Source organism: Bombyx mandarina, chromosome 08, assembly GCF_030267445.1.
Source record: "Bombyx mandarina strain Sakado chromosome 08, ASM3026744v2".
Classification (NCBI taxonomy): Eukaryota; Metazoa; Arthropoda; class Insecta; order Lepidoptera; family Bombycidae; genus Bombyx; species Bombyx mandarina.
Genome location: NC_143215.1, coordinates 8,663,997 through 8,808,175, shown reverse-complemented (window position 1 = coordinate 8,808,175; position 144,179 = coordinate 8,663,997). Strand labels below are relative to the sequence as shown.

Below are 144,179 nucleotides of genomic sequence, written 5' to 3'. Positions count from 1 at the left end.
TAAAGAAAGTCTGAGTCAGTTATAGTAATTATCTAGCCTGACTGACCAATTTGAAGCCTACCGTTACAAAGCAGTTTTATCTTCTAAGTATTTTTGCCAAGGGTTAACGCACAGGCCGACTAGACTAAAATTGTTTACACAAAATATTAAAGCGTAGTTATAAAATAACGAATAATTTATTGACGTATAACAATAAGTAATAAGTACTTTTAATTGTAAAATTGTCTTCAATTAAGGTGTGGAGTATATGGCATACAAACAATCCGGTCAAAACATCTTAGTGACATTTTGTTTCATTTTAAAATAGTAAGTACTTTATTTGTGAAAATTTTGGGCAGATATGGTTTTATTTGACTATTCGAAACTTGATTTCAAACCATTAGACCGATTTTGGACTACGGGCTGAAACTAACATTAGCATTTTTTCCTTGACTAAATGACTAAAAAGATGAATAACATACTGTTACGCGCTGGGGTTCGGGATAAATAAAAAGTTCCACCAAAGTACAAATTAAAAACTGTATTCAACACTTAGAACACTTAAAACACTCAACAAACACGTTAAAATTCTCAATTCGCTTCTTCTGCTTCGTTTCAGGTGATCCGATTACTAACTGACTGTGTGCTATCTCTGCAATGCTTTTATAGTCGAAACGACATTTCTGGAATCGTCGAGAACATTCCTCACAAGTTGAGTATTGTGTTTCCGCTATCTGGCAATAGATGGCGTTGTACTTCTCGAGCGTTCTAGTAGCTACTAGATCCTTTAATATTCGTTCGACTCTTCTGCGATAGATGGTGCTACTTTTTTTTTTTAATGATTGAAGGATTACCGGTGGCCCGGAGGCCTATCCAGTTTCACCAGGACAGGTGGGCGAGCAAAGGCTCAGCCAGGAGGAGTGGGATTTGCTAACAGCTACCCGAGCGCCTCCGAAGGAGACCTAACAGCTCAAGAGCAGCTGCTTCGCGAATGAATCTACTACCGGATCGGAATTGCGACCCGCTGAGAAGATCCGGCGAGAAACTCAGCGAGCTGATTCATGGGTTAGGTTGCACGGCGAACTCTTTGTCGAGATGGTGTTACTCTTAATGGCGTAACAATACTGTCATACTAAAGTACTAATATGATCCAGACGTATAGAAAACAAATGTATGATGCTGCACTTGTATGTTCGCCCAAAACAAAAGCAATAACCATAAATGTTCATACTGAAATCCTAACAGTTGAGTTCCTCGTACATCAAAGTCTATATTCGTTCACGATGTTATAAATTCCGGAAAGTAATGCAGTTTCGTGAGAAAGTAAAAGCTGCTGAATATTTATATACTACGTATGTAAATGCAGTCGTTTTGATTGAAACATTTCAAGTATGTTGTTATGTATCTTAGCCTAAATACTAGTGACAAAGTTTGTATATTTTTGTTTGTGTATTTTATTTAAATTCAAGACGTCCAATTTATTTGCAATTTTGCATACGCTCAAGGATCGATAGCTTCGCTCTAATATCCTGCCAGTATCAACAGGATGAAAACATGACGAAATTAATTTATTTGTAGCTATTTGAGGGTGTTTTGAGTATTTCGTGTTAGTCTTAAAACGTTCTATTCTTAATTTAAACATTTCCATATTTCTCATTTTTACTTGTAGTAAATACCCATTGTATTCACACCTATCTATGCGGTATCTGTCAAAGGATTATTATTCTGCAGTTGCTGTTTGAAAGGTTATACCCGATTTAAATGCAATTAAGACTTTGACCTTTGCATATGTCACAAGGTAGGTGGCAGCATTTGTGTTATGATGTCTATGGCCTCTAGTATTCACTTAGCACAAGATAGCTAAAATTAGTGAACGACTAGGAACAGTTGAACACAAAACTAATAACTATTTACCTTATTACCAATACCAATTACCGATTACCATTTACGATCACCAATTACCAATTACGATTACCAATTACCGATACCTTTATTACCAATTCATTTTATTCACTGTTTTTATTTGTTTATAACATTTTCAAGGCCAAAGGCGTTTGAAAGCGTCTGCAGCCTTATAAATAAGAAGCATTAAAAATGTTTCTCTTATTTAAAAATTAAGTTAAGTAGTTATGTACCAAGCATTTTCCTGAACGGCTTCAATTATAGCGAAATAGCACCGTTATACTTGCAAAGTTTATGCATGATTGGTATTAACAGGGCATGGTTCTGTGTCCTCACGGAATGTTATCCTCATACTACACATTAACACTCAAAATCAATCCATTTCTCTGCTTTAAAGGCTAAAAAAGTTGCTACGCTGAACAAATACAAAAATTCTAACGCATGTCATTAGATGATAGATGGGCTTGTCTTTTTGTATCCACACTTTATAGTAACCGATTAACACTAAGTAGGTATGACTGCATCTGCCCGTCTACGTTGATAAAAATAAAAGAAGTTGGTACAGATTTGCTACAAAAAAGATATATATAAACAATTTCAGCATTCCATTGAAAATTTAAGATAAATATTTAAACACTTAGATTTATAAACATAATGTGTATATTTGGAGCCAGTGTAAGCTGCCGGATTAGAGCGTATTAAGAGTGCACGTGTCGTATTAATAGTGAAAGTACATATACATGTCTCTGTGTTACTGTATTATGTGTAACTGTTTAAAAACAGTTTTAGCTCACACATAAACATAGCCGTAGAGTTTTATAAAACAATTTAAACTCTGTTTTTGTTTGTTTTTACTGATGGACAAAACGGAGTAACACGGGCGGGTGGTACCATTTTGCTTATTTCTGGTGTGAAGTAATCACATCTTCGAGAGGTTGGGGGAGCCGTTACAATATAATCGAGATTTTGGTCTGGTGTGGATATTGGTGGTGACTCTCGTAACCACGTAATACTATTAAGTGGACTATGGCCTTGCTTATTCATCAAGATAGCTAAAATATATTTAATATAAACCTATCAAATTTGGTAAACCTCTGTGGTAAGCCGATACTCAAAAATACTCATTGAATAACTTCTAAATTTAAATAGGAAAAGACAAAACATTCAGAGCCCTTTTTCCCTTTGTTTGGCAATCGTTTTTTTTTGTTTAATAGCTATTTACCAGCTTTAGTAGTATCAAAAGATTAGAAATAGTATTTTATTTTATTTTTATCTTAAAAAAATAACAATATCAATGACAAAGAAAAAAGAAAATCTATTAAAATATTGAAATGTTATCGTTTGTGATTATGTCTGAATTTCGACCAGTAGACGAATATTGATTATAATTTGTTTCAGTTAAATTCCATTGCTTAATAAAACTGGTATTTATGACATTTTACAATAATCCAAATTAAAGTCAAAACATCGTATCCCAAGAATTATATTAATGAAATTTGCCTATAAGTTTGAGTTTGCAGTAAATCCTAAATATTGGATACGTTTCTTGGAAATTTTAATCTCAGAGGCACTTAAATGCCGGAGGACGATTACTGAAATTAAAGTACAAAGCTTCGGTCTTCTTACTCAGAACAAAAAATCTATTCTTTATAATAGCTTAATAAATGTGAAAGTTCGGATATTTGTTAGAAAATTGTGCAAATATAGCTGAATGTTTCGGCATGAAATTTTGCAAAAAGATAGTTTATAGGCTTGATTAACAATCGTGATACTTTTTAATATAATAAACGACATGACCCGGGCAAAGTCGGGAATATCTGCATTGGTTTTTTTTTTAAATCTAGAATGAATACTGTAACTTTACTTGAGACCTTAGAACTTATATCTCAAGGTGGGTGGCGCATTAACGTCGTAGATGTCTATGGGCTCCAGTAACCACTTAGCACCAGGTGGGCTATGAGCTCGTCCACCCATCTAAAAAAAAGAAAAAAACACAATTTAAATGTTTATATAGAGCTTTGTCAAGTTTTTCTATAACTAAATCGTTGAAGAACCGAACAAATATGTAAAAACCTAGATTAGAAAGAATTTTATTTTGGCTTTCGCGAATCGCACAAAAGTCAAAACTACTTTTACAGTTCAATGCCCGGTTTTTCTTTCTCAATCGCGGACGATCACTAAAACTGTAAAGCAATCAAAACGTGGATTGTAGATTGAAAGTAAAAAATGCGAGATTAAGCACTAAAAGTATTTTAAATTAAGGACTCACATTAACTGGCGAAAATAGTTTTCTGTGTTTTTTTCAAAATACTGAGCTGTTATTAAGTCGATAGACGTGACAGTGTAGTGTCTCTCTAACCTTGAGAAGTTAGGTCGAAATCACAATTCGTCATCTCGTATTAAAACTGTATAATCTCAAAACTTACTAATTTTATAGAAGAGTGTTTTAAAGGTTTAACATGTGATATTTTTAATATTAATCATCTTTGCGACATGTATTTTATACTTTTTACTAGTTACATTATTTGCAACTAGTAAATTGTCCAGTAAAAAAAACATTTGTCTTTTAAAGTAAGATAAAATTATGTATTAATTTCATAATAGTAGTCAAAACATAGGTAAAGTAATAAATAAAGACTAAAACTAAGTTACGCTCTTTTGACAGTATTTATGAGAAAAATACTGGTGATGCCAAATATTTCCGCATATTAACTCAATTTCGAATATTTTTGGAAATTGTACACTTTTAATGCGAAAAGGCGAATTGTATAATATAATCGGTGTAACGACCCACAAAGCACTATAACTCCAGAAAAAAATTTGCTCAACAACAAAATACAAGTTGACAAATGTTATGACGTAGCATTAAAATTGAAATCTTTTAAATTTCTTCGTTGCCTTTCAGAGCGTCAAGGACCAATTCAAATATACCACAAATGAAACCGCACTTTGAGACCGTGAAGTAACGCCATTCTTCAAATAATGAAACGAATATCAAACGCTCAGAAAAGGACCTTCAAATGTCACCGAAATCCCTCAAGTACTTGTTCAAGAGAAAAATGTACTTACGAGTACTTTATTTATGACATAGCAAAGTACAGATACATCGAATTTCTAATTTATCATCAACGCATATTTATTTACTGGATGAAGAGCACCACTGACTATAATACCCGAATGTTACTTTTAATTTGTTTTTTAAATAAGCACTAAATGCAAAAAATACAGAAGTTTAAACAATATTAATGTTATAATGACAGTTTTTTTTATGATGTACTTTTTGTTTACTGCCCTTACCGCGTTTTTTAACGTATTTGTCTTTTCTGTCATGACCTATGCATGTTTAGTGTTTGCTCACGCGGCCCGTACACACTTTAACTCTATACAGGTCATCCAATCCCGTTTCTGCAGGATATTCGTCGAGCACCGTGGTATGTGAGGAATGTAGATCTTCCCGACGATCTAAATTCAGTACCGATACGTCAGTATCTTAACGAAGCGTCAGAACGCTACTTTAACAAAGCGGCGTGATACGAAAACCCTTATCGTGGCCGCCTCTAATTACTTAACCGACCGCGACAGGGCAACGCAAAGCCGCCGCGGCGCCGTCGCCCGGAACGTGTCTTGTCAGATCCCCCGGATTCACTCTCAGTACTTTTATGTCAAGCACCAGTCACCGTACTCGTTGAACTCGTCGATTGCGACGAGCGAACTAACTCATAGACACAGCCCACTGAGTTTCTCGCCGGATCTTCTCAGTGGGTCGTGTTTCCGATCCGATGGTAGATTCTGCGAAGCACTGCTCTTGCTAGGGCCAGTGTTAGCATCACTCCGGTTTGAGCCCCGTGAGCTCACCTACTAGTTAAGGTTATGCTGAAATAGCCTCTCAAGGCTATCAGATTAGGAAGGAAAAAAAAAACCACTATCACACCTATTTAGGAGGAACGTTTACTTGTGCTTCTGTACTATAATTGCTGGCTCACGAATCGCCCTAACAGTTTAAAGTAGGTTGATTTATACATTTTTCGGGCCCAATTTTATAACCAAACTAGGTTTCCGAGCTACGCTTGCGTAAGCTACATATATTAAAAATTCATTCTGAGTCTTGAAACTGTTTTCATACTGAATTTCGTCAAAATCGGTTCAGTATTTTGGGCATAAAGACATAGGAATTAGGCTTATTTTCGTATTTTACAATCCACAATTAGTATGAATGTGAATCCTTCAACGTAGAAGACGCTGTTTCCGCTAGCCGATATGATTAGTACCTGGCTAACATTAACATGAATGAATTTAGAATAGATTCGATTAAGCTATTCGGATGTAAGGGTGGGGCAGCCGTTGTAACTATACTAAGACCAAGGAACTCATATATCAAGGTGGGTGGCGGCATTTACGTTGTAGATGTCTATGGGCTCCAGTAACCACTTAACACTAGGTTGACTGTGAGCTCGTCCAGCCATAAAAGCAATAAAAAAAAATGTAAACTAGAATTATCGCAAAATCGAACAAACTTAAAAAAAAAACTCAAAATCTTCACTTATGTGCGTGCCTATTACGTGCCTACAGACAGTGCTCTAAAAACGAGGAAGGCGAACAAAGTTTTTACGAGAAAATTTTACACATAAATAACGTCACACACGTTCTTATCCCCCATTATTTGGTCTCACTCAAGTTTCTGACGGCGTACATTTTTATACTGTTTTGAAAGCGAAATAATTCGTCTCCCGGGTATCTCGATACCACTTTTGTCTGACCTTCCGCGTGATGCCCGAAAGGTTTATGAATGTGGTGAGCTCTAGCCCTGGTATTTATAAAAGATGTAAAAAATCATAACCTAGGCTGTGTTTTTAAAATTTATGTAAGCCGAGAAAAATACGTGACATAATAATTTTTATATTATAAAGTAGGTTGTAAGATAATGATGACCATTAGTATTTAATAGTCGTGACTAATCGGTAACTAAAAACATTTATTTAATTCTACTTAACATTTTATTTATGTATATATTCTAAATACTGCTTTTTTAAATTAGGTTCGTGGTCGTAATGATCGAAATCAGATCATCATTGATCAGATTCATGTATTGTAGAACCCTTTTTCATTTTTAAAATGACATTTGAATCATCATCGGGGGGCTTCGTTACTCTTTACGTGGGCATTGAACGGCCTTTAGGGTATTCTCCTCTGCTACGAGTATTTAAAGAAAAAAATACTTATTTAAAAAAAAAACTTTATTCACAGAAAATGATAGCTACGGGTTGATATTATGACAAATGAATTAAATTATTATTACAATTATCTACAAATAACCACCCAAACTGGGCTGCCAGTCGCAACCGCCATTCGAGAAGCTCACCGGTCGGGAAGACAGGCGATTTTTTTTTTTTCGAGGTGGAAACAGCTTACGAGTTCAGCCACGGTCAAGTTTCAGGGACACGACCTTCAGTAATGAAGAAAGTGACGAAGAAGAAGAAGACTTATCTAGAATTATCTAGTTAGACTGTATCTTCATCATAATATCCCGGATACACGTTCGAGTCCCTGTTGGAGTCAGTATTTTTGTTTAGGGGGTTTGAAATTTGCGATTTGTGTGTATCTCTTGTCTCTTTTCATTAATGATAACCTTTAGTACTAAAATACAAAGACATAATTTCATATGGGAATAAAGACATGCAACACATAAATTAATAGATAATTTACATTACAACAACAGACTGAATCAAGATGTTGTTTATTTCTAGCCATTTATAGAGCATATAAACACTAATGACTACTACAAAATTAGAGTAATCTCTGTTTCCGGCTATTAAATTTACGCAGAAACGTGACCCGCAACGCTATTTCTTGGAAATTTTCTAAATTAAGCATTTAAATAAGTTGCACGAGATAAAGCATTACACGACTCATTACGATCTGTTTATTGTTATTCGTATAAGCACCGGCCTTTTTAGAAATTACTGTACTTTAAATATACGTTATTTTTATAATCAAAATGTCACAATTTAGTACGGTCATAACGAAACAGTAATCCTTGCCCCAATATGAGTATTTTATGTTCAATTTTAGAGCCCTTACAATTTATCTTAAAAATGGTCGCATGTATGTCTATAGTCCGTGAAAGTCAATTAAAGTAGAGCTTGGAGCTTGATATTATCGGATATATCCCTTTTGTCTCTAGTCTGTCATAGTTTAAGGTAATAGTTTTTTTTATGGAAATACATAATTACCAGGTGTTCTTGCTGTCAAATTCAACGACGATATAGGCTCGATATCGTTTCATAAAAATAAAACCTATAAAATTAAGGCTTTATTAATGCGTAAAACGCTAGTACATAAACAGCAAATACTAAAAAAAAGGGTAAAGTTGGAGATTTAGGTGAATGCATTTGCTACTATGAATAGGCGAAGGTGTTGCAGTGAATAGTAATCTGCGGAGACCTGAATTACATCCCCAAACCTTCGAGTCCAATAGACTAATTCTGTGTAAGATCCTGTAGCAAAGGAAGAATAAAGTCAGTCAGAAAAATTCTTACAAAAATGTATTCGATTCTTTGCTATTGAACCGCTACAATATTCACGACATTGTACAATTTATATTGTGTTTACACTGTTCAAAATTATAAATTGATTGATTGTTCTAGTTTTTTCATAGTGAACACAAAGAGTGGTATTTTATTCAAGTCGAAAGCTGAATTGTCTTGCAATGAAATCTCGTGCGCTAACACACCTCGAGGGTCCGTGAAGTCTTAACGAGGAAATAGTAGTCGTAAATCACGGGAAATTCGTTCTTATTGAATTTCCTTTTGTCGGTGAACGGAAACTCCGCCTCACTTTTTGTTCTAAATGGACGCTTCGAGTCATGTTAAGTTTTTTACCGGTCTCCGAACTCGTGATTAATAAAGTGAAGGTTTAGGCCAGTATGTCAGATGTGTAGGGATGGTTAATTTCATATGGTTTAGCTTGCTAGTGCTAAAAACAATAGAGGGAAAAACGCTTGAGGTTTGCCTGCGCGATTTAATCAGAAATAAGTAGATTTTCAGGAGTATCCTAGTCAACGACAAACCCCTAAAGATTACGTTTGAAATGGCAGTGGGCAAGGCCCATACAATGCCCGTAGAATTAATGGCCGCTGAGGCGAAAACGTTCTCGAATGGTGACCATGCCTTAAGTGTCAAATATACTTTCGAATTCATATTTTAAAACAACTTTTGAAGCTTTTCATACGATGTGAGTTTTATCGATTTTTATTACAAATCTTTAGCTGATACAATAAAAACTAACATCTTTCTCATCACATAATAAGACTTTACAAAAGATGGTAGATCTTGGATGGATACTTAAATTTATCTTCATTCATAGAACTAGAACAAGAAAACCCGAATTCCGTATAAATTTATCTAAGTTACTCATGCGGTTATGAAATTGTTTGAACATCCAAGCAAAATTCAAAGTTTCAACTTCAATTATGTTCTTTTGAGGAAAAATTAACAGACAGTGTCTAGAAGTTCTCGTATTTTCCTAAGCGTTTACTTTCTCTGGAATAAGCTTAGGATGTTTTCAGTTGAGTCGCGTGGCTCAACTAAAATTTGTGGGCATTAAGCCTCCGTCCATGACCTCTTAGTGCTTGGGCTTACTTTTGGCTTACTTTTTCTCATTCGAGTTCCCTCAAGTACTCTCTTAAATGTTGGTTTAAGCTTCATAAACTTTTTATCCTTTCCTTCTGGAATTATAAGTAACATTTCACGCACCCATTTCATTTAATTTTGTGTCGTGTTTCATCAAAATGATTAAGCTGTACTATAAGCGAGATTAAAAAAAAAACCCATTTCAAAGCGCTAAATTCATCTGAAATGAAAAAAATATACGTGGGAATCTTAATTGCACACAGCCTCGTCTAGACCAACGAAACGTTTACACTTGACGTTTAAAAATATTACTTTTGCATTTAACAACGTTTATTTAGGGGCGTGGCAGCCGGGTAAGCAAAATAATGAGGAGCGCGCGTATTTAGTAAGGAAATACGTTTTCCGAGTTAGAGTTGGAAATGCAGGAATAGTTGAATGGCTGCTTGCGTTGGCTTTTTGTACTCGTTCGACCGTAGTCCGAGCAGAGCGCAAAATGTTATGGTAGCGTCACCTCGGGACGCACGTGGAAAGCTGACAGTGGATAAATTAAAAAAGTTTTCCAAATTTTAAACGCCACGTCGCTTCCTCTCTACACTAACATTCCTGATTCAGTTTTGTGAAAATTGATACTGAGTGCGAACTTAATTAATATACGTTTGCAATTACATTTAATTTAATTAATTCAAAATGGAAAGGCAGTTTAATTACCTAAAAGTACATATTATTATATGCAACACGCTTCGTCAAAATTGTATTAATTGTAATAAATTGTATAATTCAATTGTATTAATATTTCGTATAAATTTCAACCAATATCATAGATATATTTATTACATTTTTAATACAAAACAACTTTGCAAATAATGCCAGTGAGTTGTTTGAAGTTTTCCAAATAAATCAATGAAGTTGTGTATTGTGAGCTTCGGTGCACGTCGGAACAGAGATACGTGTACCGTGCATTGGACTTCTCACTGCAAACGTCTGTGACAGAATTTCTGTAGTAAATCTTGAAGCGAGTCAGTTTGTGCAGCGACATATTTGGCAAAGGGATCCAGCCCGCGGCCAACCGTGACAATGCTCTTGCTTCGCTATTTGTTATCAGATCGGCCCGATTTTTAGATTAAGCTGGCCTCACTAAGCCTGTGTTGTTACAATTTGATTTTTAAAGAAGGATTTTGTAAAATAAAATCGTCAGTGAATAATATTGTTTAAAAATACTGAATTTTCTCCTACCGTCCTCCCCTGGGTCAGATTGGTTAATCGAATACACACGACAGCGTATATTTTCTCATTTATCTTGAGACGTGGTTTTACTGTTGCTCTTTATAAGTTATATTAAATATCTCAATGTTCACGAGATATTGTACAGCTACCGCGGTCTATGGACATGACAATGTAAATACAGTCACTTTGAAACATGAGATTGAAGTAAAAACTCATACTAATATGAAAAATGCGAAAGTAAATGTCTGTCTGTTGCGTTTTCGGAACCACGCTTAACCGATTTGGACGAAATTTGGTATGAAAATAGTTTGAACCCAAATCTCACTCCTGAGCCTCCTCCCACATGATATAAAGCGTAGTTATTTTAGTATTTTATTGTAGTTTATTGCTAAAGTCTGAGGTCAAATTGAAAATAAATTAGTATTGTTTGTCTTAATATTATTTATCTATAGTGTAGCCTTGGCGAAATCTGTGATCAAAGAAGTAGTTTTTGACGATAGAACCTTAATATTGTTCAAACTTATAATTTAAATTAATAATTATGGTCGAATTTCGACCGCTGGCCGGTCTATATTAAACATAATTGTAAATAGGCATGCTTTAACAAAAACAGACTTCAAATCGACGCTTGAAAGGCAAAAGTGACTAAGCGACAATGCGTGAATTTTACAGTAGACTAATTTAAAGTTAAAATACCTGAAGACAAAATTTATTTTAACGAATTTAGCTGTAGCTGTAGGATTGAAATGATTTTAATAGACCTAGAAAAAAAATTTTTTTGCGCATCGAAAATGGTTATTGCCTATCATTTATGTACAAATCAGTTATTGTCGCTTAGTCACGTTTGCCTTTCAAGCATCGAAATAGAAAAAAAAATATATTTCAAAACAAATTAATATACACTAAAAACAATAATCATCGAAATCGATTTTTTTTTTTATTGCTTAGGTGGATGGACGAGCTCACAGCCCACCTGGTGTTAAGTGGTTACTGGAGCCCATAGACATCTACAACGTAAATGCGCCACCCACCTCGAGATATAAGTTCTAAGATCTCAGTATAGTTACAACGGCTACCCCACCCTTCGAACCGAAACGCATTACTGCTTCACGGCAGAAATAAGCAGGGCGGTGGTACCTACCCGTGTGGACTCCCAAGAGGTCCTACCACCAGTGATTACGCAAATTATAATATTTTGCGGGTTTGATTTTTATTACACGATTTTATTCCTTCACCGTGGAAGTCAATCGTGAACAATTGCTAAGTACATATTTTATTAGAAAAATTGGTACCCGCCGGCGGGATTCGAGCACCGGTGCATCGCTAGAAACGATTGCACCGGACGTCTTATCCTTTAGGCCACAACGACTTAAAACGACGATTGGCGTGATATTGAGTTATTGAGTTATTCAACTATTTGTCGCGCACGTACTTAATGCAAATTTAAAACTTATAGGGTTTTCTCATGGATACCATTATCAGAAGTAGACTAAATTGAAATGGGACCACACGGGATGCGTCAGCTTTCTAATAAAAAAGAAGAATCATCATAATCGATTCACCCAGCCAAAAGCTTGAGGTAACATGAAAAAAAACATACAGACGAATTGAGAACCTCCTCATTTTTTGAAGTCGGTTAAAAACGGGATGTAGGGCACAAACTGTACAACCTAAAGAAATGGATATTTAATATTATCATCGATATTATTAACGTTACGTAACGTTAACTATATTAATAACTTAGAATCCTCAATACGAAGTAATAATATGAATACATACATACATACGGTGGTAAAAAAATCTGTATAAATCTGTACATTTCGCGTTGCTTTGACAATTTCGAAATTTCGGTTTTTTTTTTTTTATTGCTTAGATGGGTAGACGAGCTCACAGCCCACCTGGTGTTAAGTGGTTACTGGAGCCCATAGACATCCACAACGTAAATGAGATATAAGTTCTAAGGTCTCAAGTAAGTTACAACGGCTGCCCCACCCTTCAAACCGAAACGCATTACTGCTGCACGGCAGAAATAGGCAGGGTGGTGGTACCCACCCGCGCGGACTCACAAGAGGTCCTACCACCAGTAAAATTAGTACTAAAAGGTATTTGTATTTCGGTAACAAAAGTACATACAGCGTAACTAGTTTGAGTTACAATATAAATTACGTTTCCGAGTAACTGTGGCCACGGTGCGTGGAGATGTAATGACAAGAACAAAGTTACGTTCACCATCTTGATTATAATAGTTGAGCTATCGTGGGCGTCATTGTTAATGTCTAAAACTGTTTCATTCAACGTCTGTTTCGAAAGAGTATTAGGTATGCTGTCGCAAAAATAATGCACGGCTTGAGATCAAATTAATAAAACAAAAATATTATAAGGTACCGTGATTTCAATGGACAGTTTACTGTTCATCATAATATATTTACATAATTCTTCCGTCCGCGTGTGTAATTAGTGCACTCCTCCTAATCGGTTGGACCGATTTTGATGATTTTTATTGTGTGTGTTCCTGTGAATTCGAAGATGGTTTTGATTATACCCAATGTAAAATTATTATAATTTTTTTTTATGTACCGAATTTTTGTGAACTCTTTTGATTTAATGATTGGAAAACGGAGAAATTTAAATTACACTATATTATTGTGAATCATACTATAATCTTCGCTTCTCTGCACTGACCACGAAAACTGTAAATTATTGTCAATTTAGTATATACCAAATTGACAATAATAAACGCGAGCTTATATCGTAAAAGTAGTATTAATTAAATCGTATGTATTATGTTTATTTTATGACGAGTGGTGTTCAGTTTGACATGAGGCAATTATTATTTTTCTTCTTTCCCGGTTGAAGAGTGAGATAGCTGCTGTGAAATAATAGCTGTGAAAAATATGCTGTGAGATAATTTGCCTTATATCTCGAACAGGGTGCCGGTAGTCAGATTGCGATGCTTATGGGCTCTGATAGTTACTAGCTACTCTACATTAGGTGGACATTGAGCTAACTTAGCCAAGCACAGCAATAATGAAAAACGTACAACCAAAGACCCACATTTCGTCTTCTCGCATTAAAACTGTATAATCTCAAAACGTACTAATTTAACAGGAGAGTGTTTTAAATGTTTAATGTGATATTTTATATTTATAATATTAATCGTCTTTGCATCATTTACTTTTTTATATTTTACCAGTTATATTATCTGTCTTATAAAGTAAGATAAAATTATGTATTAATTTTGTTAATAGTAGTCAAAACACAGGCAAGCTAAAAAAAAAAAAACTAAAACTAACTACTACACTCTTTTGACAGTATTTATGAGAAAAATACTGGTGATACCAAATGATTCCGCATATTAACTCAATTTCGAATATTTTTGGAAATTGTACACTTTTAATGTGAAAAGACGATTTGTACATTTTCTGTGATCGAATGCGTGATATATTGTTAGCTAAATAGTGTAGTTTTTATTTGTCCATTAAACACAGAACTATCAGATGCTCACGCGAACAAGTCATCATGCTCCATTCACGATCGTTTCACCAATGATTTATCATTTCGTGAATTCAGCTAAGTGTTTTCTGATAAACGCTTATAAGTACTAAGTACTAGTATATAACTCTAGGAAAGATTCTCGATTAGTCAAATACAGCGTGTGATAGTGATGGAGTAGTAGTTATAAAGGAGTGACTGGCCATATTTTTATATATGAGAAAGATGTGAAAACACAGGATGCCTCTCGAGGAGGCAGTTAAATACCTTAATAACGCCATATACCATAACCACAACAGGAAGAGTCAGTAGCGAGTCGTAAAACTCGACTCACACAAGCGAAGCTGAAAAGAAACGTTCCTGATTTCATTGAAGGCTGACCACCATCTAGTGCCGACCTTAATCCACCGTATAGTGTATTTTATAAATTATGTCATGCTCTAAACGTAATGGTGACTTGGAGTACCTAAAAGATTGCATAAGTTAGCAATGGCGGATTCATTCAAGTCAGCGGCTTAGCTCTGCCCCTGGCATTGCTGAAGTCCATGGGCAACGGTAACCACTCACCATCAGGTGGGCCGTGTGCTTGTCTGCCTACAAGGGAAATAAAATGAAAATAAAAAAGGCCCATTTGCACCACGGACGAGACTGTCAATTATTTAAATAAACCAATAACTTACGTCATAAGTGCCCAATCAAAATACTATCGACCTGAATAAGCCACGCTCTTTATATTATTATTGTTAGGTTTATTCAGCTGAGTTAATAAAAATCAAACACGCAATAGGCAATAAAAAAAAATTATAAATTGCGTACTTACTGGTGGTAGGACCTCTTCTGAGTCCGCGCGGGTAGGTACCACCACCCTGCCTATTTCTGCTGTGAAGCAGTAATGCGTTTCGGTTTGAAGGGTGGGGCAGCCGGTCTAACTATACATGAGACCTTAGAACTTATATCTCAAGGTGGGTGGCGCATTTACGTTGTAGATGTCTATGGGCTCCAGTAACCACTTAACAACACCAGGTGGACTGTGAGCTCGTCCACCCAGCTAAGCAATAAAAAAATTTAGTTCAATTCATTGCAACTGTGAATTTTTTACTTTATCCCTTAATATAAAATAAACTTAGGCTATTTTCTGCGGAATAGAGAGGAAGCTATCCAATTTTTCGGTTGTCGAGCCTAAAGTAAACAATAGCTAATAGAAAACTTTTCCCGTTTGTTTGTTTATTAAAACCACGCCGAAACGTAACCACTGAAGTTTGTATTACTTGTCATTTTAGTAATACGCAATTTCGTTCAGTCGCTCCTTTATAACTTGTTTATTATGTATCCTTGTCTATTATTAGTTTGGCAAGAAACGACGAAGCGTTATTGCGGGACATCTAATTTACTATGTCAGAGAGAACTCGTCACCATGGAGATGATTTTGAGGAACTGTTCAACTAGATAAGTTCCAATTATTTATCTTTTGTATTGCTCGAGAAGGCAAACGGGAAGGGGGCCCATGTTATGGTAGACGGTCACTGTGACTCGCGAATATCAATAATGCTAGACCGATACCGCTTGTTGATAAACGAGAGGCATCATGAGCACTTAGATGTGTATATTTTTATAATTATTAGATATACCCTACGCCTTAAACTGGGGTATACGAAAGCGTCGCGGCAGAAATAGGTAGGACGGAAGTAGTCACCGTCAGGCACTAATAAGATACTGTAAGTTTTTATTGGTGGTAGGACCTCTTGTGAGTCCGCGCGGGTAGGTACCACCGTCCGGCCTATTTCAGCCGTGAGCAGTAATGCGTTTCGGTTTGAAGGGTGTGGCACTATACTTGAGACCTTAGAACTTATATCCCGAGGTGGGTGGCGCATTTACGTTGTAGATGTCTATGGGCTCCAGTAACCACTTAACACCAGGTGGGCTGTGAGATCGTCCACCCATCAAAGAAAAAAAACGATATTGGAATATTTACATAAGTGTTTATATGCCCACGAAAGTGTTGTTATTACTTTAAAGGCACTAAAAAGGTATTTATTTAGATTTTACGATACATTTTACGATTGCTTTATTGAGCACAAAATATATTTGTTTTCAAAGATTGCGTACCTAAATTGATCAAACCACACATGCCTATATTCCACTGAAACAAGGGACGGCCAAACTTGATTTATATTCAAAATGTATTGGGAGAACCAGGCCCCTAGATATTTCAGATAATACTTCATCTTGTGTTTTAGATGAACTAGGCGGTCCCACTTAAGTCTAGTCCGAAGCCAAATAAGTTTTTTGTCAATCGCCAGTCTTTTCTGAGACTTTCCTTATATTATTATTAACATAATGACGATCCGGACTTTCGATTTTCGTACTTTTTGTAAAAAGGATCATATTAACGCCATTATTAGAATTGTTAAAATATGTGTTGATGCACGATGTAGAACAATATTTAGCAACATTAGTAACTTGAAACAAACTAAATTATTAACAGTAATTAATGGTTTTAATAAGGATTTTGCAAAATAATAAACACAGAGATTCAGCTATAGGACTACTTCAAAAAATAAAGGCTCTTTAATATTATCATTGTTGGCAGACGGTCGCAGCACCTACCTGGTGGTGAGAGGTTATTGTCGCTGATAGACTTGAGCAATACCAGGGGCATAGTCAAGACGATATGTACCGCTGACTTATCTACGCTTACCTCGTTTGAAGAAAGACACACTGCTCGGGAATCACCGTTCATTCCAAAGCCAGATAACAAACAAAATCTCAAATCAAAACAATATTTCAATTAAATCAAAATCAAAACCGAAGTTCTTATCAATTTTACGAATAAGGAATTACTGGTGGCTCGGGGGCCTTTCTAGTTTCAACATGATACGTGAGCGAGCAAAGACTTACCCAGGAAGACGAACCGAAGTCTCTTCCCAAATTCAGTGTCCGTAATGGTATACTTTTTGCCTGTCATTCGTCTGTCCGGCTATGGAATGAGCTCCCCTCCACGGTGTTTCCCGAGCGCTATGACTGTGTATTAAGTGATAGGTAGCGGCTTGGCTCTGCCCCTGGCATTGCTGAAGTCCATGGGCGACGGTAACCACTCACCATCAGGTGGGCCGTATGCTCGTCCGCCTACAAGGGCAATAAAAAAAATAAAAATCATTAAATTTTCTTTCAAGAAGCACTATAAAAAAAGTTAATGTTAGACTGCGTCAAACTTCTTTTACAATATTTCATCGTATTGTTTATGTTAAGCCGGTAAGAGTAATGCCATCTCTCGTCGGATAGCAGAAACGAATATCAAAAGATGATAATACCGAGAACGCTAGAAAGCTGTATCATCGATTATCAAATAGCGGAAAAACATAACATAACGACTCGCCTTATCGGGAATGTCCTATCGGGAACTCTACAATTCGATAGTTGTAGAGTTGTCGTGTCGATTGTAAAAGCGTTGCAGAGATGACACGAAGTGAGTTAGTAATCTGATCTACTCGAAGTGAAACAGCGTACGGCTCATCTGAAGCGAAGATAAAGAAGTGAATTGTGGTATGTAAAGTATTTTAAGTGTTAAGTAGAGTTTTAATTTGTACTTCGGTGGAAGTTTTATTTATCCCGAACCCCAGGGCGTAACATTAATATAGTTATTGGTATAAAAACAAGAATTGTATTTGTTATTTCAGCTAATATTACCAGTATTGCGTGGTATAACTCACATTACTCTGTCTTTTCTCTAGAGAGCGATAAAACGAATTGGCTTTCTTCACACTTAAAACTCGCTTGTAAGAAGATTAGCATAATTCGCCTGAAACTTGTCTAATATTTCGCAAGACACGTTAAAGCAAGCAAGCTGTTTATTGTTGATTTACCTATAGATCGCGGCAATAAAGCAATTTAGCTGACGTCTACGAGGCTCTAGCTAGAGCTCTCGCGCCGGCCGCCGTGAATATCAACGAGGGGCGTCATTGCTGCCTTTATAACGCGCAGCTTGTATAGCGGTGCCTTCGTTACAGGGGCGCAATTTGCGTACTAAAAGCGACGTATGTCTTGAAGTTATCATAAAATCTTTTAAGGTTAGACGTCATCTTAATATTATTAGTCTGCTCAGCTTTTCATTAGAAAATGCAGGTGTGGGCATAACATTCTTAAGATACTCCTAGGATTTGGTCATTTGTTTTAACATTGTCGTTTTATTCCGGAAGAGGTGACAGTAAGAGATGATTCACATTACCATATGTATAAATAATTTAAATTACCTAGCGTTCACGAAAAATATGTTAATTGTTAGTTAATGTTAGCTGTACATTTAACGAAGTCTTTCAGAACTTGAACCACACACCACAGTCTTCAACGTATTACATTAAAATTTAAGACTTGTAAAATTTTATAGAATTTCTTGTGTCGGTTAATTTGCTAAATCAATAAAAAAAAAAAAAATTTTAAAGCTTAATAATCTTCTCAAACCAATATCAGATATCTGCAAAAAATCACAAAACTGTGTATTGAATATGAAAATGACCGAACAAAAAAACCCGCTAAAAAAAAAAACGGTTTTAGTTTACTAAAACCGTTTTTTTTTTAGCGGGTTTTGACAGACGTAATCCTATAAAGCACTAAGTTATTTTAATTCGAATGAATATGAAGGCGAATGCGATCCTTCAGTGAAAACGTAGCTTATTCGACTATTAGGACGTTTTATAATCACATCTAACGGACTTTATAAATTTAAATGTGATCTATGCAACTGGGCTTTAAAATTTCCAAACAATAATTAAAAAATAAAACTAAAAACTGTTTACAATTTGAAGTTTCACTCAAATCCCAAAGATTTTCCTACAGTATATTGTTGTTGAGCAAGGCTTATTTCAATGGTTTCATCAAAGATTACCATGTACTATTTAGCGTTTATATAACGCACGAGAAAAAAAATCTATCACATCCTGCGCTTGCGGTAACTAATTAAGCCTCTCGCCAATGAAGAGTGAAGAGTTCATGCATAAATCCATCATCGTCATCATTCTTTTCAGAGTATACTCGTCCACTGGTGGATAAGCTTCTCCTAATTTACACCACTGAAGCCGGTCTTCCGTTGTCCTTCTTCTTTCCTTCCCGGCCACCCTTCGCAATTCACCATATCACCTGGCCGGGTAAAAATATTATAAATCCATCCTGGAAATATTGTACTTATTAGTTGATGCTTCGAGATATTTTTTTACAAAATTTTGAATGAACTTTCTTACTAGTACATAGCTGTAACCCACCCAGGCAGGGTGAAATCATGAGGAGAAATTTTTTAAAGGAAATACATATCTCACACCTGTTTGTAACATAAAAAGTCACCAAAATACAACAACTAATCGTAAATTTCTTTAGAATTGCGTAAATTCTTACAGTAACGCGTATTGTGAGCTCGCACAGGTATTGCTTAAGGTCATAGGGGCCGTGGGCTAGTTCAGTTCATTCGCTCAAACCACTAATAAAAAAGGTAATAATAATGGCACAAATCAAATAATTACAGTTTATAAATTCAAAAGCAAATCGTAATTGTAGGATTGCGTGTGCGATTTGATAACTGTAAGTGCTTTGTCCGCAATTCAAAACGACCACTTCAGTGTTAAAATTTTAATGACGCGTTATTTATGTTAGTTATTTAAAAAAATTTTTAAGCTTTCAATGTACGTGATCATAAAAATAACAAGACTTCTTCTTTGAGTAACACACACAGCTTAAAATAAAATTTAAAGTTTACACTCTTGTACGACGTGTCCATTGGGTCCAATGAATTAATTCTCTTTGAAGGTTCAGGACATTGGAAAATGGATATTCGCGAATATAATTTCAAATTCGCACACCTTCCTTAACTTTGAGAGATCAGATAGAAGTTGTATTCATGTATTCGTACAATAGTTGAACGGTTGCACAGGGTCGCCCGCGTGGACTGCACCTCAAATCGCGTGTGCGGATACCCACGCTCAGTGTGCTTAGTGCGAGTTTGTTAACGTTCTCGATAGCGTAAAAGTTAACCCAATTTTGTATGCCATTGGAACAACGCCCCTTGCGGCAAACGCACATAAACGATCCCATTCCATACAAATATGAGCTAACTTTTACGGTGTTGAGAATGTTAAAAAAATCGCACTAAGCACACGGCACTAGGATGAGAGTTAGCTATCGTATATTATTTTTCAGGGTTCAAACTATTTACGTATCTAATTTCATTAAAATCGGTTCAATATTTTAACGCGAAAACGCAACACATACTTACTTTTATTTGTATAGCCTGTACCCATTGAGTGTACTTAACCGATTACTTGTGTCCAGGTTTGAAACACAATACGATTGATGAGCACAGTCATACTCATCTTAAACATAATTAAATGAACCTAATAGAGAGTTTGGATTAAGTTTTGCCTGCTCAAGTGATCACGAAAGGAGTTTGATCTAAGTTAACGTCAACCAAACAAAACAAGCTGATGTGTTTCACATTATGTATTACGTCATGCCTTAAGGCGTTGGAGCTCACGTTGTTACGCCTGTGGACTTAAGAATTATATTAACACTAGTCATAAGAATTGAGGATCAGTTATGATATTAATATCGATTAATATTGACTATCCTATTATGCATCTTTAGAGCTTCTATGCTCTTGAATATAGGTAGGACTTGTATATAACTGTAGAATGATCTTGGTAGTGCGATTGACAGCTTAATCTCTTGCTTGATGCAGCAGGATTTACGTCAGGGTCGCCATGAGTTTGAGTATGCGCTTAACAACATGTGGGCTGTAAGCTCATCTACCCATCGTGACTAGCAAAAAAGACGTCGTGACTTTTCTGCCTTTTATTAAAAAAAAAAAGTTTGAAAGTATCTGCGCGTTGGAAATTAAAGATGAAATTTGTTTTCCTTTAAGCTTGCAATACTCGTTATCCTTAATAATTAAAACCTCATCCCGGCTTCGAGTTCTATAAATCTATATTTGCAAGCTCAAGCGGAGTTAGCAAGTGCTTTCAAGAGGAGATAAATTAAGGTCGGCGAGCTGAAAGAATATAATTTATACTTATTAAGTAAACAAAAGAGGAAATTGATAAACAAAAAGTTGAAAGAAAATAATACAGAGTAAGCTTTCACCGCTGGCCCAGTTGGAAAGTTTTAATTCGACGTGAATAAACATAAATTGACTTGTAAGTTTGAATGGTCGTCTGAAACATTGAAACAGTAGGAGTACTTTGAAATGTATTATTGAATTAAACAATTTAAAAATTTATTAACGGTTACTGAGAAAAGTAAATTCATAGCGTTCTGCGCTGTCGGTCACCATAATTTTAATATTACCCTATATTCTTGGAAATGTACCGGACTCGGCGGAATTCAATGAAATATTATAATCAAAGCTCCTCGGAAAATCTTGACTTATTTATGCGACGTTTATTAACTTTATATATTCGAAAAGATTTTTAAATTAAATAACAAAGAATTTATAATAAATGAGGCAAATGTTGACAGAGCAACAAAATGCTACAAATAAATTAGCACATACAGACAAGGAATCGAATGCACGGAAATTGGCAAAAATATTAATTTTTAAATACCCAGTTAAACTATCTACACGAAGTGACGCTTTTATATGATTTTCGTAATTAAGAGTATTTTAAAGAATCCTTCTCAAAATTAAAATGAAGCCGTAAATACATTTCAATTATACTGTAGATACTTAAAAAAAACTCAAAAGACACAAAATTAGTTGTATGAACACCATCTAAAATAGCATCTCATCTCTTCCCGTTAAGACGACTCAGGGATTTATTGGATATTGGGCGTAGAATTTTCTGAAAATTTTGCCACTGAACGCCATTCGATATTTGCGGATGGTGGGGCGTATCGTACGTAAGTCACCACAGGTAAGTAAAAAATCCCCTGGTGAAGGTCAAGGGGCGACCTGAGGGGGTAGAGGCCGCGCGGCGCGCTACCAGCACTCTAGCGCGCTGCCGAGGAGTAATAGAGCGACCGGTTGGCGGTTTATCGCGTCCTGGCCTGGCAGGCTGGTTCTGGTCCAGCAGGGTATTTCGGGACACCAGCGGCACTGTCTGGGCGGCCTGACGGGCTGCCGTACCGAGACGGTCGACGTTTCAGAGCCTTCGATTCGCCTCAAAGACTCCGTCGGCCGGGCGTCCTTGGGGTGAGCTGCGCTGTCTGGTTGCAGTGTTGACCGCGGTAACCCCCTACCTCATCCGGGTTCTGACCTCGGAGGGAATCGGACGCTGTTGCGAAGAGTGCAGGGGAGTTGTTTAGTGGGTAGGGCCCTGAAAACATCCTTGGGCCCGCGGTTTCGCAGTCGCTGACCTGTCCCACATACCCCGCGCGCCCCCTAGGCGCTGGAGTCGTCGTGGCCTAAAGGATAAGACGTCCGGTGCATTCGTGTTGAAGCGATGCACCGGTGTTCGAAAATTTTTCTAATGAAATACGTACTCAACAAATGTTCACGATTGACTTCCACGGTGAAGGAATAACATCGTGTAATAATAATCAAACCCGCAAAATTATAATTTGCGTAATTACTGATGGTAGGACCGCTTGTGTGTCCGCGCGGATAGTTACCACCGCCCTGCCTATTTCTGCCGTGAAGCAGTAATGCGTTTCGGTTTGAAGAGTGGGGCAGCCGTTGTAACTATACTGAGACTTTAGAACTTGTTTCTCAAGGTGGGTGGCGCGTCTACGTTGTAGATGTCTATGGGCTCCAGTAACCACTTAACACCAGGTTGGCTGTGAGCTCGTCCGCCCATCTAAGCAATAAAAAAATAAAAATGAAACTTCAAAGTCATGTCTCAAGGTACGCGGCGGAATCCACACCGAGATATCTATGGGCTCCGATAACCACTTAACATCAAATGCTAGGCTGGTTCGCCCAAGCCCACAGTTAAAGAAATTAATAATAATAAAAATTCGACAGAACAAACCACGCCTTCGACTGCAAATTGAAGCCAGAAGATATATAAATAAAACGACACCAAAAATACGCAATTCAAAATACTCAAAGAAATGGCAAGTGGAATGTTTACGCACCAATTTCACCCTTTTAGCTTTCATTCCGGCACAAAGCGATTCAGTACGGAACGCGACAGACACAAAAGTCCGAAGTGCATCGCTGTGGGGAAAGGCCGTCAAACGATTGACAGTACACGAGAACCGTATGCTAATTTAACTGGTACGTTTTCGCTTAGTCTCCATCAGCGAATTTCAGATTCGATTTATGTTTATTTATACGCTGGATTGCTTTAATGTGTGCTTCGCGGCTATTTTGAAATCAATGAGTTAAGAATATCACAAATGACTACAATCACTTTTAGCTGTTAGGTATGTAAGTCTCATACGTTATAATTATGTTTCTGATTCACAGTGCATTTTTGACTTTATTTTTTATGAGATGTTTTTATATTTATTCTTTCGTTAGACAGTTCGTATATAATATATTAAATAAAAATAATTTAATGACAATCAAAGTGGCATTAAAATAAACTTTAATCAGATTTTGAGTTCACCGTGGTACATAATTGTATTATTATTTTTTTCAAAGCAAGGCAACGTTGGTGTGGTCATGACTCAAGTCGTTCTAGCGATTTGGCTAGCAATATTTGCCGACGACCGGCAATCTTATTCCTAGCAAACGGTAGAACTTTAACTGATAAATCAAAAATATCATTCACAAATTTTTATTTTAATAGCCTCTATTATTATGTCACAATGAAAGTGGTAGCAGCTATATACATTAATTTATTAACAAGTTTGTACCAGACTCAAACACCATTAATATATGTAGTTAATGACAATATATAAATGTATACGTAGGCAGAAAAATAATGAAGACTGTCAACGAACTAGTGACACAAACAGGTAATTAAAGCTAATTGAGTCAACAAAACCGTAAGCAGCATTCATCAAGCTACACAATTCACTTAGAGTTCACGTGCAACTCCCACTAATATGTTTACATTGAGATTAATGACCGTTTAGAGTAAAGTATGTTAAACAAGGATTAATATTCTCTCGGTCCACACACGAAAGTCGAGGAAGCGACGCACAAAGCCGACATGGAAAGGGTATTAAACAGTGGCTTCAATAAACGGCCCAATAAGTTATGTAAAGTGCGGGTGCATCGCGTTACATGACAACCCCTACATTTCGGGTTGGGACGCATGCGCGTGCAACGTCAGGCGCGCACGGCATATGCGGAATATTAAAGGAGGAAAGAGAAAAAAATTAACTTGTGAAGCCATTTTCGTCTATCGCCGGCAGCCCCCTCGCCCGCCGTAGGGCTTCTCCGATGCAGGCAGAGAGCCTCACGCGGTCGCTTGGTGCGAACGTTCCGTGATCTCAGCTCCGCCGCTTGTCGATCGCGATAACCGGTTCGGTCGTCCTATCATTAGGCGTCCTTAGAACTATACTAATTGTTTAGTGCCATTCTCACTATTGAAAAACTTCCACACTTTGGACACAGTGATTTAATTATTTTTTTGTAATTAAGATTGGTGTTTTAAAAAACTTTTGTGAAGTGTTTTACATTTGTCGTAAATTCTAAATAAATGTAATAAACAATTCTCAGTGAATAATTATTACCTGTGAAACTTTACTGTGTTTTTAAACGTAAGTTCAATTTGCGTGAAGTTTTGAAGTTCGTAATAAAGTTCTGTGAGTAATTTGGTAAAGTGAAAACCCAAACTAATTCCTTTGAACTTTGCACCTGTGAAAGCTCTACTATTCCACAACAGATCCAAGGTAATTTATGTTGTTTAATAACACCAGCAATATGTGTTATTCTTCTTATTAGTTAACACTTGTTATAATTAAAAGACTGCTTTAGAAACTTTTTTTTTCCTCAAAACACCAACCCGGTCGTAATTTTTTTGAAAAACATTTTTTTGTTTTTCACGATTTGGAAACTATCTTTCGTTGAGCATAGTTGCCTTCTAAATTTTTTTAACTAGATCTATTACGATGTAAAAACGTAAGCGTTGTTTTAAAGTGAGATCCATCACGGAAACTGTCAACCTTAAACCTCTACACGCCGCGTTTGAAAAGTTTTAATAGCTCTCCGAGGATACAGTAAATCAAATATTTTATTTATGACGAAGAGACCCGACGAAGTGCACTCGAAAATAGACATGTAAGTATAATAAAAAATCCATACACTTCCCAATAAATTATGGGAAGACGTTCTTTTTATTGAAGCAACGAATGCCACGATGAGTAATGGCGCAAGTTTCGCCGATAAATCACGCTTGCCCTAGCCGTGAAGAGCTTCGTTCCTTGGAATGTATTTGGCAAGGACCACCCCTAGTTGTTAGTTCTGTTTGATACACATATCGGCGATCGATCCAAAAAACAATCTACTGGCATGAAAATGTGAAAATAGCATCGGTTGTGTTGTTTATACAATAAAGAAACCTGTAAAAACATTCCCAAAATCGAAATACGAATCGAATTTACCAAGTTGAAAATATAGTTACAAATTGACGTTCTTAAAATATGAAATTTCATTTACAATTTACATATTAATTGAATTCACGTAAATAAAATTATAATGATCATGAATACCAGAATATTGAGACAGATTATGTTCATAATATTTGTTACCAAAAAAACTCATAATTTATAATTTGAATAATTAAACGCATCTCTTGTCTATTTGAATACAATAATAGTTTTAAATTGAACGTGCTAATTCTGGATAAACTATACCATATTAAGTTGCACGGATTCTATATTTTCATATTCACAAAGGATTTGTCTAGTATGAAATTATTATGGCCTAATTTATAATATCGTTGGTATAGAAATAACATTTGGAAATAATTAAAGGAATGCAAGTGTTAAACAGATCTTCATTCGGTGAAGCGTGAAATGACGCGTCGGATGGACCACTGCCACTTGATGAACTATTGTTTGGGAATCTACCGATGGGTGAATGGGAATTCGCTTCGCTCTTGTGTTTTCTATCGATATTTCTCGTTAATAGAAATCCCACAAAGCATTGAGATAACAACATCGTTTTTCCTCAACAGAATAACTAACTACACAGTTTAAGTTTTTATGAACAATAACAATCATGTTTCGACAAGTCTCGGCGATATCGAAGAATATATTTCTATTTCCTCTTCAAAAAGGGATGCCCTTGGAGATTATTGGATATCCTCTGATAAATTATTGACAGCCATAAAAGGCGTTCCCACGTTACCGGAAGTAAGCACTGGATCGCCACGCTCCAATACTTTTCTCTTTCACTATTGTCCCTTTGTTCGTACTTAGCTACGTCAGTTCGTCAAGAGAGGCCTTTTATTCTATGGATCTAGTTTGCCGCACTAATTCGAATTGCATCATCCGTTCCGCATCACTGTTCTTTATCTATTTTCATCGATTGGTTTCTTTTATGGCTGTTAATGAATAAAAAAAACCGAATTATCCGAATTAGTTTTGTGTTGAATCGCATTTATTATTTGGCATCTTTTAATGTTATTAATGTTTTTTTTTTTTTCCTACCTGTGCTGATAGCCTTGAGAGGCTATTTCAGCTTCACCCTAACGTGTGTAGGTGAGCTCACGGGGCTCAAACCGGAGTGTTGCTAACACTGACCCTAGCAAGAGCAGTGCTTCGCAGAATCTACCACGGGTTCGGAAACGCGACCAACTGAGAAGATCCGACGAGAAACTCAGTGGGCTGTGTCTATGGGTTAATTCGCTCGTCGAGCCCTTAGTCGCAAGCGACGGGTTCGACGAGGACGGTGACCGGTGCTTGTGGTGCCTAAAAGCACCGTTAATGGATCGGGAGGATCCGTAATGACGTGCTTTGGTCGACGTCGACTGTTTACCATTCGGTCTACAGGATCGGGTATGCTTTTAATGGATGGACGCCGCCGGCGCTCTTCTTGTGTTAGTGGTTACTTAATTTTGACATGACACTGACTGAGACACGAGCTTGAAGTCTCATTTGTATTGTACCAACAAGGGCTGTCTTAGCCTTCAAATTGGAAATGCTTTCATAAATGTAAACGTTTCGCGTTGAAAATAAATAATATTGTAAGAAAATTAGAAAATAATTTTAAACACTGATTACTTACTTAAATGGGATTAATTAATTAAAACTTAGATATGAGTTGTGCAAGCTTAAACTGAGACATCAGAACTCGTATACCAAGGCGGGTGGCGGCATTACGCTGTAGATGTCTATGGGCTACAGTAACCATTTCAAAACAGGTGGACCGTGAGCTCATCCACCCATCTAAGCAAGAAAAAATAGTATATATAAAAAAACATAGAATTGCAATAGACTTTTATTTTAAAACACGATTAAGCTGTAATGTTGAATTGAACCTTTCAATTTTGTAATGTTCATTGGAAACAAAGACACGAGCAAATTTGCATTCTTACCACGAGGATAATTTCAGATAACATTGTATAAGGACCACCCGCGTTGATGAAGCTACACTTCAATATCTACTTTATTGCTACGATTTAGAACATCGAATCAGGTAACTCGTCTGAATGGCACCAAGAGAGCCTGCAATAAGCCGTCTTACATACAACCTGCTCGCGTCTGGTCGAGCAAATATCAATAAGAGAGAATATTGCTTCTTCGTCGACCGACAAAAATACGTACTGCAAATGAGTCGACTATTATCAAAGGCGGCAATCTGACTTTTGGACAATGATTGGTAAATCAGAAAAACGAATTATTGACTTTGTATTCCATTGGCAGTCACAAAACTCTTCGGAACGACATCTTAGATAAATAACAGGTTAACTATTAACCTTTATTTAATGCAGGTTTTGAACCGTATTCTTTGAAGGAGACGATTATATTCAAATAAATCTGTATTGACATATCAATAAAAAATTTTTGTCCAAATGTACAGATTGCCGCCTTTGATAATAGACGACTCAAATATAGAAAATACAAAATTATTTAATTTGCGGTAAGCAATCTGGATCCGTGAAACAAAAGTAAATAAAGTTGTTCCAGGCATTTTTTTTTTATCTTCACGCGACATCTCGAACTATACGACAGCAACATTCGAATCTCATTAGCAAGTGAAACAAAAAAATAAAACTCAAAGCGATAAATTTTAGCAAGGCTCAAGTTCAAGCGCTTACGGTTCCTTTTAATTTGGTTGCCATTGTCAGGGCTTCCTGCTGAGGGCCGCCATTGTATTTCTTGTCTAGAATTCCAGCTGTTTTAAACATTACTTACTTCTTATTAGTCGATTACGAAAGGAAATTAAAAGTTACAGTTAGAAGGACTAGTGGTCGCCCAGTAGTCGAAATTCGACCATAATTAATTAAAGTTAAAAGCTTGAACATTATAATGGTTCTATTGTCAAAATCAATACTTTTATAATCACAGGATTCGCCAAGGCTACATACACTATAGACAAATAATATTACAGACAAACAATATTAATCTATTCTCAATTTGACCACAGAATTTGAGCAATAACAAAAGTTTGACAATAAAGAAAGAGTATATATACATATGTGTGTGTGTGTTAAATAGAATAGAGTCTGCAATTTTTTATTAATATTGATTTAATGTATTTTTTAAGTGATAATAAAAAAATTTAGCATTCTGCACTTCTTCTCTATATTCTCTATAAGTGTGGGAAATTTCATACTCCTCCGTCCGCGCAATTTTCGTAAAAAGGGATACAAAGTTTTTGCTTCACGTATTAATATATAGATAACACAGAAAATAATTCAAGTTGTCTTATTTATTTTCCAAACGAATCGTCCTTTACTTAACCTTCAGACGCTCGAAGCGAGGTACTGAAGCTTTACTAATCAACTTAAAACGATTAGGTGGTTTGAACGAATAACTATATAGGCTGTTTATGACATTGCTCTAAAAAAATTATATCATTAACAAAGGGCCCCTTGTAACAACACGCCGACAGCTGCATAAGGAGCTTAAGGACCGCAACGTATCATAAATCAGAGTAGGCTTTTATTACCATCTGACGGAGTCAATAGCTCCTCGCACTTCGGAGAATTATTGTTTATTTTTAATGATTAGAGTAAATTCCAAGAGATCGGTCGTGGCCTACGAGGCTTGAAGATGGATGACGCTGCATTTTATTAACTAAGTCGCATGTGAGAACCGTGCCTAATATCTAACTAGAGATTACACCTATAAATTCCAATCCGTGTTTATATATGAGTCGTTGTGGCCTAAAGGATAAGACGTTCGGTGCGGTATTGCGATGTATCGGTGTTCGAATTCCGCAGGCTGGTACCAATTTTTGTAATGATATACGTATCTTGTACTTAACAAATTTTAATGTACATGAGTGACTTCCACGGTGAAGGAAAAACATCGTTTAATAAAAATCAAACCCGCAAAATTATAATTTGCGTAATTACTGGTGGTATTACCTCTGTTAGTCCGCACGGGTAGGTACCACCAACCTGCCTATTTCTGCCGTGAAGCAGTAATACGTTTCAGTTGGAATGGTGGGTCAGCCGTTGTACTGTAAAAACTGAGACCTTGGAACTCATATCTCAAGGTAGGTAGCGGCATTCATGTTGTAGATGTCTATGGGCTCCGGTATCCACTACACGCACCGGTAACACAGCAAAAAATAATAATATTGACGGTTATTTTATGTTCACATCAGTCTGTCTGAATTTAAGGTCGATGCATTCAATAACTCCTAGTAAAATATTCATCAAGCACCCTAATTTCAAATTTATGTCAGCAACGGCTATTCGACGTTTATGCCTAGCGACACGTGTTTCGCAAAGAACCGAGACCGAATGTGTCCCAGCTGTGGAGAACAGAACGTGCCGTTTTGGGGTTCCCATTAAAATTCCCACACATAAAATTCAATGATAAAAAACCTTCCACGGCTGACGGCCCCTTTTCTGCTCACAACAAACAAGCAGGTAAGCGAATCTTTATGATCCTTACAAAATGAAATATGAGCAATCCGGTACAGGATTTTACATCTTATTACGACAGTCTAGAGTCAGTTTATGAGAATGAAATTTCACAACAGCTTTCGTACGATGTTTCGGTTGGAATAAAACATTGTTTTCTTTCCTAACCTCGGAGTTCACACAAACGGGGAGTGCAAGCCGAGAACATGTACTTTATTCTGAGATTCTACAAGCGCTTGAGTATATTAGCTGCAACTTAACTTTGTTGTTGCTGCCTTATATAGGGCGCTTCCTGGGTGCATTCACTGCGGTTGATGTTTAGATTAGATTATGAAGTCTAATGAAAATGTATGAGTATTATTCGACGCATCCGTATATCAAACCGAAGCGACATGACGTTTGTTCACGGGCAGTGTTTAAGTTATCGATTCCAACAAAAGCGTTTGTCGGTCACTTAATTATTCATGGGCATACGTTTAGGGATCCTACAGCGACACATCGACAAAATTATAATTTACATATATAATCAATTCGTATCGATTGTATTATTTACACGCCGCTAGCGTTCGTGAGTGGATTCCAGTTAATAACTGTAGGAAACTATAACCTGTGACACAATTTGTGGATTCGTTCTAATATGGCGAACGAAGCCTTGTAGTGGTTGTATTAAAAATATCTTAGATGCTGATAAGGTGGCTGATTGTATCAAAATCATGACAAGAAGCTGTATGCAGTGGATTGGCTCTGCCCCTGACCTTGCTGAAGTCCATGGGCGACGGTATCCACTCACCATCAGGTGGACCGTATGCTCGTCTGTCTACAAGGGCATTAAAAAAAGATTCCCGTTAATCACTGTAGGAAACTATAACCTGTGACACATGGTGGATTCGTTCTATTATGGCGAACGAAGCCTTGTAGTGGCTGTATTAAAAATATCTTAGATGCTGATAAGGTGGCTGATTGTATCAAAATCATGAAAAGAAGCTGCAGGCAGCGGGTTGGCTCTGCCCCTGACACTGTTGAAGTCCATGAGCGACACTAACCACTCACCATAAGGTAGACCTGGTAGGTTTGCCTACAATGGGCAATAAAAAAAAATAACTTCAGTTACGAATGGTTAACATTGTGTATAACGTAACAACTCATATTCTGTTCTTCGTAATATCTTGCTTATTATACACACATAGAGTTTTACTGGAATCTTTCTAACAGGTAATTTGGTATTGATTTTTGATGTTATTCTACCTTTGAAATCTATGATTGTGGATTGAATCGTCGCTAAGTTCGATGAACTCAAACTGATCATTTGGATTGACATTTAAGGGATCTATATATTAATACGTGAAGCAAAAACTTTGTATTCCTTTTCACGAAAATTGCGCGGAAGGAGGAGTATGAAATTTTCCACACTTATCGAGAATATAGAGAAGAAGTGCACAATGCTAATATTTTTTTTAAATAATGCATAAAAGATACATTAAATCAATAAAGAAAACATTACACACACTACATACCATGTATTTGACGCACACACGCATGCATTTATTGTCAAACTTTTGTTCTTGACGTCTGTTGTCAAATTGAGAATAGATTAAATATTGTTTGTCTTTGTTAATATTTTTTATAGCGTAGTCTTGGCGAAATTTGTGATTATAGAAGTATAAAATACAATCATAATAGTGTACAAACTTACAATTCCAATTAATTATAGTCGAATTTCGACTACTGCGGGACCTCTAGTTTGTAATAAATAAGTCACAATTCAACAATATTATAGGATATTGAAATTATTAATACAATTAATACATATTCGTCTGTCCAGTAAGCTATGCATATGTTATATGCTGTATGCTACGTATCAACAATGAGGTTATTGACTCGCATTAGATGAAATCTAATGCCACTTATCGTATAAAGTTAACGTTACGAAAAAATATGGTCCTACGAGAGTGTTTATAACATATAACATATTCCAGCCAATTTGAGCTGTGCGATTGAGGTCGGCTACGTAATTTCCCCTGAATTGATGTTCAAGACGAAACATAATGTTTTCATTTTAAGGCTACATATATCTGGATTTTTTTGTGCGTAAATAATGTGTTCGTAGCAATGAAATACATTGAGCTCCACTTTATGTACGATCAAAGAAGTTTACTGGTAGTAGGACGTCTTGTGAGTCCGCACGGGTAGGCACCACCACCCTGCCTATTTCTGCCGTGAAGCAATAATGCGCTTCGGTTAGAAGGGCGGAGCAGCCGTTGTAACTATACTGAGACCTTAGAACTTATATCTCAAGGTTGGTGGCGCATTTACGTTGTAGATATCTATGGGCTCCAGTAACCACTTAACATCAGGTGGGCTGTGAGCTCGTCCACCTATCTAAGCAATAAAAATACATAATCTTATAGTTGAAGTGGGAAAAGGTGGTAAATTTAATAATCTAGAGCAGTTTTCATCGCTGGTAACAAACCAGCTTAGCACGTCCAGCGATGAACGGACTATCATAACAATAATGTTATGATAGGAAATGCCGTAGCCAAAGCGTGTTTATTTTAAACATTTTCCGAGCCGCGGTAAGATTATATTCCTTGTAATGCTATACCCAAGGGCGATGTTCCCACCCCGATACTATTGTTATACGAACCTGTAGGTACTTTGCTTACGAATATTACTATCAACAGACGCCGTCAAAGTAAGGTTCTTTCCATCAAACATTTATCTAACAAACGATTTTTTAAGGCAAACCACAAAACTTTTTCAATTTGATAATAAATATTGACAATATTTATGTCCGTTAAAGTAAAATGATAGTCGATAAAATGGTGTCATTAAATGTTTTTTATGAACGAAGACTGACGATGGTGCGTTCGGGATGACTGCAAGCAAATCATTCCACAACAGGTTTCGGTTTATTAATAAACAGGCTGTATCAAATGAATAAGGCAAACGATTTAGTAATTTATATTTAAAACGAGATAACATTCACGTAGGAAATTTTATGTTTAACATTAAAATCCAAGTTCGGAGACTTTTATGGCGCTTAATAATAATTATTTTTGTTATTTACAAACATCGGCAACGTTTATTTGAATTATTTTATAAGGGGCGCGACAAACGTTATTAATTCGTTTCCAATCTAGCCGTAAAGTCACGTGTTAATGATTTAATGACACGGCTCCGATGTAGCGACACGGAAATCGACTTCAGGAAAGTAGTCACACACGAATGTAATCAAGTTGAAGAGCTATTAACGAACAAAGGTGTGACTTCACGCACTGTTTACCGAGAGATACGTACCTATAATTTTGAATTTCGTGCAGTCGACATCCGACGTGCTATCGCGCCGAACTTTACTGCCTATAAACTCTTTATTGCCCATTGTCGACGATTATTACTTAACCCTCATGACTTATGAAGTAATAAATTCGATCTTTTCATGCCGTTCGTGCTTACGATTTCACTCGTACAGGCGGCCGGAGTAAATAAAGTGTGAGATAACTCCAATGTAATCGCTTCCATTCATTAAATTTTAAAAGACAGAACGCGACGACGAGTCCCTTGCTTGCTTCGTAACTTATACATAATCAATGCGACTGATCCAGTTAAAGTTATTCCTCTAAGAATGCAATCAACCGAGAATGTCGTCTGTGAATGTACGGACAATATAGAAACAAAACTAAAATACCAAAGAATGGTCCGACTGTAAATTGCTTGTTTATAATTGCGGAGTAGCGATTGTCTGGTGCTATAAGGAGGGTGGCGTCGTTTGATTGTATCTCGCTGTACTACGGTTCGCCCCGCCTTTTGCGTATTTGCTAACTCATGCGTGTTTAAATGTTTTCCATCATTTCCCGCGTTACTAGACTAAAATAAAGGCTTTAAATTTAAATACAATGGAATGGGAAACGATATTAGTCATGTTCATGAATAACTACAATAACACTGCGTTATTGCTTATAGGAATAACAGAACTTCATATACCTTATCTCAGAAAGGCCACTGGGCTTATAGAAAGCGGTGCCTGTTTTATATCGTTCTCGTCTTCTGAGGCATAAAGTTATTTTCACAACAAAGCACACAGTATTTGAGCTCCTTATATTGGACCTTTCGAAAGCCGCCCATTGTAATCTTAATGCCGTATTACATTAATGCGATAAAAATCTTCAAGATATCTTCGTGCTCATTTTTTTTTTTGTGAATTATCTCAGTTTAATAATGGCATGAACAGCCTCGCCTGTGGGGGAAGCTCGTTTCTCTGGTTACAAAAATTATCTTCGAATCGATCTGAGGGGAAGTATCCAATTCTATTAATGAAATCTTTTCGAATTTTGTGGTCAATTCCGACGTACGTAGCGATAACGTGTAATAAGGGGTGATGCGAAAAGCCAAAGTTTACTTCTCATGTTTTTATGGCTTTGGAGTTTATTGCTATACCGATTGGGGTGTTTACTGAATAATATTTCTGGTGTACCATAAAATAGATATTAAATCTAAATGATTGTATTAAGTAAATCGTAATATACAACTTTAACTTTTCAATTCTAATCGTTTCTAGAGTTGTTTATGCAGCTACAAAAAGTTCACAGCTCAGCGGGACTAAGACTTCCGCCTTTTACGAAGTCTTTACTGTTTTGATGTCCATAGGCCACAGCACCCAAAATCTGACATCCACGACAAAAAAGTTTAAAAATCAATTGGAAATTGAAATGCTTAGTCAGGTCAGAGAAATTAAACATACAATTATACTAAAGGTTGGATAACAAAAATCTCTGCGGTGCCAGAGTCAAGAACGTTATTCACTGCAGCACCTAATATTTATATCGGATGACAACGCATGAGTATCAAAATTTAGTGGAAGCGTTGTTTGAAAGCGAGATCGCGTCAAAGTATACAATGGAACTCTGAATAATTGTTGTTTAGTTCAAAAGATTTAACTTTGATACACACTAAGCGTTACGAACCGACCCGCTCCGGCAAAAACAAATGGCAACTATTCTAAGCGTGACGACCACAAATGGCACTTAATGCAGTGGCAGGTCTGTTGTAATGGGGCTACTAATATTAGTATCCAAGATAAGTATATACCCGTACCCAGTATTTTGAAACCCAATCTTTAGTGGGCACCAGAAAGGGCTTAGATAATGCCAGTCCTGGCAAAACAAGAAAAATCTAAATCATTTAATTTATTCATTAGGGACATTTCTAAAAAATGTAAAGCTACTCGCCTGGTATTCGGTTGACGTCGACTTTTAAAACATTTATAATTACATCACAATCAGTATCAAAAACACTAAATCCGACGCAAATGAAAATGGCCATAGGTGTAGATAAAGTAACTAGTAATAAGAACATTCCAGAGACTGTTCTGAGCCGCTTAGCTTTAGTAGACGTTAGGCTTAGTGACACAACAAAAGAGATTTCAACTACGTATAAGAAACTAAATATCCTCTTTAGTTACGCATGAAACGAAATAACCGTGTACGTTTTACTGTGGTTTTATGGTTAAGCACAAAAATGAAAACACTCATTTTTAATACTTTTGTAAAATGCATGAAATTTTATTGGGACCTAATATGAAGAAAAAAAGTTGTGTATATGTTTTTAATTATAAAACATTGCAAGGTTGTACAAGAATTAAATTTTCTTAAATGTATTAATAAATGTAAGTTTCAAGATCATCTCACGGGCCACTTGATGCTATTCTTCCTGGGGCGGATATGCCAATGCGGAACCGCAGTCATCTTCAACAAAAATATTCAATGTCTACTCTGTAACCTTGAGTATCTACATATTATATGCTTAGCGGCAGAAATAGAATATCGAAGCAATTCACAACTGGCTCGGTCATTAAAAAAACAAAATTACGATCGTAACATGTAATCTTGATTACACTTTATGATTATTCCTTTGTGAAATTCTTGTTACTGATACCGATCTAAATTTACAATCACCAAAGCGTTTTGCTTGAAAAAGCGTGATAGAGAGAAATGCTGAACTATCTTCGGGTCACGCGAATCATTCGCCCAACTCAACAACAAGGTGTAACAAAAAGTAATACTTAACTTTATCGTAATCCGAAGCATAAACCCTGAAATATGACCGTTGAATAAGGTACATAAAAAAGCCTTTTGTTCATCTACAATTATAAAGGCACAAGTAAGTCGTGACTCTACGATTCTGTTCAGAGCCAAAACGAGGCACTTTCGTACCTCGCTATGATTCCACACAATGTGGCATTGTGTCAGGTACGGACTATAAATGTATTATTATAATATTTGAAATACAATTTTAATTAGTATCTTAACTAATTTGAAGATGAAATGAATAAGAAAATGAAGTTATTTATCTGTCTTCAGAGGTCAAAAATAAAATAAAAAATCGATCTATTTAATACAAAGGTAGCGATATGCATTGTACAATTGAATTCGATTTCAAAGTGCATAAGGACATTTACATACCTTATAACCTTTTTTAGAAGGCTTAGCACAGGGATTTTCTCACCGGATCTTCTCAGTGGGTCGCGTTTCCGATCCGGTGGTAGATTCCGCAAAGTAGTGCTCTTGCTAGGATCAGTCTTAGCAACACTTCCGGGCTATAAGCATAGGTTGCAATAAAAATAGAAGGTTAGAGGACATTATTCTGTTGAATTTCAATAAAATTTTTATAATAAAACAAATTGTCATTGTAGCGAAATCGAAGATGGGCTGAAGAATTATTTTTGAACCCGTGACAATTAAACGGAATTTAATATATTGTGGTTCTAAAAGTTCAGATTTACCTTCACTAAAAATTTCATTCTATCTGTACAGATATCATAAAAATTCATTCGGAGGTTCCATCAATCCTGCTTAATCAAATAACCGACATTAGCAGACGTATATGCTTTGCTTGTATTATGCTTGACCAGATGGTGACCGAGCTTATCTCGATTTTTTTTTTTGATAACGCCATCTTGTTGTGTCTTTAAAGCGGTTAGTTGCCCTCAATTAAGAAAAATAGTATTATTATTCGCTAATAGATATCGGGAAGAGTTGATTATTGAAAACACGAATAAAACAACATTTTCTGAAAATAAATCGTAGCTAGATCGATTTATCGCCCCCGAAATTCCCTGTATACTAAATTTAATGAAAATCGTTGGAGCCGTTTCCGAGATTCAGATTATATATATACAAGTATTGCTCGTTTAAAGGTATAAGAAAAAGATTTTTTTTTTAACTCCCTGAATACATTTCTCTTTATTACGTCCATGGATTAAACACAACGTGGCCCGGCTCCCTGCTGAGTAATCGTCACAACTTGACTCCTACATTCATGTTAAGTTTATGTTAATACGGTTAAGTCATACGTCAGGTCATGTTTTGATAATTTAAAGATTAAAATGCAAACTATTTAGATTCATAATCGAAAACAGAACGTATTTGTACATACGCTTATGTAATGGAATAATTTGTGGACGTGGGCAACTTTGGCGCTTAATTTTCATGACGCCTTGAAACCGTTTGCTTCTAAATGCCTAATTTATAGTTATTAAGAGCATAGTTTCGAAATGCTCTAAAAACAGTTTTGTTCTGATGAGTTTCTTTCGATTGCTCGGCGTCAAAAACATTAGGTGTAGAAAACGATTATTGAAAACAAAATTCAAACAGTAAATGAATGATTACATAGTGAGAGTGAGTTGTGATTTTTGGTTTTAATAGAAATACAATATAATTTGCGTAATTACTGGTGGTAGGACCTCTTGTGAGTCGGCGCGGGTAGGTACCACCACCCTGCCATTTCTGCCGTGAAGCAGTAATGCGTTTCGGTTTGAAGGGTGGGGCAGCCGTTGTAACTATACTTGAGACCTTAGTACTTTATCTCAAGGTGGATGGCGCATTTACGTTGTAGATGTCTATGGGCTCCAGTAACCACTTAACACCAGGTGAGCTGTGAGCTCGTCCACCAATCTAAGAAATAAAAAAACATAAAAAATTGAGGAAAGGAAAACATTTTGTAACAATTTTCCAGTAATACCGACAAAATCTCGCGTTTATTCCAAGAATTTTAATAATGTACGACTTTTTGGCAACCAGTTTTCATATAGGCTAGTTACATAGTCACTATTAAGTTACGTACTCACTGAAAAGGGTGTTGTATTTTTTTTTAATGATTAAAAATCGAATAAAAAAGAACTACCTTCAAGTAATAATTGAGTTAAACATTATATTGGTGTTAGGTAAATAAATTCGTTTGAACGAACTATTTTAGTTCGCCCTCTCGTATTTTAAGGCTTAAAGTTTGTTTGGCTTGGGGTTTCAATTTCATTTAGTAATTAGAGCTTAGATTCATAATCCGTGTATAAAGTACGAGTACCAAATAGACGATGGTATGAAATAAATGGGATATTAGAAAAACATGCGATTTATGAAAGTTTTTGAGCATACTATAATCTTATTAGTATAATGTTGTCAATCAGTTTGCATTGTGCTAAGTAATTACAGGCTTGTTGATACATCACACGTGTTCTAGTTTAGGTCAAAGACAGTCAGAGCACCATTACGAAGCTTAGCAATTGAGTAGCTTATCCACTATGTAAAGTCCTTTGTTGTGAAATTGACGTGACCAACAAACTAATATAATATGTGCCTAGCTTAGTTTGAGCTTAATATATTATGTCAGAAATATATAGATCGAAAAACGAGCGATTAATTCACATCTATGGTTAACATAAATAATATATCTTCAAATCTTTATTGCTATCTGTAAATAAAACGAACTGTTTGGTTTTTTTTTCATACTCTATCTGTATTCAATAAAAGTTCTCGTAGCTCGTGAAAGTTAGGGGGCCGTGCCGACGAAACACCTATAATAAAAGTGGTAAGTTTCCGGAAGGTCGTCACCGATGTAGCTTTTGCCTTTGACATGTTTTCTTTACTCAGTATTTTGTTTGGTACATTTGTTTCAAAAACACGCGCAACTTAACCTCAAGTTTACATATTACTCGTATGTATAAATTTATCATAATAAGTTTCGACGGTATATAATCAGATATCCTGTTAAAATAATTTTAATTGATGAGCGAGTGTCAGCTCGAGAATATGGTAAATACTATTTTAATTTATAATTTACGTAATTACTGGTGGTAGGACCTCTTGTGAGTCCGCACGGGTAGGTACCACAGCCCCGCCTATTTCTGCCGTGAAGCAGTTATGCGTTTCGGTTAGAAGGGTGGGGCAGCCGCTGTATATATACTGAGACCTTAGAACTTATATCTCAAGGTGTGTGGCGCATTTACGTCGTAGATGTCTATGGGTTCCAGTAACCACTTAACAGCAGGTGGGCTGTGAGCTTGTCCACACATCTAGGCATTAAAAAAAATAAAAAAAAACAGGATTAAGATTATTTAAAAATTGGCTTGGGCATTTATATTCTTCAATGATGACACTTTGAATTAGTGGCTTTTAAGTCAGAGAACCTTACAAGGTAATGATCTTTCTCGTTCTTAATCACGTAGTTTCAATTAGCCCCTCCCTTTCATCTATTTGTAGAAACTATATTCCACACTTTTTGTTTCCGTTTGGTTTTGAAAAGAAAAACTGGTATTTATGGCATTTTTCGTTTCATATTTTAAATTTTGCATATGGTTCTTTTTTTCTTCATCATTAATGAGTATCACATTGATAATTCAAGTAAGCCAAACATCCGTTTTCGATAACTAAAACACAAGAAAACTATATTTAGTTCACTATATATGGTATAGTTTTTTAAGTTGATTCATAATAGTAGCTATTAACACAAGAACATGCAACAAATGCCATAATTAAACATTTAACAATAGATCAAATATTAAAATAACTTTTAATTAATTTGTTAAGGCTTCTTCTCATCCAATGATTAGGGAAATAAAGTAAACGCGCGAAACCACAATATGCGGTTTCTACGTGAATAAATAATAAGAGTATTGTCGCTTTAGCGCCGTCGAACAGTCTGCACGAGAGAATGTACGCGACCTCTTATGAACTTTCACAAATGTATTTAGTTTTGTATTTAAAAAGAGTTCGTTCATTACAAAAAAAGTGTTCTGGATAATAAAATACACTCGTCTTAATTTGCCAGCAGCGGAGACTAATACGGCATTCAGCTATTAAACGTGTCAGTTAATTAAGAATTACTAGAATTGTGCATTGCAACTGCAATTTTTGTTTAATTAATTTAATATAGTTATCCTTTTCGTGACTTTTTTTTCTTTGGTGGTAGGACCTCTTGTGAGTCCGCACGGGTAGGTACCACCGCCCTGTATTTCTGCCGTGAAGTAGTAATGCGTTTCGGTTTGAATGGTGGGGCAGCCGTTGTAACTATACTTGAGACCTTAGAACTTATATCTCAAGGTGGGTGGCGCATTTACGTCGTAGATGTCTATGGGCTCCAGTAACCACTAAACACCAGGTGGGCTATGAGCTCGTCCACTCATACAAGCAATAAAAAAAATATTGTTTTTGTTTCTTTTATATTTTACATTGTTGTGTACTTATGTTTGTTTAAATTTAGCTTCCTTAACAAAGTATAACGTGTTGCAATTTAAAAAAGAAAAGTAATAATTTGCTAAGCTGAAACTCAAGTACATAACGATTGGTTGGTCCGATGCTGGTGTGCGCGTCACTCCGCAGGTGCCGGCGGAAGATCAGCGCCGCAGTACCGATTGTTTCGTTACTGTTAGGCATTGCTGAGCCGGTAACCGTCTCCAAGCCTCGTTATTTTTCTTATCTTTGTTTTTTATTTTTTGTACCCAATTTATGTTTGGAATAAAAGTTTATTATTATTATTATTCATTATATTTAAAAAATACACAATATCACCAGTTTTGTGAGTTTGTCAAATATATATTTTTAGCGTACCTCGCACCATCCATAGATAGGACGTTGATACTGGTGTATCTACACAATACGATCTGCTTATAAATGTTTCCACCGTTTTAGGTCAAGGTGTTTTTTTTTTAAATCACATCAATCTCTTTAAAATGGAATGTAAGACTGATTCGCAGCAGCATTATAGGCCTTCCGGTGGAGACGTATTACAAAAATCCATTGGAAGTCCGTGGTCCAGCACGGCAGTACAATTCTTTGTAGTAGTGGCATATGAGATTGCGTAAATCCTACTATTTCTTTATAACTTTATGTACTTATACGAATTCACAAACGTGAGCGTATTTGATCAAAAAATATGGCATATTTTTACCACTACAAAACTGTAACTCCTGTGTAATCTGGTGCCAAATGGTGACCGCACCTAAAGCCCGAACGATTAAATCTGGCCACCGAAAGGAAAGTCATTTTGTCTTCGAGCCCACATTGAAAGAGAAAACTATCGGCAGATGTAACCATAAAAAAATATGTTGCACCAAACTAAAGGACGGTGGTTCTGACTATTTTGGTTTCTAATAAATGATCCATGCTGGTTTGAAGAATAGGAGATCCGTTGGAGATTGCGATCTAATGACTCAAGGTGGTCGCAACGTCACGTACGCTTCTACGGTAACAATGAAACTTGCAAATTGAAAATCAACGTGCAATTCAGAATAGCGTTCCACTCTTGAACTTCAGTGAATGCATTTGTCAGTTGAGAATCGTCTAGTAACTACTGTCCTTATTTAACTTACAGAATTCACGGCGACTCTAAGTTATGTTTTGAATTAGGTGACAGCATCAAAAGGCTTTCACTTGTTAGACTTCTGTTACTGGAAAACTTAAGGTAAGTAAATCTACATTCTGACAAGAATCGTGTTTCCTCGACACAGATGTTGATAAATGTGCCTTATTAAATGATACTTTGTAGCGTATTAAAAAGTACTTTGACGTTGTAAATTTATTTTAATTCATGGTTTTTTGCTTGAGCTCTTGGATAACAATTTTTTTATAATTTTCGATTTTTTTTTTTAATTGAATGCTTCAGTAAAAAAAATACAGAACCACAAGAAAAGCAATAGTAAGTAAAAAAAATACTAGAACGTCATTTTACTATATGTACACCGTCAACAAATAAATTGAAAGTAATGAAAATAATGCGAAGCGAAAGTTGGACTTGTTAATTGGCCGGCATCGCACATAATGTATACATTCTTGATGGTATTACACTAAGTATTACTGAAGTTTTGAGCACGACCCTTTTACGTGTTTTTCATAACAATTGATATCCAATAGCCTTAGCAATTATTGGCGATCCGCGATTCCGCTGTCATTGTTCCCATTTTAGTAAGTGATTAACAACAACGATAAAAATTGTGAATTCATCAGTACATATGGGATATAGACTTTTACCGTTCAAAGGATTCATATATGAAGAAACTATTTTAAAATTTTGATTGATTGTTGATGTGAAACTACCATTGGAAATATTTTAGATGGCTTATACAATTTATTTTCAATTTAGAGACTTAATGGCTAATTGAATTACAACAAATTTTATGACTATACTTTTCTATGCGCAATCGAAAATTAACATAGAGGTATAAATTAACAGAATTTTTTATCTATTTCGTGTTAAAATTTCATCATTAAAAATGTACACTCACGAAATTATTTATACAGTTCGGAGAGATGCATTAAAGTCCGACTAATTTCGCTTCAAAGTTAGGATTTTCAAGTAAACATTTCTGTTCAGGAAAGGAAAGCTGACAAAAGAATTTTAGGCACATAATTATACCGAAATGGCAACGGCGGACGGTGAAGTCTGCAGACAGAATAATTGCAATTATAAACTTTGAATAACACGTTTATTTTAACTTCCATTAATATCGATGTTTTAATGATGAAGCGGATTATTTTGCTTAGATGGGTGGACGAGCGCACAGCCCACCTGGTGTTAAGTGGTTACTGGAGCCCATAGACATCTACAACGTAAATGCGCCACCCACCTTGAGATATCAGTTCTAAGGTCTCAGTATAGTTACAACGGCTACCCCACTCTTCAAGCCGAAGCGCATTGCTGCTTCACGGCAGAAATAGGCATATACTACCGTAAAACGAGGTGAATTGACACAATATTGAAATTTGCATTCAAAGGACTCACTGTAAGATCTTTTTTTATTAAGTTGGACAAACCCACGTCAATTCAGTGTTGCTATTACAAGAAAAATAAAGGTGCAGCTTTAAAAAAAATAATCGGAAAGTTTTTCTTTCAAAATAGTTGGCTATAGTCTGTAGAAAAACATTTTTATTTTTGTATCTATTTACCCCTGCGATTTTATTCACCCCGTTTTACGGTATCAAGAAATACCTTTTGTATGATATGGACTCGCATTCAAATATGGTATTCGAGAAACTTTCTTGAGTTTACTAAACCTTAGTCTTTTGTAGCCACAAAACTGAAATTTGATGAATCCCAGGGTATTCTAAAATAAACACAAGATAAATTCTAAACAGTATTTAAATTAATTTATTTTTAATGCACAAAAACTAGTAAGTTGTTCTAGAAATCGACGTAAGTAAATGTTATTAGTGTTAGTGTTTTAATTATAACAGTATCATTATCTTGTGTTTGTAATCTTTTGTACATAATGACATGCTCAGAAGTGTGAAGCGAGAAAAACTTAAGAGGCAACCTCTGATATATGTGTTTACGTTTATCTCTTATCTTTACGTGAAGACTTTTGATAACTCACAATTTATTTTCTTGTAAGATATAATAAATCAAGTTGTCGGCGAAATGTCTGGTCTAGCAAGAACTACTCTAGATAGATCTCCTAAGTTATTTGGAATTAAGTAGTGATAAATTGTGTTGGAGTTTTATATATTTATACTAGGAGTGGTTATTCACAGCACAGATATGGTCTGTATCAGTTTATAAGCAAAAACCGTTGGTCAAGCTTAATCTTGTATCTTTAAAATTTTTTTTTAATTTCGAACGTTTCTTAAAGTTTAAAATTTTCATGGTCCCAGACGGCTAAGGTATTTTTGACTAAGATAATTGAATATTGCGTGTACTAACTACTGTCACTTTTTCTATAGAACTATTTCTTTCTTTTTTCTTATTGTTTTCTATAAAATATTTATTTTTACAAAGCATACCATTATGCATATTACGTTTCATTTCATACGTATGTATTTCAAAATTAATAAACAATAAAAACCTTAAGGCTAAGCCGTAAAAGTAATTTTAATTATATTTACGACTAAGAAAACGGTAGAATGTGTCATTAATACTGTTAATTACTATGTTAAATTATAATTAAATTTCACAGGTCATTAAAAGATAATCAAGAAGCTTGGATTGCATTTTTGCTGTGAACAACCGATAAGAAAATTAACGCCTGTTCTTTTAATCTATCTGTATATATAAAAATGAATTACTTGCTGTTCGTTAGTCTCGCTTAAGCTCGAGAACAGCTAGATCGATTTGGCTAATTTTGGTCTTGAATCATTTGTGGAAGTCCAGAGAAGGCTTAAAGGTAGATAAATATGAAAATGCTCGGAATTAAATAAAAATAACTATTTTGTTTTTCCTTTGATTTGTCCCCCGTCTGATGGATTCCTTCTGTTTGTTTTAAGTTTATTTTATACAATAGTTTAGGTATTTTATTTATCGATTGAGGCACTACGAGGTCTGCCGGGTCAGCTAGTAATATATATAAAATAGTAGCAGGTACAATATAATATATAGTATAGGTTGATAGTATATTATTCGTTTAAAGTAATTTAACCTAAATTAATAATCACCAACAGTGAAAATTTGTAAGTAAACGCTAAAATGTTTGCTGAACAAGTGACGCGCGCTAGACATAGTTGCAGGCTTAGCGGATGGCGTGTCTAGATTGTCTGGTCGCGTGCTGGGCCAGATCCATTAATGTAGTCGGCCGTGTGCTGCCGCCAACAAACAAATTACCGATGCAAACACATGGCAACACGCGAAGCCTTGAAAGCCTTTTGCTTGCTTTGTCAATTTCGTTCGACTCCTCCCGCAGTACCAGCTCGGAGTCGCTCGCCCGAGTAATTTGATAAGTGTTATTGTTATTGGCTATGCCAACAGACGTAATTGTTTTAGGGTTTACTCCCGCTAAGCTATTTATTCAGTATAATTCTGTTTGTACGTTCCAATTTTTTATTGAAATTATATTTTCCTTTGCCTATTTTTTATTTATTGCTAAGATAGGTGGACGAGCTCATGGTATTGAGTGGTCACGAAAGTCTATAGATATCAACAACGTAAATGCCTCCAACTATTTTGAGACATGAGTTCCGAGTCTCAGTTTTACAATACAACGACTGCTCTGCTCTTCAACCAAAACGCAATTATGTTTCGTGGCCGAAATGCCCAAAATGGTAACCTCCGGATTCTTCCGGAGTGCTTTTAGGCCTCTCAAGCACTGGTCACCGTCCTCTTCGAACTCGTCGATTACGACGAAGAGTGCGACGAGCGAACTAATCCATAGACACAGCCCACTGAGTTTCTCATCTCAGTACGTCGCGATTCCGATTCGGTGGTTAGATTCTGAGAAGCACTGCTCTTGTTAGGGCTAGTGTTAGCAAATTCTTTCTAGTTGAGCCCATGACCTCACCTACCCGCCCAAGCGTATTAGCAGCTGGAATTGGCTCTTGGGCTACCAAAGTGGTCGTTTGATAAATATTAACGACGAATTATTTCTTTCAGTAATAGTAAATTTTATATAAAATATAGATGACAAATTATTTTTGATCGTTCACTTAAAGTTTCATTTCTATAAGTAAGCTCCTATAAAGATAGGAGTAAGCAATTTTTGTACTCAACGATGCCAAAAGTTATTCGCTGCCTACACAGAATTCGAAAAATAAACTATGATAAAATACACCGCGTACCTACTCTCTCTCCTGCAGCTGTCAATTAGGAGGTGAGTGGCCGCTGCAAGCGAAGACCTGTGTGACACTACTGACGGCTTTCGACGCTACGTGGTCTACCAACCGATTTCATTTTGATACATTTGTAATTATGTCCATTAGTATTTTTTTTGTATTCAATCGTTATTACTCATATAAATCTAATTGAAAATAATATGAAAACTGGAATTGTGAGGCGTGTCACGGTAACTGTCAATCAGCTAGCCTTCGTATTAGTATGGTTGCGATTTTTAGGGTTTTATTTTTAGATCTTCCAACTTTGTATTGTGAATTGATTTGTACTGCACTCTACTGGATTATTTTACACACAGGACGATATTTTGTGGATATAATACAATTTCGAAGTTCAATCTTTACGCTAGAACTATTTAGAAATAATTTAATTAATATTAATCTTATCATTGACATAAACAATAGTCAACGACTACACGAGACTACAATTTTATAAAATCGACTTTTAATATTCTGATAATGACTTTTAGATATTTTTTATAGCCTCGATGACTTTAATTATGTCACGCCTGATATGGTTTAACGTGGTAAATGAGACGTAAGCTCTGAGTTTCAATCATGTTGGATAACGACTGTCCTTCGAATAGGTCAAAACGTGTCTGCTTCGCGGCAGAAATTGGCAGGACGGTGGTACCTATCAATCAGGACCTATAATATGTTCTACCACAAGCAAATATCGGTTGTCGATTGCATTATGTTAGTATAAAACTCAAGTAACGCCGTTGCCTATTCTTCGGTTAATCACTTAGTTGCTTTTCAAACAATCATCGAGAGAAACGGGGTGGTAAGTATTATTCTAAGTCGGCACCGAATATGAAAAATAATTTCATAATTTTAATATCAATATTTTTAAGTACTCACTGCTCACCTATTACTCAAAGGACGCATCTTCACGGAAGCCTTTGCTGAGTCCCATAAACAACCAAGCTAAATCATAATTGGATCAATTAAGAATGTGTATACGACAAAAATAAATACAAACATTCGTTTTTACTTAAATAAACAAAGATGCAATGGTTCAGTATCATTTTTCCTCTGTTTACTGGCTATTGATGAGATTTAGTGCTTATGAATTAAAAACTATTGAAATAGTCCGGTTCCTTCTTTAAAATTGTAAATATTCAACCGATACAAAAAGTCTAGTACATAAAATTAATTTTAATCTCGGATTGTCGATGATTATAGTCGCAATTCGAGCACTAAGAGAGCTAATAGACTAGAAATAGTGAATTTAAATTAGTAAATGAGATTATGTATGAATCTAAATGTGCAGATTTAAATCGAAATGTGCACAAACAACCCACGCATGTCTTCCACCGGGTGTAGCTGTCAATTAGTTACTAAGTGCCAGCTGTGAAAGGACTTCTCGGTACCTGGTGTCGTGTTTCTTTCATTATTTAACGGAGTCACTGGAAATGTTAAGAATTTCAGATAGAAATGTGACATTTCGAAGAATTGAAGATAATTAATACTCAAACGGCTAAATTTAGCGTTTTTATTCTCATTGTATTTATTTCCTAAATTTAGAATACTTTAGAGTTTTTGTGGTCCACAAAAATGCCGGAAAATTTAATCTTAAAAATGGTTTTAATAGTGCCTAAAATTGCATAAAATAATACTAAATAAGCTTAAGTTTAATTTCGTGTCCACGTTGTAGTTTGATTGGAATTAATTGGATTTTAAGACTGCTGAGTTAGGGCCAAAGTAGTTCGTGGAATTAGTTATAGAGGTAAATTATCGCTTCTTAATTATAAATGAATATCCAAAAAGTATTTTCGTGTGTATTTTTCTATTTATGTTTACGTAATAATAAATACGTCTTCAGGTATTAATTTACACCCTACAATCATTTAGAACTGTTTGTTCATAGTGGATTACAGTAAATAGAATCTTCTTTGGTTTTATAGTTGTTGACTCAACTCAACACGCGACACACACATAGACAATACAGCTGACTTTAACCGCAAACACTTATTGTTCCTATCAACCGCGATCGCCTCTTCATTACAAATAATCCGAAAAGTATTTTCGTGTATTTTTTCATTTATATTTACGTAATAATAAATACGTCTTCAGGTTAATACCTGATTTTAAATAAATTAATACCTAATACCTAATTACCTAAATTAATATTTACAGTTAATACCTAAATTAATATTTACACCCTACAATCATTTAACACCGTTTGTCAAGAGTGGAGTACAGTAAATAGAATCTTCTTTGGTTTTATAGTTGTTGACTCAACTCAACACGCGACACACACATAGACAATACAGCTGACTTTAACCGCAAGCACTTATTATTCATATCAACCGCGACTCAGTGATGTCCTTCACTGCATTCGTGATAACACAAAAAATGATTTCTGTTTATTGAATTCTACTTCGGTAGTGGTTATATGAATACTCATGGCTTTCTCCGGAAATTTCATGCTTGAAGGAAAATAAACGTTTTTTTTTTATTTAAGGTACAGGCAGGCGGATAGCTCACGAAAGTCATGGCCGACTTGAATGAAATGCGAAGGGTTCGTAAAGGAAATACGGTCGTAGCTTTGAGACCTAAGATAGATTTCTTAATTGCAAGATTAATAATTTTTATTATGTATACCATTTTGGACCCACAGTTCGAACTATAAATTAAAAACATTATTATTAAGGAGATTTTACACGAACAATATCCACCGAGTATGCGTATTTGTGGTATAATATGAGCGACTGTTTTACCCTTCAACTAAAATACATGACTATTTTACAGCTAAAAAAAAAAGGCGGTAAGGTTATTACTGGTGGTAGGACCTCTTGTGAGTCCGCACGGGTAGGTACCACCGCCCCGCCTATTTCTGCCGTGAAGCAGTAATGCGTTTTGGTTTGAAGGGTGGGGCAGCCGTTGTATATACTAGCCAGAACTATATCTCAAAGTGTGTGGCGCATTTACGTTGTAGATGTCTATGGGCTCCAGTAACCACTTAACACCAGGTGGGCTGTGAGCTCGTCCACACGTCTAAGCAATAAAAAATAAAAAAATTCGTGTGAACACACCCACCACGAATAGCACTTTATTAATATTTTTCTGTGCAGGTTTGATTTTTGTTATATGTATTTTCATTGTGGCCTTTGTATATTTTTTGGTTTTTGTGTACTAATTTACAAGGCACGTTCACAGCCTATGTTGCTTGTAGCGGTCAGCGGCCTAAAAAATATATAATAGTAGACGGATTCTGTTATTTGATGTCAAAATACTTAGTCATTTTATGATCACGGTTGCAAGTTGACACTAAGCAAATTGTACATCAATGTAATTAAAACAGTAGTTTTAGTTATACCTAATTTTCTATATAATATTTCAAAATGATACTGGTAATAAAAGCGAATAATTTCCATAGAACAAATGTTATTCGTGAACGCAGCGATGTATGTATCTATTCGAAATAGAACGAAGGAAAACAAATGAATAATTCTGACAACGCTTTTAGCTCAATTGTACTAGTGTATTGAAAACAATGGCTGTTTGTTTTATTACTAAATAATTTGGCTGTTAGGAGAATGGGTTTCATCTGACTATTACTGTAATTAAATATGTACACATAAGTAGTACCAAGAGAAGTTAATGTTATTTTTCAAACAGCCAGGAATTACGCAAAATTATATTAGGTATAATTTGCGTAATTCCTTGGTATTTGGTAGTTGGTAATTGTTAATAGGTAGGACGCTTTGTGAGCCGACATGGGTAGGTACCACCACCTTTTTCTGCCGTGAAGCAGCAATGCCTTTCTGTTTGAAGGGCAGTGTAGCCGTTGTACTGTAAAACTGAGAAGTCAGAAGTCATGTCTCAAGGTGGGTGGCGGCTATTACACATTAAGCAATATAAAATGGTGTAAAGTCTTAATCAGGTGGTTCTAGTAAAATCGAAGACAGTAGAAATGTGTCACTGCGGCTTATAATGTATAACTTATCCTATGCTATATAGACGTTATAATGGTACCAATATTGCTAATACCTGAAGCAAAGCTGTCCAATACTCACACACCCTGCATTCAGCTGAATATTTAGACAGAAATAGAGAAACTTTCCAAATCGTGATCGTCGTCAAGTGATCAAATCGGCGTATTTTTAATAAAATTTTAAATAAATAATTAAATAAAATAAAATTCATTTAATTCAGACCCTCTTAAGTCCATATGTTGTAAGTAGAATAATACTTAGAACTATGTTAGTAAAATTAAAATTAAAATTAGCAATTAAAACATTTAAACATTTAATTCATAAATCTGCGCTGCTTTGAGGCATCTGGTATATGGGCATGTATATGAACTCAGTGTCTCAAAACAGCACATTCGGGTTTATTACCTATAACCATCAGGATATTATTAGTACTCGCACGAACCCCACGCATCAGTGAGGCCGTTCGTTTGCGGATGATTGATGAAAAGTCATCCACGTGAGCATCCGCAAACATACCTGATGCGCTACAGTACCGCGGGAGCCCCAACAACATCCTGAAAGCATTATTATATTGTACTCGGAGAGCATTGTATGCCCGCCGCGCATATCGAACCCACAGGGTACAGGTATATAAGGACTGGCAAAACGCCTTGAACAAGGTTACCTTAACCTGTGCGGTACAACGGTAGAACCTGCGGGCCAGCATACTGCAGCGGACAGCCAACGCTCTCCGTTCCCTTTCAATATCTGCATCATCTTTAAGGTGCTCAGTTACAATATGGCCAAGGTATTTGAACTCAGTAACCCTCTTCAGTGGAGTACCTCCGAGCGTCACTGGTGGCACATAAGTCGGTTTTGTCTTTGCTGCCTTAAAAAATATAATTATTAATCCTTTAAAGGATGAGAAAAATAATTTCAATTCGCGAATGTAACTAAATGAATTTCCACGAGGTCATACTTTTGTTTTCACCGATTTTTTGTCATAGCATAATATTACCGTACAGTACAGTACCGAAGCATTATTTGGGCCAGACGCAAAAAATACAAAATGGTCGTGGCGTATTTTTAATATAATTTTAAAAGATGAGAAAAATTATTTCAATTCGCGAATGTACCTAAATGAATTTCCACGAATCATACTTTTGTATTCACCGATTTTTTGTCATAACATAATATTACAGTACCCAAGCACTATTAGAGCTAGACGCAAAAAATACAAAATGGCCGTCGCTATCTTATCCGTTCGGTTACTATTATTACATCTATTCTAGAACCGTATTTATAAAGGTCCGGTACCTGACAAGACGTTCAACCGGTTACAATCACGTGTGACAGGGCTTTTAAAAAGACCAGTGCAGTTCGCTCACGTAAATACTCGTACAAACAGCCAGATGGATGCGTCACGTTCGCCGAGATGCACTCTTTGCCCGCAACTTCAATTTAGTTAAAAGTACTAGACGAGAGCAAACGTGATTTAAAGCTGGGTGTATATAGCACTAGTTCAAGTTACGAAAGATGTGACAGTGTAAGGTTTGTTGTAAAATAATTAAATAAAATTTAACATCTTAGAGTGAAGGCAATTTCCGGATTGCCAAATAGCAACATTGTTAGTGGGTGCAGTGGCAGTAGTCGGGACGTGACATAATAAAAAAGGCGGTAGTCTGAAAAAACGGGACAGAGAGCAGTGTATTCAGTAGTGAGCAGATATCTAAAGATTGTACAAGTGGAGTTACAAATACAGCAATACAGAATTAAGTGAACTACTGCAATCTGTGTATTATTTACTGACTGTTGGAAACAGAGTTCTACAAAAGATTCTTAAGCGCTTTATTCACGATCTATCACGGCTGTACTTCAGCTCAAGTCCGCGGTGCTTAATGCAGCATACAGACTATCGTGCGCGCATCAAGCGTGGAGAGAATGAGTGCAACTTATATCATTCAATAAATCTTGAAAGTGTTAAATCTGCTGTACAACAAATCTATATACGATCAAGCACGCACGACGCAAGACCGCTCTGACGTACGTCCGCGTTATTCACTGTCTATCTGCACGACGTTCGCGATGGTGGGGGCGCTCGCTGGATGCAAAATTGGTCGTGCAAATCCAGCAAACAATTAATAATAATTATCGACGTACATCAAGCCTATTCATGGTACTTTTGTATCGTGCATCGTGCATGGCCTTGGCGGGACGTACAGCAAGATGGAACGTGTATAGAGCGCGTATTGTATACGCGTCGCTAATCAAAGAAGCCACTGATTTGTCGTCACGGTTACACACTTTCGCACTTGAACTTTGTAGTGCTCGTACGCACGTCACAGCCCGCTGGTGAGTACCCATGTTAACTTCACTCACGCCCGGAATTCGTTCTTGCTTTTTCGAAGCTCGTTCAACTTTACACCGCAGAAAAGCGGTAACTCGAAGCGGTGCGCCCCGGAACCAAAACTCTTTGAGCGATGTTCTATTATTAAATGTTTTTAGCGGTTTTTTTTTAATGATTTTAAAATTTATGTTTTTTTTTTTTATCTATACTAATATATAACTCTACAGTGTTTTTTTACGGATGTTCCGTTATAACTACTGAACTATGCATCCGATTGAGTTGAAACTTGGTATCCATGTAGAAAATACATGTACTTAATGGATAGGCTAATATTTATATGAGTGGTGGACTCCCTACACCAGTTGCGGAGGCGTTAATTATGAGAATCTTTGTGGGGGTGAGAAATAATAATGTTAATTTTAAATGCCCAGCGAAGCGGACGGGTACAGCTAGTTACCTTATAATTTCGTGATTATATAAATGTTATTTGTACTATTTTTCTTACTCAGAAAAGGTCTGTTCCGCTATTAAGCCGAAGAATCCTAGAATCTGCCGGACTTAATATTCATATTTCTTCGTCATAGGTATATAGTAAGTAAACTTACTATAAACTTTCTTTCTTTTTTACCTTTCGATTGGTTTCGCGGCAAGAATAACTGGTATCATGTAAACTCAAGTAAAAATCGACTCAACAAAATCGATACGTGCTCTCTAAAACAGTTAATTAAGAACTCAATAGCTTCGACCGGCATTTAAACTTTTCTCGTTACACTCAAGCACAGTGCTCTAACTAAAAAGTTTTTCCACGCGCGGCTTATATCAAAATGTCTTCCAGCGCCGCCTTAGTATAGTCGAGAAAAAAATACACAATTAATTTCGTCCGTAAACTTTGCGTTCTGCAACAACTGTCATTAAGCTTTCGTGTGAAAAGTTATTTATCGAAGTGCAGTGTATTAAAACTATCCGCTGAAGAGCAAGAAATTAATGGAGCACATAGTAGCAAGTGGAAAGATTTTAAAAACTACCACTCTTCACTTCAATCCAACTCACTTCTCTCTGTTTTTTTTCCTCTTACCTAAGCTGATAGCCTTGAGAGGCTACTTCAGTGTAACCTTAACTAGTAGGTGAGCTCACGGGGCTCAAATCTTATGAAGTTGCTAACACGAACCCTAGCAAGAGCCGTGCTTCGCAGAATTTCTCTATATTTAACACTGCTAATATTCATATAATTTCTACTTCTTACACTAGTGCTATTTCGGTGAGTCTTCCAACAACAGTTTGCTGTTTACAGACGGACACTTTTTCAACTTTTTCTCTATACAACATGATACTCCTTGCCTCTACCCTCCATAATTTTAGTCGATCTCTTCGTCAACTCGGAAATAAAAAAGTAGGGTGAACTTTGAGTCCGCTATGTACTACTACTGTCTCGTTCTTGTGTTCCGGTTTTAAGAACAATAAATACGATGTTACAATACAATTGAGAATTCGACCTTAAGTCACAAGGCTTGGCTCTAAAATAGCACAACACGAACATCACAGACGACCTAGCGGATGAGTGCGAAGCCTCACTTTTGCATTAGAATTGTGACTACTTTTCCGCCGGCTCGCCGAGTTCCATGTTATAAATTACATTCGTGCCTTAAACTGTCTGAAATGCTCACCATTCAACGAATCGATTCCTTAATTTATTCATCACGCTACACGAATTCCCGACCATTATCAACACCACATACGCTTATCTAGCTATCAGACAAAACTCATTAAGCCTCTTTAACTTCACGTCACACGGTCTGGTCACAATGAATTCACTTAAAACGCACCCAAAACGAGATCGATATAGAATCACCTACTCCATAAATCAAATGCAAATAAGCGGTGCGCTCATAATATCATGTAAAACCATAGATCGTATCAGAGAAATTCCTGTTTGTTGTCTGTACGAGTTTTTTATTTTATTACAATGGTCGCAGCAACACGTGCTTCCTCACCCGGAACCTCCCCGCGACATTAGCATACGGTCCCCGGCGCGGCCGTCTAAAACCTTTTTAAAAACTGTGACATGACAATGATGCGTTAACTCTCTGACAATGGCCCGTTAAAGGCAAAATGGGAAGTGGAGTCCATTAAAGCACGTTGCCTATTCACGTCCAAGTGTTCACAGCGGCTCGGCTGTGCTTAGTCATAACGGAACTGCCGCTTACGAAATTCATATTGATTATCTTTTCGTTGCGTGATTTAATACGCGTGTATTCGATTGGAATTTTATTGAGAACTAGCCGGACCCCGCTGTTTCTTCTTCGTTAAATTTACAATCCAAATCTGTGAGACACATTCGAGGTCATAAGCATAATCTTTGGAAGCATCCTGTTGATCTGATAGAAGAATTAACATACAGGTGCTTTTGGAATATCGAATTAAATTATTCTTTTTTTTTTATGAAAAATTAAAACTGTAAAAGCCACATCTCACATGGTTATTTACAAACACGTCGCACAATTAAGAACTTATTGTGCATTTCCGACAAATCACCTTCAGGGGAATACATGTTATTTAAAGTGAAAAATTGCATCACACCTTTATAATTATTGGTCGCAAATCGATTCCAAAATGAAAAAAATATCAATGTAGAATTTTGTTTTGAGATTTAAAAAAAAACATTCTGGGTGGTCTCATTAATTTTGGGAGTTAAAATTTCAACGACATTTTCGACAAGAATTTGAGTACGTCATCTTTCGGTAATCGATTTAACCAAACCAATGTAAAATCAAACGAAAATTTGTTGTATTTCAAACTAAACAGATTTAATGTTTAATAAATTCGGATATTTAACATAAAATACTCATATTGAGCAGCTGCAACTGAAACCAGCTGGTGAACTCGCTTTCCATACTGTAGCCTGATCAATTAATTTCGAACTGAATAAATAATTCATCGGTCTGTAAGTAGATAATATTAATCAAACGGGAATCGTGGAGTTAGTACAACATGTTAGTTGAAATATTCTTGAATATTGCGATTAGATATGCTTAATTAGATTGTTGAATACGTCGTGGTCTAAAGGATAAGAGGCCTGGTAAATTCGTATTGAGCGATGCGACAGTGCCGGTGTTCGAATCCCGCAGACAGGTACCAATTTTGCTAATGAAATACGTATGTAACCCAAATGTTTACGATTAATATATAGAATAACGTTATGTAAAAATCAAACATGTAAAAAACATAATTTTCGTTATTACTTTGTCTTTTGAACCCGCACGGCTACCATTATTTCTGCGCGTGTATCAATCAGTAATGCGCTTGAGGTAGGGAGTGCCATATAAGCAATAAAAAAATCAGCAACTTTCAACATTATCGTTCTAAATTATAATCTAGATACATAGTTCATAAGTGTGTCCCTACAGACTGTGGTAAGATTGTCTATGATTTTGTGGAGTTTGACAATACAGCTCAATTGCTTCATAGGTTTATATTGTTTTGTTTTATCTATAAAATTCTATTTATGAGATCGACCTCTGACCATATTTTTTTTAATGATTTAAAAAAACGACTTAGAACGTTCGCAAGGATCTAAATTATAAACCACTTAAAATTGTAACAAAATGTACAATTTGACTAATCGAAATCATGGATACGACCTCATACTTCTAATGTTGAGAAATATTCAAACATCTTTAAAACACCTACGGCGTTGGAATCCACATATGTGAATATTGATTAACCTCATTATACACGAAGAAAACATATTCAATAATAATATTTTTTAAGACACAGATTACATTACAGAAAATCACTTCTAATATCTCAATAAATAGGCATTAAATATTTTGTCACGGTGCGATTAACAGCGAGAGAAGCTTAAAGTTGTTCCGAGTTTTAAAATTAATTCCATTTTTACCATTAACATTTACTCCTACGGTTGTGAGTGAGGTGACATATCATTATACATTCATGGAGTTACAATCGTTCAACACAGACACACAACATTAACGTTCTGATACTATCGTTATGAAAGTTTAAAAATAAAATTTGTTCTTTTATTACCTTTTTAATATGCTAAATATTAACTCACAAATACGTAAAGTCATATTTCTTCGAGCAATTATTTTAAATACCTTAATTATTATAATCGTCATGATAAAGTATGAGATAATCGTTTAGTGGTGACTCGACACCGCTATGAACTTATCTCAGGTCAATCTCGGCTTACATCAGTCTTTGACACCGAAAGGGACCGAAATTTTAATCTCCAATCATTATGAAGTGGTTTTATATTTAGTTTATTTTATTAGTATGATCTTATAGCTTATATGAAGGTTTAATGAATTAAAGATTAAACTTAGGAAAACTCGGTAATCCATTGTTGTGTAATGACCACACTTGAACTACGAATTTTCGTGAACATTGCCTAACTCAAAGTCCGTTACGGCACCCGGCATGCCAATAATCTTGAGTTTATTTTCATTCTCCGAGCCCAAAAAAGGTGTTCTTATATTAAAAGAACGATTAACCAAATAAGGCAACCGAGCCTTGAGCCTATTAGAATATGATTACATTATACAAGCATCGTACGGAGCACTTCGGGCACAAAACTAAATACCACCTGCAGTTTAGTGAGCCGACGTATCCAATAATTACGGAAGGTTTGACTCTAATGGTCCGGTATCATTAGAATTTATCGTCCAAACTATTTATTTGAATTAGAATGACGTACCGCTAAAGATAGGTACGGGCCGGGAATAGCATCGGTCTGAACTTATACAGTGTTTGTTTACTTGTAATAATGAAATTTAAATTCTATGATGCGACACGTAAGAATGACCAACGAATTGTAAATTAGGAAATGAATTTTGACAACGTGCTCTCGTGTAAGTAGACGTTAAGTCGCCGGTTATTGTACGGGAAAACGATATTAAAATCTATATATTAATACGTGAAGCAAAAACTTTGTATCCCTTTTTACGAAAATTGCGCGGACGGAGGAGTATGAAATTTTCCACACTTATAGAGAATGTAGAGAAGAAGTGCACGATGCTAATATTTTTTTTAAATAATGCATAAAAGATACATTAAATCAATAAAGAAAACATTACGCACACTACCATGTATTTGACGCACACACGCATGCATACTATTTGTTTATTGTCAAACTTTTCTTTGCAGTCTGTCAGTTATAATCAGTAAATGGAGAATAGGTTAAATATTGTTTTCCCTTTATTAATATTTGTCTAAAGTGTAGTCTTGACGATATATGCGATTAAAGAAGTATAATAGTCCTTGACAATAGAATCATAATAGTGTACAAACTTATAATTTTCGAATTTCGACTACCAGGGGACCTCTTTGCGGAGCTGGTCCCCCGATTGATGAGGACAGCCGGTTCTTTGAGCCGACTGCTCCCGAATATCGGGGGGCCGGATCAGGCTGTGCGCCGCCTCTACGCGGGGGTGGTGCGATCGATGGCCCTGTACGGTGCGCCTGTATGGGCTGAGCCACGCAACCGGGCCGCTATGGCTCGGTTCCTGCGCCGGCCGCAGCGCACCGTTGCTATCAGGGTCATCCGTGGATATCGCACCGTCTCCTTCGAGGCGGCGTGTGTGTGGCGGGGACGCCGCCATGGGAGCTGGAGGCGGAGTCACTCGCTGCCGACTATCGGTGGCGCAGCGAGCTTCGTGCTCTGGGCGTGGTGCGTCCCTCCAAAAGTGAGCTGCGGGCGCGGAAGGCCCATTCTCGGCGGTCCGTGCTCGAATCGTGGTCGAGGCGGTTGGCCAACCCCACGTGGGGTCTACGGACCGTCGAGGCGGTTTACCCAGTCTTTGATGACTGGGTGAATCGTGGCCGAGGACGCCTCACCTTCCGTCTGGTGCAGGTGCTGACTGGGCACGGATGCTTCGGAAAGTATCTGCACCGGATAGGAGCTGAGCCGACGACGAGGTGCCACGATTGTGGACACGACCTGGACACGGCGGAGCATACGCTCGCTGTCTGCCCCGCTTGGGAGGTGCAGCGCCGTGTCCTGGTCGCAAAGATAGGACCGGACTTGTCGCTGCCTGGCGTCGTGGCGTCGATGCTTGGCGGTGACGAGTCCTGGAAGGCTATGCTCGACTTCTGCGAGTGCACCATCTCGCAGAAGGAGGCGGCGGGGCGAGTGAGGCAAAGCTCTCCTCACTACGCAGAAATCCGCCGCCGCCGAGCAGGGGGTCGGGACCGGGGTCTCGTCTGTAACCCGGCCCCCTAAGAGCTTCGGGCTCCACCCGTTTTATGCGGGAAGGAGCCTAGGCGTGGGGCGGCGTGGTAAGCCGCGTTCTCCCGACCGCTCCGGGGGAAGGTGTAGCGCGGCGCCATCAATGCGGGCTCTTGGCCCGTCGACCGAGGGAACCGGCGGTCGTGTCGCTGGCGGCCGCCGGTCCGGCGTCTGGGGGACGGCGGGATGGATGTAATATGCTCTGCGTAAACCCTGTCCCGCCGTCTCAATAGCTCCGACTGGGTTCCCACCCGGTCCGGGGTAGGGCGCCGGTTGTGAGCGGCAGGAGTTTTTAGTGAGGTTCAACTCCCACATACCCCACCCGCCGTGCGGGCGGGGATCCGGCGATTTTCTCCTGTAGAAAAAAAAAAAAAAAACCAGGGGACCTCTAGTTAAAATATAATAACTTGTCTATCGGTACGATGCTTTAGGAAAATTAATTTAAAGTGCATGGGTGTGGTAATTATAGCGCCAAGTAGCCATTAAAGCATTAAAGAGATGAATCATGAAGCTATTTGCATGTTAATGCGTGCATGCCTTCGATTCTTTGTTGATATTTATAACGTTCGGGCGTGTATGGAGAGCGTGTGATGAATAACTGATGACCGAAACAAACCAGATGCCGTTTTAGTATCGTATTTTGCAATGCATCGCTTGTTATATTGTTTTGTTTTAAGCGATGTTCCTCGTATACAAGGTGTAAAAGACCATTAACGAAGCCCGAATTAACGTATTTGAAAATGAATGCCCATTTAATTATATTAGTATTTTTATACGGTCATTTTAGAGCTTCTCAATTTTTTTGAATACGCAATGTAATGCAATAAATGTTGGCAGATTCTATACCCTCTTTGGTATCTATCTCAAAATAAAAAAATCGCACGTCAGCTGTTCTTTTTTTTCAGGTTACATCGTTTTTAGAGTAGATATCCAACATAAGCCCAATGACAATATCGTGTTCGTAATTAAACTTATTTATGAATAAACTCTATTTGATTCAAAATCTCCTTGGGATTTTTTTATAAATACTCTGATTACATAATAGTGACACCATATTTTATCGATCGTGCTGACTGTCTAATCACAAGTAAAGGCGTAAGTTTTCAAATCGCGAATATAATAATATTATTTGTTTTATTGTATATTGTAAATTAAATAAATGTCCGATTAAAAAATATGTATGCTTTTTCAATCACGTTTCCGTGTGTCGTAAACCCCAGAAAATGTTAAATTATGTTTATTCAGAACCATAAACCGTGATAGATCTCCAATTTTTTTGTTGAGTTCATTATTTTAAAACCATAGTAGCGTCATAATTTAAATGAAAACCATTTAGCTCGTGGTGATGTCTACCAGCGTTCATATTTTAGCAATTTATTTCCAATTTACATATTATATTAAAAAGCAAAAACTAAAAGAGTTCTCTTGAAAAAGTTTCCGTCGCCTTATAAATAAGATTCGCTTACCTATATGTGCTGGACAATTTTCCCACGGCTGGTTTTTTTTTTATTGCTTAGATGGTTGGACGAGCTCACAGCCCACCTGGTGTTAAATGGTTACTGGAGCCCATAGACATCCACAACGTAAATGCGCCACCCACCTTGAAATACAAGTTCTAAGGTCTCAAGTATAGTTACAACGGCTGCCCCACCCTTCAAACCGAAACGTATTACTGCTTCACGCCAGAAATAGGCAGGGTGGTGGTGGTACCCACCCACGCGGACTCACAAGAGACCCTACTACCAGTAAAAAAGGTATAAATTTTTCTAAACAAATACGTACCTAACATATCAACATGATTCAAACGACTTCCACAATGAAGGAACGATCGTCTCAACAAAACCGCAAACTTCATAAAGTTAAGTAATTATGTATGTGAAGTCGCTCGGATAGGTGAAGCTGCCATTTTACTTCCACCGTAAAGAATCATGTTTCTGTATCAAGGATATCAAGGGTTAACAACATTATTGAGATTTCGAACTAATATTTCAAGGTGACGTCCATGTTGTGGTATGCACTGGTTTCGTTAACATGGCAGATTGACCTCGAAACCGTTTGCCCAGTGGTTATGGTAAGAAAAAAAAATCGGCACAAATTACATTTCTTTAATTAAATAATTAATATCCCTGATCCGTAACTGTCAAATTCGAGCTTTCTTCGAAAAGCGTTTAAAAGTAAGCTTAATCATACGATTGTGCTTAAAAGAGAAGTAAATCCAAAAGTCAGTCCAAAAATATTTATCACTCATTCAATTTTTTTTTGCTTACAAATTTTTACCATTGTTCATGGTGTGCAAAGATTAAAATCATGGTTCTGACCACGCCCATTGGCAACTGCTCTCTCTGATTGGTGGAAGTAACCCTTTAATGCACGCCGCTTTGTTTAATAATTAGAATTATTATTTGTACGTGAAAATTTAACTCAAAACTACTTAGACTTGTTTAAGCTGTATTTTGAAATATACAAGATTTTTTGCATCATGTTCTTTTATTGAATTTAAAGAAGCCTCCAAGACATTCCTCACAGAAACAAGTTGTGTATACACAATGTGATTTAGGTTAATTGAAGCAATTGTAGGTTACAAAGTTATTATGCTATGTTATGACAAATACTTTTATTAGAAGATAATAATATATCTTAATAGATATTTTTTATAAGACATTTATAAAAAAAGTCCCATAAATCTACGAGTATAACAAAGTTTAAAAAATCTTTGCCTCGGTCAACTGATTTTCTTCAATATCAATTTACGAGTATTACTATCATTAAAAATTATACGAAATCCTAAGTTTTTCCCAAATTCAGAAGAAAAATGACAATAACAGAGCAATACAGAAAATCTAATACATACATTTTAATATAATCTAAATCTTGAGGCATTAGTGATTATGGTCGAATTTCGATTATTAGGCGAACACTATTCAGTTACAATCTGGCCTATACTTTCAATCTTCGCGAGTCGTTGACATAATTAAAATTTCGTATAGTTTATAGTTTTCGTGGTCGCTGAAGTCTAGATGAGTATATGCGACGCGGAACGTAGGAAATAATATAATGTCAATAAAAAAAAATCGCGAGATAAAACCGTGAAAGTACTTCTTCCAATAATGCGGGCCAGACTTTAAATGGTAATAGTAGCTCACAGAAACCACGGCGCAGCGGCCTCCACCCTCCAATTATGAGATCGTTGTCTCAATCCTGTTATTGCTGCGACTGTTTTATGGCAGGATAGTATAGTCTAGTAATAGTAGCATAGTATAGACAGTTTACCCCAATACCCAAACTTAATACAGACGTTATGAATTTCACATTCCACCCGCTGAATATGACCATTGAATATTCATTCCAGCAAATTGTAAACTAAAATTCAATTTCTAAGATTGCTAGTAAGTAATGCAACTTACCTCGCTTGCTTTAAAGTCTTGATCAAAGGCGACTGGACAAGTCTGGTAGGTGCCATTTATTTCTGATAGCTTAAGATTAAAGCAATTTAATCGATGTCTTGGGGTCTGGTGTTATAACCAGATGTGGTCTTATGAATTTATTATTCATTACGTGTTTTGTTTTAATAGCTAAGTTGGAAAGATGAAACACAAAAGAACAGCTTACTAGATAAATAGTTAATGGAGCTCATAAGTGCACCATAATGCTTATGTTGCTAGCCAACTTGAATCAAGAATGCGATAGCAATGGCAGGACTGTGACGCAAGAGCTTCCAACTTACTTTCTTCTTCTTCTTTTTCCTTGCAGTTTACCTCTTACGAAATACATGTTCTATTAATTTAGAAACTTCACCAAAAAATCCAAACTTTCAGTTAGTATAATTTCTTTATTACTACTATTTTACATTGGCTTCGCTTTATTTCTAGTATGTACATATAACGTCTTACTTCTGCCTGCACTCACTCGATTAGTTAATGCCAGTCTTTGCGTGCATCGCCCAGAATTTGTTAAAGAACTGAAGTGACAAATAAATAAATAGAAGATACATGTGCTTAATGGATAGGCTAATATTTATATGAGTGTTGGACTCCCTACACCAGTTGGGGGGGCGTTAATTATGAGAATCTTTGTGGGGGTGAGAAATAATAATGTTAATTTTAAATGCCCAGCGAAGCGGACGGGTACAGTTAGTAGTTAATAAAAGTCATTTTAATTATACTTAGATAAAATTTGTTATTAATTTTATGTCTATTTTTATTGTTCAATAATTTAGATAAACACACATAAACTACACATCATCAGAATATAACAACATCGATCCTAACAGTTTCAAGACTATGGTGTGGAAATAAAATCAGCAACTTATTTACAATAATGTTTTTAGGTCTATTCACTTATATTTCGTTAATAAAAACAATGTTCCTAACTTAATAAATAAAATGAAGTAATTCTTTGAATTTGTTGATAAATGTATAATTCGAATGGCTTTTATGCAAATGTGATTCGTGATCGCAACTGCGAAAGCATTTGAAATAGTTGATAATAGTACTGTAGACATAAAAATAAAATAAATACGCGATGACATAAATAAGTGGTAAAATACTATTTGCCAAGGAAGTTCTCACCATTAATCTTTGGTTGCGCAACCATTTACACACAAATTGAACCTTATGAGCTCGACTATTAATCTCAAAGTTGAATGATGGCGGTCGTAACGTTGCGTGTAGCACGCATGCGACCCAAGCACAGAGAAGTGCTTTACTTATCTTATTCATCTGGTATTTCGAAAAAAAATATATCAGTGAAACGGCATAGCATACAAAAACGTTCAACAAAGTTAAAAATAAAATAACTCGCTAACGCAAAAGTCTTTTCAATTATCGAGCAATAATTTCCTTTAAAAGAAAGAATTAAAACACCTTTGATGTTAATATTTTATATTGATTGATTATAATCTATATATTAATATGTGAAGCAAAAACTTTGTATCCCTTTTTACGAAAATTGCGCGGACGGAGGAGTATGAAATTTTACACACTTATAGAGAATATAGAGAAGTGCATTAAATCAATAAGGAAAACATTACACATACTACATACCATGTATTTGACGCACACACGCATGCATACTATTTATTGTCAAACTTTTGTTCTTGACGTCTGTTGTCAAATTGAGAATAGATTAAATATTGTTTGTCTTTGTTAATATTTTTTATAGTGTAGTCTTGGCGAAATTTGTGATTATTTAATATATAAAATTCTCGTGTCACGGTTTTCGTTGCCATACTCCTCCGAAACGGCTCGACCGATTTTCGTGAATCTTAACGTGCATATCGGTCAGGGTTGAGAATTGATCAACATCTATTTTTCATCCCCCTAAATGTTAAGGGTGGTCCACCCCTAAATTTTATTTGTTATTTTTTAGACGAAAATTTTTGTTTTTATTTTTTTATGATACAGCATACAAAAATACATACAACCCTAAATTTTCACCCTTCTACGATCAACCCTTATTTTTTATTTGCTAATTAAAAACTTTAAATTTTTTTGCGAGAATTTTGTTTTCATTTTGTCATGACGTAGAATAAAAAAATTCATATTACTCTGAAATTTTCACCCCTCTACGATCAACCCCTATTTTTATTTGTTAATTATAAACTTTAATTTTTTTGGCAAGATTTTAATTTTAATTTTTATTTTGTCATGAATTAAAATAAAAAATCTGATGTTACTCTCAATTTTTCATCCCTCTATGATCAACCCCTATTTTTTATTTGTTAATTATAAACTTTAATTTTTTTGGAAAGTTTTTTATTTTGTTTTGTCATGACTTAAAATAAAAAAAATCATATTACTCTCAATTTTCACTCTTATACGATCAACCCCTATTTTTCCATCCCGATTAATATTTTTTTTATTCTATGCACAGATCCGCAATAAGGTTGCAAGATGGCAATCAAATATTATAATTGTAGTACGATAAATTCTTATTCAGAGTTTATAATTTCAAGTTCCTTTAATTATGATTTTTTTTAAATTGAATTTGGTCTCCCGCCCTCGCCCGTCGACTACTGATCAACTATCAATCGATCAGCTATCCCCGCCAGGTGTCACCACTCATCCAGCAAACATCACGTAGTAGGGATGAGAACGAAGCCGGTCTCCTGTCTTACTTACTCACTATACATCATAGATTATACACTTAATATATTTGAGAGCTATACAATACTATACATTTTTCAGCCATGTTTTATTGGTTTTATTTGTGTATCAATATAAGTTCAGTAGGTCTGAGAATCGGCTACTATCTATTTTTCATACCCCTAAGTGAAAAGGGTGGTCTACCCCAAACATTTATTTTTTATTTTAATTTTTTGGATATTTTTTTTGTTTATAATGAGGTTAAGTGGGGTTTTTTTTTCTCAGTAGAATTTCCCTAGAAATCTTATTTAAGGCAACACAACGTTTGCCGGGTCAGCTAGTACTAATATATAAATTCAAGTGGTTTTACGGATGTTCCGTTATAACTACTGAACCGTGCATCCGATTGACTTGAAACTTGGTATCCATGTAGAAAATACATGTATTTAATGGATAGGCTAATATTTATATGAGTGTTGGACTCCCTAATAATAACGACAATAAATTATTATTTATGTTAATTTTAAATGCCCAGCGAAGCGGGCGAGTACGGCTAGTAGAAGTAAAAAATACAATCATAATAGTGTACAAACTTACAATTCCAATTAATTATGTCGAATTTCGACTACTGCGGGACCTCTAGTATAAGTTATTACTGCAATCATAATTTTCAAATTATTAACTACAATGAAGCACATCAAAATTCAACAGAAATCTCATTTTTAACCGGGCCTTCTTAAGGACAATAAAAAATCTAGTCGCGATGGAATATATCTAATTGTTTGTGGGTCTTTCCAACAAAGCCATAGCAATTACCCGATTCAACGAGCGCAAATCGACTCCGCAGACGTTACGGACTTCCCGATACTCGTTATTGACGAAAAATACAATATCTTAACGCCAACGCGATAAATTGGAACTTGGATACTTTTTTTTTAATTTGTAAAATCTAAAAGATTAACTAAAGTTAGAAGTGGATATGTTTTGTATAAGCAAAATGTTCAGATGTGTGAGATCACTTGAGGCTACTAAAACTCACAGAAACCTGAAGACGAGTATTGCTGCTGAAAGGAACACATAAAAACATAAGACTTAGCTGCATTGGACAACAGCAATAATTATTCAAATATGAACAAGTGACTGTTTAGAAATACACGAGATTATTCGTCCGTGTGGTCTAACATGTTATTAAGGGATTAGGGAGTAAAGTGGAAATACAAGAGAAGATAATCAGAACGAACGGGTAGTAAAAAAGTAATAGGTAATACAAACTGCGGTGGTATCTGAAGCCCCTGAACGACACTCTTGCATAGTAGTGCCATCCTTAATGAACTCTTTTAAATTGCTTGAAGCGTCTCGTTTTCTGTTATATTTTGACGATAAAACTAGAACCATTAAAGTGGTAATGTTTTTGAAGAACAAACTTTATGTGCCAAATATGCTTTACAGCTATGTTAAGCAACAAGTGTACAGTGTCCAGCTTATTTCGAAAGAAATTCCTGTACATTCCTATTCCCAAAACACCTGATTACGTGCCCGACGTAAATACGTGATCAGACACAAAGGGCCCTGTTGTCGTTGAAACCGGACAGACGCAAGGTAATTTGTTTAGAATATTAACAAAAAAAAACCTGCAAACGGGCTTGAGGCATATAATAAAAACAGATATGGCCGAGGTGGGTCGGCTCGAGAAATGAATTTAGATTATAGGTTAGCGCCGACAAAGTGCGCGTATGCCGAATCACCTGCCTCTTAAAAACATTGGATCAAAAAAATTGTTCTGTCACGTGAAGACCTTTTGGGTCGCCGTCATCCAGCCAGTATAATGGACGTTTTCGTACAAAAACTTCAACGGTTCTCGAGTTTGGAACCGTTGTTTTTATTCGATCGAAGTATGGGAAAGTTTTCGTTGAGTATTAATGTTTTTGCTGCAGCCGAATTATTCTGACGTGGAGGATATGTCTTACATATATGTACGTAAATTTTGGGTAAGGTTCGTATATTTTTTACACAGCGGAAATAACTCAGATTACCGTAAGTAAAAGAAGGCCAGAGAGAGTGACATTGATATCTGCGAACTTGTCTATGCCTTTGAAATCAGTGATAGAGACAGTATACCCATATCTGACTTGAGTGGTTTGTACTGCTCATAGACCTTAGCGCGTATCTACTAATAAATAATACTGAAAATGTGAACTTTAAAGGGGAGTAACGGCAGCTATATGAAATAAGGAAATGCTAAACATGTCTGTGACGCATTCGTATTTTCTTGACAAACAGACTGTAACAAAAATAAAACGCCAAAAAAAAAATTTTTTTTTTTTAATCACTATACAATTGAAACATAGAACTAGTCACCCGCTGTATGGCAGTAACCACGTTGTAATGTTTATGAGTTCCGGTGACCTCTCAAAACCATTTCTGCCGCGAATTCGTTCATCCAACTATATATTAACAATTCCATTATTTTATGAGTTCCTCTGGCAACAAAAACATAATGTGCAATGATGAATTGCGATATCAGCTTAATCGATCGATCGATCGAAGCTATATCTTTCAAGTGTACAGATATAATACTTGTACTCCAATAATAGTTCAGTTGAAAAACAGACACGCAGGAAGCCTGTCAAAAATGGGATCAAGTAAAATAATGCTACAATGCAGTGTAGCGAGAAGTGGCATTGCGTACCAACGACCAGTAACAATAAAAGCTTTCGAGATTAGTAAATTTTAATTGCATACAAGTCGATATTGTTCCTGGTCTTAAAGGCGAATACAGATCGTTCGTAAGCCGCGCGAGTTTATTTTTATTAGTTAAAATAGATATCGTTGTCATGGTAGCCGTATTAAAAATGCGCACTTTTCGTTCTGATTAATACGTCGGTAGTAGATATTGGATTCGATATATTTTTTTGGTGCATTTTGGATTGAATTCTCGCAAAATCTGTTTTTAGTGCGCCTCTATATCACATCTTTTTCTTCTCTTCTTCTATATCGTTCCTTCACTACTGAGGATCGCGACCACATGCGACGTACTTCCAATGTGCTTGATCATGGGTGGCATGGACTGCATGGTACAGACTACTACCGAGTGCTAAGGATTGTGAAAGATTCGAAGACTTTGAGACGAAAAATTTCGGAGGTCTCGTGATGAGTTAGTAGTATCACACTTTAATGTATGTAGAATAATCCTAAAATACGTGCACTGCTTAAGGGTACCACGAATTTGAGGGGAAAGAGTTCAACTTCCGAGAAGAAAATCTGGTATTGCCGACGTTACAAGCTACAATCTCAAATGAGACCATCTCTGAATTGACCGATCCAAAATTCTAAGCACTATCTTTTGGTAAAACGTAGTACCTAGAAGAGATCACAGTCGCGGTAACAATATCAGTCGGAATGCGCCCTAAATTGTTATAGGGGGCATTCGCGTTTGTACGATGAAATGACGGTATTAATAATGATACCCCGAGGCGAACGAGAATGTGATTGATGCGTAACTATTAATATTGAATGTTACCTGTTATTGAAATTGAAGACGTTCATCACGCTACGTATGTATAAGCCGTAACTATGGAGAAATCCCGATTTATTTAGTCAAAACAATGCTTTATTAGTTTTTGCGCTGACAGTACTGACAATTTTATGGAGTTTTCGATTACTTATCGATGCTGCTAGTGATATGATCATAATCAAGACTGAGTACAAAAATAGGCGCAGATCTGTCTACCCATTTTCGAGCTCATTTTATGGTATTGCGATGACTCTACCACAGTATTATACGCTCGTGATATCAGATATTTCTTGCAGTATGACATCAAATGTTTTTCTGAAAACACACTAATCAAAATTATTACAAATTTAATTGAGTTTCAACAAAAACAGTAACTAAACTCATTTATTTTTCTATTTTAACAACACCAAAGAAAGTGAGTGAATCGAGCTAATGCTTTGACACCGCCTTCAAGTCCCTGGGACGGAAAAGGCATGTCCAAATTAAGTGACCGAGTTGAAGTGGATCGGCGCTGCACCAGAACCGGTTATACAAGGATAGCTCTCAGCATGAACACTATAGGGTTGCCACGTAAAATTTAAAGATCGATTAAAATAATTTTAGCTTAAGCTTATGATTCATTTTGTCCTTAGAAATCAGTCCTCTGATGGAATTAGTCTCCTAACTTGGTTCCTTTTGCATTTAACCATCGCTTATAATAAAGGTTTCGTTAATGTAAACGTTATATTCTTATCCAAATAGTAGTACTCGGCTTTATCTTTGTTGCTTTTTAATTGATAAATATCAGTCATATATCAATACTCCTCCAGAAAAGTAGATTGCATTGATCAAACAAAGGCGGAATCTGGAAGACTGGGTATTATAAGAAAATAGTGTTATGTAATATCTGGAAGTTTCCACCGACGAGTACCAGTATATTTTAATTCACAATCAAACTGTCTATTTAGTAGACTAGAAAAATATCTAAATTTTTTTGAGATTTGCGATTCAGATCTGAACGAACAAAGCAGTTTTAGATTAGATATGGAAGAACGGTTATTAGATTTAGCACATTCTATCGTTTTCACCAGTCATAGAGACAACCAAAAGATTTTCATTGTAATAATCTAGTTACATTTAAGCCCTTCAAAGCATATCTAAATTACGTAGTACTTTTTGTTATCATAACTATTGTGAATTATTTATAGATATTTATAATTATAATTAATAATTTGCCGATAGCCCTGTCAGAGGGCTTATTAACCTGCTATAGTTACGGTGGGACGGACCCGTGACTAAACACGGGCCCACGTTCAAGACTTATGATGTTTTGAATTATTTCTTGTTCGCGCCGCTCTATGATCGAACATTTTTCTTCGGGTGTAAGAATTTATAATTAAATTTAACGCACGGCTTACACGGACGCCGCGTAATGCGATTGTAATTGAATGTTATTAATGTTCCTGATTCGCCGCTGTAAATTCCAGTTTACTTATTGGGATATATGGTTTGTCGGGGTCATGGACCACCCAGTGCTTAGCGGTGGCTTAGCTCATCGAGATCAAAACGCGAATAATTGAGACATGAGACTGAAGTCCTATTGTATTGTAGAGCGGCAGTCCTACTTTTCCAACTGGAACGCAAGTCTGGTTCAAGGCAGAAACAGCTAAAATGGGCCAAACAGTAAACCAGGCACTAATGCGTCCTAGCAGTCACTTACAATAGTTGGATACCATAATATTACATCAAGCGTAAGTAAGTAAAGAAAACAAGGCGTCGAATTTCGTATATATAAAAAAAAACACTACTCACTACTAACATCTGTGACAGCTGATAAGAAAGTTAAGAGCTTGTTCGTTTGTGAAGGAGTCTTATCTATCGACAGCAAAAGTAGATTAAATTCTTTGACATTCATTAGTTTCATAAAATAACGTTTCCGTCTGTTAAAAGAAGACTGCGAATAAAAGCTCGTTAAAAGCACTCGTTAGACCTGAAATAAGTTTAGAACGTTAAAAAAAAAACAACTCCAGGAAGTAAAGCTTTTTTATTCGTTAGAAACTGAACAGGGCTGCTTTTTGGGCCGAATTAATTTTTAAATTTCACTTTATTTACATAAAACAAATCAGTAGCAGCCCGGAGGGACCGGCGAGAAGCAATCTCGACTCGAGATCTGAATTCTTGTACGTTTGAGGTTGAAAGGTCAATGTTTGTTTATATGATTGTGCGCCTATTAGACACTCGATCCTAACTGTGCTACGTCACTATAACGGACGTTTTGAGCCCGTTAGGTTTTTGTCGGGCTCCGAAGACAAAAACTAATATTGTGGCAACACAACAAGGGACGGTCTAATGAAAAGGTGATGTGAGAACGTCTGTGCGATCCCATTGTTGCAATATAATAAAAAAAAGGTCGAATAACAGATGCTTGTGAAATGGCCTATGAAATGTATAGAACATGTGCGATGTGATTTTAAAAGACCTTTGATTTTCACTCCGTAAATTTGGTAACTATTTTTTATAAAGTATCCTAATGTAAAACACAATACAGTTAGAAAATAATAATAGAAGTATACTTTAAATATTTATGTAGGCACTGATTAGGCTGTGAATGGTCCTAAAAAAAGTGCTCCGCAAAAGTCACGACCCTCAGCACTGAGGAATACGACGCACGGAGGAAGAGGATTAGACGGCGCCATTTTTTTTCCTACCTAATCGTTGGAAGCCTAAGGGACTATTCCGATTTCACGCGGACCGGTAGATGAGCTCACGGGTTTAACCTGACAGAATTGCTAACACTAGCCCTAGGGCTAGTGTATAGTATAGTAAATACTAGTATTAGCAGTGCTTCGCTGATTCACTATCGAATCGGAGCCTAACATTGCTGATGTCCACTAGCGAAGGTATTCCTTTATCACCAAAGCCGTATGCTCTCATCTGCCTACAAAGGGAGGTTTAACAAAAAACCTATTTAATAAATACGTACTTAACACATGTTCGCGAATCATCTAATAAAAATATAAAATGAAACCCACAAAAATTATAATTAACAAAATTAGTGATTGTAAGATGCCTTTACCGTAGCTATTTCTACTGCGAAGCAGTAATGCGTTCCGGTTTACTGGGGCAGCCACTGTACTGTAGAATTGAGACTTACAATTCATGTCTCAAGGTGGCCGGTGGCATTTACGTTATTGAAGAATATGAGGTCCGATAAGTAAAGAAATTATTCATTAAATACCGTTATATAGTAATTACAGTTAACCATAATGAATATAATAAGTGAATCTGTTTACAATCTGATGTAAATTTGTAAGGCGGCCTGACCTGACATTAAAATGTTTTTTTCTTCTCATTTATAGGAAATTTGTTTGGAACAATAGCACTATTTGTCCGCAAACCTTGTCAAAATGTGATCAATCGATTTTGTTCAATAGTCGTTTGAGAGTGAATACTTTTCTTATTAGTTACAGATCCGTCTTTAGGAATAGAAAAACGAATGAAACAAAATCAAGCTTAGCAATGCTGTGAGCTGCTAAAGTATAACGTGCATTTTGAAGGCTTACACGGTACTCTTGGGAAGAATGAAAAGTTTTGAAATCGCCCGGATAACTCGTTCGCATTTTGCTTATCTGCAATTTGAAATAAAAAATGGGTTACATAATATTATGTTCCATAAGTTGGAAAAAAAATTAAGAGGCACTTTCAAATTTTTTATTTTTTTTTTTTTCTAGATGTATACTTATTTATGCTGCTACATTCCAAATTTGAATACTTTTGGCTAACCAGAAGTACAAACCCATCAACGTACCTCAACCTATTCTTAGTCTTACATAAATAACCGTTTGATCAATCGGCCACAGAGTTCATCGTTCAATAAACTATAACATATAATTAGCATTCATGCAATTTCCTTGTAATAAATCTAATCGTTTTATAGCCCTGATAAATAATTGTAATAATGTTCTTCGCAATATCGTTTGAATGACACAAATTAATTTTGCAATTATTCGCACAGATTAATTTTGCAATTATACGTAGAAGTTTTTTTCATCTTATATCCCGTAGATGAGTGAACGAGCACAAGCCATCTGGTGTTAAGTGGCTAATAGATGAGATCTAAATCTCACATATATTTTTACTAACTTTTGACCACGACTCCGTCCGCGTGGAATAGTTACTTTGGCATAATGCTAAATTTCACCTCCACTTCATTTACGTAGAAAGTGAAAAAATTTTTGAATTATAGAATGTTAAGGAGCTATTTAAACCCCTATTTTGAAACAGTCTTTATTGGTGCTCCACTTGTATTGGTCTTACCGTGATGTTATATGAACCTATAGCCTTCCTCAATAAATGAGCTATCTAACACTGAAAGAATTTTTCAAATCGGACCAGTAGTTCCTGAGACTAGCGCGTTCAAACAAACAAACTCTTCAGCTTTTTAATATTAGTATAGATAATACTTGACTCACTTCAAACGCATGATAACTTCAAAAACTTCCTTTTATTTCTTTTACATACCTATTTAAATAAGCTACTGAGCTTGAGGGGCTATTCTTGCTTCATTGAGACTGGTGTCCAGCTGACGGGGCTCAGCCCGAACTTCATAACTTCATAAATGATCATACATTTAAAAGGATCTAAGAAGAAGAAGTAATAGTTATTTTTAGAAATGTGTCGTATACAATCGGCAGTAAGTTAACATACGAATAATTTAGAAGTTTCAAACTCTGAAAAGCCCAGCTCGCTACAGTTAAATCCCACAGACTGAGCCAACTGACCTAAATTCTTAAACAGAATTCAATAAAAGCCATTTCGATAGTCCACTGAATGTAAATAGAGATCGTAAATGCAGCTCGGCGGTCTGTTTTAGAATTTAATAAAGCCCAATCCAAAACAATCACATTATGTTCACCCTAATATACGTTATATATGTATCTTCTACTATTGTTCGACCTACAATAGAATGTTCCATTATAATTTGTCTCTATATAATATTGATTAAGAAAAATACAAATTGACCTAGAACACAAAAAATATATATTAAAGATTTACATATAAAAATGATTACCATAACTTTGAGAATCGTATGCAGCATAAAGCAATTTTCTTTATAAATTAATCAATATTCATGTTAATTGTACGAAGCTTAATCAAAACTATTTTTGCGATTATCGATCTTCTGCGTCCATGAAAATTGTAAAGTATTTTAAGCATCTTCTTCTTCTTCTTCTTATCAGCCCATAGATGTTCACTGTTGGACATAGGCCTCCCCCAAGCCTCGCCACAAAGACCGGTCCTGCGCTGCCTGCATCCAGCGGGGACCCCCGCGATCCTCAATAGTAATCTATATATTTAAAAATGAATTGCTGTTCGTTAGTCTCGCTAAAACTCGAGAACGGCTCGACCGATTTGGCTAATTTTGGTCTTGAATTATTTGTGGAAGTCCAGAGAAGGTTTAAAAGGTAGATTGAAAATGCTCGGAATTAAATAAAAATAATTTTCCCTTAGATGTGTCCATGTGTCCCCCGTCGGACGGATTCCGTTTGTTTGTTATAAGTTTATTTTACACAAAAGTTTACGTATTTTATTTATAGATTGAGGTACTACGAAGTGTGCTGGTTCAGCTAGTAATATATATAATCATATACAATAATTACAATGACAAAAGAAAAGGCGAGATTAGAGCGAATTAGTTTTGTTTTTGTCTGTTAATCGCTCAAAATGAAGACAAAGAGCAGAAATAGATAATTTTTTTTAAAGGAATTGCATCTATTGCTACTCTACCACATATGCCGTTTCTATTCATGTTTGGTGAACCGATGCTGACCTACGTTTTCTCATAAGAAGAATGCGTTTAAATTATTAAAAAAATATATAATGATAATGATAATGATCTCGTTCGCGCATTTAAATTTACTTAAATTTAAAAGAAAGGTGGTTGCAAAATTAGACTTATAACAATACTGTTCTGTATAGTAACTATATTAGATGTAACAATATATTTTTGTAACATATACTAGTTTTTACATTTTGATTACATTATATTTAAGCCCATAAATAATATATATCACATATATCAGTGGTCACAGAAATGAAACTATAAAAAATAGCATTAGAGTATTCTTTGTATAAATGTAATTAATATTGTTGCTAAAATTAAAATATTTATAGGACTGTTATAATTGGCATCGTGAGAAATAACTCCTGTACATTAAAACGGAAAAGCATTTGACATTCAAATAAAACTTTAAATAATCCTCGTTTAAATAATAATGGATTAGATTTTTTGATGCCTTAGTAACTTTCAATAAGCAGTGATTATTTCAAATAATATATGTAAATATTTATACATTATATGAACTAATTTGAAGTATTTCACAGTTGTTTAAATAGCATCGCCATGTGTGCACCGGTTAATATTTGATTTTAAGAATCATTAAACGGTGTTTTCAATAATTAATTACATTATACGTGCATATAAAAATGTCTGCCGTTGAAATTTAATATCTTAGCATCAAGTGAAATGTATCATTAATAATTTCAACACCATAGAACAAACGTTGTAAACTCTGTCCTTAAATATCGCCGTAATGGCAAAGCCCGTATAATATTTCTTCCCTCGTCTACATTACTTCTGCAAAAATAACAAAATAGCATCCGTAGATCGCCTCGACTCGATAATACGGCATGGAACGAGGCACTTAGGGTGTGCTGTACCTTTGCAAATACCATTTATAAAAAACAACTGTAAACCGTAGCCGTAAGATTCAATTTTGCGGCTATTAAAATATATCAGCATGTACTGTGTGTATTGTGATTTGTGGTAAAGATACGCACGCAAATGATCCTCTCGGCTGCAACAAGGACAACTTAAATAAAATCGCACATTATTCTGTAATGATAAGGAATATCCGCTTCTTGCGTCCTTAGTTATTCTGATAAACAATCATATTAAACTAAAACTTGGTTGGTAATTACAATTGCATGGACTGGTGAACGAGCTCACGGTTCATCTGGTGTTAATTCGTTATCAGATCCCACAGACCAACGTGATAGCTGCCACTCACTTTGAAGCTTTGAATTTACGCAATCAATCATTTTTGCGGATCTGATCATTATTACAAAATGTTAGTCGTCATACGTAGAAAGTACTACATGTTAGATTAGAAGAATTGGTTGACTTGCAGGATTTGAACACCGGCAAAGTCGCATAGCTCGATATGCTTACAATAAGGGTATAATTCTTTAGGCCACGACGACTGATCTTAGTTTTTGATGATGAAATCTACCGTTATTATAACAGTAATAATCCTTGTTAATACAAGTTAACATTTTATATTCACAACAGGTGGGCTGTGAGCTCGTCCACTCATCTAAGCAATAAAAAAAAAAAAAAAACAAAGCTAAACATAGTAAAACAATAACTAAGCGCTCAAATTAGAATTTTCCTAACCACATATACCTAATATCCAAACGATTATCTTCATGAATATAAATTATTGTAAACAAATAAATTGCACTATGTATTCAAGAGAGTGAATTATTCTCATACGCAAACGCGAATAAACACATCAAGTCTGCTGTGGAGTACGCTTCATTGCCATGTCAATTTCCGATGAAAGGATATTAAATATTTATAAGGTTGCGACACAAATCGATGTAAGATTTTCGCATTCAGTCTGGCTGTGACTGGACGTGCCGGTACCTATAATCGCGTCACGTACCCATATTAGACAGGAATTCAATGAATTTTAATGCCTCTAGAGGGATGGCCTAACCGAGACAGCTATTGAACTGGCAAAGGCATCAGTGAGGTCTATTTTTGCCTTGTTAGTCCTTGTTTGGCTTGAGCGTTTTTCATACGAAGATTGTCGAGAGATCTTATGCGAGTGGTAAATTACAGTACTCAAAGTAAAAGTTAAATTAGTAATACAGCTAAAAAAAAAAACAATACATGACAAGAGCATTTTCAAGAGTTCTAATAAAAAATTTAAATGATTTTATAGACTGAATCATTGATACTGTGTAGAACTGAAATCAAGAAGGTTGCATGGTTTTTAATTGTTTTTCAGAAATCGAAAGGAGCTCTGTCGGAATGAGGAAGAATTCTTTGAAGTATCTCACCTACAATCTCAACATTGGAGAGTTATTATACCTAGTACACACCTTCGGGGAATGAGTTCAAAGATCGTAATTCAGAATCGGTAGCGTTTTCTGAGAACGTTTTATGGGTGTTCCGCCGACTACAGTATGATTTTAACGAGATAAATTTAAATGGTTCAGTAAATTATAAGTTATTTATTGTGTTGTTACTTTTATAAAATAAGATTTGTAATGTTTGGGGCGCATTAAAAATACGGGCTGGCTAATAAATCATCACAGAAAATTATTGCCATCTTAAGCAAAAAAGCATCTAAAACACTTTTTACTGCGTATACTGGTGAACGAGCCCAACTGATGGTTATAGGTTACCGAAGCAAATAGATATCACCACGTGATTACCGCCACCCACATATATACTTTAGGTCCACTTCTCAGTTTTTTGGAAATTACGCATATTATATTAATTGCCGATATTACACGATGTTATTCTTTCGTTGTGGAAGTAAGTCGTGAACATGTGTTGTATGTATTTCTTTTGATATATTGGTACCTGCCTGTGGGATTTGAACACCGGTCGCATCGCTCCATACGAGTACACCAGGTGTCTTATCCTTTAGGCCACGACGTTAGACCTTTAGACGACGACTGCGACTTGGTGTAATGTGGTTACTGTTGCCCGTAGGTACCGGCAATGTTAGGGGAATCGATAAGTCACTACCATAAAACTGTTGTTAAGCCTCGTTTCAAGGAACAAAATGTCGTAGCCCTCAATAGTAAGCTTAAAAATTAACGGGTGAGTAGGTGCAAAAACGATTAAAAGGCGATTAAGCAATGTCTTGGCTTATAAATAAGCCGCCATTATCAAAAGAAAAAGAAATGTCTTAGCAGAGGACACCTATTTTTAGTGACATATTATCCTGAATGTGACCCACTGTTCAGGTCCAGTTAACGCTTCTTGCGTGTTATAGGGTTGTCAAGTGGCTTTTAAAAGTTAGCTAAAAAGATAGACGATGGTACATAAATTGTTCGGCGATATATATTCAAATGTCTATTCTCAAATTAGACATAATGTTCTTTTGATGTAATTGCATTTGCAAAAAGTATTTCTGACCTGCTTAATTTAATTAACACCGAGTTTATTTGTAAAATAGGTGATTTTTGTTGTTTTTTTTTTTGAACAGTATTATTCTATCTTGTTGTATTGACACTGAAGGTTGAAATGTATCTGTACTCATTACAACCGAAACTGGATCAAGATAGGTTCCTGTATTTTCGTTGTGATGTCTATATAATTCTGGAACTATCTAATATCGCGAACGAGCAGGCAATTCTTTTTTACGCCAAAATTATTGCTGTATTCAATACAATATGTTCTTCTTCAGTTTGCGGAGAATTCTTAGCGATAGACAGCAACTTGGCTGTGGTGGAATTGCTTCGTCTATTTTGACCATCAGGAGGTATATATGATTGGCCGCCTATAAAAGCAATAAAAAATTAAAATATGACTCGTAGGCAACCCTACCCCTTTTTATTCTCGCGTGTATGTGTGCATAAAAGTAAATTATCGCTATGTATGTGTGATGCGGTCACGCCGAGAACAAAATACATTGCAATTTTATGAACGTTAAATTACTCAAGGATTAATCATTGCACATTGTTCTTTAATGATATGTATATAAAACTAATTGAATTTTTCAACAGACAATAGCAAGTTCGACGGAATATGGTCATGTCAAAGGCATCAATTACAATAAGGAAATAGTTAACTTAAAATTATATAAAATGCCTTATCTTATATAAATTATTAGTGTTCTGTAAATTTGTAAAAGTACGAGACGAAAACGGAACTAGAAATTCGCGGTAAAACAATTCGCAATCATATTTTTATCGTAGCGTTTATTCGAGATTGTTCCCACACACAGAGCAACTACGCTTTTGGCGATGTGAAACGCTTAAAATTTCGAACGCGGCGCGAGTTTTAATTTGTGATCAATTATGGGAGAGCACTCTTATTTATTCGTTGTTTTATTTTATTTGGCTGCTCGCTTCGGCCGTGGGTGGTCCGGTCACGATATTCGACGCTTAATAAGTTCCACTTATTGTGCCTTATAGCCAAGAAAGGTTTAAATTTAAACTGTTTTATTGTTAATTCTCCTTTTATAATATTATTGTGACAATATTTATTACACGAAGTAAGCTTTGTTCGAGGTTTGAGGTTAGTGATGATAAAATCTTGTACTTTGTAATAGATTTATTTAGTTATTATATTTAATATTTTATCTTCTATATATATAAAAATGAATTGCTGTTCGTTAGTCTCGCTAAAACTCGAGAACGGCTGGACTGATTTGGCTAATTTTGGTCTTGAATTATTTGTGGATGTCCAGAGAAGGTTTTTAAAGGTTAGATAAATATGAAAATGTGCGGAATTAAATGAAAATAACAATTTTGCTTTTCCTTTGATGTGTCCCCCGTCGGACGGATTCCTTTTGTTTGTTTTAAGTTTATTTTATATATTATCGATTGAGCCACTACGAAGTCTGCCGGGTCAGCTAGTTTATAATAATTATGTATTCGTTTTTGGTACACACAGCATATTAGAATTTTCTTTACTCATATTTATAAAACTAATTGCGGTATGTATTGTAAGTCTGTATATTTCATTTAACAAATACGATCCTACGAGTATAAGTAAATTTGATTTAAAAAAAATCCATAACAAAAAAACATTGTAAATGCCAAATTAATTACAACGCACAACATTTTCTCTCAGTTGAATTTTAGTCCTGTGTAGTTGAGTTAATTTAATTTTCTCGGTACGAAGATCCTTTAATGTTTTTTCCGAAGCCTAATTGGTAACGTTATACAAAATAATATGTATATCCGAACAAATTACATCAGAAGTAAATTGTAATTTTCCGAAAAATGTTTTTCTTTTAGAACATGAATCAAAGTGAAATAATGTGATGAGAAACCGCTACGAGCTTTAAAAGCGTAATTGAGAATTTCGTTGACTGTCATACCGGTTTATGAACTCGATTTTTATTTTGTGAGATTGACAACCCATAGATTATTAGTGGCAACCATATTAACTCTAACATTGAAAACTCTTAATTGAAAACTCTAACGATATAATATATCTATACATATAAATAAAATTAGAGTGTCTGTTTGTAATATTGAAATAACCGCTTTTTACTACATGCATATGAATACATACATACATACGGTACATACACCAAAATATCATTTTATTTTTGTCTGTCTGTCTGTTTGTTCCGGCTAATCTCTGAAACGGCTGGACCGATTTTGACGAGACTTTCACTGATATGTAACTGATGATATAAGGAGTAACTTAGGCTACTTTTTTTAGACTAGCTTCGCCCTGCGGCGTCACCCACAGTACGATAACAACCGCGGGTAATATTGCGGGACTCAGCTAGTATAATATATAACTATGTATATGTAAAATTAGAGGGGTAAGAAGACATGGATGGAGTGTGTGAATAACGATATGAGAGAGAGAGAGAGAAGTGAGTGTTGAAATGACGGCTGATAGAAGAGAATGGAATAGAAAAAATCGCTATGCCGACCTCACCTAGTGGAATACGATGGAGGCAAGAAGAGTAAAATTAGGATCGCGGGGCATAAAATAAAATTATTCCATTGTTGCACTCTTATTGTTCTGTTCACAAATCTTCTTTATTATATTAATTAAAAATTATCTCGACACATTTTTTACGCTTTGCTCGTTCAATGATCGTCGCCATCTTGCTTTTTCTCTGTCATTCTCTTTTCCATTTCAGTTAACATGATTATAAAAAAATCTAAAACTTTTAAAAATTTTTTTACTGTTGGTAGAACATCTTGTGAGTCCGCACGGGTAGGTTCCATCACCCTGCCTATTTCTGCCGTGAAGCAGTAATGCTTTTCGTTTTGAAGGTCGGGGCAGCCGTTGTACTGTTATAAGTGAGACCTTAGAACTCATGTCTCAAGGTAGGCGGCATTTACGTTGTTGATGTCTATGGGCTTCGGTAACCACTTAACACCAGGTGGACCGTGAGCTCGTCCAACTATCTAAGCAATCTATCTATCTATATAAATAAAAATGAATTGCTGTTCGTTAGTCTCGCTAAAACTCGAGAACGGCTGGACCAATTTGGGTAATTTTGGTCTCGAATTATTCGTGGAAGTCCAGGGAAGGTTTAAAAGGTAGATAAATATGAAAATGCTCGGAATTAAATAAAAATACAATTTTGTTTTTCCTTTGATGTGTCCCCCGTCGGACGGATTCTTTTTGTGTATTTTATACAAAAGCTATAGGTCTTTTATTTATCGATTGAGGCACTACGAAGTCTGCCGGGTCAGCTAGTAAAAATAATTAAAAAAATACGTCGAAACTGCAAAAGAATATATGCGCTTATCCTTAAAACATTTGAAAGCATTAAGCCTGTAGCCCGCATTATGGAGGTTGACTGTCCATTTTGTTATTCTAAGAGCATCGGGCGCCCCCACGACCAGTTACCGGTAAATTGTTCTACGTAATGTGATTCTAATAGAGCGGCTAATTCGTACTGAGCATACACTTGCTTAATTAGCCATTTAGCCATTACCGCAGACCGACGATTCTTGCTCCGTCCTTTTTTGTACTACAGAAAATAAAAGTTAATAACGGTTAAATCGTTTTTCTGTAATTTGATAATTGTTTTCTCTTAAGATGTTGGATGATAAAATTTTAGTTACATTTGAGTTTGAAACGGATAGTCTTAGATACATATAGAGGTTAATTATTATATCATAAACTAGCGACCCGCCCTCGCTTCGCTTCGGAAACTGTAATTTATTATTGATTTTTCCACTATTTAATGGATGTTATTATACATATAAATGTTCTTCTTCAATCACTCTATCTACTTAAAAAAAACCGCATCAAAATCCGTTGCGTAGTTTTGAAGATTTAAGCATACATAGGGACAGACAGATATAGGGACAGAGAAAGCGACTTTGTTTTATACTATGTAGTGATATGATGATTATAATTTGAAATACCTTTCCAGCCACCGCCAAAACATAAAAATTTGAATTAATTTATCATGTTCACAAAAAACATACTTTTTGCTACCTTTGGTGGATAAGCTCGGTCGATCTGATGGTAAATGCTCGCCAAAATTAAATCAGAAGGCATTATTGCTTTGCCTTAGGAACTGCAAGACTACAATACGCCCTTCCACCAGCATCGTGGACATCAGGAGCCTGAGAGGTTTTCTCGACCTAAATTATTTCACAGATCAGAAATTGAGATTGCGATGGAAATAACATTGTACTATAGATACACGAGCTGTGTTACACGTAACGATTCTCTATTAAGCATCACTAATTCTACCATTTTGTGCCAATATTTTCGCGATAAAACCAGTAATTACTGCGCAGGAGATAATGAAGCGGTCTCGTTCGTAAATAACAAGTTTAATAGCCCTCTAATAGCTTTCTTGTTATTGTTTGTTACAAGAAACTGAAGTAAAACGTAAACAAACGTAGCTAGCTATATTATATTATATAATCTGTGTAATAAGCGAAATTACCCTTTGTTCGGCGGGATTTCGTGTTTGCATAGGGCTGATAATTATTGTTACTTAAATATTTGGTGGTGTTATATCGTGATGAGATTGCCAAAAAAAAATGGCGTTCGATTCATTAATGAAATCCTTTTTGCTTTTACTTCGTACGTTACTAGCTAATTAGCTTTTTATATTATATTATAACTAATTAATTTCAACGTTTATAGCTAACTGTTTGAGTTTAATTTAATTTGTTGTAAATGAAAAATCATCTCAATGATAATTACTATAATGTCTTGCGCTAAAAATATTTTACCATGTAATAATTTTTTACGAAAGCACTGATATGTTTTTTTTAAATAATACCATGTTTGAATTACCTGAATAAAAAATAACAATGTTTCTTCCACAATCGTAGAGAGTACTTTTTTTTCTGGCAACCCTGTTTGTACCTGTAAAGCATTGCCATGGAAGTTAATCGGGGAAACGGTTTGCAAAATTATGATTTATGGGATTTTACGGGAACTCAAAGAGGAACGGGAGTGATAGGATAACGTCAAGAAAATATTTATTATTATTTACCAAGATAATAAAATGAATTTTGTGTTTTTGATAACATTTTTTGTTTTCCTGCTATTAAATGTATATTAATTTTAACGATTAATATGGGATACAAATTGATACACATGTGATTTGTTGTAACCTCATGATTAAAATACTTTCTATCGCAAAAATAACGTATTCAAAGCATACACGACGTAATGGGTCACACTGGTCTGATACATATACGCACGTTGAGTGATGTTATTGGAACAGGATTCAAATTTATAAAATGTATGCGAAGCTATTTTTCAATGTATGTACGTACTTTGAATATTTAGTATGAACCTAATGTCACTTTTACAGTTGGCTCTTTAGTAGGTACAGTTAAAACTTAAAAGTAATTTTTAAACATTGAATGTTCTATTATTTGTGTTAATGGCTATATAAGCTATTGTTATTATTTTAAAAATACTAAAAAGACCTTTATTAATGGAAAATAATGTAAGGATTTAAAAAAAAAAAACGTTACTTTGTTGTTTCAGATTCTGCAAGTCATCTCACTCCAACAAATGTAAGTACAAATTAAAGTTAACATTTTAATACTTTTGTAACGTTTTTCGATTAGTTGAATGAATAATAATCTATAAAATATTTTTTTCTATTTATAACGTGAACAAAATATTGGTTTTAGTTTTTTTTTGTACAAATTCGACTAATATTTCAATTAAGCAAATGTCAGCAAAAAACAATTAGAATGAAAACTACATGGACTACACGCGATTATATTTATCTGGTTACTGGGACTCGGGACATATATTAATAATAATAACTATAATAATAACTAGTGGTCACCCTGTGATCGAAATTCGAACATAATTATTAATTTAAAAAGTTTGAACATTATTACGGTTCTATTGTCAAAGACTATTTCTATAATCACAGATTTTGTCTGGAGGTAGGACCTCTTGTGAGTCCGCACGGGTAGGTATCACCACCCCGCCTATTTCTGCCGTGAAGCAGTAATACTTTTCAGTTTGAAGGGTGGGGCAGCCATTGTAACTATACTGGAACTTAGAACTCATATTCTCTCATTAGAGAAAAGAGTATATAGGCGTGTGTATGTCAAATACATGGTAGTATATGTAAAATTTTTTTAATTGATTTATTGTATTTTTATGCATAATTATAAAAAAAATTGCATTCTGCACTCCTTCTCTATATTCTCTACTAGCCGTACTCGCCCGCTTCGCTATCCATTTAAAATTAACATTATTATTTATTGTCATTCTTATTAAGGAGTCCAACATTCATATAAATATTAGCCTATTCATTAAGTACATGTATTTTCTACATGGATACCAAGTTTCAAGTCAATCGGGTGCATGGTTCTGTAGTTATAACGGAGCATTCGTAAAAACCACTGTAGATTTATAAATTAGTACAGACTAGAAGTCCCGCAGTAGTCGAAATTCGACTATAATTAATTGGAATTGTACCTAAGTTTGTACACTATTATGATTGTATTTTATACTTCTATAATCACAAATTTCGCCAAGACTACACTATAAAAAATATTCAAAGAAATATTCAAAGACAAACCATATTCTATTCTCAATTTGACAACAGACGTCAAGAACAAAAGTTTGACAATAAATAGTATGCATGCGTGTGTATGTCAAATACATGGTAGTGTGCGTAATGTTTTCATTATTGATTTAATGTATCTTTTATGCATTATTTAAAAAAATATTAGCATTGTGCAGTTCTTCTCTATATTCTCTATAAGTATAGAAAATTTCAAACTCCCCCGTCCGCGCAATTTTGGATACAAAGTTTTTGCTTCACGTATTAATATATAGATAAGTGTGTGAAATTTCATACTCCTCCTTCCGCGCAATTTTCGTAAAAACGGATACAAAGTTTTTGCTTCACGCATTATTATATAGATTAATATAATAATTTGCAAATATACATCGTTTTACTCTTTCGTTCGCTCCAAAACATGAACCTTCGAACTCTCGTGCAAAAAACATACAAGTAAAAGCATTTATTATCATAATTTAAGTCGCAAAATTGTCCATCACAACAAATCGAAATCAACAGCGAAATCTTTTATATGAAGATTCGATTCCAAAGCCCTGATGAAGCCACCTCCGGATGACATTGCTGAGTATTTGACGTTTAACACGGACCACCCTCTAAGTTCAAAACAATATTTCACAGGCGGTTAACGATCTATTTACATGAGAGGCGGCGTGGATCGTTCTCGTTTGGAGCACGCCTCAAAGGGATGCCATAAAAGCTAGGAGGTTGACAAATCTCTTGACGTTATTTCTGTACTAATTAGATGCGGAGGCGTGGGCGATGTCACACGAGTGACAAACGAACGATAAGGCACGAGTCTAAGTGTAACCGATGAAAAGGAATGTATCCTTTTCGCCTTTAATTGTGGCAGGGAGCCTTATATCTCTCACGGTTCGGTACGACCGTCTTGACCAGTGATCTCTGCCCAAAGCAGTCATACGCTCTGGCTTGAAAAGTGGGCATCAGCTAGCTGGTTCTTATACGAATTTCATCATTTCTGACTCGATCCATCAAAGAATTTTCCATAGCACGCTGAGCGACTTTGAACTTACGGACCAAACCTACGGTCAATGTCCACGTTTCAGCGCCATATGTTATGACCGGCAGCACACAAGTTATACCAACCGCAGTTATACAAACAAAACCAAAATTGTTACATTAGTAACGTGTTGCAAGATATGCGGTATTGGATGGTTTTTTTCAATGATGGAATTAGCAGCGGTTTGCAGGCCTTTCCAGCTTCACCAAGGACGGTTAGGTGAACTTGAGGGCTCAGTTGGGACATAAGAGATAACAGCAACCCGAATGCTTCACAAGGAGGCGTACTAGTTCCCTAGAACTAGTTCGCCTCCTAGAACCTATACCTACCTACCATATTTGCTTCGTGTATCACCTACTACCGGATCGGAATTGCAACTCCATGAGGATCTCAGCGGGCTCATGTTAGATTCGCGTCGGGTCAAAGGGGGAGCCCTTGGAAAAAGTACTGCAGTATTAACTTAAATACACCACTTGCTAAACCACTGATCTAGTGTATCAGTAATGCTTCGAAATTTCATCGCGATGTAGGACTTGTTCCTATTTGAGTTAAAATTTGCCGTGTCATTTGTCAAGAACTATGTCGGCAGTAACGGGTGAACATTGGTGATGTAGAGTTAATTTGGTCACTTAATTTTATTCATCGTGACAGTCGTTTGTGGACGCCGATCAAGTACAAGATGTTTGAGTATTTAAAACTAATTCTAGCAGTAGATTTCTTTTGGCTGATCATAATGATTATGCCTGCCAGGTGAACCATGGCACCATCGCATGACTACGAACACTCCAGGAATCCACGGAATTAAGCTACGGACGCTTCGAAATAAATTGCTTTGATAAAATTTCCTATAAAAAGGAATGTCGTAATTCACTCTTATCTTTTCGTGTTCTGAATTTATAATATTTTAAAGAAGCAGGAGGATACAAAAGTGATAAAACGAGCATTTTAAAGTCAATATTACATGGAAATTAATCTAAAGCCGAAGGAGGTGGTGGAAAGTTATCTCCGAGGGAAACGGGGCATGACCTCCCAATCAAATGTCAAACAAAGTTTTATCAGAGCAAAGTTGACAAATAAATCCGTCGTCCAAACTTTTCTCATAGTCTTCGCGTGTACGCAGAAGTCGTTGAAGGACAATTCTGTAGGTCTAACAACGTATTTACGGGTACCAGCAATCGGCCGGGGAGTAATAACTTGGAGGTTACTATGACTACAGAAGATTTTAAGAGATATAATACGTCGTAATCCCTCTCTAATTAGACAGTAAATCAAAACGTTTATTTTGTTTTTTCGGTCGCCATTTTTAGGACATGGTCAACGGACATTTTGGTGATTTATTAACTGTTTCATATCTGTGAAAGTGCACAAATTTGGGAAAATGAAACAAAGCTGCTGGACGTAACTTCACGGGATTCTCCAAAAAGTCCACTGAAAAAATCTCAGTAAAAGACCACCATTTTACTAAGATTATATTTCATCTCATATCATCTCATTTCATTGAATTTAATCCCAGTTGATTAATGTCTCAAATTAATCATCTTCATTTCATTTCGTTTCATTTCACTCCACATTATCATTTTTCATAAAAATAAGAATCTAGATTATAATAAGACATGACTTAAAGGTCTTAGTTACCAGATCATAAACTGCTTTAAAAAAAAATTACATAAATGTCAAAACCTTTATCTGTCTGATTGTTGTAGTGTTGTAAACACTTGTACTTCAAATGATAGCTGTAATTCAAAGCAACCCTGTCAAAAAGCTATTTTGTTTATGATATATTCAATATATATCAAATTATATATATTTCAATAGATATTTTAAATTTATGTCACACTAAAGACCTTAACGTGTGTGAACTCTTGAATTTGAGACAGAAAACTTTACGATCTGTCAGACATAAATTTAAAGATAGAATCGCGTTGTTTTCCCAATTAAAAACGCAGTGTTCTATAAACGAGAATTAATTGATTATAAACTAAACCTTCTCTGTATTAGAAAAAATAAAATACGGCCTATCGCAGCATTAATTAAGGCAGTATCAGAAAACAATTCAAATAAATCTTTAAAAGTTTTACAAATTTAATTTTACCTACTTCATTTATTACCTAATTCTAAAAAAAATAATATTTAGTTAACACTCTTTTACCTGAATTTGTATAAATATTGATATTTCTCTGACTTTTATCGTATTCCATTAGTTCAATAAATCCTTTATTTGTTCTCAAAGAATCTCTAACACACTCGAGATATTTGTTACCATTTCGTGTGTATTCAATATTGTTATAAGGGCCGGATGTCCCATTTGTTAGACAAATTCTTCATCTGCTATCCGAACTTGAAATAGGACCCCCTTTCACATATATCTTAACAAACGATACTAGCGGTGAATACTCTAATAGACATGTCACTTCCAAGAGTGTGGTTTTAAAGAGATATTATTTAAGTGTTCAGAATATGAAGTAGTCTATTATTGCAGGGGTATATTATGATGCTATATTTTTTAGATTCAAATAATTACTTTTAGGGTTTAATCTCGATTTTATTATTATTAATACATTGTTTCTCGACGTTTCGAATGCTTTATAGCTTTCACGAATTACCTGTAGGCCATTTTATATACCTATATATAAGATTTCTAGGACAATAGGTCCATTTTCGTCGCAGACAATATAAAATATATTATTATTTGTAAAAGGGTTTATTTTCACTTTGATGGGATAAGAAACATTTCTGTGGATTTTAATAAGAACATTACAGATTATTCACGAGTTATATTTTTTGGTATATGAACGTAAAACAACCTTTGATCTTTCGGAAGCCACACACAAAAATCGAAAAGATTAACATGTTATGTTATTTATTATTCCTATAATGATTTCGCTGAAATAATTATTAACAAGCTAAAGTCTGTGATGTTTTTTTTTTGTATTTGATATAACTTGACAATTTGTCAAATAGACATTTTTTTATTATTGCTTAGATGGTTGGACGAGCTCACAGCCCACCTGGTATTAAGTGGTTATTGGAGCCCATAGACAACGTAAATGCGCCACCCACCTTGAGATATAAGTTGTAAGGTCTCAGTATAGTAACAACGGCTGCCCCACCCTTCAGACTGAAACGCATTACTGCTTCACGGCAGAAACAGGCACGGTGGTGGTACCCAACCGCGCGGACACACAACAGGTCCTACCTCCAGTAATTACGCAAATTATAATTTTGCGGGTTTGATTTTTATTACACGATGTTATTCCTTTGCCGTGGAAGTCAATCATACATACAATAAACAAACAAAAAAATGTAATTCCTCAAATTAATGACACTTAATTCCGATCCGATGACTAGTGGATCGAACAAAAGTTATCTCTAGTGCTTTTAACACAAGACTTATTATTATACCGAACGTAACGACTACAGTAATGTTATTTCAGCTGTCGGACACGCAACATATGGATGTATTCTAAATGAAAAATGCACATACCTACAAGAATTTTGTAGCAGCATTTGTCAAGAGAAATATGTGACGGCTCCCGACGATGTATTTATCAGCTATTAGTTCAACAATCGGATTTCACAGACATTCTTGATTAGTACAGCTTGTGAAAAGAAAACAGGATTATTTCTAAAGTCTTCGGGGGCATCACGACGTAAATTCCATAGCCCTTTTTATGATGTGACATGACTACGCAGCTTGCTCAGACTACTATTTCTGTGATAAGAATTATATAATTTGAGATTATCCATCTGTATTGTTCTTTAGATGAGTTATAGATAGGCAAATCAGTTTACTTGCCACTTGCTTAAGTGGTTACCGGAACTCAGAGACATTATAACGAATACCATTACTATTTTCCTGCTAGTCTCCATTGTGTGTTACACCTCATTTACACGCTACAAGGTAAGGTGTAGATCATAGAACAAATAACCGAGATCATAGAAGAGGTCCCTTACAGTGTCCTACTTAACCTACAGACACAACTTTTTTTTTTATTGCTTAGATTGGTGGACGAGCTTACAGCTCACCTTGTGTTAAGTGGTTTCTGGAGACCATAGACATCCACAACGTAAATGCGACACCCACTTTGAGATATAAGTTCTAAGGTCTCAGTATAGTTACAACGGCTGCCCCACCCTTCAAACTGAAACGCATTACCGCTTCACGGCAGAAACAGGCAGGGTGGTGGTACCCAATCGCACGGACTCACAATAGGTCCTACCTCCCGTAATTACGCAAATTATAATTTTGCGGGTTTGATTTTTATTACACGATGTTATTCCTTTACCGTGGAAGTCAATCGTGAACATTTGTTGAGTACGTATTTCATTAGAAATATTGGTACCCGCCTGAGACTCGAACACCGGTGCATCGCTCAACACGAATGCACCGGTTTTATCCTTTAGGCCACGATGACTTCCGTGGGTTTCTCGCCGGATATTCTCAGTGGGTCGCGATTCTGATCCGATGGTAGAATTAGCGAAGCTCTGCTTCTTGCTAGGACAGATGATGACAATGTTTCCAAGGTTGAGCCCCATGCGCTCGCCTACACTTTTAGTTAAGCTAATATAACCCCTCGAAGTTACTAGCTGTGGGTCGAGAAAAAATGTTGAGGTCGATGTTCAGAAACGTTTGCTTGTGATGTAAAGTACACAACTTGCTTTGTTATTGATATAATGTTAATAAAGGACACTTTTGCCGTATCGTAATAAGATTTCGTTTGCTTTAATCTAAAATTAAGTAAAAGAATATTATGATTAATAATTTTATAAATACTCTCCACGCTTTTATTTCCTGTCCTCATTTATATTCAGAATTCACATAACACACACACAGAGAATGCTTTAAAATTAATTATAAACAGAACTTGTTATAATAAATATTCAATTCACTCAAATTATTATAGATATGCTCTTTGATGTTAGAATTGCTTTGAGTGTTTCGATTTATTGTCGGTTTCATAGAAACATTCTAGGTTGGCGAACATTATCAACAGTCGCTATTTCATTTTATAAATCCGAGTAGTATAACAGTCGTATAACAGGTCTTTTTTTTATTGCTCTTGTAGGCAGACGAGCGTACGGCACACCTGATAGTGAGTGGTTACCGTCGCCCATGGACTTCAGCAATGCCAGAAGCAGAGCTAAGCCGCTGCCTACCGTTAAGTACTTTCCACAAGATTCGTTTGAAGAAAGATATGTCATAGCGCTCGGGAAACACCGTGGAGGGGAGCTCATTCGAAAGCCGAATGGCATGTGGCATAAAAGATCTCTGGAAATGCACTATGGATGAATGCAGTGGCTCCAGGTATTATGGATGACCTCTATTCCGGTGGCGGGTGGTGTGATGGTAAAAACGAGGTGATGGTATCATCTCAAACAATTCCTCAGGTCTGGTAGTAAGTACAACAACATGTCACAAACAAAGAGAAAAACGTAAATATACATAATATGTTTTTATCTTTCGTTTATTTCATACATTGTAGACGGACATTCATTACTGACCGTATAGACTATGGGTTGACTGTATTGTGTATGTATGTCATTGTAAAGTTTTTAATCACCTCTAAGATACGCAAAAAAGACCTTCGAAAATGCTTTATAAAACACTACCGGAAAAAAAAAAACGGTTGTTGGTGTTGCTAACTGTTTAAAAAAAAGAAACTGAAATAGTTACACGTAGGCGAAGTAGTTACACACACATATACACATAAATTTATAAAAATTAATTGTACTTTACACCCAACTTGAAATTCTGTAACAAAAAAAAAAACACATCATTCATTATTCTAATTCAATTTCATTATGAAAACCGGTGGATTGGGCGACTTAACGACTCCTCGCCACCCTAAGCAAATAAAGGCGCAGTGCATCGAATAAATTGCTTAATTTTATTAAGTGGCAGCACATTTTGGCACTGAGAATGTTTATTTTAGTATGAAATATACACGTTTTCCGTACACGAGTAGGTACAACCCTCGCCCCGGTTATCGTCCCTCGATGTGTAAACTCACTGAGCTGCTTTATTAGCCGATTGCGACAAAAAAATGCTATAGCCGCCCATATAAATGCAAATAAACTTTCCGAATGCGTTTTAAATTAAGATAATCTCGAATTTATATGTAAATTCGTGACCGCACTTTGTCCTTCGCGGCTTCTCGTACCAAAATCGATTACGCTACACGAATCCGAGCTCAGATCCGACTGAGATAAGTTTAATGAAAGGTTTTACCTAAATGGAGATCTTTTACTACAATCAACTTGATTAGTGAATCTATTCGATACGTTTGTGGTTACCATCTTTCAACAAACAAAAACTGCGTCGTGTCTTCATTTATCTCAAATATTTTGTTTATCACCTTTACGATGTTGACCAGAATGGGTTTTTCACGAACATGGGTAAGCACGTTTCATTTAGCTCTCAACCTAAAGATGCGTTTATTATCTAAATTTTTATGTGGTCAGCCTTTTAACCGGCTGTTATCATAGAATATAAAAACCTTTAACAAAGTTTATGAGACCACCCTGATAGATTAAGAGGAGTGCTGACTTGACCATCTCTCGTCTATGTCACTTCAATTAGTCATGATCAACACTAATTTATAGTTTCATTTAATGGACCGTTAACTTACTCCCTAGTGTCTTATGACTATACGTTATGAAACGAAACAATTCCATAAAACACTTACAGTCAATTAAAGGAGACATTGACATCTGATCTTGATACGATCGCTGTCAATCTTTATAAAGTTTTATCGTCCTAAAGTACGAGTAATTTTGTCAGGGTGTGTTATATCACGTTCTAGGCAATAAATCTTCGGAATCGACACGAGAACTTTAAAAAAAAGAAAAGTTGTGTCTGTCGTGTAACTAACAAAAGTCGATCTACATTCGTTTCATTGTAAAGCTGATGATATTGTTGCACATTTAACCTCACAGCAATTTGGCTCTTATGTTGTTAGTTTGTGTGCATTAATACGTGTTTTTTTGTATTTGATTTAAATATTCTCAACGATATCTTCCCTTACGAATACAACAAAATGGAAATCTGATTCTACTGTGAAAAATCATAACATTGAGTTATTAAATTGGAGATTACACGAAACGAATTTAAAAAATCCGACAGTCAAAATGTTAGTCCGCCAGAGCTTACGTATTGCATGATAAATTATATTCAATTTGGCCGGTGACAGCCACCGAGGAAAGCATTTTCATAATAAATGCTTACGCTTTGAATGCACGCGATATAAGCCTATGGATAAGGTCAGAGTACTTGCAATGTATTACTAAAAAGTATTAAGTGACTAGCCAGTTTAAATGTAACGGATAATGAAACATATATTTTAAAGTTGAAGAAAATATATATTATGTAACTTTAACACGCAGAGTCTACAGAATATGTTTTATAGATAAGTATTTATTGAATTATAACTCTTGGTTACAGTAAGATAAATTAATTATTTAAGAAACAAAAACAATTCCTTTTAAACTCATTTTCTTGCTTTTTAAAGGGATTATAAGACTGGTAACTAAGACCTTTAGGATAAGTCTTATTTTAAGTTAAATTCTTATTTTTATGAAAAATGATAATATGAAGTGAAATGAAATGAAGTTCATTAATATGAAACATGGCATGAAATGAAATGAGAATGAATGATGAAATATAATCTCAGTAAAATGGTGGTCATTTACTAAGATTTTTTCAGTGGACTTTTTAGAGGATCCCGAAAAGTTACGTCCAGCGGCTTTGTTTGATTTTCCAACATTTGTGCACTTTCACAGATACTAAACAGTTAATAAACCACCGTTATTACATATTTAAACCTGAAGAAACACTAAATAGACAAAATAAAACAAATCATACAACTTCACTCCTCGCGTTCCCGCCAAAAAGTCCTCATTTTCTTGCTTCGAACAAAATACCACAGAGTAAAAATCATAGAGTTAGAAATCTCATAAATTTAATAAAATCATATTATTAGTCAAAGTTATTCACTAATTCTCGTTTATTTATGAATGAAAAAGGGCCAGACGCAACGTCAGGCACCTCAGTGTACGGTTCATTTATCATCACCCTCTAATGCGGAGGGTTAAAGGAATATGTTTAAACGAGAGACGGCCGTGAAGGCAACGACTTCACGATTCCGAACGTACACGTAATCCTGATTCAGTGGAAATGACAACATTCAAATAAATTTCAGAATATGACGCTTTCGATTTGAAAAAGAGAAATTATTATTTCCCTCGTAAGTTACTTTTCAAAGTCAAATTAGAAATCTCGGAATTACAAATTTTAGATTGGAGTTATTACTGATATTCCTACAGTATTGATATTTTTCATGTTCGAAAGGTGGTATTTATGTACACAATCTAGAGATTTATTAACTGATAGCTACTAATTTTATTGTAAGGTTTAAAATATGGTTTTCAAATCACTTGTTTGAGCGACAATTTTTTTCTTAATACTTCAGCGATATTTCCATAGATGAGATTAAACGTTTAGATATTTGCATTTAGTGATTAATAAAATTATGAAATTTCAATAAATTGTTAGTTGAAACCCAAAAGTATTGTTTGAAAACTTACAAACTTTACCACGAGTCAAAATATAATTTTGGTTTCTCAAAGGGAAAATTGTACTTTTAAATTACGTAGAAGTCCCAGGGCCCGTCTATTATGAAGAACGTTTTCTTGAAAATCTCGTCTCGGAACAACGTATAAAGTTATTTTATTTCAGTTCGTTATAATATATGACTAGCAGAGATCTTCCAGGTTATCTAAGACAGTTCTTTTTGGTTTCATGAAATAATTCGTGTGGGCAGAAATTTTTTTTGGATGTGTTGGTGTTCAGATCCTACTGGAAGGTACCAATTTTTCTAATGAATTACGTACTGAACAAATGTCACAAATGACTCCCACGGTTAAGGAAAGGTGTGATAAAAACTGTCCTATATTTTTTTGCTTAAAACTAATGACTTGTGACGGGGTGTTTTGTTAGCCCATACTTTAAAACAAAGGTAGTTTTCAAGATAGTATCAGTTCGTTTGTTAGTGATATCAGAAAAACATATGAGATATTTACTTCAACAAAAAATCGAACAAGGGCATTATAGTATGTACTAGACTCAAGGCAACAAATGTACCGTCAAAACAATTCTGTTTTTAAGGATTATAACGTTAATTACGTCCGTTCCTGTCTCTTCGATATTTCCCGCCTTGCACCACATCGCTTTGCTGCGGTGCCTTCATTTTTCCCTACCCAATAGATAAAATAGTCCCTCCTGGCTGAGCTTTTGCTCGCCCACTTGTCCTAGTAAAACTTTAAAGGTCTCCGGGCCACCAGTAGCTTCTCAAACATAAAAAAGATAAAATAGCCTTGAGAAGGGCTATGCCTGCTACGCATGTTTGGTAGCTGAACTTATAGGGCTCAACCTGGGAGAACTTGCTAACACCAGTCATAGGAAGAGAGTAGTGCTACGCTGTATCTACCTGCGGATCGGAATCCGCGACCCACATAAAAGATCCGGCGAGAAACTCAGTGGGTTGTGTCTCTAGGTTAGGTAGCACGTCGAATTCTTCATCGTATCCGTATGTTTGTTGAATACAAACACGAGACCAGCTCGATTCTTAAGTATATACGGCTTTGTGTTTTTAAACACCGATCTTACACTTGAGAATCTCACTCAAAAACACAAAACAACCAATTAATCACCGTTCGTAAAGTAATCTTCCCTTGGATCTTTTCAACGAATGCAGATCATAATGAGCGTGAAGCAGCGAACCATTTCAGAGAATACCATCATATCTTTTCATCGCACATGAGTGAAAGTAGATGCACCTTTGATTACTGTTTTTTTTTTTTAATTCACATAAACACTAAATTTTGTTCGTAAATTTTGTAAGACTATCTCGTTCTCTGTCTTATATAGAAGGCTAAGTGCATGCATGGTACCTACAATGAAGCAGGGATTATTTATTTAATACTTCAAACAAAAATTATAGCCGCAGTGCACTCGTAACGAAAAAGTACCGCATTTAAAAAAAAAAGGCACATATAAATTAAATAAACATTAGTCGTCGGACCGTTCTGTGTAAAATTGCATTTCCTTACATCAAAGGATGAACAGGAATGCTGAAGATGGCTTTTTCATAAGCCGGTAGTCAGGTCGGCAGCTCAGTTTTTACAAGGTTTTACCAGCGAGATTTTTGCTCCTTTGAGATTTCCCCCCTTTTAAGATTTACTCCCTTTTCGTTTCACGCAGTTGACCCTTCAGCGAGATAGGCGCGTTTCACCCTCCGACCGGCAGCTACAAATCATAATTAATTCTTAAAATCATAAAGTCGTAATCTATTTAGAATATAAATTTTGTTTTTTTAAAGTAAAACAATTGTTGTCTGACCTTTGTTTTTCAATTGTTTTTAGGTTAGTTATTTATGAATTACTTAATTTTGTTCCGTAAGAATGGACCTTAACTGTGCAAACAAGTAAATTATCATCTGAAAGATGAAATAAAATGTAGTGTGGAGGTATATCACAAGGTTTTTTTTTTTTTTTTTCCTACCTATGCTGATAGCCTTGAGAGGCTATTTCAGCTTCGCCCTAATGTTTGTAGGTGAGCTCGCGGGGCTCAACCGGAGAGTTGCTAACACTGACCCTAGCGCCCTAGCAAGAGCAGTGCTTCGCAGAATCTACCACCGGATCGGAAACGCGACCCACTGAGAAGATCCGGCGAGAAACTCAGTGGGCTGTGTCTATGGGTTAGTTCGCTCGTCGAGCCCTTCGTCGCAAGCGACGGGTTCGACGAGGACGGTGACCGGAAGGTCCCAATTGTTTTTCAGAACTTGTATATAAGCGAGCTTATCTTGAAAATGTCGTAGGCAAGATTCAGGCATCTGTCAAATATCTCGTGTTGTACGATGGCTACACCGGCCACATTTCTATTAACATTTTCCAAACGTAACTTCAAAAGACTTAGATGTGCTAAGTATTTAATTTTCGAACGTAAAACGCTACGAATCATTCAGAGTCAAAGCTTTTCTATGTATGAGCACCTATAAAAACATATAGAGAAATACATGCATGAATTCAGCGCATTACGAAACATATCTCCGACATTCCTTGGGTTGTAAGAACGTGAGTTGTGTGACAAATTGGATGGAATTTCTTTGCCGTTTTTTCCTCGGGCGCAATATTTAGAAGAATTGATTTTATTACTAAGAATTTAAAAGACAAAATTCGACATTGTGACTCATTGTTTTTTCAGAAACTAACATTTTGTACACCTTAGCTTTCGAACTTGTTTACATACCTACCTGGAAACAATCACTATAGTAAATCTTATTCCCTACTCATAAATTTATTTCTTCATACTTCAGAACTCCTTTATTTCTATGCTTGGCCAATGATTAAAACAGGAAGACGTCTTTTTTTTCGGTTTTAAAATCTTTTCAAGATACGAATTCGCGTATTCAAAAGGTTCACAAATAAAGGTTTTCGCGTACAAAGGATAAAATTCGGGGCGTTTTTAAGGTCTCCTCCAATGAGCTTGTGTAGTAAAAAGTAAGAATAATTTGCTTTTTTATTTAATCACCGCAAACTCAATAGCTGGAGGGCCATCGAAGTTGAGTGGCTCCGACTTTATTATTGGCTTGTACTAATACCATTCGCAGGGGGGAAATGAGGTCATGACTGATTGCACGCAGCTCTCACGCGTTAAGCTAGTGCACTAACTAAAACATTACTTTGCTTGTGTTAGTTAAGTTTGTTGATACGTACGTCATAGATGTACAATTGTCAATCCAATTTTCAATAACCATCCAACATTTAAAACACACTTAAATACAATTCCTAAGTGATTCAAAGTTGCGGTTACGTAATATTCACATAACACGTTCGCTTTTACATGTTGTGGCGTGATCTTTTCCCTTTCTTGCGATTGCCAACATCAAATATCATCATTTATTTTTGGAAGACAGATCGCGAGCAACATTTCCTTCTTAGTAATATGTCATAGATATATCACGACAATTTACATATTTCCGTGCTACAGTGGCTCAGAATAATTGAAATAAAACGAGTGACATTTTCCTTTCCCGTCACGCAATGTATACGGAAAGATTAAAGGACGCTTTATATTTTGCACTGTACTGTTTGTGGCATTATAGCGTTTCTAAGCCAGCCTGCATTAGGTAGGCTTGTAACGTATGGCATAACGCCGACCAAATCCGCGCGGATTGTCGGAATAATTTATACGCTGCGTGTTATTGACTTTGGCATCGTCAAAGGCTCTACGAAGCATATTTCTCACATGACCGGTTACGGTATGACTAAACGTCAATTAATGCGCTATGCCGATCGAAATGTTGGAGCTATGTGTGTGTTGAGTTCGCGCTACGACCAATCGAATTTTTTTAATTTTCATTTCAACTTTTTAATCCTGTTTATTTTAAATCGGACTCTTGTAATACGTGCTATAAAAATTCATGTTATCGGGAAACGAAAATTAAGTATTAACCTACAACGCGTGTATACAGATATGGTAACGAATTGTTTTTATAGTTTAAATACATCACATATACTTTTCTTTGTTGGGTTCCAACCGCTGGTGCTTTAGCCATTCCAACTACCAGTCACCGATCTCGTCGAACTCGACAAATGCGATGAAGAGTTCTACATGCCACTTAACTCATCCTGGCCTAAAGGATAAGACGTCCGGTGCATTCGTATCTAGCGATGCACCGGTGTTCGAATTCCGCTGGCAAGTATCAATTTTTCTAATAAAATGCGTACTTAACAAATCTTCACGAAGGAATATAACCTCGTGTAATAAAAATTAAACCAGCAATATTATAATTTGCGTAATTACTGGTGGTAGAACGTCTTGTGAGTCCGCACGGGTAGGCACCACTACCCTGCCTATTTCTGCCGTGAAGCATTAACGCGTTTCGATTTGAAGGGTGGGGCAGCCGTTATATTAGGTATATAAAAATTAAGACTTAGAACTCGTGTCCCAAGATGGGTGGCGGCGTTTACGTTATAGATGTCAATGAGCGCGGTAACCACTTAGCACAAGTGGGCCGTGAGCTCGTCCACTCATCTAAACAATAAAAAAAGACTACCCAACCCACTAAGTTTCTTGTCGGATCTTCTCACTAGATCGTAACTCCGGTGGTAGATTCACTGAAGCACCGCTCTTGCTAAAGTAGATATTTGAAAATTCTTTCCGTTTTTGCTATCGGTACTTGATGCTTCTGGGAATTAAAAGTTTTTATTAGACATTTTGAAGTCGGTAAAAATGACGTTCAAAGATCAAGCTAACAGAAAGCATTGTTAAAAAAGAGAGCAAGCAGCTTGATTCACAATGGCCATGGAAAGTCATATGTATCGTTGGGCTTAAAATATTTCCTATCTAAAAAAGACTGAAAAACAGTCGAAGATATCTGCCTTATACAGTTTTCATGAAGCATTTACATCAAAATAGTCCGTTTCATTTTGTCATCAGCGTCACGAACGTTGATGTATCGCGCACTAACCCACAAAGCCTTGAAGCCTACAAACACATTAGGCTTACGACAGATTTACGGCAGCCTTGCCACGCTACTGGCTATGATTGAATATTACGCCGCACACGCATTAGTGAAGACGGGGTTTTAAGTTTTTTTTTAAATTACTTTACTTACATATCCTGCTTAGGATCCCGCTGTAAGTCCATAGAAAAAAAATTATCGTCATCATCATCATTCTCCTGTTCTTCTCCCAGTCACCTGGGATCGGCGCAACATGTTTTCTCCTTCCATACTCCTCTATCATATTTCATTTCTTCACACACTTCCCTCTTACACATATCGTCTTTCACGCAATCTATACCTCTACCTCTACATCCTTCCACATTCATAGTAAAAGAAATAGACCATGGACATTTAAAATCTTTTTTTTTTGTGGCAGCCTTCCGAACCTCATGCGAAGTTACTGCGCCTACAAAGTGCACGGAGTATTTTAGTCTTGACGGTCTGCAGATATTGGGAGCAGATCGCGGGCCCAAGGAAAGAACTTTAAAACGAACTCAACATTTTTTAAACATTGTTCGGTGTTTTACCACCTTTGTCATCAATGTTGCCGCGTTTGCAATTCGCATCAAGTTAACAGTCAGTGCAATTTAAATACTACGGCAGTCGAGTGCATTACTTTTTAAGCATTCCTTTAACATCTATCTAAACATTGTATATGCATAATTTTATTTACAAAACTAGCTTTTGCCCGCGACTCCGTCCGCATGAAATAGTTACTTTGGCATAACACTAAATTTTACCCCCACTTCATTTGCGTAGAAGATGAAAATATTTTTTAATTATAGATGTTAAGGAGTTATTTAAACCCCTATTTTGAAACATTCTTTTTTGGTGCTCCACTTTTATTGGTCTTACCGTGATAACCTATATTTGATTTGATTTGATTTGATTTGAACCTATATATAGCCTTCCTCAATAAATGGGTTATCTAACACTGAAAGAATTTTTCAAATCGGACCAGTAGTTTCTGAGATTAGCGCGCTCAAACAAACAAACTCTTCAGCCTATAATATTAGTATAGATAAACATTAATTTTCAAAATTTTCAAGAGTATTTTCATTACAAAATCACCTCGGTATTACGAGTACTCCGCATCTGACATTCGGGTCTTTCGAGCCGGATTGAACCAGCGACCTATAAAATTCCAGTCCACACAGTTCGTTTAATTTATTGCAGAAGCATTATTTTGGTTGTATAATATGGAGCTTTCAATCTTTCGATCAACAATAAATCTTCAATCACATTCGTTTCATGTCTTCCCCAAACATCTAATTTAATGTATCATAATCAGCATTCAGTACCGATCTCTCAGTACCAGAATATAATTCGAGACATCCTTTTGTTACCCTCTGAACCTATTGTCAGTCCCCTGGAGGCGACTCCACATGTAACCAGAGGCCCTTTGTGCTGCAGACCTGCTCCTGACGTCCTCTCCGTGACAAATGAGTCTATACAATTACGAGTACTTTTAATTTAATTCTGGCTAAAAGTGATCGCGAGTTGAGGTTGCATTATAATAGGTTGGGAAAAAAGTTCACAGACACTGCACTAGAACCATGAATGTCGCAAATTTTTTTTAGTGGCTTGCGTTGCATTTTTACCTTTTTTGTAGTAAAATTTTAAAATGTATCGAATTTCTTCATTAGATTCACTCATCTTGACAGTACGAAAAATACATAAAAATCACACATTTTCCTAATTTGAATTTGGAATTACGTTCTTTAAAATTTAAACTTTCAATGATACCAAAACCAGCCAGATACAAATAATATAGCCAAAGAGATTTTATTACAAGTTCATACATACTATAATGCGCAAAGCCTTTTTCCCCAACCTATTATTTAAACTAAGCATGAGATTTCAAATTAGCAGTTTCTGTGCGCATACAGACGACTTAGGAACAATTAAGACTCCCAATATTATTATACAGTTCCCTTCATAAAACGAATGAACTAAACTCATAGAATAAGTTTTGATAATAGAGAGGTCTGGTATAATATTCATCGTCAAAATTACTCCGAAATTTAATTTCGAAATTACCTATTATCCAAAAAACTTACCAAAAAAGTTTGCTGTTATTGATTTTTCAATGCGTAAAATCTATTTTCTTTTCAAATTTTAAATATTCATTGGAGTACTTTCAGTAAAATTTTAATCGAAAATAATGACCAATAAATGAAAATTACAGAAATAACTCAGATGTAAAATCAGAAAATTTTACAGTAAGTAAATGACTTAAGCTGCAATTAAAATTGTCAAGTTATCTAACCCATTCAAAATCAATGATGCGATTAACTCCACGCTATACTCGTCTAAGTATACTTAAGCCAAATGAACGATTAGATCCATTAATCAGGTGTGTAATCAGAAGAAAATAATCAATTTGGATTAAGGTACCAAAGTTGGGTGATATTAAGGTAATCATCAATAATCGAAGATCATCACAGACAAACAACGAAAGCCGCCGCCCATCTTGAAAAAAATAGACCGATAATAATAAGCAATTGAATTGAAATGTGTTTGAAAATATTTACAAACCATTGGTTTTGGCTACAAATTTGACACCATCAATAAAATTCTCGAACCTGGTAATTGGAAGCTTAACGCAAATAAATGTAGGTAAATTGTATACTGCTTACCATTAGCAATCTACTAGTGGCCCCAAATTTTGACTTATCTAAGAGAAACTATGATACGTGTTGTAAAAGGCAAATAAAAAAAAAGTGTGTGTGTCCGCTCCGACGCACGACTGGAGTTTACTGGATATAAAAAATTAAACGAAACAATACGAGAAATAGTTCTATATTACGACAACACGATACACTACAGATTATTAACAAATTAACGAGACACAAAACAAACGACTAACAAATATATGAAAATACAATAATGAGAGAAACGCGCGATCAGTACGAGGCTTTGTGGCGGACTGCCGGCGCATGTACTAGCATGTCACACGAAATGCGCATAACGCATTTCGTGTGACATGCTAGTACGATTTTGGTCCCCATAATTTTCATACCCCGGGCCTATATATGTAAATCGATTCTAAAGGAGTAAACTCCAATTATTTTGCTAAAGACCATGTATCCACAACGTTATTTAAGTATGACACTAATTCAACAAATACATATTCAGGTAATGAAAAAATAATTAAGTATAGCTTTTTAAGTTTTTTATCATGGTTTAGTTTTCGTACTAAAAAAATTTACAAAAACGTTTTTCGAAATGTTAAAAACAAAAATGGGAATTTAATCCATTAAATGAATACAAGCCTTATGGTATCATTAATAAAGATCGAATTTTGATCACTTCGTTTCGATCATCGAATACTATGATTATGTCATAGTATAAATCTAAAACAGTCGAAAAACCATTGAACTACATACAGAATTTTTAACTAGTTATTTTTAAAATGACAAAGGATTAGGCAGTATGAAAATTATGTAATAACCTCACGTCCTAAATATATTAAGCGACAAAAGAACTTACTTGTCCATCAACTCTGAGTACGTCCCTGGATCGTGGACGAAGCAGCGTGGGCGCGGATTAACCTCCCAAACTGTACTCGCATGGTCGACCAAATTAAAAAACCTTTATCTATGTAGCGCCAGCTTAATTATAATGCCGTAAGTCAGGTGACGGGCCTTTTCACAGGGAATTAGGCCGCAAGCACTTTTTATAGATCGCCGTTACACGAGTCGATTGGACGAACGTTCGGAAAATGAATAAATGCTGTATCCAGTATGTTATTGCGTGATCTATCGACGTTCCATAGCTTTCGATAGTGTCGGATATTGGCTAAATAAAAAAAGCTACATTCTCATGTACTAAATAAAGAAAACTCTAGATATATATACATATTTTTATATTAGCGCTGCTACAGGTTGTTCGTCTAGTAAATTCATTAGTTCATTTAAAATGGTAATGGTCTGCCGTCTAGGAGGCGGCCAGAGATGAATAATGAAACAACCGATAGCAATCTCCCATTCCGTATTTACCGTGGTTATATTTTGTATTTTTTTTATATTATCAAATTTAAACACCAAGTTCAATAATTTTAGTCAAGTTTCGAAAATAATCCATCCTAAATACAAATATTAAGTCAAGAGAAACAAGCGCGTAAAATGTAATGTTTATATCGTTATATTTATGTATGCATTTAGGTTAAATAATTACTTATATAATTATATCGTGGAGTGAAAAACTGTTAGGTTTAAGTATTTAAGCGACATCTTTGCAACTTAACAGTATAGCCATTTGAAATTTTTAAATGTTGGAAATAATATCATAACCAAAAAATCTTCAGCTATTTCAATGGAGTAAACTTAATTAAAGTTCAATTAAAAACATCGAACTGTTGATTCTAATACCAAATAAAACGCACCTTTAATTACGAAGGTAAATGTCGCGTAATAAGCGAAATGCCGCTTAAGCTTAAACCATAATATACTCTTTCACTCCTGCATAAAAAAAATTAAAAAAATTATGAACTGGCTGACCCGGCAGACTTCGTAGAGCCTCAATCTATAAATAAAAGACCTAAACTTTTGTATAAAATAAACTTAAAACAAACAAAAGGAATCCGTCCGACGGGGGACACATCAAAGGAAAAACAAAATTGTTATTTTTATTTAATTCCGAGCATTTTCATATTTATCTACCTTTTAAACCTTTTCTGGACTTCCACAAATAATTCAAGACCAAAATTAGCCAAATCGGTTCAGCCGTTCTCGAGTTTTAGCGAGACTAACGAACAGCAATTCATTTTTATATATAGAGATTTATGAATGAAATGAAAATAATAATCTTTGTTTATACTAGACTACATAATATAGATTTATGCACACTAGCAATGAATTTAAACTACGTTGTTAAATAACAAAAGATAATAAGAACAGAAAGCTGTAATAAAATTCAGATTACTAAACAATATCTCAATGGTTTGACATTGTGATAACATTCCCTAATAAAGCCCCCGACACCAATCAAAGAATATTTGCTTCAAGTAAACAAAAACATCGATTTCGTAGAAGAATAAGATATAGAGTTGAATTCATGACTGAGATTTGAAACTTCTATCTCAAGCTGGTGGCATTTACATTGTTGATGTATTTGGTCCACCCAAAGGAGCATATTGCTGAGAAGCAATAAAAAAAGAAGTATAAAACTTCTAAGGCTACTAGACAAGCAGTAAAAACAAAACTACATCTGAAAACGAAGCACAACAAGCGTTCCCTATTATTCTACAAAAAGGTGTCGCACATAACAGAGATCGTAACAATATGAGAACCGAATTTATGTTCGGATGTCACCATAGCTGCAGTGACAAGGATTGTACTGACAAACATAAAACCGTTGTAAACTTTGTAATGAGCGCACCAATAGACTTGTCGTGTGTCGGCTTAACCCAAGCCGTTTGTGTATTAAGAAATAGTGTGACTTTTATTGTAAGTCAATATTCCCGCATGTGGGCGCTGCTCTATTATCGGACGATTGTTGACCATTGGTTAGGGACGTGAACAGAATTTCGTGGATCCCACGCAGCCCTGTTATATATTTTCCTGTCGTTAATGTCGTTATAAGCTGTTCAATATTTAACACAAAAGTGAAGTTCAGTTTAAATATAGCTATATAATATTGCTGGCAATAATTATTTTTTTGGCCAGAGAAGCTTATTTGGTTAAAAGCTTATAATTATACGATTCGATAGAGGTTCGTGAAGTGACTCCTCGCCATTTTTGTTTTTATGATTGTAGATGAGCATTACTTATGATTTATTGATGGTAGGACCTTTTGTGAGTCCGCATGGGTAGGTACCACCACCCCGCCTATTTCTGCCGTGAAGCAGTAATGCGCTTCGGTTTGAAGGGTGGGGCAGCCGTTGTAACTATACTGAGACCTTAGAACTTAAGGTGGGTGGCGCATTTACGTTGTAGATGTCTATGGGCTCCAGTAACCACTTAACACCAAGTGGGCTGTGAGCTCATCCACCTATTTAAGCTATATATCTAAAAATAATAATTAAAACCTGCATATAAATACATTGTAATATTTTCTTTAATGTTAATAATGAATGAATGATAAATCTGAAAGTCGTCGTGGCCTAAAGGATAAGACGTCCGGTGCATTCGTGTGCAGCGATGCACCGGTGTTCGAATCCCGCAGGCGGGTATTAATTTTTCTAATGAAATACGTACTCAACAAATGTTCACGATTGACTTCCACGGTGAAGGAATAACATCGAGTAATAAAAATTAAACCCGCAAAATTATAATTTGCGTAATCACTGGTGGTAGGACCTCTTGGGAGTCCGCACGGGTAGGTACCACCACCCCGCCTATTTCCGCCGTGAAGCAGTAATGCGTTTCGGTTCGAAGGGTGGGGTAGCCGTTGTAACTATACTGAGACCTTAGAACTTATATCTCAAGGTGGGTGGCGCATTTACGTTGTAGATGTCTATGGGCTCCAGTAACCACTTAACACCAGGTGGGCTGTGAGCTCGTCCACCCATCTAAGCAATAAAAAAATAAAAAAGAATAATGATTTTCATAATATTTTACAATTAAACTACAAAATAAATGTACCAGAAAATCAAATTCCTAATACAAAACGCATCCAGACTCGTTTTGTTGTACTGTGTTCAGTGAAATACATATTATAATAATAACAAGTAATCCGTGATTGATGTCGAGTAATCAATCCGAATTAACCAAAGAATGTTGCCTATTATAATTTAAAGTGACACGAAACGACAATTCTTGATTCGTGAGAGTGAGTCACATACAAGTCTTTTTAAAATGTCGGCGTGGCCTAAGCGATAAGACGCCCGGTGCAGTCGTATCAAGCGATGCAACGGTGTTCGAATCCCGCAAGCAGGTACCTACAAATTTTTCTAATGAAATACGTACTTAATAAATGTTCAACATTGACTTCCACGGTGAAGGAATAACATCGTATAATAAAAATCAAACCAGCAAAATTATAGTTTGCGTAATTACTGGTGGTAGGGCCTCTTGTGAGTACGCACGGGTAGGTACCACCACCCCGCCTATTTCTGTCGGGTGGCGTAGCCATTGTAACGATACTGAGACCTTAGAAGAGATATAATCTCAAGGTGGGTGGCACATTTACGTTGTAGATGTCTATGGGCTCCAGTAACCACTTAACACCGGGTGGACTGTGAGCTCGTCCACCTATCTAAGCAATAAAAAAAACCTGTGTTCGTGCTACCGTCCTGCGCGTGTTTGATGCGAAATAACCATGGCATTTCGGTTTAGACGGTAGCTATAATTATAATACACGTATGACATCACCTCATACCTCAGAGTACGTCTAATTTTACATTGTGAAACTTGGAGCCAAAAAAAATTTATTACTACCAGATTTAAACTTACGAAAAAAAAAATTGAGTTTAATAAATTTGAATTGCCGCGCGTTAAAAAAATCAAGAGATATGAATATCTCTGAAATTCTCCATCTGATAGATAAGACGCCCAAAATAGTCATGTACCCAAAGAAAGACGTGGGTTGCTAATGGGGCAATCATCGGTTTTTCTAAGTAATTAAATTCACCAATAAAATGTAAACCGTGTTTTTATGTACACCTTAATTACAGTGGGTGTTATGAACGAATACGGGTGGGTAATTCTTAGCAGGGAACGGAAACCGTGCGTTCTTATAAGACTGTATTTGATTAAATTAACTCCTAGAGCCGCCTCGGAGAGTACTCTACGGCAGACACAATTTTTAGTTTCTGTTTAGCATTAAAGATGCCTTTATCAGATATGAAAGGCAAATAACCGAAATCTTGGATTCTAAGTTAATCTATATATATATAAATGCATTGTTGTTTGGCTAATTTTGGTCTTGAATTATTCGTGGAAGTCCAGAGAAGGTTTAAAAGGTGAATAAATATGAAAATGCTCGAAATTATACAAAAACAAACAATTTTGTTTTTCCTTTGAAGTGTCTCCCGTCGGACGGATTCCTTTTGTTTTTTTTTAAAGTTTTTTTATACAAAAGTTTAGGTCTTTTATTTATCGATTGAGGCACTAAGAAGTCTGCTGGATCAGCTAGTTCAAAGATAAAATATTGGAAACCTTTGTTTCGTATTACTAAATTTTCCTTTAAATGCTTGTTAACTTAGTATCGCTCGGTTTTTGGCTGTCCGACAATGAGTTTAGAAAACAGTCCTCGTCGCAATCGTGACGTTTTATTAATTAACATGTGTATATAGAAAAATTAATATTGTCAGTCACTATGACCATTGCTTCAAATTTGACAGTTAGTATTTTAATTTTTGGAACAGTTCTAATCAAACGTCTGACTTGATCTCTAAGCTCAGCTGTTTTAAAGTACTTCTATCAGAGCCTACAGACATCACCACAACGTTAAAGCCGTCACTCACTTTAAGACACCAGATTCTATTTTCAACTTTTCATATTTAATATAATAATAGCTGTAATAATTCAAAGGAGAATGCATGTCTAGTGTTCCTTTTATGCTCCTTTTATAACTTTCTCTTGGATTATCCTGCCTTGCCTATCTTCAGCTGTGCCTATTTATACCACTATTCAATTTACATTCGAAACTTTTGATGTAAGTTTTAAAATTTTGACGAATATCAATTTCATAAATTATGAATTTTGCATTTAATTAAACGTTACATATTTTTTCAAAAATACATTAGTTAAAAAATAAGAGAAATCTATTAAATTTCGTTAAATAACAGCTTTTCCTTCTTTTTTCGGTCTATTAACAGATATATATTATTTCGTGTGACAGACAGATCTATATATTAATACGTGAAGCAAAAACTTTGTATCCCTTTTTACGAAAATTGCGCGGACGGAGGAGTATGAAATTTCGCACACTTATAGAGAATATAGAGAAGGAGTGCAGAATGCTATAATACTTTTTTTTTAATTATGCATAGTAAATACATTATATCAATAAAAAGAAACATTACACAAACTACCATGTATTTGACACACACACGCATTCATACTATTTGTTTGTTGTCAATCTTTTCTTATTGCGGTCTGTGATCAAATTGAGAATAGATTTAATATTATTTGTCTTTATTAATATTTACCTAAAGTGTAGTCTTGACGAAATATGTGATTATAGAAATATAATAGTCTTTGATAATAGAATCATAATGGGTACAAACTTATAATTTTAATTAACTATAGTCGAATATCGACTACCAGGGGACCAGTAGTATTCAAAAATATATCACTCAGTACGTACATACATACCAATACATACCTACTAGTATATTCGCTTCTTCTCTCGCTAATTAACTACAGATATGAATCATGTTTTACGACTTGACACATAGCCTCTGGGATAGCATAGCTTTGATATTCATTTATTTCATTTTACTATCCAACATCTATCAAAATCATACACTAGAAATATTCAATAATAAAATTAATTAAAACCTTCGACTTTGTTTCAGATTTCAACTAAAATAACGCAACGTAACATGTCATAAGGTTAGTTTCTATTTGACGTATGCCTAATTTAAATTACTAACGATAACAATGATACGGTGTAATTAAATTACGTAATATATTACTTCTTATCTTAGAAATATTTATTACATTTGCGTCAATGCTTTCGAATGAATTGATATGAAATTCCTGTGTTATCGGTGATGTAATGAAATGCAAATAAGATACTTCGCATAGTTAAGTATTAAGTATGAATAAATGTATAATATGTTAACAAGTGTTGACAGTTGTAATACGATTAAGACCTCAACCTCATCTCTGGGTGGCGGTTTCCACTTTGCGATGCCTTTGGACTCTAGACTCCAGACTTTTGAACCATTTAATATGAAATGGGCTGTGAGTTCATACAATATGGAAAAAAATCTGTTTTTTTTTCGAATTAGGAACCAATCATCCGGAATTTTTAATGATTGCTGTCACTCATCGCGAATAAATCGAAATCTCAAATAAATCAATTCTCATCCTTCAAAATACAAGCACGCGGAGCTACTAACTTAAAAAAATCCAGATCTGCACAATCAACGTATGTTTTTATTTTTTATTACACGATATAAAACTCTCCCAGAAAGTAAGTAGTTCGTCAACGCATGTTAGGTAGGGACTTATATGTATTTTTTTTTATAGCTTACGTGGATAGACGAGCTCACAGCCCACCTGGTGTTAAGTGGTTACCGGAGCCCATAGACATCCACAATGTAAATGCGCCACCCACCTTGAGATATAAGTTCTAAGGTCTCAAGTATAGTTACAACGGCTGCCCTACCCTTCAAACCGAAACGCATTACTGCTTCACGGCAAAAAAACGTGTGGACTCACAAGAGGTCCTACCACCAGTAAAAAAGTATTTGGAAACACCAATATATATAAACGAGTATATTGGTATTTCCAAGGAATTAGAACCCCGACATAGTCGCATCACTTAATACACATAATCTGGGCAATTTCCTCATTAGGTCACGGGCCCTCAAACTCAGTATAAAGTAGATAAACACTCTAAAAAAAAATTATTTATATTTGTCTACCTTGGGGAAGTAATCACGCCACTACAATATATTTATTGTTTAGATACGCAAACAGTAATGTTAATTTCGCCCACCAAGCGACCGTTAGTTCATTTAAATATTCCAGTTTTGTTTTAGAGCTAAGTACGGATTACCTTTAAGTGAAATTTTCGTTAAAGTCACGGCAAGCCTATTGTCACTTTCACGATAAAATCAGTAATATTGTTAAGCTCCGTAATTGAAGCGATTTCTACGTGGCTCGGATTAGTTTTCGTTTATATAAACAATGAACTAAGAATGTTAGTCTTCGTTTATAAAATTATTTCTCTATTTACGGTCTTATTATATAAGTAATTATTATAATTATTATTGTTTATTATTTATTTATTATATTATCTATAAATATATTATATATTATCAACATAGAAGTAGAAACACAATCATAATCTGCATCTGTGCTTGAACTAGGTGATAAAACATAATTACTCATATACAGTACACATCGGATCGGAAATGTGACCCACTGAGAAGATCCGGCGAGAAACACAGTGGGCTGTGTCTATGAGCTAATTTACTCGTCGAGCCCTTCGTCGCAAGCAACGGGCTCGGCGAGGACGGTCTCTAGACCGGGATAATCTCTAATTAGTAAGAGTAGCATGTAGCTTAGAGATACCATTCGTGACAGGGGAGATCGAGGGAAAGAGACCGCGCGGGCGCAGTCCGACAAGGTGGTTCGATGAAATCCGCACTACATTAGAGATCCCATTCCACGAAACCCTTCTTGCCAATGATCGGAAGCGCTCGAGGGACATTACAAGTAATAAAAGCCTGTCGAAACATGATGTTACGACATAACACAAAAAAAAACCCTTTAGTTGCTTATATATTTCGATAAAGGACACAGTAGGTGCAAATATTAACAAATAATAAATAATTCTTAGCATGTGTTCTACTGGAGACCACGTACCGGTAAGCGCAGCGTTGGGCGTCCCCCTACCCGTTGGACCGATGACTTGCGGCGATATGCTGGGAAAGATTGGATGCGGAAGGCGGAGGATCGTTCATTATGGCGGACTATGGGAGAGGCCTTCATCCAGCAGTGGAGAGATACAGGCTGATGATGATGTGTTCTGTTAACTCATAATAATACATTTATTATACTAACATTTAGTAAATTAGAAACTAGAAAATTGTACAACATATTAAATATACCTACCTTAAAATAAATAATAAATCGTATACTTTAAAAAGAACCCTGATTCGTAAACTTGTTTTTGTTTTCATTTTCGACACATGTACCTGTATATTATCAAAGCAATATGGAGTACACTGTTACTTTAAAGTCGATCGTTCATTCAAAAAATTCAATCATCGTTAATACGTTTCTTTGTTAATTCATTATTCGTTAATTCATAAAATTCATTCAAAAACGTACGAAATAGTTTTTCTTTATCGAATTTCCACTTCCGCGTTTTCCATTGCGTTTTTTGATGCCGGCATGCACAGACACTCGCCTCGAGCGTATGTCAACCGCTCTAGCGCAGATTATACATAATCCTCTTTCTCTGAGCTAAGCTGCTTTGGTAGCTTTGTACTCGGAATTTACCGGCGATGCCCGTCAAGTGCGCCCTAAATTTGTTTGCAACAACCAACGTAAACTAAGCTCACATTAACGAAATAGGATAGGGAAATCGATATAGATGATACACAAGTTTCTGTAAAGTCTTGAAGTAAATAACTATAGTTATTATTTATACGTCACAATTTCAATGTATAGGCACGTGTAAAATCCCTCAACCAAGGAAATTCATTTAAGGATTGTTAAGATCGTCTTTTCGACGAAATGCGAAATCCGAAAAATAATAACATCCCGTAAAATAAATAGGAGAAAATAATAAATTGCGAATGTTTGAGGAAGACATATCGCGAAATCACGTAAAAGTAAACCCGAGTTGAACAAAATGTCAGGTCGTAATCGATGGAGAGCTAATGGGGCTTTAATGCGGGCCGGAGTCACAGACGCGTGTCCCGACATCGGCCATTGAGATTACGGTATAATCCTCTTTCTTTGTGCCTAAGTCACTCCGGACTCCCGGCCTAAGCTAAGGACGCCATTTGCCGAATCAATTGCGATTTATGGCGCTTTCGTAACGCTACGATTGTCATATTATTAAATTATGTATAGCTCTTCGGAATTTGTTGTACATCGAATAAGCTTCTATTTTAATATGGTTGCAGTTCAGTTTTCCAAAACGTAGAAAATAACATTTTTTTTACCTACCTAAGCTGATAGCCTTGAGAGGCTATTTCAGCGGAACCTTAACTAGTAGGTGAGCTCACGGAGCTCGAACCTGACGACGTTGCTAACACGAACCCTAGCAAGAGCCGTGCTTCGCAGAATCTACCACCGGATTGGAAACGCGACCCACTGAGAAGATCCGGCGAGAAACTCAGTGGGCTGTGTCTGAGGGTTAATTTACTCGTCGAGCCCTTCGTCGCAAGCGACGGGTTCGACGAGAATGGTGACCGGTGCTTGAGGTACCTAAAAGCACCGTTAGTGGACCGGGAGGATCCAAAATGACGTGTTTGGGGCGACGTCGACTGCTTTCCATTCTTTGAAAATAGCTACTATAACGTTTAAAAAGGAAAATAGCTTATTTTCACACTTTTATTTATTAGTTAATATGATTGTACCATTTGTCGAACAAAGCTTTCGTACATGTCCGTAGCCTTTACCTATGTAAAATACCCGAATCAGAAACTCCCATTCCCACGTATCAAGCCCATAGTCGAAGCGAGTTTGTTTTGTTTTGTTATTCGACGAAATTTTAAATAGAAATAACACCAGATGTCGGTTTCGTATATCGTATCCTTAAAATTTGTTTGTCTTTCGTCGCTGCAATAGCACAGGAGTTTCGAGAATATGTTATTCTTTTTAAAACAAATAAAAGCTGGTATAGACGTTTGAAATAAATATTTTGAATGAATTAATTATGTTACTAATTATAAAAGACTTTAAAACAATACCAATACATTTGTTTAAAACGAACTAATATTTACCCACGTACTTTTTTTTAAAATATGCTACTAAAACTAAGGAATAAAGAACAAATGAGCCCCACTCAAATTTATGTACATACAAAATCTTTATAAAACTGACTGTTTTTACAGTTTAATTTTAAATTTTGTCTAAAGCAATCAGGCAATTATTAACAGTAACTATCTAAAATTAAGTCAACTTATTCTGCTAGCAAGGAATTAAACATATTTAGGTCAATGGATATGAATATATTAAAGAACAAAATCGATAAGTGAAACAGGTTGTTCGTGGGAACAAGGTCACGATCGAATGCATATTAAGCTAAGCGAGGTCAATTAAATGGTTTATGCTTATATATATACATATGTATATACATATATCTCTCGGAATGCGATGAAGATAAAAACCAAGGTCAAACAAACTGCTAGCCCTCAAGACATTGACTGTGTATACATTTTGTGCCGACAAAACGTGAACATGATAATTTTGTTAGAAATATTCATTCGAATTGAAATTTTACAATTTTTATTTTTATTGCTTAGATGGATGGACGAGCTCACAGCCCACCTGGTGTTAAGTGGTTACTGGAGCCCATAGACATCTACAACGTAAATGCGCCACCCACCTCGACAAATACATATTATTGATCATCTGTGAATTTTTACTGGTAGTAAGACCTATTGTGAGTCCGCACGGATAGGTCCCCGCCCATTTCTGCCGTGAAGCAGTAATGCGTTTCGGCTCGAAGAATGGGGCACCTGTTGTAACTATACTGAAACCTTAGAACTTATATCTCAAGGTGGGTGGCTCATTTACGTTGTGGATGTCTATGGGCTCCAGTAACCACTTAACACCAGATGGGCTGTGAGCTCGTCCACCCGTCTAAGCAATAAAAAAAATAAAAATAAAACCGATAATAATATCTAATGAATTTATCACTATCACCTACACCTGCTTTGTTTATTTATTGGTATGATTTCTACAGTCTGAATAACCTTATAATGAGCTTATCTTCTTGATGTTTTTACAGTGCAATGATATTTCCTTGTTCAAGTGAGGATTCAAGGGCCACGTGTCGATCTCAAATCACGCGCCGTCGACGGCAAAAAAAAAACGCAATACGAAATTAAACCTCTTTTAATCGTGTCTGCGGCTAGAAAATAAACCTTAGAAAATACTAAATCATTGAATTGTATAAACGAGTGGAAGCGAACTTAATGACGTAGCATCCGGAATGCGCCCGCGCGCCTCCAGCCACGGAACTTCAATTTCCGCCCCAAAGCTGATTTTCCTTTTATGACAGCAAGACAGCTCTTATTTTTTCTGCCCTCATCAATATTTATTGAGGATCCCATCAGTGTCGTGACAATTATAGCGTTTGGACCACTCTTGAATAATATTTCTTTAAGAAGCTCTTTCTTTAAAATCGTTGTTTGTTGAATTTGCTTAGCAAATAGTGGAAAATTATTCGGACTTAGTAAATTCCTAGTGTTACAGAAGAACATAATTCTAGTTCTTAATAGTTCCTCTGAACACATAATCAATATCATATTCATTCATTCATTCATTCATTCATTCATTCAATCATTCATTCAATATCTTAACGCAAATATTAAAGGATAACAATTTACAAGTTGAAGAGCTTAAACCAATTATTAACCTTAAGATTCCCAAAAAGAGAAATATTCAATATATATATTATGAATAATTCTCTAAGTATACACTACTTAGTTACATTTTCCTCAATTTTCGCGTGTCGTAGACACAATCAAAACTTCTTTTACGGTTTAATCTTGTCATTACATTATTTTTGACTTTTCAAAAACGTTACATTTTGATAATCACAGAGGACTTAGAGTATTATTATTCATCGAGATTTGAATATTGTACTAACTACCTCTTATTATTTTATAAAAAAATATTTCTATACCTTTCCGTTTCGTTTGAAATAAAATTATATTCAGATCCCTACTTCGCAGTCAGCAACGCCGTAACTTTTCTATTTGCAGTCATCTACACCTTTGCTTTTTTTCCATTTGCAGCACCCGCGTTGTTAGCGATGCAAATAGATAGCTTCGTATAAGAATTAAGCAGCTTCTATAGGAGTAATGATTTTTTTTTTATTGCCCTTGTAGGCAGACGAGTATACGGCCCACCTGATGGTGAGTGGTTACCGTCGCCCATGGACTTCAACAATGCCAGGGGCAGAGCCAAGCCGCTGCCTACCGCTTAATACTATCCACAAGCCACTTTTGAGGAAGGACATGTCATAGCGCTCGGAAAACACCCTGGAGGGGAGCTCATTCCAAAATGATAGTAGAAAATGATAATTACATCGTGCCGTTACATTATGTAAGCTAGTAATCTATGGATATTATTAACGACATAAATGACAGTAACACTTAAACTGGCTCTTAAAGTATTGTGATTAATTCCAAACCTGAATTAATTTAGTTAATTTCAAGTATTTTCTAGGTGCATTTGAAATATACAGTCCGCTATAACCATGCAAGGGAGATTTTAAGCTTACATCGTAACATAAGCAGCGGGATCCATGCGATGAATGATTCATTATCAGATGATCCTAAAATATATCTCTCATCTTTTACCAGCAATATTCTATCATATCCTTTGTTTACTTTTAGATAAACGTTAAGCATGTATATAAATACTTGTATATAAATGCATTTATATAAATACTTATAATAATATAATTACGTTAATTTAAATTTAAGTTTTACTTTTTGAGGGCTGGGCAGACATCACTTTGAGTTGTCTTAGGGCTTCGGTTAACTCTTTTACGAACGTGACGTCTTCAGCCTTAGGTATTAGTAAAATAGCGTATCACGTAAAGATAGTAGATTGAGATGAACCACTCAGCTATTTTTGAAAACAAGAAACAAGAGAGTTATTAATTTATATATGCGTGTGTGTGTGTCAAATACATGGTAGTGTGTATTGATATTTTTATTGATTTAATGTACTTTTTATGCATAATTTAAAAAAAAAATACGATTCTGCACTCTTATTTTTTCTCTTTAAGCTCTATCAGTGTTGGAAATTTCATACTCCTCCGTCCGCGCAATTTTCGTAAAAAGGGGTACAAAGTTTTTGCTTCACGTATTAATATATACTTATAGATATTGCCTCCGTCGAACAGCTGTTCCGGCTGGCTGCTGATAGAAATGAATATAGGAAGCTAACGGCCAACCTTCAGGATTTAAGAGGCACTGGAAGAAGAAGAAGAATAGACGGTTATCCATAAGATCAGTTGTACCTATTAGTTTATGTATTACGAAATATTTATCTAGTAGGAGGTATCTAGAAAGGAATACAGATTCATGCGTTATCTTAACAAACATCGAACAGCCTAGCCGTGGGTAGCTTTCCGAGTGCGTAGTGGCTCGTCGTAATAAAATAAACGTCCTTATTCTCGGCGGCGCGGCGAGCGCAAATATAAATCTGTCGTGAGATCGTGTATTAATCGTCGTATTTGGTGAATAAATTTACTTTTGTTTGAGTTTGCTTTTGCTTTGGCTTTTATTTATTCAGTAGGACGACCCCGGGGTAGAGATACTCCGCTGTTTACATAACATTTTCGTGCCACCGTACAATCGTCGACTCGTCGACGTTTCCACAAACTTGAATTTACTAACTGTTGATTTAGATATAAGTGCTTCGGGCTGTTTTTTCGCGTAAAAATAATTTCGGTACCGCCTTTTCGCGTCATGTAATAAAATTAAACAATCTAAACGTGTTTATTGACGGTGGAGGCATGGTAAACATTTTCGCTTTACTGCCAATTTATTTTCGGTTATAAAAATATAAAAAAATAAATAAACACCTAATTGAATACTGCGAACGCGCACTGAATTTTGTTGTTACAAACGGAATTTTTCGGCGCGAACGCCAGGAGTGAAGTTGTGTGATTTGTTTGATTTTGTCTAATTATTTCTTCTTCAGGTTTAAATGTGTAATAATGGTGGTTTATTAACGGTTTAATATCTGTGAAAGTGCACAAATGTGGGAAAATGAAATAAAGCCACTGGACGTAACTTCTCGGGATCCTCCAAAAAAGGCCCCTGAAAAAATTTCAGTAAATGATCACCATGTTATTGAGATTGTATTTCATCCCATATCATCTCATCTTATTTCATATAATTTCACTCCATAATATCATTTTTCATAAAAATAAGAATATAAATTAAAATAAGACATGACTTAAAGGTCCTAGTTACCAGGTCATAAAATCCCATTAAAAAAATATATATTACAAAACAGACGAACGATGTATTTTTCACGCAATACCAACGAGCCGCATTTGTTTTGGCAACACAAAATAGTTTCATTTCGTAACTTTGACACTATTTTCGTACGATCGGACATACATATGTTTTTATGCAAAATCTCGTAACTGATAAGCCTTGTTTATTCTATTGGTTTTGACGCCCGCACATTGCGCTGTCTTATAAGTCAGTACGGTGAAATGTTTATGATAGGTAGCAGACTGCAGTTGGGATGTTTGTGCGAATACACAATACTATCAGAGCATTGCGTGGGCGATTGATTTACACGTAACGATGTGGTGCGACAATACAGCTAGACTTACGCGGTACATACACGATGTCTTATGGATCAGTTATAGTGTTAAAATTACGTCATAAATACTGGCTTACTTCTTATTGGATATTGGAATTCAAACGTGCTTAGTAGAATTACATGTGACATAAATTATTATGTACAGTTTATCTAACAATAATTCTGAGTAAGTAAATTCCAAAATTCACGATTCAAACGAAACATACTGGTGGTAGGTACTGGGCAGGTACCACAAGCCCGCCTATTACTGCCGTGAAGCAGTTATGCGTTTCGGTTTGAAGGACAGGGCAACCGTTGTAGCTATACTGAGATCTTAGAACTTATATCTCAAGGTGGGTGGCGCATTTTGCGTTGTGAATGTCTATGGGCTCCAGTAGCCATTTAACACCAGGCTGTAAGCTCGTCCACCCGTCTAAGCAATAATAAAAAAAATAAAAAAATCGAACCATAAAACAAAAGTGCGGTTAAAGTAAAGAATTACTTCGAAATTTCGTCTCGTTCATAAATAACATTTAATTTTGAAAATATGAAATAAGGTATTGCAGAACCGGATTCGCATTCAAAATTAAGAAACACTCTCGCTGTAATGAACGAACGGGGACGCCATTAAAATAGCGGATCATAAATAATTCAGGCGCGGGGTTTGGCGTCGTTTCAAGACATTTCCACATTAAATTTCATGAGAGGTACATTTTTCCGGCGGGCGGCGGGCGTTCGGAATCGCGCGGCCGTCGACGATGCGGGACAGCTAGTTACATGGCTACATACATACATACTAACACTAGGAGCAGGCTTAGGGACCCCGGGAACCGTACTCGTCGAACTCGAAAAAGAGTTCGACGTGCAACCTAACCCATGAATCGCTGAGTTTCTCGCCGGATCTCTCGCTCGGATCTTCTAAGCGGGTCCCGATTCCGATCCGGTAGTAGATTCATTCGCGAAGCAGCTGCTCTTGGGCTGTTAGGTCTCTTTCGGAGGCGCTCGGGCAGCTGTTAGCAAATCCCACCCCTTCTGGCTGAGCCTTTGCTCGCCCACCTGTCCTGGTGAAAGTGAAAAGGCCTCCGGGACACCAGTAATCCTTCAATCACAAAAAAAAAAGTTACATGACCGTCGCAACTACTAAATTGACCGTTTTGTTCGATCGTCGGAACGATACGGTCATACGGTGCTAAATCGAATCGCTCGCTCCCTCAATAGACACAAATCACTGCATTCCGTACTCAGTTGAGTAATGAGCGTTCAATCCTGCATTTATACAAACAAGATACGCGCGATTCTCGAACGATTCCGCTTTAAATATTTCGAAGCGCTGGGCAAAGAAAATTTTATTTGTTCGTTTTGTGTCGTCGCCTTAGCCGCTGGGAACGGGAGGCCCGGCCGTCTCGTTTTATTTTGACGTCGTAAACCGAAGTCTACGGCTTACTAACGTTGATTTATATGTTAATTGCTGTAACGATCTTCTTCTAGTTTACATTACCAAAAGCAACGTAAACGATTATTGATTAACTAAGGAAGAAGTTGTGAATTTCAGAATAGGATGACTCCTTTTTAAATTACTAGAAGTTTTTCGGTGTAAAGTTAAATTTCAACTTAATGGTATTTATTTATAAGTTTAAATTTATAATTGTATTTATTTATTTATTTATTTCAGTCTTCTTTCAAATTAACAGCATAACCAAAACATTTGTAAGGTATTAATAATATTAGCTTAAGTAATTTCTAGCAACAGCTATAAATCGCTGCAAACCATCATGGAATATATCCGTTTCCGGAACATTTTTTAATTTTTTAATTGATTAGATGGCTGGACGAGCTCACAGCCCACCTGGTTTTAAGTGGTTACTGGAGCCCATAGATATCTACAACCTAAATGCGCCACCCACCTTGAGATATAAGTTCTAAGGTCTCAGTATAGTTACAACGGCTGTCCCACCCTTCAAACCGAAATGCATTACTGCTTCACGGTAGAAATAGGCAGGGTGGTGGTACCTACCCGTGCGGACTCACTAGAGGTCCTACCACCAGTAAAAGAGATTAAACAGAGATTAAACCATTAGAGTAGTCTTTATTATTTCAACGATTCGCGAAACTGAACTGAAAAAAATATCATCATATTTAATGGCAGTTTCAATGAACAAAATGCTTAATACAACTTCGCGCTATTTTATTATTATTATTATCGTCATCACATACGAAAACACTTTTATTTTTCAAAAGACATTAGTGAGCTAAAACAGAAGATTCGAGGGCCCCACGACAATTCGCCTACAATGTGAAAACAGTGATCCATCATGTTACTATCAAAATTTGATGTTGACATAAAGTGGATGAGAAAATGATTGATGCGTTGGCCACTTCTGAAAGCCAAGCTCTTAACGCAACCAAAGCATATTTTCAATTAATTTTATGCAGTCGGCTCCCTACCACTAACACTCATAGAATGTATGTGTAATTTATTTTTTAATATATTCCTATTTAAGGATTGAGTGCTGAGTGAGCTTAGAGTAACTTGAATTACAATTTTTATCCTTATTGGTACAGTTTTCAGTAAGTTATCCAGTTTAATTCTGAACAATAAACTACTGATTATGTATACCAATAATTTTAAGGCCCTAAGATGAGTTCTCGTAGGTTTACTAATTAAAAACTGTCATCTACCTCGAGATGTTAACTTGAAATCTCAGTTGAAATTAAAGCTATTGTTAGACCGGTAAGAGTAACGCCATCTATCGCCGAATAGTCGAACAAATATCGAAGGATCTAGTAACATCTAGAACGCTCAAGAATTATAACGCCATCAATTGTCAGATAGCGGAAACACACAATACTCGACTTTTGTGGAATATTCTCGACGATTCTAGGATTTCGTTTCAACTATAAAAGCTTTGCAGAGGTGGCACGCAGTTAGCTAGTAATCGGAACTACTCGAAGCGAAACAGCTTACGGATCACCTGAAGCGAACCGGAAGAAGTGAATTGCGAAATTTAAAGCGTTTGAAGTGTTCTAAGTGCTAATACAGTGTTAACTTGTACTTCGGTAGATTTTTTAATTTATCCCGAACCCCAGCGCGTAAAACTATGTATATACTCGTAATCCCCTATTGAGAAATAGGCATTTTAGTGACAGTGGAAGTTTGTCTATTATCAACTAGTATTGTGCACACATTCAATAATAATATTACTTTTCCCAAGATTTGGAAGCCGAAATTATACCGTCACTCTATACGAGTGTATAGTGGACTTTATTAAGCCTCAAACGTTTAATATTACTTTCTTAAAGCAATCTACATTTATATTTTTATAAGTAGCTCTAATGTTCTGGATGTCAAAAATATTTCTCCTTCTTCCAAAAATATGCTATAACAAAGCTCACTGAAAATAAATTTGTCAGTCTTTCACTGACTTAAGGACACTTGTGGATTGACATTGTCACATGAAAGAAACCGTGACTTTTCATTTTTATTTTACTTGGGTCTTCCTTTTACTATTTATAAATTGGATCATACCGTTATTGGCTTTTCGACAACACGCACTTCTTTATTATTCAATCTAATAGTACTTTTGTGTCTGTTCTAATATTTTGCGGCTTTTTTCTAGAATTCCGTAGCGGAATTACGAAAGCTGAACCATTTTAATTTATGTGGAGATTTCAAGTCCAAAGAGCGTAATCAAAAGATACAGCCTACTGAGTTTCTCGCCGGGTTTTTCAGAGGGTTGCGATTACGATCCGGTGGTAGACTCTGCGAAGCACTGTATTTGCTAGAGCTATGGTTCGCAAATTATCTCAGGTTAAGCATGTGAGCTTACCTACCCATCCGAACGTAACGGAAATAGCGTCTTAGGCTACTACCGAATAGGTAAGGAAGAAAAACAGATAGAATGATAGTTCCTTATCAACAGCATTCGTATCGTCGTCTTACCGACAATCGATATTTAGTAGAGAACTTTTCGATTAGTTTCCCACTTCCTTCAACACAACGCTACATCAAGAATTTTGGCTGTGTGGCGGACCAGCATAACTCCAGCATATTTCTTCCATTGGATGCTGTAGAAAACGAGTAAAGAGCTTAGTAAATGGGCTGTGGCACGTCTGTCAATAATATTTCATGATAGAGTAACCCCACCTCAATACACTGTTTATCGGTGGCAAGGACATTGCGAGAGCATCACCTTTCTTCCTATTTCTGTCGTGAAGCAGTTATGATGGGTTCCGGCTCGAAGACTAAGGCAACCGCAATGCAATTGAAAGTCCTCGACTCCACGACCTCGACTCTGGAGATGGGAGACAGCATTCAAATTCTAAAGGCTCTAATAATCACTTACCATATAAGTTTTTAGGCAATTTTTTTTTTCATTTAATAGAACATAAAAGAGAAACTAATTGAGTAGCTTTTGAAATATTCATTTTAAATTACACTTTGAATTTGAACCGTGACCGAGCGACACGTTCTTCTCCGATTTTTTTTTCATGTTTCTCGTTCGACTATTTGAATGTGTGACCAAAAACGCAACAATGGACAAATATATGTCACATCAATGTTACCGAGCATGTGAATTATAACCATTTTTAAAACTTAATTTAGTATGTATTGTTGCGTAGAAACTCGAAACCCAAAGTATTCTGTGAGACGTGTTTGTCTTTCCAATTATGTTTACCTTGCGTAGTTGGGTGAACAAGCTCACGGTCTACCTGTACTGAGGTTAATATAGCCTATATACATCCCAACGTGAAGCCGTCACTGACCTTGAGACTTGTGATGAGATCGAACTCTGAAAGTCTGAATACATCCACATGAGAGTTTTATGGTAGAACTAGCGACCCGCCCTCGCTTCGCTTCGGAAACATTAAAACACACATAAAAACCAAAAAAATAAAAAAAAAAATTAAAAAAAAAGTAGCCTATGTTCATCAGGGACAATGTCGGCTTCTAATGGAAAAAGAATTTTTCAAATCGGTCCAGTAGTTTCGGAGCCTATTCGAAACAAACAAACAAACAAATCTTTCCTCTTTATAATATTAGTATAGAATACTTAATCCTCGCCGAATCGCCTTTATATCAATCCGCCTATACATATATATATATACACACACGCCTATTTCAAAGAATGCCGGTTGGTGATTGCAGTACGACGGTTTTTTTTAATGAGTGAGTACTGGTGTTCTAGAGGCCTTTCCAGTTTCGTCTGGACAGGTGGGCGAGCAAATGCTCAGCCAGGGGGTTGGGATTTGCTAGCAGCTGCCCGAGCGCCTCCAAAGGAGACCTTATAACTCGAGAGAAACTGCTTTGCGAATGAATGTACTGCTGGATCAGAATAGCGACTCGCTGAGAAGATCCGGCGAGAAACTCAGCGAGCTGATGCATGGGGTAGATTGCACGTAGAACTCTTTGCCGAGTTCGACGAGTACGGTTATCAGAATCATTCTCGAAGAACCCTTCTGTGCATTACCCAGTAAAGGCTACTACAACACCCAACGATACCCAATGAAAGAAAGGGGGTAGTGATATTCTAGACCGACAACACATAGCCAAATCTCACAAACGTAACACTTGTTGGCTATATTAAGGTCCATGAAATTATAACTGCGTAATTACTGGTTGTTAGCGCGTCACATGGGCCCGCGTGGATAAGTACTACCACTCTATCTGTTTAACTTATTGTAAAGTTTCATCAAAATCCATTCAGTAGTTTTTGCGTGCAAGAGTAACAAACGTACATACATACATTCTTACAAACTTTTGCGTATATTAGTAGGATTTTATCATGAAACAAGTTTCTATTAACAACATCTTCGATTTATTTTGAAAATTACTAGAACAAATTTTCTAAAAGTTGTAAATAAATTATTTCTATGGATGTAGGTCCTAACTACACTACGATTTTTCCAGATTCTATTTTAAATGAAAATAAAATAGTGATAGAAACACAAAATAGATGTAATTTATAATATAATCCAGGTAAAATATTCATTGTATTTTCATTTTTTTTTCTTGAACACCATATTGAAATATTAAAATCCTGTCATAACTTGGTGAATGTAATGACGCCTTATATTAAAAAAATAATAATCACAATGCTTAGGTTTTATAAATAATTACATATGTATACATTACGTAATATAACATGTCTTGAATGGAAAAACATTACCTTACTTAGCCAATTAGATAAAGAATAGAAAAATCTAATTTTCTTCTAAGGCACACCGAATAAATCTATTATAATAAATAAATCTTCAGAAAACCTGCTTTAGTAATATTTCAACCAATTACTGAAATGTTTAAGTATTAAAATGTTTGTGGAAATTCCATTCCACTTAGCCCTACGTGTTCAGACACATTTCACAGTTATTAGAAGCCGCTGCATATGCAAAACTTTCCTGGAATTCGTATAATCAAGCAACTCATCCGTGGAGTTCGAGAATTCACTTATTTTTCCTGAAAAAACAATCAGCTTTCGGACTATGAGACCTTTAACGGACTTCTGTGGCGGTGGAGATATCTTCTCAAATAATTTAAACTGATTCTAAAGATATATTAAAAAAAAAAAATAACAGAATAATTAGATTTATACCTACGCTTTATAAATACTAAGTTTTATATATTAATTTATATTTTTTGAGATGCTTAGAATACTTTACACTTTTCCTGATCAAGAACGATTAAGAATAATATATTGTGCCAACTACCATCTATTTTTCTTCACACACATACGTATTATAATAACAATTAATAATCACTAACTTAAAACGTAAGAGTAGTTTAAATTATGTATAGAACTCCCGAAATCGACGAAAATAGTACGAAGCTAAAGTTTCTCAATAGAGATTCTAATTTACGTGTACTTAATTTACGAATATATGTATCTTCTTCTTTTTCTCCACCTTATCCCACTAGGTGGTGTCGGCACAGTTATTTTTTCTCTTCCATTCTCTTCTATCAGCCGTCATCTCAACACTCACTCATCTCTCGGTGGAGGCCCTCCCAAATTGGCCTCGCCATTTGGCGGCCATTAGGGAGCGCTTAGGTCGAGCTCCCTCGGCGCGACCCTTCGGCGCCGGTTTTAGATTTCTGCCGACGTCGGTCGAGGAGTACAGGGCGGTCCAGGCCTACCTGTCGGAGGCCTCTGCCAGGGATGGTACCATTAAATGGTACTGTTATGCCCTGGCGGAGGAGATGCCTTCTAAGGTGGCGGTCCGGGGCCTCCCTGCCGACACCGACGAGGCAGAAATAGTCAATGCCCTAAAGGAGCTGGGATTCCCGGCTCGATATGCCAGGTGCATCAGGTCCCAGAGAGGGCGACCGGGCTGCGTGTTTCACGTAGCCCTGGACCACCTCTCAAGGGACGACCTCGCCCGCTTGTACGCAGTCAACGAACTGTTGTACTTGCCGGGGGTGACAGTTGAGGGATGGCGTCCAACCCGAGGGCCCGCGCAGTGTCATCGCTGCCAGGCCTTCGGACACGCATCCTACAACTGCCATCGCGCGGTCCGCTGCGTAAGGTGTGCCGGAGAGCACATTGTAGCGGACTGCCCGAGGCCGAGGGACGGCCCATTCTCCTGCGCCAATTGTGGGAAGGACCACGTCGCCGTCGACAGACGGTGTGCGGTCTTCCGCAAACGGGCCAGGATGATGGGAGTCACTGTCCCTCCTCCTGCGCCACCGGTGCCTCGAGCCGGGGGTGCAGCTCCTCCGGCTGTACTTCCCATAGTAAGGGGGAAGGGGAAGGGGAAAGGGAAATCTTCCCTTCCCCCGGCCCCTCCCCCTCGAAACTCCATTCCGTCCGCCGTGGTAGTGGAGGCTGAGCCGTCAGCGACCACGTTGATGGCGCAGGCCAACCGGCCGCGGCGGACAAATAAACCTATTCCCGTTCCTCGTGGTCGCACTACCGCTGGTGTCACACCTACACCTCGCCCGACCGGCAGTCCTGCACCCGGAAAAATTGTAATAGGAACAAAAAGAAAAAACAAAAGAAAAAAGATAAAAAAAAAGTAGCACGAGAGAGAGAGGAAGCCATCAGAGCGACTGATGCTGTACCTCTCGAACAATCCCAAATTGTCGTTGAGACAATGGAGGTCAACGAGGCCTCCCCTACTGCCCAAACATCGAACTCCAATCTGCCATTGCCATCGGCCCATCTGGCCGAAGACAACTTTAATCTGAACAGCCAGCCCCCCCTTCCCCCCCGCCCTCAGCGCGAGCACCGCAGCGGTCGACAGGCCTCCCAGCCTGCCGGCTTTGCTGCATGGCTGCTCACGCTGTGGGAGAAATTGTCCGAGGTGATCTCCGGAGTAATCCGTGAGATCGCCTCGGGAGCCAGTCCCTTCGGGGCGCTCCTGTCGGGGTTCTACCGAATGATTGCGCAGTTCAATGGCTAGCCAGGAGCTGCGCATCATTTATTGGAACCCCGACGGGATAAAGTCCCGAAAGAACGACCTGCTTGTTCTCGCCCGGGAGTATAACCCAGAGGTTGTGCTCCTGGGCGAGACCAAGCTACGTCCTCAGGATGCGTTCAGGATTCCCAGCTACTTCATGTACCGGCGTGACGAGCTTACCCCTGCCGGGCGGCCGTTCAGGGGCACTGCGGCCCTCGTCAGGCGGGACGTGGTGCATGATCAGTTGGATTTGCTGTCCTTCACATCGACAAGGTCAGTCGGTGTGAGGGTACACACCTCGGGGGGAGATATGCGGATTTATGCCGCGTATAGACCCCCGGGGCCTGAATTTCACCCTGAGGACATAAGACGGGCCCTGAATCACGACAGCCGCCCAGCTCTGCTGGTCGGGAACCTCAACGCGAAGCACGTCGCGTGGGGCTCCCGACTTAACTCAGCAGTGGGCAGGCGGCTGTTAGAAGATGCCGATAGGGGCGACTACTCTGTGGTCGGCCCCGACGAACCCACACACATCCCGACCGCCGCGCGCTATCAGCCCGATGTGCTGGATGTGTGTGTGCACAAGGGGCTACGGTGCCCCGTAACGATCGAGGCACTCTACGACCTGGGTACCCCACATCTCCCTATCCTGGTGACACTGGGAATGGGGCTCACCTGGGTTGCGACCTGGCCCCTACGACCGAAGGTCGACTGGGAGCTCTTTAAGAGACGACTAGTCGACCTTCCCGTGATTCAGGACCCCAACACCCCTGATGGGGTCGACGACGCGGCAACCCGCCTTGTTGACTCCATCAGGGGAGCGATCGACCAGGCGACGACTCTTGTGCCCAGCGGCGGGCCCAGAGGTATACTCCCGGCCCATCTGAAGGCGATTATTCGCCGGAAGAGGGGCTTGAGGAGGCTCTGGGCGACAACTCGTTGTCCCAGGATAAAGCGCGAGCTTAATGAGCTGGAAGCGGAGCTGGCGACAAAGATTAGCACCTTTCGGGGCTATGCCTGGCAGGAGAGGATCGAGGAGGCCCGCGAGGACCCCTCCTCAGTATCCCTCCACCGGCTTTGTCGCCAGCTCTCAAACCGGCCTGCCCCGACTTGTCCACTCGTGGACGAGAGGGGCAACCGATGCTTCTCGGCTCAGGCCCGCGCCGACATCCTGGCCGAAATGCTGGAGCGGCAGTTCGCTCCTAATGACTCTGCACCCTCAGAGGCCGCATTCCACCAATCGGTGGAAGAGAGCGTAGCAAGCCTACTCTCCTCCCCGGTGCCACCGTTGGGAGATGGTGATCTCATCACTCCCAGCGAATTGCGCCTCATCATCAAGCGGATGAAGAGGCGCAAGGCGCCGGGCGAGGACGGTATTCCCTCCCTCGCCTTTTTCCACTTCCCTGAAACGGTCGTGTCATATGACACGGCTGTTCAACTCCATTCTGTCCACAGGACACTTCCCGGGAGTTTGGAAATTGGGCAAGGTTATCGCCTTGCCCAAACCCGGCAAGGACAGGAGAAATCCCTCCAGTTACCGTCCGATCACGCTGCTGTCGCACGTGGGCAAGTTGTTCGAGCGGCTGCTGCTGAGAAGGGTGTCGCCGCACATCCTTCTCAGACCCGAGCAATTCGGGTTTCGTAGCGGTCACTCGACAACGCTGCAATTGGTCCGCGTTATGCATCACTTGGCGGATCGGTCCAACGCGCGCCAGTACACGGCCGCAGTCTTTCTCGACATCGAGAAGGCCTTCGACAATGTCTGGCATGCGGGACTGATCTACAAGCTGTTGCAGAACGCGAACCTCCAGCACGCCTACGTGCGACTGCTGGGGTCGTACCTGGAGGGAAGATCCTTCCTTGTCGCGGTCGAGGGCGCCAAGTCGTCGGTGCGCCCAGTCACGGCCGGAGTTCCGCAGGGGAGCGTCCTGGCACCATTCCTCTACGCTCTCTACACCAACGACATTCCCACGCTTCGAGGTTGCCCTCGAAGCGTGGGAAGTCGACGTGAAGTTGGCGCTGTTTGCCGACGACAGCGCCTACTTCGCGTCATCCAACTTCCCCTCTGCGGCCATTTCGAAGATGCAGAGGTTATTGGACTTACTGCCCCAGTGGCTGGACCGATGGAGGGTCGCGGTCAACGTGGGGAAGACCGCGGCTATCCTCTTCGGTCCGGTCCGCACAAGAGTCGTCCCGGGACAGCTCAGTCTCCGTGGCGCTAATGTCGAGCTTAGATCCAGCGTCCGGTACTTGGGGGTCGATATCGACCGGAGTTTGAGGATGACCGCCCACGCCATGTCGGCGTTGGCGGCGGCTCGCTACGCGAGATTCCTCCTGCGGCCGGTGTTGGCCTCCAGGTTGCCGGTCAGGACTAAGCTCGGCATTTATAAGACGTATGTCCGTTCCCGTATCACGTACGCAGCTGCGGCCTGGTATCACCTCATCCCGCAGGTCACGCGGGTGAAGTTACAGGCCCAGCAGAATCTGGCTCTTCGCACGATAGTCGGAGCAGGGCGTTACGTCAGTAATGCCGTAATCGCCCGGGATCTGGATGTGGAGTCGCTCGAGGAGTTCATCCGGAAGCTAGCTCGTAATCTTTACGAGCGGGCTGACGGTGGACCCCACGAGCATCTCCACAATTTAGCTCCCTTGCACGCTAGACCACCTGATGGTCTGGCGCTACCAAGGGAGCTACTGGAACCCCCGGCTATGGTAAGATAGTCGGCTTAATCGGAGTGATATGGGAGTGCTCATAATGAGTGCCCCCATGGGACTGAGCTGTCCACACTCGTAATTTCCCCCCACATCGTTGGGGTGCCCCCTTATGGGGACCCATTTCCCACCCCCGTTGGGTGGACCACTCCCCCTTATGGGGAGTGATTATATCGGTCCCTCCCCGCGACGGTCTTCCCCTTCTGGGGAGCCCTTAGCGGGTGAGCGCCAAACTAGTGTCGCCGCCCCTCCTCTAGTTTGTAGAGGTGGGGCCGCGGCATGGGGCCGGTGGCGGGCCCCACGGTTGCTGACTGTTGTCCTGGCTTATGTATATAGTAGAGTAGTTAGTTTTTAGTTAGTTTAGTTAGTTGTGTAGTTAGTTGTAAGGAAAAAAAAAAAAAAAAAAAAAAATACAATTAGGAAGCAGAGGACAGTGGCCGGCGCCGGGGTGACTCCTCTACGGGTATCGAGCCGTTATCAGACCAGCCCATCGTATTATGTTTATTTATATATCTTTTTGTCGATGCTATGCAGCCGTACACGCTGCGAACAGCGTACCTTCCCCAAAGTCCTCCCTGCATCTACGTCACCCCTGCCCTATGTGGTAGGGAGTTTCAGCCCGGGTAGTGGGGTTTGTCCCCGAGGCCCGTTCCGTGCCCCCGTGAGGGGGTACGACGACCCTTCTTCTTCTTCTCACTCATCTCTCTCTCATATCGTCATTCACACACTCCATCCATGTCTTCTTCGGTCGACCTCTTCCCCCTCTACCTTGCGCTACCATTTCCATACGTTTCCTAGACACATGCATCTTCTCTCTACGCATCACATGTCCATACCACGCTAACGCTTACGAATATATGTATGTATGTGTAAAACAGTACAGTATAAATAATTACACGTCCCAAGAGAATACTTTCATTAAATTGAAACGAATCAACGTATTATACAAAAAGTAAAAGTCATAAAATAGTAATCCTTTTATAGCATAAGCTACGGCTCCCGCATATATTTTTCACTCGCTACGCTTTTTATTCGATTGCCCTCGTGACTTGCGTTTACCATCAACTACCTCACTTGAGCATTAATCAGAAACAAAAACATTTCAATTTAAATTTTTTTTCCTGCCTATGCTGATAGCCTTGAGGGGCTATTTCAGTTTCGCCCTAGCATGTAGGTGAGCTCACGGAGCTCAAACCGGAGTGTTGCTAACACTGACCGGTAGCAAGAGCGGTGCTTCGCAGAATCTACCACCGGATCGGAAACGCGACCCACTGAGAAGATCCGACGAGAAACTTAGCGGGCTGTGTCTATGGGTTAATTGTTTGTCGAGCCCTTCGTCGCAAGCGACGGGTTCGACGAGGACGGTGACCGGTGCTTGTGGTGCCTAAAAGCACCGTTAATGGATCGGAAGGATCCGTAATGATGTGTTTTGGGCGACGTCGACTATTTACCATTCGGTCTACAGGATCGGGTATGTCATTCCCAGCGGCCACGACAAACGGGTTCTCATGTCATGCCGCCTTGTCAAGGTGGCGCAATGATATTTCAATGGAAAATTAGTTTAAGTAGGTAACGTAACCCCAATTTTCTTTTTTTTCGTGCCCAATAAGATCAGATAATATTTCGTATCGTTTCAATAAAACACAATCGCGCCCACACGTTTCCGAAGGCTTTCGAAGACCTGTCGACTGCGGCTTTTTAATCAACCTCCGAAGCGTGCCCGCTTAATTTGTGCCGTGCCAGAATAAACAGATTGATTAAATTATTTACAAAGGTTTCTGCCAACGGAATCGTCAGTGGATTCATTAGTCCACGTGACTTGCAAAATAGGAAAACGACAGTCGCCGTACACTCCCATATTGGATGTGACCGAATCTCACCCACTTCACTGACCCTAAAACTTTTACTGGCATTAAAAACACCCGGGATTCGTTGACTGCACCGCACTAATTAGATTTCGAACTCGGTATATTTTTATTTGCTTGCCTTAAAAAAGTTTTATTGAGATTGTAAACTTTTAAACTTCCCAAATTGACTCATTTCCAGAATGGTACCGCTGTAAAAACCGTAGCTGTAAACTGATAAAAATTCTCGGTTAATTAATAACACCGTATACTAATAAAGTTATCGAGTATTGCTACTGCCGTCTGAGAAGGATCATTAAAACCTAAATATAGATAAGTAAATTACATTTTCGAGGTCTGTTATTTTCAATTATTAATCATTAGCCTCACAGGGGCTAAAGAGAAAATGACTATATTTTAAATTTAGATTAACAATCTATTGAAATAATTTAGTTCCGTATTATAGGTATATATATTTATAGTCAACCATTAGATTACCTTGTCGTAAAATAAATTTAAAAGGGCTGTCAAATAATTATTATTTAGATGAAATCGCAATAAGCTTGGCCTTCATCACACCATTTTGTAATTGCAACAAATATTTGGCAGAAACAAAAAACATTTTTATTCATTGAATACAAATGAGTTGACAAATTAAAGATTAAAGACTCCTTCACAACTATATAAAAAAATACATATTACGAAAGCGCTCGTAAAATCCTGAGGGGGAAGTTCATTCCAGAGTCGATTGTTATGTGACATGAAAATATCTTTTACGTCACCTATTTATGTATTAAATACGAACACGGAATCATTTTCTTCGATCCTCTTTAATTGACCTACAAGGGGTAAAATCTAGCATTACGAAAAGACTTCAGAGCACTTGAAGCCTTAAAAAAAATAACTTGTTTATAGTTCACGCACGGTAAAAGTAAAATCTTCCAAAGTGTCCACCATGTCATGTTTCTCTCTTTAGTTTAGTGTCGATTTTTGAGTGTCATTTACGTTATATCGACTTGAGTCATTTTAGTTTCAAATCACAACGGTGCTAAAAATGTTTCAAAATGGAATTGAATTGGCAGTTCACCGTAAAATAATCACATTCATAACGATGTTTTATTGTTATGCCATTACGCCGCGATTTAGTTGAACGAGCAAAAATTGAATGTTACAAAGCGTTATTAATACATGTCGCGTTACATTATGGTGTGATAAGGGACAAACTCGTGTTCAGCGCGCCCTGAATGTGACAAACAAATACCGTTATCACACACGCGGGATGAAGTATGTTTTCGTATTGCAGACTGATTGGTATCAAAGGTCTCTCATTAGCACATATCGTGCTTTTGATATGTAAAGCGTGTTTTCGACTGTGCCGTTTTTAAATAAACACTCCACGGCAAATTTATGCTTTGAATTTTTGTAATACAAAGAATTTTTATTTTTTGTTTTATTATTATTATTTATTTATTTTATTCCGAAAGTGTAGGTAGTTATTGTTTTATTTAATTTTGGTATTCTATATGAAATGTTATCGTTAATGAATGTGATATGGATGCAAAATTTGAAGTAAATATATAAATAAAAAAGAAATACATATAAATGGATTTTTTTGACATGCTTCAATGTTTTATCAATTGAGAGTTAATTTATTATAAAAGTTAATGTGAACTTAAATTTTAATCATAAAATTTGGTATTTTTTCTTTATTTTTAAATTAGGTACTACATACCTAAGGATTTTTTATTATTATTTATTTTGTGTCCCCAATAGCTCTACTATGGGGTGTTTCAGGATTATCCATTATTTCTGGGACACCCTTTATAGGCATACATAATTAAACATTGACAAATACAAAAATAAAGTCTATTTTTTATGGCACCACAACAATCTCTCAGCCCACATGGTATTGAGTGGTTATGATGATTATGATCAGCCGCCACAGGATTCACGCCTTACCGTCCTTAAACAACTTGAATAAAAAGTCATAAAGTTTGTGGGTTTGATTCTTATTGTATAATGTTGTTCTTTGATCGTGGAATTTCTTAGATAAATCGATGTCTGTCTGCTGGACTTGAATCCCGGCTAGGAGACACAAATATAGCGACGGATCAATACCTTAAAGGCAAGGGCGTGACTAAGAACATTCATTTGACATTTAGTATTTCATTAATAATAATAATAATAATAATGTTTTTATTTCAAGTATCCATGACTCATATAAATTGTTAATAAGACTTAGACCTATGTTAGTAGTTATATTTACATCACAATGAATTACTGTGTTAACATCCCATGGGAGATGGCACCACAGCGACCCATGTATATACAGTCCAGCCTGCTTGCGATCATGCTCAGGATACTGTTGAAGCTGGCCCTCACTCTGTTTACCAGAGATGCACACCTCTTACGCATGGTAGCGTAAAAACAATCTATGTGCGCGTCTGCAAACATCCCTGATGCGCAACAAAAGCGGGGCAGCACCACCAGCACCCTAAACGCGTTATTGTATTGAACACGGAGAGCATTGTACGATTAATACATTGTATTAGCTCTGTTTCAATTAAAATACTTTGATCATACCTTAATGAAGCTAGTAAACGTTCAATTTATCTATTGAAATATTTGTATAATACATTAAACGAGAACGCTCGCTAAGTATCTCTACTTAGAGGCTTAAAAGCAATTTATATTGTAACGAATACAATTATCAAAATACGTAAGCATTTCTCAAAAAAGAAAAAAGGCAGTGCGTAGAGGCGAATGTCCAAACAATCTTAAAGTCGTGACGGTTTCGGTATCTTGTTATTTCTCAGTTTAATTTAAATATGTAAATTTTATTAGGCATAATATAGGCTGAGGACTCTTGAATTGCAAATGAATGTGACATTACGTTTTATAGGCTGGTAGCCAATTCACTGGATCGTTTCCTTAGAGCTGACGGCAAATTTTCACTTAGAAATGTTCTCAAGTTTAGTGGTATTTTATCGTTAAAACAACAACACATTTCCCATTCCGGTCTGTCGGCTTCTAGATATCACAATTTAACTAATTCAATTGAAATAACGATTTTCACGCGTTCATAACTTAAAAATGAAATTTTCGCCAAACGAATAACAATTTTATGATCAAGAATTTATCCGTTAACCCATAAAAAATATGTCCCCCTATTAGATAAAACGGTTCCGACACAAATCCTCAAGAATTTGCTATTCGAAATTATGAGAGGAACGTAATATCGAAGAAGGTACAGTCACGCTCTCACCTTTAGAAAATCTCGTACTAAGTCATCGTTCGGTTTCGTTGTAACGAGGGACAGAATCTGTTTTACATCAACACCGTGCGATGAAAATCTCGTAACAATAGCAATTTACAAAACGATCCAGATACCTTTTACGCTGTTCTATATGTATTTAACCGGCGAATGGCTACGGAGTTTTTATGAGTCATTCAGTTATGGGTAATTGTACTTTATTGTATTGTTTCGTTCGCTGAGTGATATCGACAGAATTAGGTTAGAACTAATTGAGAAAATTATTTCTGTTTGAAGTATTGTTGCAGTAGCAATCCGCGCGAGTAGGTATCACCACCCTGCCTATTTCTGCCGTGAAGCAGTAATGCGTTTCGGTTTGAAGGGTAGGGCAGCCGTTGTAACTACACTTGAAACCTTAGAACTTGTCTATGGGCTCCAGTAACCACTTAACACTAGGAGGGCTGTCAGCTCGTCCACCCGTCAAAGCAATAAAAAAAAGCGAATGATTCGGATACACGACTTTAAGACGGAATGTAAGATCAGTTAATTTATCGTATACATTCGAAGAATTCTTTTAAAGTCCTTACGATTTATACGTTCCTAGCGAGTTCAATTAAAAGTTTACATGCATTATGATCATATTTCTCAGGCATCGATTCGAAAACGTATGTTATCCCGGTCATATAAACAGAACAAAAAATAATGCGTGGGCGACCACACCCCGCTGGGTACACAAGTTACGGGATCGAGTTTACACGAACAACACAAACTTAAATCATGCAAGAACACTGTATAAACATTGAAATTGAGAGTTCGTAATAACAATTACGTACTCAATTTCGTTGAACAAATACCCGAGTCTAGTAAAATATTGAGGCTACACCGACCGGAAAGCACATCCCTAATGCCGACAATAAAACGTGTATAAACTCGGGGATAATTGTTAAGACGGAGCGAGCCTATTCGTTTCTAATGTGTTCTTAGCTTCGCTGAATTTTAACGAATCCTTAGTAGGTACCGGAGGAGGATTCTCTTGAGAAATTTGATGTTCTCGTTTCCAGGGGGAGTTACGGTTGAGACATCAAACGCTGTTAAAACTTTTCGCGCGCCTGATTAGCGAGCTCTTCGAACTGCGTGAATTATAATCACTGGGAAATCGCATTCCTCAGCTTCTATTGTTTACGTCATACCTAGCTTGTAATATACGACTATGTTATTCGTTCAGTAAAACAGAATCACTTTATAGACGATAGTGAAATAAGCTGAGCATATTCTCAGTGGGTCTCGTTTCCGATCCGGTGGTAGATTCTGCGAAGCACTGCTCTTGCTGGGGCCAGTACTAGCAACAGTTCAGGTTTGAGCCGCGTAAGCTCACCTACACATTAGGGTGAAACTGAAATAGCCTATCCATACTATCAGCGTAAGTAGCGAAAAAAAAGATGTGTGGTGTCGTGGGATACCCGATAGTAACGAAGTTCCTTATTATATATATTTTTTTAAGTTCATACAATACAATACATTAGACACTGTATAGCCATCATACTAAGACTACACACAAATAATAAAAATCTTACGTTACGGACGTTTTTTCCCGGTTAGGGTACCCCTCCGCATCGTACCATAAGAAACTTCGTTCCAAAAAAAAACTGAACTAATAAAAATACTACACAAATATACCAAAAAATATTCTAGTCACGAAAGTATCGATCGTAAGAATTCGAACAATAATAAAAGAAACAATGAACTTAAATAATAAACAACAAATTAGTTTGTGTAGCGTAAGTGTATTTTGCCAACTTCATTGACTATATTGTTACCGCTAACGTTCAAATAAGGTTCTTGAAAGCCACTTTAGTGTTCTTGCGTTTACTACCGCATTAAAATCGCCAATAACGAGTCGGGGCTTCCGACTAACTGCTTTTACAGAAACACAAACAGCTATAGGTACTTTTATTCGATACTATTATTTAATTGAAAGGCAGAACACACCAAGTGACAAAAGTACAGTATTTAGATTGTATAAATGCTAAAACACGAAAAGTTATTGTGCAACACATTTAATGTAAAAATAGGCAAAGACAAAACAGTTAATCTCTTTTTGTCAAAATTTTTGGAACGAAGTTCCTTATGGAACGATGCGGAGGGGTACCCTAACAGGGAAAAAACGTCCGTAACGTAAGATTTTTACTAGCAATGCACACAGTGTACGACTTAACTTTGTAATAACGTACAAAAAATAACATATTTTTATTATATATTTTTTATAAATCATTGTGAATAAAATAAAGTTGATAGCTTTGTAAAGTACTTAGTTTTTATTTATTTTTATCAATAAAAAATCATAATAAAAAATGTATACCCGAATATTTACTATCTTTATACCTCGAATAGACGTTAAAATTAATATTTTTATAATAAGGAACTTCGTTGCTATCCAGTGTCCCGCGACACCACACATCTTTTTAATATTATAATCAATTGATGCGCACTGTGGTTATATGTTCGACGCGATATAATATCTACCTAGGCTGCAAATTCCGTGAGTACTTATTATTGGGTGGTTTTTAATGTTTTCTCGAATCTTCAATAACGCCAAGAAACGGAATATGCAATTGGTTATACACTCGACTTTTCCATAGTGCTCGTGGATTGGAAAAATGAATCTGAGGGTATTGTACAGCCTGCGTGAATATCCACGCCTGGCTGGCAAAAATCAACCTTATGTCAACCAGTAATTCGTATCTGCGGAAGCTGATGCGCTTTTCAAAAATGATTTCAAAGCTGACCCTTACTCCTGACGGTCGCCTCGTCTATTGGTACAGATGGGAGCGGGACAAAACCTAATCGATAATCATGCATACATACATCTATATATATAAAAGAAAGTCGTGTTAGTTACACTATTTATAACTCAGGAACGGCTGAACTGATTTGGCTGAAAATTGGTGAGGAGGGAGCTTAAAACCAGGAGAAGGACATAGAATACTTTTTTTCACGTTCCCGTCGGACGCGACATAAAACGTGGTATAACAAAACGCAACTGATATGGAATAACAAAACACAACTGACAGCTAAACGTAATATATTCTAAGGTTAATTATAGTAGAATCTTGAAGTTGACCGGTTGATGTGTTTGAAATAAACCGTGTGGCGGAACAAAGTTCGCCGGGTCCACTAGTAATTGATAAAGAAATGTTTTCATCTGACAAACGATTTGACTAGCAATGTGTGTAAGCGATATATACGACAACAACTTCAATAAAAACAAAATAAATTTCGATGTCATCATAACATTCAAAATTCCCACCGTATTAATAGTCAACAAAATATCAACGCACGCAATCGAAAACAATTACTGTCTCGTAACGAAGCCAAAGTGTGAAGGCGACGACGAATTATTACAAAATCACATCAAGCGATCGTAGGTCACTCGGGACTTACAAACGTGACGAGCATTCATTCGCTTCGGCCACCTATACACTCAGACAGACCACAATAAGACCCTTGCTGTGCACATATATGAATGCTAATTAGTTATTTTTCGTCTATTTTAAAAACTCCAGAACATTCACTGTAATGGCAGCCCTGGTCTTACCAACTTCTATTGAGAGATACGGTAAAAACTCGATATTTTGTAAGTTAAATGTAGCCCCCGATAGTCCTTATATTGGATTCATATCCTACACGGAAACCGCAACAATAGGAAACTAGAGCCGACAGACTGACTCGAATATAGCAGCGGTATGTGTGCTAGGTCACCCGATAGCAGATTGTCAAATATGCCATGATCACGTAGGATAGAGATGGAGTAGTTAGCGTAAACTAGCGCCCCCTTGTCTACCTGGCTTTGTCGATGATAGATAGAGCTGATAGAGCGCTTGTGCGACGGCGGGCCCTAGCATAATCAGAGAATGATCCGATGCAATTTTTTAAGCCAAAATTAAGCGTATAATAGCTAGGGGGTATCTCACGCAAATGTCTCATATGGCCACTAGCTGAGAGTCTTTAAGAGCAATAGAAATAAATAAATCACAAACTTTGGGCCGTAACATTCTCTCCATTCTGAACATGGCTTTAGTTCGAGTGTATTTATTCGTAGCTCTCTTTCAAGAGGTTGCAGACTATAATTATTATAACTCATATAACATTCAAATTCATAAATGATGCGTTACGGTCAAAATGTTATTAAAGAAATTTCTAATTTTATTTCTCAGACAATTTAGTCAAAGTTATTTCTGTCCCGTAAATTGTCAAATGAGTTCCGCTCAGCGACACCTATAGTTATTGTTCAGTTAGGTATGCATGTTAAGAACACAAGCAACGGAACAGTAATTTTGTTACACGTTATCGCAGACAACATATTGTGTCCGAAAAAAGAAACTATTAGGTACATGTATAATAAGGCTTAATGTGGGGTGCATAGGAAATGAATTCACTTATTATTTAAGTATTAAGTGATTGTTTTTAATGGCGCAAAATTGTAGGGATACACGATGTGAAACTCATCAAGATAAAGTTAATTTTAGGTTACTAGACACAATTTGTGTACAAATATTCAATGCACATATATTTTTCTATTATCTAAAATAGGCAGATCAGCTTACGGTCGGCTGAAACACGTGGATCATCTCTCACATGTTTTTAGGCCTACATTAAACATACAACTTTTAGATTCTTTTTTTTTTGCTTAAATGGGTGGACGAGCTCACAGCCCTCCTGGTGTTAAGTGGTTACTGGAGCCCATAGACATCTACAACGTAAATGCGCCATCCAGCTTGAGATATAAGTTCTAAGGTCTCAATATAGCTACAACGGCTGCCCCGCCCTTCAAACCGAAACGCATTACTGCTTCACGGCACAAATAGGCGGTGTGGTTCCTACACGTGCGGACTCACACGAGGTCTTGTAGTATTTTAGCAGTCTAAAAGCTTCTCTCTCTCTCTCTTCGATCGCTCCCACACTGTTGAGGATCGTGACTCCGTCCGATTCCATCAACCAGCTGTCTCCATCGATCCCGTTTTGTAGCTTGGTGGAGTGCGTCGCTGACAGGTACCCTCAGTTCCACCGCTATTTGGTCCGACCATCGTTTGGGACCTCTACCCCTAGGCCTAAAAGCCTACAGCTTATTATTCTTTTTATTTAGACGTGGCTTAAGATTCCCTAATGACTGAATCGTTCTTGTCAGTAGTAGGTATACGAGTATATCTCGGAATTGTGCTGGGCGTCACGGAACGAAGTACAATTTGTTAAAAATAAATTTCATTGCAATTACGACGCCATTAAGAATGTTGCATGATTTTAACCCTCGTATTGCGTAATATATTCGTTCGTTTGCGATGGGGGACCTTTACAAGGGGGAGAAAAAAGTTGAACACATCCGACGTGTTTTATGATAAAATGGTAGAAAATCGAAACTCTATTCTACAGTTCGAATTTATTTTATAGTATTCTCAGAGTATCCATTTTTATATAGAACTAGCTGACCCGGCAGACTTCGTAGTGCCTCAATCGATAAATAAAAGACCTAAAGACTTTTGTATAAAATAAACTTAAAACAAACAAAAGGAATCCGTCCGACGGAGGACACATCAAGGGATAAACAAAATTGTTATTTTTATTTATAATAATTTCGAGCATTCATATTTATCTACCTTTTAAACCTACTCTAGACTTCCACAAATAATTCAAGACCAAAATTAGCCAATCGGTCCAGCCGTTCTCGAGTTTTAGCGAGTCTAACGAACAGCAATTCATTTTTATATATATAGATTACCGTTTAGGTTATCTAAAAAAATACAATTATATTTTAATTAATAAAATCACAAAATGTCAGTTGTAAAATATTCATAAAACTCAAAATATCAATATCTCATATAGCACTAATTTACAATTCCGAATGCTGTGGTAGATACAATTATTGCTTACTTAACTGTTTTCTAAATTTTATCAGACCACAGTGGCGATTGACCCGCGTCGTCAATTTCCATTTTCATTTCAAAACTAAATAAAATTAAAGAATAAACAAGCCTGACACCGAACGTAAAATATCATTACCGAGGTCGATCCCGTGTAGGGTCTAGTAATCCCAAAGCGCACTTTAGCGGGCATAACAAATGATTGCCACCGCCGGACGGTCAACGGGCGCTTTACGAGGCGCTTCCCAGCGCTGATGATGATTTAGATGCAAGGAATATCGGCCGGAAGCCACGATAAACCGCGGGGACCCGTTCCCATGGCAACGGCCGTAGTAGCAGCGACGCCCTTGCGACACTAGTTCACGGGCACTTATCGTTATCGCAATAAATTTGTCTGGAATTCGCGCAATAACTTTCAAGGAAAACGCAATAAAAATGCTGATAGCCGTATTTCGTTATGATAGCCGAAATTGATGAATAACGCATTTTCATAATCTTCCCCGGCATGGGCTTGCGTTTGATACATTCATGTATGAGGGCGTAATGTGTGTTCTGTTTCAGCTTTATTTGTGGTTTATTCAGATGAACATTTTTATTCGAGAAGCGATAAAGCAGTATGTATTTGCTAAAAAAATCGATTACATTCTTTCGGCAGTTTTTTGTTTTACTTTTCCATGATCGTCTTTCATTTTAACAGAGCCACGAGACGCAGTTGCACATAAATATTTTATAATGAAGGTCGGGAAGTAAACATTGTGTGCAAAGTCCTCGATTTATTTATTACTCTGCGACTGATGATGATATATCGACGTCGGCTACTGTGTTCATCGTCACTTACCCTACCCTTATCAAGGAGCGTGTAATTTCGGATTCATTGCCCTCGGCTGAGTTACGCCACCCGCGTCGCCTATTTCATTAAACGTACGTTTTATACATTCTTAGAATTTTAAAAAAACGTCTTATTGTCTTTTACAGGTACATATTGGTGATGAGAGGATGAGCCATGGAATCACGCAGTGCGCCGCCGAGCCCCGAGGATCCCGGGGAGGCGGTGTTCGACACTCGATGCGGTCGATACCCGCACCAGCCATCCCTGCAAAGAAACTTCGCCAGCTGTCGCGAAACGACGCGTCCACGTCCCCTCCATCGCCACGCTGCATCTGAACCTGCACGGCCTGATGATCACGTCCTAACTACTGCCGAGGTTCACGACTATCCCTCTTCTGAATCGGGCATAGCGGCAGACTGCCCTCATCCACACACGAGTAACGCAGAAGACAGTCCTTCATACGACAGATCAGATTACGAAGGGAACTGTAACTATACTCTCAGGCGTACACCTGATTATCATCATACACTCGACTGTAAACATAGGACCCTAGATTATAATCGAAGTCGAACTCCTGATTACAGTCATGGACATATTAACGATTTTGACCGGGGTCATAGTAAAACACAACAACCTCGTCGAACGCATAGGAAGCACAGACGAGAAGAAGACGACGGTGCTCATTCTTTGGATGAACGATGCGCACGCGACCTTGACGAAATCTTACCGGCCAGACTTGCAGCAGTTAACTTGTCAAGAGAACCGCCACCGCAGACGTGGGATCGCAGCAACATCACCGCTACTATGGAGCGATTTGAGCCGATTGATTATTCATATGCTTACTACGACCACCATTTATCGATGCCGTCGTCTTCAAGAAAAGCAAATCGACAACGAGGACGTGGTGCAGTTCCACGGGAAAGAACCTCTCGTCACAATTATGTCACAAGATATGGAACGGAAGAAAATATCTACGAAGAAATTACTGATGGTACGAGAACTTGCCCAAAACATCGCTACGTTCCTAGGCAGTCGCTAGTATCGCTGGACAGAAGCGTGGTTGAAGAAGAGGTCCGCCGCGTAGAGTCAAGGCATAAGCGAATTTTAGGCGAACTGAATCTAAGTGTCGAAGCCATGTTGATGCCTGAATGTGAATCGCCTGACTCAGAACGTGCAGAAGATAGAGACAATATTGAAGAATTACTAAGAGTGGGCCCAACGGACGAGCTACTATCACCGGCCAGTTGTAATCCTCCGGATTTAGATAGCGGTTTTAGTGGGAGTAGTAGCGGTGCAAGCTATGTGGGCAGCCTTCGTCGTAAGCCAACAGGCTCGGTACCGCATTTACCTGCTGTGGCATACGGGACACGCACTGCAGGTGTGAAGATACTGAGTGCCGAAGAATGTGGTGTACGATTTCCAAGGGATTCGCAATCTCCTAGGAGCTCAAGTTGTGGGGATGCAAAAGCCAGTGGATTTTGGAATAAAAAATCCTGGAAGAAAATATCTGGGTTCTCCAGCTCGAATAGCATTAACAAAGCAGGCCTCACGGGTGAGTTATTGCATGGAGACTTCATGATTGAATTTATTACGCTAATGCAGCATTTCAAAATACAGCTATTGTTGCATTAAACCACAAATAAACATTAGGGCAAAACGTATTAAAAATTGCATAAAGGTTAACTTTTTACTTTCACAAACACAAAAAAAAAAACATTCATATTCTCGAAATTACGCCATTTAGACTGTGTCATCTCTCACACTGTTCGCAAAATATATTTTCCGTACAAAATAGCGTTCCATTCTCACATAAAACGTGAATGAATCCGAGCGGTATCAAGTCATGAAAACCCTGAGAGCATCATTTCTTTTTTTTTTTTTTTCGCCCGCTTTCGACTGGCCATAGGCATTTTTCAGATGGACGCGCGCGTGGTTCGATGTTTGTTGTTTTCATTTTGGTTTGTTTATTTGTTTTTGTTAACGGTGGCGCGTTTTGCATTGCAGGTCTGCTCGTTAGGTACACTTTCCGGCGTAAGTCCGGCTCGCAGGGCTCACAGGGCAGGCGGCGGACCGAGCCCGTCAAATGCGATGCGTGCCTCTCACAACGATGTTAGCCGCACTATCGGTAAGGGTTTCACGCTGGTCTCTCAGCAGAAAGTTCGAAAACGAAAAACATACATCAGTTCGTTTAAATTTTTTTTCTTTACTGTATTATTTTATTCCGATAGTGAAATCGACACTGAGCGCGTCCATTCACAAATTTCCGTTTCACTTTTATTTATTTTTGTTCATTATATTACTTTGCGGAAAGATCGCAGGAATATAGGCGGAAAATACAAGTTTCTGCGGTCAGAAACGATTAACAAAGTCGATACGAAGTTCTCTCATTAAGGTATCGCAGATATTACTTCTAACTTCTACTTATTGTTCTCCAAGAACCGAGACAATAGCGTAGAATATTACTTAATTAAGCCATAACTGTAGGGTACAAACTATATGAATATAGTTTTCGAAAATTACTTTCACAACAAAATTGTCTTGGTTGCAGATGAAGCGTGTAGGCCAAGCAGACCTAAATCCAGAACAGCCACTATCCCGTACAGGTTAATAACTTCTTATTACTTACAACAAACATTAATCTCCGCGAATTGTATAAAAACTTTCATAAAACCTTCAAAAAACGAACGGTCGACGAAATACTGGCACGCGGAAAATTCTTTTCGTTTCAAATTTTTCCTTTGTTCCAGCTACTCCAACGGAAAACTGGTGGTGCCGCTGGATTCCGTAGCACAGAGCTGAGGGGACTGTCCCCCTCGTCATTCCGTTATCGAACTCCTCAGAGGTTCTCCTCGACACGAAGGTCCATCAGTAAACAGTGAGCCTTCTCTGTGAACAGCGCGTATCGGACTATGGAATTTAAAAAAAAAAATTATAAAGTACCAACATTCCAATATTACATTTATAAATAGGCAACGGCGAGTCTGAAAGACAAACTGTCGGATTGATAAATGTATTGTGTGTCGTGTATGTTATATATAGCCAGTAAAACTTTTAACATGCAATGAGTGTATACGTCGAAGTGATAGAAAAGCCTAATAATTTTGTTACGAACGATCGTTTCATAGAAACGTAAAGAATACGTTGTTATAACTTATCAATTTTTAGTAGAATAGGGTTCGAGAAGGCTGACAGTCGATCGGATTTTGTAAAATATAAAACGGAAACTGCCATTTTAGAAATTTTTTTGTTACTTAAATGAATACATGTTTAAAAATTGTCTACACAAAGCCAAATTATTGTAAGAAATTAAATTCTTATAACAGCGGTGCTTTCGATAATCAAACAAGTTCACGCCTAATTTCTTATTTGTGTATTAGATTGTCTAAAGTAATAATACAACCTATTTATCTCTTTGATGTCGTTGTTAAATACTTTTTAGGTTAATTGTATATGATGTAAATAATCTTTTCAAAAAAAAAACGGTGCACATTTACATGGTTATTTATGTAAATATTTAAAAAAAAAAATCACTTAGCGAGTGTTCGAATTTTTTTTAAATAAATAAATCGTAGTTTTTATGAAACATCTCAGTTTGCAAGCTCACCGGATGATTCGTTTTTTTTACAACAACGCAACTAACTAATTCATTAACATATGAAACTGTCATATGGTAATGAATTCGAAAAGCTTTGAATTTCTCTTGCAAAACATAAATCCTTCACGTAATCAAATCGAAAAGTTCAGCATTCAGTGTATTCATTCATCAATCATTTCAAGCAAATGTAAAGGCAAAATGAAATTGTAAATAAGTAGTTTTAATGTAAATTGTTTTTGTAAAATCGGTCAATAGTGAGGTCTTGTAACTAATCGTTGTAAGCTGGACTGGTTGTAATCTCAATGTTATTATTAATAATTTTCTTTGATTGTCTGTATTTTAGTGAACGTGTTCAAGTCAAAAGAGATTTTTATTAAATAAATGATAAAAAGTCATTGTATTTTATTTACAGCTGATTTTCCAGGAGTCTGTGTACTAAGCTGTTTTGACTTAGGGATTTTTTTTATCGTGAGAGAAGAAAGTGTTCAAAGCCATAATTTAGTAGTTGTATTTATTACCTTTAAACCTAAACACATGATTGCTTTGGAGCCGAAATAAGCAGGAATGTAAGTAAAAAAAAATCCCTACCTATTCGCTCGTAGCTAAGCGGGTATCCCAGCTGCGCCCGAATGGGTAGGTGAGCTCACGGACTCAACCTGAGAGAATTTGCTAACACTAGCCCTAGCAAGAGCAGTGCTTCGCAGAGTCTACCACCGGATCGGAATCGCGACCCACTGAGAAGATCCGGCGAGAAACTCAGTGGGCTGTAATAATTATGCTGACTCACGGTACTCCTTAGAAACAGTGATTACGCAAACATAAGTTTTGTGTTGTATTTTTCATAAGTCTCATGGACTGGTCCACTCATCTGATGGTGAGTTGTCGTCACCAATGAACATTAGCTATGCCAGAGGCAATAGAGCCCAATGGCTGCCGACCGGTATCGTTCTCGTCGAACTCGTCGTTGTTACGAAGGGCTTGACGAGTAAATTAACCCACAGACACAGCCCACTGAGTAT

General features: G+C 36.9%; 1 protein-coding gene across 6 annotated transcripts; it reads left to right on the top strand.

The window, feature by feature from the left end:
- The first annotated feature begins 24,532 nt into the window (after window positions 1–24,532).
- Window positions 24,533–143,555, top strand: LOC114248169 (uncharacterized). 6 transcript variants are annotated; one of them, XR_003624932.2, is made up of 7 exons: window positions 24,534–24,989; window positions 82,836–82,864; window positions 107,948–107,984; window positions 139,712–141,117; window positions 141,570–141,690; window positions 142,114–142,168; window positions 142,313–143,555. XR_003624932.2 is itself a non-coding variant. In XM_028181322.2 (6 exons), exons 4-6 carry the CDS (start codon window positions 139,740–139,742, stop codon window positions 142,362–142,364), a joined length of 1,485 nt encoding a protein of 494 aa, XP_028037123.1. In that variant the 5' UTR covers window positions 24,533–24,989; window positions 82,836–82,864; window positions 107,948–107,984; window positions 139,712–139,739; the 3' UTR covers window positions 142,365–143,555. The 6 variants fall into 6 exon arrangements, 2 of the variants coding, with proteins under 2 accessions (XP_028037123.1, XP_028037124.1); XR_016323421.1 differs by lacking the exon at window positions 24,534–24,989 and adding an exon at window positions 78,221–78,407; XR_003624934.2 differs by lacking the exon at window positions 107,948–107,984 and having other exon boundaries at window positions 24,533–24,989.
- Window positions 143,556–144,179: the final 624 nt, after the last annotated feature.

Excerpts from the sequence above, each read along its gene's own strand:
- LOC114248169 (XM_028181322.2), top strand. The coding sequence starts at position 139,740 with ATGGAATCACGCAGTGCGCCGCCGAGCCCCGAGGATCCCGGGGAGGCG. Across the intron at positions 141,118-142,113 it reads TAACAAAGCAGGCCTCACGG|ATGAAGCGTGTAGGCCAAGC; the intron begins GTGAGTTATTGC and ends TCTTGGTTGCAG. Across the intron at positions 142,169-142,312 it reads ACAGCCACTATCCCGTACAG|CTACTCCAACGGAAAACTGG; the intron begins GTTAATAACTTC and ends CCTTTGTTCCAG.